A 143788-nucleotide genomic window follows, 5' to 3' on the forward strand; every position below is an offset into this window, starting at 1 on the left:
GCTATGAATCAATGAAGAGAGCAAACATTACAATATTTGTCAAGTCAATGAACACGGCAACATTAGACTGTGTCGTTGAATCAATGAAGACAGCAACATAAGATGATAAGACTGTCATTGAGTAAATGAAGACATCAATGTTATACAGTCATTGAATGAAGACAGCAATGTTAGACTGTAATTGAATCAATGAAGACAACATGAGACTGTCATTCTTCGCTTATAACTACCTTTGCCTGCAAATTACCATTAGATCCTCTTCTGGGCAGCAGAACACTGTTCACGATGTGGTGGACGGCGACGGGTGTTCACAGAAGGGAGTTATGTGTCACCACCATTTTCATCTATGGCATGCTGTTCTATGTTCTTGCAAAGTCTTCTTGACTATGCTTGCAAACACACACAACTGCACTGTCATGAATGAAGTGACAGAAACGGATGACAGCTAACTGAAAGTCGGTGACGCCTTCTTTCTAATACGCTGCCGGTGACAGCCCGATAATGCACTGTCAAGCACACAACTGTCCAACACGAGAATTTTCCGTAGGCACACTAGACGGTTATATCTGCTAGTTTCTGTGGTGCTTCGATAGAGGACTAATACTACTGCTGTCTTGGTAACTGATCTTCTAAACGAGGAGGAACAGGAACATGATGCAGTGCAGTTTTATGGGCATCGCTACCACCAACTTCTTAACTTCTTCAATTGTCAGCAGATACTGTTAAGTGGACATTCTAGCCATGGTTAGAACGAATATTGGTCACAGTTTAGTGTGATTGTGGCAAACAAGAAGTTTCACGAATTTTATTGCATAGACTACGGCAAGTGTGCCACAAACGAGAGAAGATTTTCCTTTGAGCTTAGTGAAGCTTTTGCCATGTGTCAGAATCGTGGTTAAATGCAACAGCTATTGCGTGCCTTTGTAAGCGGGGTACAAATATAATGCTGGTAGTAAGAGTAGATGAAATACAAGCAGCAGGTGGTAACTTATTGCTACCTACATCTTCGGCTTAAGCTACACCCAGTCGGATCTGTGCTTAGTCGTCAAATTTTGTACCTTCAGGACTCTGCGTTGAAAAGTCCTTGGGCCTTGTGAGTGCAAAACATAGCAATGAAAAGAACATGCTAGACTACGCAAGAGGAAGCATCCAACAGAATGTGAATGTATTGATACAGACACGACACATCACTTTCGGTTCTAAAATGGGCAGCGGTGTACACACTTGTTTCTGTAGCAAGCTTTGTCGTCAATCTGTGCGTTATGAAAACTGTGTCAGCTCGAGAAATATCCGTGCAAAAATAATTTGTGCAACTATGTGGCCAGGTTACATGTGCAATTTTTTTTGCCTTCATTAGGTTTGATACAATATCACAAACATAGCAAACAAGCTGTTTTTGCAATCGATACAGCAGCCCTACACTACGAGGCACGAAAAGGGTGTATTTTCAAAAGTGTATCTTCAAACATGAGCTCCCTTTAGGGTGCAACCTGGTCAGATTACAATACTTTTATGTCTTTCTTTCTTGTTTAATAAAATTCCTTGCCCAGCACATTCCTGTCAGCTACAAGTGGGCCCGTCCTAAACCGTTTCCGACAGGAAAGCAGTGGACAAAAGAAACGACAACAGTGTTTTTTGACTGATTTACACCTAGAAAGGTGCTCATTACACCGACTGAAGGAGTAAGTTTGCTGGAGTTCCTTTGAATAGGGGTGTTAAGTGGTGCAACGATTTACTCTCCAGCCCTGAAGTCATATAGCACAATGTGGTTGCCACATGAAAGGGGTGCACAATCTCTATCAGCGCATAATTAGCTCTGGCCTCACCATAAGTTCCTGCATACATGCAAGAGATTATGGCAGGGCTAAACATGGACAAAATGAAAGAATGATATCCTTCACAGATATGTGTCAGTCTAAAGAATGAAACATCAAAGAAAGCGCAAGTACAGACAAGCTTTCACACCTTTTTAGGACTACTAGGGTTCCGTCTGGTGGCTCACGACCTTGCTCAAACATAGCTGCAGCAATTTCGAGCATGATTCTGGCAGGCTGTTCTTTTGTTAAGGCTTTCACAATGCAGCACCATGGCATCAGCTTTCACCAACACCTTGTTCAAACTTCTGGACCACCTCCTACGTGAAGTCGTCATGATGGGAGATGTAAAACGGAAACTATACATTACCACTTATGAAACTACACACACAAGCTGCTGTCTACAAGAACGACGTACGAGTGAGTTAATGCTTGTTTTGTAGCCGTCGATGACTACGTTTCAAGGCAAATTCGAGGCTCTGAAAAAGGCTGCACTGCATTTACATTTTGACATCGACAATGCTATCACACGGCAGCCTTCACCAAACAAACATTGCTACTTAAGGCCCCTCATCTTCAATGCTGAACGTCGTGTTCGGAGGATTGCAAGGTGAGAAAACGGGAAACGTGGGCCTAGCAGCGACGAACAGGCACAGACTCCTGCACTGTTAATGATCGAATGATGCAACAGCGTTGGCATTGTCGTGATGCAATGTCAGTGGCAGAACTGTGTTAACCGAGGCGGCTCGTATTAGTTTAGCATTCCCAGCTTATGTACCGATGACTGCATGTCTTCTCTTGCTGCTCATGAAGGTGCTTGCAGTGAGGTTATTTATTGCGGTTATCCTGTTACCCATCTGTTTCAATGATGCAGAAACACAGGAAAGGCAGGCTACACAATGGCTACGCCGCAAGAACTTTGCTTTAATGTGGACATCAACAAACTATACATCCACACAGAAGCATCGGATTAGGCAAAACAGTAGCAGATTAGGTTAACATCGCAAACGGCGTTGTAAACTTGCAGTAGTAAACAAGCGTGTTTTCTAACCAAGAAAAGAATATACATAACAAACGGTTACACGACATGCGTATACAATGCTGTGCGACCCGAGTGGTGTTATTAATTTAAAAAAAAAACAGCAACGATACGTCGCCGTCGCCATAAAACTGAAACCTTCTTACGAGTCTTCATTCGCTTCGATCCTCAATTTTGTTTCGTTTCCTGAAGAACTGTTGAGCTAGAAAAAAGAAAGGCTGCCCCGTTTGCTCAATTCTTCGACAATTCTGGAAACAACGCGCTGTTGGAAAAACACCTCTCCAACTTGTTGCCAGTCGATGAGAATCTGGAACACAGTCTCCCCGAACTCATCGTCTCTCGAGCCCCCCGCCCTCCGCAAGATCAAGTTTCTTCAAGTCGCTCAAGCCCCCCCAGCCCAGCAGGATCAAGTCGCTTCAAGTCCCCGCTTCAAGTCGCCGGAATCTTAGGCAGCCCGAACTCGTCGACCAATACACCTTCCTGATTGGCTGGCAGGCTCTCGGCTCCGGGTTCCTTCGTCGGGATCCTGGGGGCGCTCGCTTCGTCCAGGTACGAAGTGTCTTCGTCCAACGCGATTTCGTCTCCCAGAGCGTCGAGCTCGGCCTCGAGTTCGGCGTCGTCGACATCGGGCATGCCGTAGCTGCGACCCAGAGCTTCCTGGACGTCGTTAGCCTGGTCGAGCATGTCTTCCAGTTCGTCCTGCAGGTCGTCGATGTCGTCGAGGTTGACCTTCTTGTACTCGCGCTTCATCTCGCGCACCCCGAGTCGCATCGCGTCCATCGTAATCTTGGTGTCCTTTAGGGTTTGCGTGGCGAAGTTGGCCTGTTCCATGTTGAACGACTGCTGCATCAGGTTGTCGCGTTGTTGCTCGTACATCTTGCGTTGCTTCAGAACGCGCAGCGCTTTCTGTTTGACCATGTTCTTGGACGGGCCTTCTCGCATCTTGGCCATTTGGTCCTTGTACTTCTTTAGCTCGGCATCTAGCTTGGCGATCTTCTTCTCCACCGATTCAGCGCGACCGTCTACGCTGGCGATGCAGTCGGTCAGGTTTGGAGGCGGTTCCTTGGGCTTACCCCGTCCGAAGAGACGGTTCATCCTGCTCGGGTGTTGTTGTTGTCGTTCAGGAAGGGACTCTCGATGAAGCTCGAAACAAAACAGCGCTGTCAAAGCGACGCAATGGCGAAAGAAATTCCTCGCGCAGCTATCGACCGACGAAATAGATGGGCGGAGGAAGCGAGCGTCACGAAGCTTCCAAAACAAAGTTTAGTGACAACACTACTGATCAAACTCAGTCACTAAAATGTCACATAACGCGTTCACATGCTGTTATTTACAAATTGTTGCGCCATCTGTGAATGTCAAAATTAAACATTTTTAAGCAACAATTGTAACCATTTTACATTCATTTTAGTTAAAAAAAAGCTTAGATTATGATTTGTAGATGGCGCAAACGTTTGTTTAAAAATTATTATAGCGTTCGCGTTTTTTATTAAAAATTTGGGTTTTTCTAAGTGGCACAACTACTATTTTTACGCTACAACAATCGAGTAAGTAGTTCGTTTCGTAGCAATTGTTTACTCACAAACCATCTTTTATCTCCCTAAATAAAAAATCCTAAGCATATATAAAATATAACACACATTTTAATATTGCACACGGAACGATTCAACTGACGAATGCGGCCTGAAGCGATCTGGAATACTGAACTAATGAATATGAGAAAAAGGCTGAATCGACTTTCAAAGCTCGTCGTGCGCCGAGTGTGGCTGCTGCACGAACCGAGGCCGAGCGCGTGAAAAACTTTTCGTTTTAGTTTCGCGGTCCTTCGTGTAGCCATGGGTCTGGGCGACCACCCGCCGAGAAATGGTTTCGAGAAAACCGTCCACGCTGTCTACGCAATGTTTGACGCTCCCGTCACGTGGGTTCGAGGTAAGTTGCGCCGGAAAGGTCACTACGTAGGACAGTCTACTAAACTTGTGCTGAACTGCTGTTGCGAGTCGCTGCCTCCACCGTGAATGCACCGGTGATATCGGTTTAAGAGCTTCTTGAACTCACGCTTGGCGATGATTCGCTACGGCCTGAATGATATAATCTAAAAACCTCGTGCGCGCGTGTTATTGTGCTGGCTCTTTCACTTTCGCTACTTTCGCTCCATCAAACCGTGCATCGGCTCCCTTGGAATGACCAAAAAAAAAAAAAAAAGTAACTGGGTCCATTTAGCTAATGCTAAGGAGATCACAAGCGAAAGCCTAGCTTTGCGATCCACTCTTGGTTCTCATTAATGTGTAGTCGGCGTCAAAGGTCGAGGGACCACTAGGTCTGATAAAACTTCGAATTCCCCAGCGATTTGTGAATGGGTTCGGTTGGACTGCCCGGTATTATGTTCTAAGCGCGTTTTAGAACAGGACAGAAATTTAAATTCAAGGTTGCCTGCCGGAGCTGAGGGAATATTCAGCCTTTTCTTGTGTCTCGTGGCCCCTAAACTTTTGACGGTGGCTGTACCTTGATTCACTCTTGATTCATTTGACTCACATTAATGTTACGTGGATTCACATCTAAGTCACATAATGATTCGCACTTATCACTTGATTCATTCTTGATTCACTCTTGGATTTGATTTGCTTCAATTCACATTGATTCACACTTACCTCGATTCAATTAATGCATACTAGTTCACTTTAATTTGTACACCCAATCATTTGGCATGATTATGTCTGTATTTAACTTCATGAGAATAGTGGTACAATTCGTGTTCACAACAACGCCGGGTGGTGGATTTTTCGATGCCGGTTGCTGGATAATCAAAAAGCTTTCACATTTTCTTGTGGTCATGACTAGCATTCACGTATTGCTTCAGGAGGGAAAGTCAGAGCGTTTATCAAAAGTGCTTCCACTGGGGCTAGTTGGTATGGCATACTGAAGGGTAACAATGCGCTACATAGATGCAGACACGAATGACACAAGAACACAAAACAGATACGGACCTTGCGAACTAACAACTTTTATTGAAGTGCGTGGTTAAACATAGGTATAAATATGTAGAGTGCTCAAGTGGTGTAGTCTATGAAATCCCGCTTACATGTGGCAAGACATACGTCGGCCAAACTGACCAATGCCCGAACAAAAGGTTGTAACTACATGAAAATTTGGTAGGTAAGTTGATGATATCGGGTAATTCAGCAGTGCACTGTTCTAATTGTCAGTGCCCACCATGTTTTCACAAGAAGCTAGCGCATGCGGGAAAAAGCAGGAAAAGAAGAGGGAAGTTATTGAAGTGTTTTTTTAGAAATGAAGTAACGGGCTGTGATTGTGCAAGCGCACCATTGGTTGTGCTAGATTCAGGCACTGTTAAGTTTTGGAACGAGTGGTTTCGCACACTTTGATGAATTGGCTTCATGTCTTCAAGGCACGTGATCGCTGGAGCTGTTACATCACACTTTCGTATTGTTACTTCACACTTTCTTGTGTCGTTGCACACGTCACCTTTCATTGTCTATGTATATATGAGCAATGAGCAAAAGCGTTTCAGTAAAAGTTGTTAGTGCACAAAATCCTTGTCTGTTTTGTGTTCTTGTGTTGTTTGTCTCTGTGCATCTATGCAGCGCATCATTATCCTTCAGGGTGTTTACTCGGCAGGTTTTTAGTTCTTGAGGCTAATATATCTGTCATTCGCAAATGCGTGCTTAGGGTTCTCCATTAGGGGGAGGCAAGTATCACCACACTTGACCCCCCCCCCCCTTCCAATGGTCCTGTCCGAAGGAAAGCAAGCTTCGCAATGCATGCAAAAATGAAAGTGAAGCGACAACAAGCCTCTCAGAATGGCCTTGCCTTTGGTCCTTGGCTTTCCTGTAGTAAAAATGGGGAGTAAACAATTCTTGGAATGCAACATCGAGGGTCCTCGGCCGCCATTGTCGTCAGAAAGCCTACATAACCGTAACCCTGCACATTAAAGGGACCCTGCATGTTGTTTTGCTCGCTTCTTCTGGAACTGAATGCACCGATATCGCTGCCCAAGTGGCAACGCTGCAAAAAAAAGTTATAATTTTAATGGAGGAACCGCTGATTTTGGACTACAGCAACACACAATGGTAATTTTTGTGATCGGAAGTGACGTTTCATCACGTGGCAGTGACGACAATGGCCGAGCGTTTTGACTGGCTTGACACGGCAAGTTGCACGTAATATTCATATGGTCCCAGCTAGGCCACATAATTGTGCGCTCAAGTTTATAAAAAACAGTTTGTATACTTCCTCAGATAGCAAAGGATTTCTGTTTTCAAATGTCCAATCCTGAAAACAATAGCAAAGTGCCACTAGCTGCACTGCACGAGCGCCACTGTGAGGCTAATTAACTGTCATGATAATTAATGAAAATTAATTGATTGGGTTCATTTAAAGGTTGTGGGTAGGTGGGATCGCTGTGGCACCTGGTGGAGCAGATCTCAACCACATGCTTATTGCTATGTGGCCTCTGAGATCTGCTTTGGCAGCGCAATGAAGCACGGGAGTTTACCCGAGGAATACACCAGGGCACACGAATGCCAACGTGCGAGTGCCACTACCAGATACCCATGTCAAGGATTAGGGTAGCCTCCAGGATTTATTTTCTTTTGCACTACCACGCAGAGAAGATCATCCTGCCGAACCGGCAAGAGCGGCCCGACTACGTCTGGTACCACCGCAAGTACCGCAGGGTGCCCACCATCGACGAGTGCTACACGGACGACATGATGTGCAAGTTTGAAGCGAACGAGCAGTACAAGCGAGACAGGTAGTGTCGTGTCTTCATATTCGTTCAACAGATGACGCTAGATTAATGACACACTTGATAGAACCACGCTAGCTCAACGCCCATCGCGTTTCCAGCACGTTTCCGGGATAATGACTATTGTCGCGAGGGTTGCATCGAAACCGAAACTGACATGTTTGCAGCACTACAGGTAGCACATATGCCGGAGAAAAAAAATATCCAGAAGCACTTGTAGCGAAGCTTGGTGTTTGCTGTGCCTGACATACCACTTCTCTTTCTTTCTGTCGCATCGTGCAATGCTCCCTTCGAACTGTTTCCTTCCTCCACGCTGGGAATCGGACCAGACCATCATACACCTGTTTAGCGGCACAACACTTTAGTTACTACCGGCAACGACAGTCGTACATTCATATTCAGGCATCAATGACATGTGGCAACATGGAATGGCTAGATCACCTTGATGAAAGATCAGATTGCCATATCACAGACGGCAGATCGCTGACAAGCCCATGATCAAGAGAGCATCGGTTATTGGCAAAAAGGCACATACGAGTATGCATGTGACCTGCGCACCTGCGAAGGCCATGTGTGCGTACACCCGCATTTCTTTACATTCAGTGGTGGTGATTTTTTTCGCGAACTGTGCCACCACCGCCACCAAAATCTGCAACTCGTAAAAGGTTCGCTTAAAAACACAGTGCACTCTCGTTAAGTGGAACCTGAAGGGACTTAGGAAACTATGTTCCATTTAACAGGCGTCCCATTTACTGAGAGATGAACAAGGGTGCAGAGTTCAAGTACGTTAACCAATCATAGTAGTGGCAGTTGTTCCATTTAAGCGGCAGTGCCATCTAAGAGATTTTCATTTAGCGAGAGCCCACGTACACGTGTAGTCAATCCAGTCGCTGCACTGTCAGCAGAGGCCAAGGAGTGCAGACCCAAAGCTTTTGCTACACTGCGTGGAATGGACGGGATAGACTGTGTGTGGCGCTCTTACAAATCGATGTCGCTGTGCTGGAAACTTCTGTGCAGGGAGGTGGACGGCAAGATCGTTCATCTGCTTGGCCGCCGCCGAGACGACTGCTTCACGTACGAGTTGAACGACCCGCAGAAGTGCGACGCCATCGTCGAACAGTTCAGGGAGGCCGAGCTCAACTGGTTCATCAAATGTGAGATTTTGTTTTACCCCCTGAAATTTTATCAGGGCTGCATTGTTTCTCATTGGAAGAAGCTCTACTCTGAAATCTTCCAGCTTAAAACCCTTTGTGGCATGCATTACGATCAACTGTCTATACAGTCTAAGAAAAAAGTCGAGTACTTGGGGAGCATTTCTGCCATACAACTAAAATCGGTATCTACCTTGTATACTTTACTTGCGTTATCACCGCGGTCCCGGAACTTCCCGGTCATGAATGGTGTGCGCGCTATTGGCGTGACATAGGTAGCATTATTGATAGGAAAGTGGCGAGAGCAGGTTTTCGAAAAAAAGAAATGCGAACAAGCGAGATGATTACAGTAGCGTTTTTTAGTCTGTCCGGTAACACAAAGACGTAGCGTAATACCGTATAGCCTGTGCTATAGCTGCCACCATATCAAGTGGTGCCATCTATGGAGGTTAAAAAATAACTTACAAACACGTAATCTATGTTGTCAGAGATTCCGGGAGCGTCCATCACCACTCGCTTTGGGGGGCACCATCTTTGGGGGGCACGATCGGAATATATGCTGTCTTTGCGGCCTCAAGAACTTGAGGCCGCAGCCTCAAGTTCTTGGCAAATTTTATGCAGGATCAAGTCATCGATACTCATCTCCATACGTTACTTTTATTTATAATTAAGCTAGCTTTTACGTTAACAGAGCAAAACCACTTGAACTCTAAGTGGGTACCACATGATAAGAGCATGTTTATGAGATTAGGGAGGGGGGGGTGCAAATGCTGGCTTAACTTTTGCCGGTAATGTGTTGCAAGAACTTCCACTCCAGAATTGAATTTTTTTTATTCTCATTGGCAGGGATACCCAGTATTTATAAAAGCAAGGGTTTAAAGTTGGATGCGAAAGTGACCACGTTTGACCGTGCAGTGACTGACCGCAAAAACCGGTCTTGTTCGCTTCTGTCTTCAGATGGCGACTTGAGCTACCACACCACCGTCGTGAACGCCTTCATGAAGCAGAAGCATCGGCTCATCGCCGAGAGGCGCAAAGCGCTGAAGGCTCAGGAGAATGGCGAGATGCAGTGACCGGACACAGGGCACACGCCGGCGCTATTGCATCTTTAGTGCACGAGCGTACGCCATTTCGTCCTAGAGTGTAATAAAGTAGCCTGCCAATTCTAAAGAATAAAAAGAAAACTGCCAATGTCTACGTCTCTCTTGTAGAAGTGCGCTGTACCACACTTAACACTACTGTGAACGTCGGTCACCCTGAAGACGCTCCTCGGTCACAGGTCGCACGACCTCCGTCGGTCACCGGTGTGAATGACGCCCGAGATAATACAAATGAAATAAGACTTCCGATACGTCATACTTAACATGTTTTCGGATGAATTAAAAAATATCCAGTGAACACTCGCTGGTATAATTTCTGACAATTCGGACTTATCCGATAAACTCGGATCTTAACTGCAATATGACCCTGTTCCTTTCTTTATCAAAAGGCATGCTCCAAGCAGTCCTGGACACATTGGCCAGTTTAATTGATATAAGCTTTCCCTCACATCAACAGTATCCTGTACATCACACCCATTGCACATTTAAAGGGGTCATGAACCACTTTTCCAAGTAATGATCTAATGGCCTCAGTATAGGAGTGTACTGCCTCCCGAATCGATTGCCGCGGAGTTACGGGGGTTTGGCGCACGCTCCCAGCGCTTTCTCTCTTTTCTCGTGCCGGCGAGCGCACTGGAAGCTAGACAGGGAGGGATGGCATGGGGGAAAGAAGTTACGCCAGCGCGCGTCATGAAACGCGATCGCTCTCCCGCTGTGATTCGCTTGCGCGAGTGCGGCTACAGTGTACTGAGGAGTGCGGCGCCGGCAAGTGGCGGCACCCCGCGGCAAGAAGCGCATCTGATCCGAACGCCGCTCTCGATTTACGTCGGCTATCGGCCAATAAGCATGCTATGTCTCTTGCGACGTACAGCGGACAGACGCCCCGCCCACCGACGAGAGTGAGAACCGGCCTCTGTTTGAAAAGAGGGTGCCTGGGGAAACGGCAACTTCGCGCTCCGCTTGTGGCCATTACGCGGCGCGCACGACTGTAATATTTGGCAGAGCAGTTCATAGCCGTGTCAGCTTTCCGCAGGATGTGTTTTTTCAATCAGCCCAAGGGATGCTTCATGACCCCTTTAACAAAGGGCTTGTTGCACACGGAGCGAGAGACAGCAGCGTATGTAGGGCACCCAGGAGCACGACATCTTGATATACGGTCCCTTGACAGCACCGAGGCGCTTCAGACAACATCGAATATACGAACCTCGTAAAGTATGCTTGCGCCTATCACAACACAACAGGCGTTAAGGTTGTAATACGCACAAACATAGTTGTTTTGATGTTCAAGTGCTTGTGCTTCTGGGTATGTTTGTGTGTTCAAACCTTCCAGACAACTAAAATTGGCTCAGTGTGTTCTGATGTTCTCGTGTTCAGGTATTTCCATCTAAGATACTGGAGTAGTATTGAGAATAATGCAGAATTAAACTAAGTTTCGAAGGATTGGTAATTTACAAAAAATAAACTATCAATGCGCAATTTCCACCAAAAAATAAAAACCTTGAAAAACACCCTCCAAATACCAAGGAAAATAAACTCCGAAAATACAGAGCCGTAGTCGTACTTCATGACGGTGTATCTGCGCACTGTGTTATATGCCATCGCGAACCAAAACCAACTCGCCTGGGCTTCTACTCCTGTACACTTCGTATGTCCTTTCACGCGGTTATTTATACCGTAGACGTGAGACACTAGAATGACCTTTCGTCGAACGTTGCCATCATGACACACATACTTCAAGAACTTTCCGCACATTACTGTTTCTTTTCACATGGCTCGTTAAACCACATTTTGTATCATCTGCACTGTTTTCTTTTTCATGCTATTGTGATGCAGTAATGCTTACAACGTAAACATTTTTTTTTCGTTTCCCTTGCTTCTGTGACAAGCTGGATTGCTCCATTATATTGTTATGCATGACTCCCCACTATGTAAAGCCATTAAGCTGGTGGCTTTTACGTGCACTTTGGCTCCCTGTATAACACCACAATACCACGTTTCAGTTGATGCTCTTTAGGTGTCCTAAGCATAAAAAAAATTCAGCAGCCCTTGCCATCTCGGGAAAATGGGGCACGCGAAGCTTGGCGTATGCGTGCGACGTACTACTTTTCTTTCTTTACTTCTTTGTATTGCATTGCGCAATGCTCCCTCCAAACGTTTTCCTTCCTCCGTGGTGGGAATGGGACCTTCATACATGTGCTTAGCAGCGCAACACTTCAGTTGCCACAGGCAACGATGATGATCATGCATTCGTATCAGGGCAACAATGAAACGTGGCAACGTGAAATGACAAGCCACCTCGATAACGCGTATTAGAAATGAATGATCGCTGACAAGCCCACAATTGAGAGAGCATCAATTAGAAAACAGCACATACAAATACGCATATCACCGGTGCACCTTCAACGGCCACATTTTTATATGCTCGCCGGTGCAGGGTTTTTCGCGTACGACACTGCCACCGAAACCGGCGAGTTATATAACAAGCTTCATTTGAATAAAAATAAAAGTATTTTTTGTTTAAAGAGCCAAAAGGCGCGTTTGATGCTTCTACTGACACCATCAGCAGCAGCACACAAAATAAAAGGTGTTCAGGCAAGCTCTTAAAAATTGCGGTCAGCCCGGCAGCTTTTTACTTCTGCTTTTCATCTGCTGGACTTTGAGCTTGACCGAGCTGGCCAGCGAGGACAGGGATTGCCGGCTCGGCTTCGGCTCTGCAGCCGGCTCGGTTGACGGCTGCGGCTTTGGTTGCGCCTGCGTCTGTTTTGTGGTGACTGTGGAGGCTACCGTGCCTTCTGGAGCGGCGAGCCTTCTCCTCTGCTTCTCCATGAGCAGTGCCTCCATGCCCTTGGTTTTCTTGAAGTGTGGGTCAGTCGGGTCGACGTTGTAATGGTGCGAGTCGTACAGCGCCGAGAACCGCGGATCAGTGAGGTCCACCTGAAATGAGCGTGCGCATTTCTTATTGTATCACAAAAAAAAAACACACACGAAGAGCAGACATAGAACAATAGGGTGACACGCTGCAGTGTAAGTGACAGTTCGTTTAGGCAATGCTGAGGACAGTGCACAGGCAAAATTGTATGCTCTCGCGAGGCAACCATTAAATTGCTTTGACATTCTCGGTCGATTGCATGATTCACCAAGCCCCTCGCACATACTACCCAACAACAACAAAACAAAGTGACTGCAGAATTCTGAAAGTTCTCTTTCTAAGGAACCAGTAAAGACATTCTTTGTAGCTTTGTGCTACAACATGGCTCATCTGTTTGTCCTGTTCAGTTACAAAGTTGTATTGATTCAGCTAAGGTATCGTGCTTTATGAGGGCGTAGAGCCACCTCACAGCATGCTGCTGCAACCTGAGGTGAGATCCTGTACCGGGACTGCAATATCGGCACAATTTTTGAAGCTGTATATGGGTAGGTTTTGGTTGATCATGTCTATACACAAAAGACGTGTAGAACAACAATTTTTGGCACCCCTTGCCACACGTGCCCCTTGCCACCATCGATGCCTCTTTCACAAGTGTCGTGATACTCGGTGGTGGCACTTCCCAGCAACCGCTGTGCCCCTTTGTATCGTGACGTAGAGATTGCGCTAGCGCTGTTATCAGCAGTTTCCCTTTTGGACTTCACAGTAGTGGATGGGCACTGAATTTTTTTTATTTGGGGGCGAAGTCGGGGGGGGGGGGGGGGTTGTTGACTGCCAAACTTTTTCACTACGAGATCCCACCGCTGTTGCACGCACATGCGCCAAGTTCACCGGCCACTGCTTACCTGGAAGTCGTCGCCGTCGGTTTTTCCTTCCTTCTGGGCCTTCTTGTTCTCAGCCTTCCTCTTGCGCTTCTTGTTGCGGCTTTGCTGGTTCTCTTCCAGCAGCTTTTTGAGGCTGAAGTGGTGTCTGCCATCATCCTCTTCATCCATGAGCAGCAGCTCCAGTTCCGCCTGTGTTTTTTTTTTTCGAAGAGAAATGGTGATAAATGGGAGAGAAGGAAAAGAAAAAAAAGGTTGGCTCTCCCGTAATCGAGAGTAGATGTAAGCATGAAATCTCTACCGGCAAAGGAAATTGGTTGGAGATTATACTAACCCCAATCTTGTGCACGTTTGCAAGGGCACACCCCACCTAAATACACCACGATACACTGTGCACTCGTCCACAGGGATGCCACCGTTTCCTGTCACTGTGAGAGAAACCCTTGGGCTTTGCCTAGTGTATGCGGCCACGACGCCACGCCAGGTTGGTGCGTTGCATGCAGCGTGGTGCCACCTCTCAAAGAACGCAGCAACCCGTGCTGCGAAACTAGCTTTTAAAGACATGTTTTAATTCATTTTTCAGGGTGCTCTCGCCTTACCAGTACACTTTCTAAGCCCTTCAAAACTTGGTCTTTCATTCGACGCAAAAGAACGACAACTAAAAATTCTTGGGTCAGTACCCCTAGGCAAGTTTATTCTTCGTACACTTCACTATAACTGATATTTCCTTATATTGAGGTTAGACTGGACTCTCAGTGCCACACCAGCCGACAACAACTCGGTTAGCATGTAGAAACTAAAAAAATGATGGCAACATAACATCCGCAGTTTTTGGGCCTTGACAATGTCCCTCCACACACTCACCTTGCTTTTTGTCGTCTCTTCATCCTCTGCTTTGTCTTCAACATTGGACCGCTTCCTCTTCTTTTTGCTTTTATTGCTCTCTTTCGTTGCTGCGTGGTTTAGGGCACAGACGGAGAAAACAACGATATTAGCTTGGCGTTCAATGCACAAAGAAGCCCCAAGAGGTGCTTTACTTTTCCGTTATGGACTTACTGAAAGAGCGTACAATAGTCAATAGATAATCCTTTTGTCTCTCGGAAGATAAAACTTCCTGATAAATGAAACCCATATTCCCATGTGTGTTCATGGCGTGGTCATTTGGGTTTATGGCGTCATTTGTAGAGAGAAGAGGGAGCGATTTCTAGCTGACTGAGAACTACTTGTAAATTCCAGGCTGCATGCTGCGCTATAAAGTTTGGCTCACATGCTCTCAGGAGCCTCGACTTTCGACTGGCAGCATTTTCTGACCGTGCTCAAAAAGTGTTGCAGGGCCCCTTTAATGAAAGGCCACTGTATGCTCATTCGCAATCCAGTCAGCTATGGTCTGTTGGATGAACATCAAACAGCGGTGCCCGGGTGTGGACGATAAATTTAAGAAATGACCGTAATATTTTGCTCGCACACCCGCCAATCGAGCTTTGGTGGCCTCGGATGCTGGTGCGCCGTCCTGCGAACGAGAACTCACGTTTCGAGGGTGCATCCGTCTTGAAGAAATCATCGCCGAGGTCCACATCGGAGGGAAGCTCATCGTCCGAAAAGGCCTGCTCCGAATGGCTGCCCTCGTCTTCGTCTTGTTCGCTCTTTTCTGCACCAGAGTCTTCCGCCTCGGCACCCTGTGACACCAAAAGGCACGGCATCGGCGATTTAGAACAAAAACGCGAAAAAACATGTGCTTGGGTTTCTTGTTAAATAATCTGTGGCAACTCTTCTAGTGCACTAAAGAACATGATACGGAAAGTTAGGATGTGCGTAGAGTTTCCTAGAATACTTACTAGAGGGAACTGTGGCGCTGCTATCGTTCAGCCACCATGGGAATGATGGGTAGCACGTGAATTTGCCTAGTCTTCATGCTTGCAGCTCCAAACGTGCATATGGCTTTGTCTATTGTTGTGCTTTGGCTTTCGTTTCGGATAAAAGAATGGCCCGTTTGTCAACCTCATATGCTGATTTGAATTGGTTAGCCTAATAGGGCCAAAGTGGCGAAGTATGTTTGGTCTACACGGTACTTCTCATTAAAATGTTTAAACTAGGTACTTCACATCAGTTACTTTGAATTACGTTTATCCCTCATATCTCTGCTATAAGCCATAACAATATTTGTTGAGGTTTTACGTCTCAAAACCACAATATGGTTATGAGAGACGCCGTAGAGCAGGCCTCTGGAAATTTCGACCACTTAAGCTTGGTGCATCTAAATCCAAGCACACGGGCCTCGAGCATTTCGCCTCCATCTAAAATGTGACTGCGGTGGCTGGGATTCAATACCGCAACCTTCGGGTCAACACTCAAGTGCCACAACCACTAGACCACCGCAGTGGGTCTTCTGTAAGACACTTCTACACCTCAAGCACGGGCCGGCTTCACCACGAACTCGCACATGCAGATTTCAGCGCATAATCCTAGCGCAATAAAAAAATTACGAAGAAATCTAGCGTGGCCTCACCTTCTTGTTGAGACTTCGCTTCAGTTTCCGCTTCTCCTTGCGCTTCTCAAGGAACTCCTGGAAGGGCGTCTTGCCCTCGGGTTGTTCCTGTTTCTTCTTGACGAGCTCGCCGACCTGCTTACTCAGACCTGGGTAAACACACACGGGAACACAAAGCTATTAAAGACTGAAAAGTGGATGGCACACTGAAAACAGTAGAACCCTGCTTACATGCTCCTCACTTAAATGTTATCCCGCGTGCAATGTTCCAAATGTATGGCCCCACAACGAATCTACAGACTCCTATGAATTAGAATCCCCTTTTCACACATTCCCGCAGTGATCCTGCAACTTTCCTGCCCGACACGTTGCAAACTGTCATTGCGATGGATGCGCCGGGGAGGTACATCAATGAGCTCGGCGACGCGTACTGCACAAGCCCATACAAGTGCTCGAAAAGGGTCTAGCTCTCGTGGAGGCACGAAAGAAACGCCAGACTTCCATAAAGGACTTCTTTAAGCCTTGAACAGATGAACACATTCTTCGAGGCAGAGTTGTGTGCAATGCATCTGTTTTATTACTTAGCAACACTTTTTCGCAATTTTAACCTCATGTATGCCTTACACCATTCCTGGCTATTGCATTTTGTTCTTTTTGTGAGTGGTCCCGTGAAAAATGGTAGTAAGATTCATTCATACCTGTGACTAGCACCTGTCGTGCGACCAAGTTAGTTGCAATGCGACTAGTCCCAAATGTCCGGATTGGCTCAGTCGCTCACTGCTCGATTTTTCAGTCTCGCGACTGAAGTCGCAAATCTCTGAACCAATCAGATGCAGAGGAACAGGACGTCAGCTTGCTTTATGGGGCAACAGCAGTGCGAGCAGACATGAATTCTGAGTAGTGGTGAGTAACTCAAACCTCAATATAACGAACACAGATATAACGAATTATCAGTTATAACGAAGTAAATGAATAACAGCCTAAATAGTAGATACTGTGGTTCGAATATATGCTTATAACGAATTTTCGGATATAGCGAAGTTATTTTCGTGTCAAATGTGACTGTTATAATGAGGTTTAAGTGTATAAGTTGCAAGCAGGTGTGAACGTCGGGCACCTTTAGTTGCCTTTTGTTTGCCATTCGCAAATGGTAGCACGAGTGGTGCTAGTCACAGATGTGAATGAGCCTTCAGAGGGGTTCAATGGTATTTACAAAATCTAAGGTGGTAGAGGGCAGCAGGGAAGGTGCCCTTGTCGGAACACATAACTAGAAAAGAAGGGCTGGGTGGAAGGGCTAGGCACAGCATGGTATCCAGAATTTCAGTCTGTGTTATACAGTACAGCATTCAACAGAGAATGCAATGGTGCCACGTGGAAGTCTGAGTAAATGAGCCAATATGAAAAAATGCCTTGTTCGAAAGCGGTTAAACCAAGCTCGTCAAGTGATAGCAGCAACTACTGCGGAAAGCGTGCCGCAGTGGTGTCCCCCACATCAGTGTCTCCACACAGCAAGCAGCGGCACGCTGTCCACATTTCTCTTCGCATTGGTGGCACGTGACAAAAGTTGAGGTCTCAAGGTACGTGTGCCCACAAGCTCGTCGTGGCTCTCGCTGACCGACAGAGAGGGGTGCATGAGAGGAGAACAAACCGACACTGCGCATGTCTGTTGCTATGGCAATGCACGCGCAAGAAGCAAACTGACCTTGGCTGAGCTTCAAGGTGAAACTCGTGCATAAAGGAGCTTTTCTGGGTTTGTATTGGGAGTGGGGCTATCGCTCTAAAACAGGCCAGCGAGCTTAGACGTAAATACCCAGACAGAAGAGTGAAAAACTAACCGGGGTTCCACGTGACCTCCATTTCGACGTCATCATCATTGTCGTCCGGTTTCTTCTCTCCATTGTCGAGGCTCTTCAGCAGGTCGCGGTACTTCTGGATCTGGGCTTCCATTGAGGACTTTTTCTTCGCTTCCTTCGCATCCGTACCTGTTGGAACAGCGTGCGCAAGATGATACATTTTGCAAATGCACTAATGCGAAAGTGACATGAATGCTAAAGTCAAACCACAGCAAACGAAGCCGTGATACTGTCATGTGGTATTAACGGTGAAGAAGGCGACTATTCTGATAAGACTGATAACTATTCTATCAGCAAGGTTGATAACTATCTGATAAGACTGACTGTGGCATGGCCTGCGCCGAGCAGTGGTAGCAGCTTTTGTGGGTGAAGCCCAATCACATCAATATAAAAAAATAAGCGCGCATGGCAATATTAAGCTATTCATTTGAAAAACGAGGTCATGCAGAGCCTGAAGTGCACCAAGCCGGGAATTAATTTACATATCCGAGGCAAAAAAAGAAAAAAATTCTGTCTGACATCTGTCAAGAAGGTGAGCAAGGGCATTTATGCAAGACTATCAGCGGCAGATATCGCTCTCAAAAATTCTCAAATGTAATTATAATTGCGGTACGAGCACCACAGAACAGAAGGTACTACTGCAGTCGCTTATGATGAGCAGTTTTAAACACTTATTTTCCCTGCAAACATGCAGGGAAAATAAATAACAGTTTAAAACTGATATGATCTCCTAGAGGTTTTCACTATTAATAGTAAAACCTCTATATAAACAACAGAAATGTAACGACTTACTGTGTACGATGAACTGAAAGATATGGCGAAGCTATTTCCGGCTCATGTGCAACGTCCTTGTATCAGTGTTTGACAGTACTTAATGAAACAATGCAAACGAGTAGGAAAATACGGTGTTCAAGCTAAGTCAAGTTACTATAGTTGGTTACAACCTAAGGAAAAATGTAAGCTCCGCCCACGTAACTGTGGTGCACCCGCCCTTCACCCGTGAAAGACAGTTGTGCTAGCCGGTTTCTGCTCGAACTGTAAGTGCTCTTTCTCGGCTAATGCAAATACTGCGCATATTAAGAGCTAAAGGTTCGCCGTTACTACCTAAAACATTACGTTTGGCTGAGCAGTGATTTCAGAATCCCTGACGAAAATGACTAGGACGTTCAAGTTTCCCAACCTAAAACCAGTGACGTAAATACGTATCGGTATGGGGAAAGTCAACTACTGAAAAACTGCAGAAGTGCTTGAAGTCACGAAAATGAGTAAGCACGATTGGATGGAGCATTCATGCAAATTCTCTGTCGGAGGGGCAGCAAAGGTTGTGGGTGGAGCTGGCGTTCTTTTCTTAGGTTGTAACAGAGTATAGCTAGTAGAATCTAAACATTGGCTACTCAGTGTGTTTGAGTTATGTGCAAAATATGCCAACAACTTTAACTCCTTTTGAGAGCAGTATCTGTTCGCTGACTAGCCTCTGCTGACCGACCTTTATCGCCTTTCGCGGCCTTTACTTCCTTTGCTGACCGGCCTTTACCGTTTCGCACGGTACCTTACCTTGATCAACCTCCTCTTCGCTTTCCGCGGACGACGATGCCAGGTACACGTTGAGGTCATCGTGGGCACCGTCCTCCTTGAAGGCTCGCTGCATGGCCTCCGTGCGGCGGGGGTCGTCCTCGTCCCAGGTAAGCTGCACGTTGACCGACTGGAGCGCCGAGGTGACGAAGTTCAGCGGCTTGTAGCTCTGGGGATCGGGAACACTGTCGGCGACACTGGTTGGCTCCTGGAAATCAAACGGAAAGGATGGTGTACTAGCGGTCGTTCCCCAAACTTAGCTTCCAATTTTAGCTGATGCACATGCAAATGAAATGTGCAGAGTTTGAACATCTCAACTAGCTGAAAGGATGCCAGAGAAATTACTGATAATGAGAGGGACCGGGGCTGATAAGTGTAATATCAGCGTGGCCGTTTACTTCAGTCAGGGCGGATGAGATAATGTTTATTCTGGGAGCACAAGGTCTCTGATGACAGTAGATAAATGTTCATAACGTTCATATAGAATAGATCCTTTCTTAACTATGCACCTTGGGTCTTGGTGTCTTCACTGTCTTAGCTCGTGCCCACCTGTCTGGTTTCGATGAGTCAACATGGGTGCATTCATATTAGTACTTTTCTTGTGTGGGCTAGATTCAAAAGTCCGCTAGGATCGAGAGAACACTGCAAAATAATTTTTGTTCCTCTTTTAAAAATTTTGAATTAGCAGGAGTCGACCTTACAGATAGCCCACAATGTCTCAACACTCCTTAGCCTGCACGTCAAGTGCAGCGGTCACTGTTTCACTGTATACGAAAAGTCAAAGACGGCGAAAGAGTCTTTAGGCGCAACAATTAATTAATAATACGTCAATTCAGACATTGACACAATGGCGGAACACATAACCCTGAATGCAGAGGACACGATAAAAGAGACGGGAAATGGAGCACCCACTTTAACCTTCTGCCCCCTGCAGTACCTTTTTCACCGCAGTTTCAAACCAATAGTTGCCCAGCAAATCACCCACACAACGCGGAACGACGAACTATCGACAGCCACACAAGAAGTTGGCCACGATTTCCCTTGGTTAACTCACCTCATCGAACGTCATGTCGTCGGGGACGAACCGCAGGTCCAGGCAGGTGCCGCTGCTCTCGTACTCGCGGCCGTCCAGCTCCCGGTAGAGGTGGTCGGCAGTCTCAGCGGTGTCGCACTCCGCTATGGCGTAGTAGTAGCGCAGCCGGTTGAGCTGGTACTGGCGCAGTGCTTCCCTGCAAAGCAGCAAGTAGAGAACAGGTCAATCCCCAATTCCCCACTCCTTCTCTCCGGCATTATCGTGTCGCTTCCACTCGACAATAATGAAAGACGGGCAATTTTTTCGAGGGGGATTCGTTTTCTTTGTTACACACAACGTAGCGAATCTAACAGACAAATAAAGGGACGCTGACACAAAAATTTTTCGGTTGTCGTTTTTTTGCTTCACATAATAATGCCAACACTGAAATTTTTCCAAAACGACCTTCTTAACACTAGCGCATAAATAAGCTAAACTGGAAAAAAATACTTTGCATCTGAGCGCACCTTCGAGCCTTGGAGTCGACTTCCTCATCGTCCCCGGCGCTCTTTTTTGGTGCTTTCTTGTCACCGCGAGCCGCCGCCTCGACCAGCTCGGCGGGGCCGCTCACTTGTTCGACGGCCATGCGCTCCTTGCCGAACTCGGACGGGTAGATGCTGACTCGCTGCACGACACCGCCAGGGGGCTTGAACGAGTCGAGTAGCACGAAAAGGTCCTGGGCACGTAACTTGTCCCAGTCGAGGTTGCACAGTGCCAACCGGCGACTGACGTCATCCGACTTTGGGGCGTCGCGGTCCAGCTCACCCCAGGCCACTTCCCTGTTGTCGTCATCTAACTCTTCTGCAATTCATATGGCACAGAGTTTCCTACAACATTTAATACAGAAATTTGTGGTGCTGTGATCGTTCAGCCTCCATGGGAATGATGGATGGTACAAGGATTTGCCTAGCATTTGTGCTTGTGACTTTGGACGCAGTTGTGGCTTTGTTTGTTGTTGTGCTTTGGCTTTTGATTCGGATAAACAAATGGCTCGTTGTGAGCCCCGTGAGCTGATTTGTACTGGTCAGCTTAAAAAGGTCAAGGTGGTGAAGTGGGACTGCTGTGAACTTTTGCTGAACTTAGACTTGCGACGAAGTGGCCGCAGGCCACACGGAGCCGAAAGAACAAAGCTTAGGCAGATACATGTATTAATTACCCGTCATTCTCATGCTGACTGAAGCATCATGCGTTGCCGCTCCCACAGACACTAGCGCCAGATTTACCTCTAGTGTACTATTACGAAATTCTATGGGATACAGCACGCTCAGCAGAACGCTCCAGAGTAGCACTAAGCTCAGTATGGTGAAATTTAATTATTTTTAGCCACGGCACGCGTTACCGTGCCAAAACGAACACGTCTTGCATACATGTTGTGCTCTTGCTCATGCTGCACACATTTCACTAATTATCCTCCCCTCTATTCCTTAACGAGCACAGGGTAGCAAACCTAGTATTGCAGATCTGCCCTTCTTGGCCTTTTCCTTTTGCGTGCTGTCTATCTGACTCCCGTATCAGCGAAGAAGTAGAAGCAACTGGAAACTTAATAGCACATTAAGCTTAACATCATTAAGCTCCCTGTTTCTAATAGACTAAGTCATATTCATAAAGTCGGAATTCCGTAATGTAGAACTCACACATGCCTTAATTTATACCACGCACATCGAAAAAGCGGAAGTGCCTTCCCGCACCAATGGCTGAAATAAAAGGTTGTGAATTGCTCATGCATGCTTTAACAGTGATGTTATAGCTCTTTCGATGCTGTATATATTGTACTTACTGGTACTTGTATCACTTTTTCGCTACTTTATTCAATGTGCTACTTTATTTCCTTTTATTTCTCTCTTCTTTAAACCTTGCAGTAAAGTATATTAATAACATTTTACTTATTGCGTTAAACTGTGTTATCATTGTGTTTATATGTGTTAATTTTATTTTTAAGCTACTATTGTATAATTAGGAATGGCCCCTTCTCTTGCACCTGTGACCACTCCCCTCTGTAATGTCTTTTGACCCTGAGTGTAAATAAATAAATAAATAAATAAATAAATAAATAAGTAAGTAAGTAAGTAAGTAAATAGTAGCAGCACATTTCAAGACGGCTAGGGCATGCACAAATAATGTTTCCACATGAGAAGCAAACACCAGAAAAAAAAAGTGAAAAGAAAATACCTTCACTGCTCTCATCTTCTTCAGAGCTTGTCTCGACGTTTCCGATTCCACGAGCTGGATCCCTCTCGGGCTCCTCCGGCTCATCGGAGCTTGCATCCGATTCATCGTCTGTGAAAAAAATAGACAGACAGTCACAACATGATGTAGGAATAATATCAGGACTTGCATCAATAGCTTGCACATAACGCCTTTGATGCAGATTCTTAACATACTGGTACTCGCACATGGCGGCTTTGATTACGTCAAAGCAGCATAGTCACATGGCAGTTAACCTGATTCGATGTGATGACGACGACGCTGGAACGCTTATGGCCTCTGTGCAAGAAAAATGAAAAAAAAATTGCACGCGATACACTGATACGATTAATGTGGCATCGCAGACTTAGCGATGCATTAGCGATGCAGAACTATCGATGGTACTTTCAATACTATCGATAGTTGAGTCGCTATTGAACTATCGATGGTAAAAAAAAAACGATCTATAGCGCTATCAATAGTAAGTTCGACAGTAATATCGACAGTACAAAATCAACCGGATGAACTCATTGCCGCATAAACTTGGTTCCTCGAGTGCGTGGTACATGGTGGAGCAGGCTGAAGGGCAAGAAAGTTGACATGCTTGTGTTTTTTCAACAGAATGCTTGCCTGACACTTGATAATTAAGGTAAACTGACCAGCTGTAGCGGAAAGGAAGCTGTTACATGTGGCCGAACTGTGCAGCTTCAAATGTTATTGCAATTTTTTACTTCAGCATAAGAATATCAAGAACTAAGTTTGTTAATTGTAAGGTGTAACTGGTTACATTTGAATATGAATTTATTGATGGAGGTATTGCGGCATTCTAACTGCAGAAATTATTGATTTATTTTGCCATAAGATTGCTCATAAATTGAGCGAACTGAGTATTGCTGATAATATAGGCTATCGCAAATGCCTGGCAATATCGAGGGCCAACAACAGCATAATTATTCACAGCACTGTCAATAGTATTATCGGTAGTATTACCACCGATGGTACTCTCGATTTCACTATCAGTAATACTATCGATAGTTTCTTTAGACTATCGATAGTTAAAAAAAAGCTATCGATAGTCAAGCTACCGAGAGTTCTGCATCACTACTTCGCATCCCAGCATGTTGGTACTCCAACATGGCGGTTGCAGTGACGTCAGTGCAAGCCATCTATATGTAGTGATAGAAGTTGTATGTACATGCCAGCAAGTACGGACTAGCTAGAATACATTACAATGTCGTGATGTAATCATTCTTTAATTAACAAATACGGTACGTTTGGAAAGTTCAGCAAAACGCGTATGCATCCTTCTACTAACGCGAAGTGGCACAAGTTGATGTACTGCCCTACGACCTGTTAGTGATCTCCTGGCCGACCGTGTTTACTCAACTATACATAGCTTGCACGTGACGTCATGGACGCAGCTTCTGAACGTACTGGCACTCCACGATGGCGGCTTTGATGACAGATAAGTTGCATTTAACCTGCTTTAATGCGCCGACGTGGCAGGAACACCTCTGAACGTGAACAATGAAAGGACCTGCATGTGAGGTTTTGAAAACATTAATGTGACATCGCAGACTTCGCGTCCACCCATGCCGGTGCTCCAACATAGAGGTTTCAGTGACGTCAATGCAAGCCATTTATTACCACCACCCGTTACTGTCGGCTAGTGTAGGATAGTGTTGACTTGTTTTTGACTGCTGTTAGTGTGTATGCTGTCGAATGTTGCCTAAGGTAGCCTACTTTCTGCGATAACAGCAAAATCATCTTCATTTGATCTAAATTCGATCACGCTCTTGCAATGCATAGACAACAAACCGAGTCAGTTGTTCCCTCACATAAGGCTCGTACCCACGCTAAGGGATCGGCCAAGAACTATTCATATGAAATTTTGTATACGTGTAGTATTACGCAATGATTAAACAGAAAAGAAAAGCAAGAATATAAGGGGAGAGCTTTATGCTTGAACTTTATCTTGTTTTTACCTTCGTCCTCTTCCTCTTCGCTTTCATCCGGCGCTTCCGAGTCACCGTCTTCACTCGAGTCGTCGGCATCTTCAGTGGCAGCCTTCAATTCGACGCGCTTCGATTTCGAATCGACACTGTCACCTTGGGGGCGCTCCTCTTCGCGGTCTTCATCATCGTCGTCGTTTTCAGACTCAGACGACGACTCGACGGCGTAGTACTTCTTCAGGTCCTCCGACGTCGTGCTGTGAATGGGACGACCGCGTTTGTCCATGACATACTTGAGCTTGAAGCGTTTGTCGTCGAACATCGCAGTGAAGCGGTTGTCGATTTTGACCTTACGCTGGGACCGCGGAACTCCGCGAAACCGCGGATCCGTAGCGATGTGCTTGAAGCGGTCATCTTCGATCTTGCGAACCCCTTTCTTCTGCTTCATGTTTGCACCAACGTAGCCTAATAACAACGCACGTGGGACCTCAGGCGAAACCGAAAGCGCGTTGACGTACCAATTCGTCACCGACCTTCACGCTGTGAAAGCGTAACAGTCGTTCAATAGTCTACAGATAGACGCAGCAACAAAACGAACGCTCAGTCAAATCAACCCGGTCTCCAATTACAGCGTGGAAACGACTCTAATCGGCTGTGTATCAACTGCGCTATGCGTAGCAGCATCGTCCACGGCACGCATCGTGGAAGCGGCCATCTTGACAGCGTTCCTATGTGCTACCGAAAGGCATAGTGTTTCGGTTGGACCCGAACACGTACCTCTTTGTGCGATGACGGGGCGGGGTGCCAGAGCACGCCAATCTACTGCAGCGTGGGTTGCTGCGCTGGTCGTACATGTCCGTTTCATAACGCGTTCGCGAATTTTTGTGTGTGCATGGCGCACGCAGTGTTTCTGGCTTGCTTTGTTATGCAATGCGGCTCTTGCAGAGCGATCAGGAGTTGAACGTCACTCGTGAGAACATTCAAGTTCGTTCCCATATTTGGAGCGAAATCTCTAAGGAAATGTGGCAGTATCCTTCATAGAGCTCTCTTCATCGAAACTAAGTGACCGCTGTCCCGGCTAATGCGCTGAAAGGGAAAAAAGAATGCAGAAAGCTCTACGCTCTACCCCACATATTTAAAGTAGTGCGTTAAGCACACCCGTCGATTGCAGCGCCGCTACGTTTTTCGGTGGTTTGCTACACGGACGACACACTATACATTTTTTGGTGCGGAGCAGCCAAGCTGGCTAACGTTGTTTTGTTAATTTGAAACGACAAATACACAAAGTATGATACAAAATAAAATTTAAATATTAGGCATGTTTTAATTTATATTGGCATATAATTTAGCAAACATTTGAGATAACACAAATTAATCAAGCTATCTTAAACATGGCCTTTAAGATTAACACATGCGTTGCTGGTCTCGGAGGTGTGCAATGCCATGCGGAGCTGTTGTTGACTTAAAGTAACCATGGACAATTAGAGCAGTTAAAATTTTTATGCTTTGTTGAGCTAGTTGCTTTTCAATTTTATAAGCAGCTGCTGAAGGCTTCTGAAACTAGAGGTGATATAATAGAAATGAATATGCGATGGGCAGCTGCACAGTAACCCTTAAGGAGCCACTGCTTTGCGTTTCAGAAAACGAAGCAAGCGTAATAACAGATCCATGCGATGCAATTACCATTTATAAATCGTATAGGACCAAATATTGTTTTCTGAAACAGAGTTTTAATGCACAATTAAGCCACTTTGCATGTCTGGCCTGCTAGCTCAGTCGGTTAGAGCGTCGTGCTAATAACGCGAAGGTCGTAGGTTCGATCCCTGCGCAGGCCACATTTTTTTTTTCTCTTTTCTTTTAGGTGAGAGAAGGCAGTGCTGTACTGTTTTGACTTCTTGGAATCTCCTCGTATCGATATTACATAGGTCGCTGATGTCAATCGAAACGACCTACAGATTATAAGTTTTCGGAAGTCTTCAGAAGCTTTAGGTATGCAACGGTGCATTTAGCAGTGCCTGTTTACCGTACGTTAAGTATGGAGATACCGTACTGACGGGGTCGGCTCGTAGCTTTTATAGTCTAGACACTTTTATTTTGTCCTCAAATTTCGCAACCTGGAAAACATCTCCTCTTCCGAGACGCGCTCGTGTCGTGTCTACTCTTCCTTGGTCCCTCTTATTTGACGCTGTTTTTGACGCTTGCTTTATTTGTTGAACAAATTTTTGTTTCGCCATTTCTTTATTGCTCTTTCTTCTCTAAAACTGGCCGAAAGAGAGATCATTTGTTTCCAAGCTACCCACACCAAGTTGCAAGAAGCTCAACAGTCGCCATAGTGACAACCCCATGCGCCACCAAAGTTTACCAGGCGGACAAATGCGAGCCTTATACGGAAAAGCAGTGATAGTGTACGGTATGTTGAAGCAGTACAAGATTGGGAGCACAAATTATTGTTTCTTGCTTCATGAATTACTCAGTTTAGAGGAAACGTGCTGGCTTCAAATTTCTTGGATAGTGCATGTGATGGGGTACACGTACTGTACTTTAATCTACGTGTCAAACTTTGCATAGAGTATCGCATGTAACTTGGTAGCAAATGGGCCAGTAGTAGTGCATATTTAGCAGCACTTCTTTTTCACACTGAGTACGGATTGCTGTAATCGTGAAGACTTGCAAAGCAATGGCAGGGAAAGCTACAGTACGCATACCGCTTGCTTGTAGGGAGTGACATTCTGAAGCTTCTAAAATAGGAAACTGTGTGCAAACAATCGTCCCTTCATTACACGAGACATGTTGTGCAGTGGTCACCTGGAGAATGGTTGCCGGGTCGCTACTCTGGAATAAATAACGTTTGATGATGGGAGTAGGAGAATAGAAGCATGTGCATGAGGACATTTTGGGCAGCGTTCTATGAAACAGGCTGCTGAATTTGTAAAGCATTTGAAAAATTAGTTTTTAGCTTTGTTCAGTGAACTTTGCCGATACATTAATGGGATGATATGTAAGCAGACAGGTCCAGAAAAGATGGTGCAGCACCGTTGCATTTGTGCAAGCGATTTGTCTTGTATGTGAAGTTGAACCACAGACAAGAGGCAAATAATAATTTTTCTTCTAGATAACAGACCTGACACATGACACGGAGTTTTTAAAAGTATGTTTTACCAGATCAATAAATGAGTGTACTCAATAGATATAATCAGAGTTCACTAGAGTTGGCCAGTGTTTGTGCATGTTAAAGATTTGAATGTGTACTAACTGCTATTTCCTTGATATTGCTGTGAGCTATGTATATAAAAAAAAGTTTGTTTTGTGTGACAGCCATGTTAAGACTCTTAAAAGTGAGGCAGACAGTTAGGAGGTAGGGAAGAATGAAAATGTAAATTCAGCTTCTGCAATCGTCCATAGTTTAAGCAGTGTCTTTCACGACTATGCACCGTTGGCACCAGAAAAAATGGACTCATTTATTTATTTTTCAGTGCAAAGCATAACAATAAAAATAGCTAATTATACAGATTTAAAAGAAATGTCTGCTCACTGCTTATTTTTCCAACTTTACTTCTATGCCTTCCAGCACTTCCTAGCTTTCTAGCATATACTACTGTTCTAAATGTCTGTAGTGTGTGCACACATATCATATGCAGTGTATTGTCCGTGCTGTCCACTGGTACATCATTTCTTTTTAATAAATGAGTGTTTTTAGAAACACGCGCAGGCATCCTCTATCACACGTGTCAGCTGATCAACAGTAGGCGAGCAAGGGTAGCTCAATTCTCGAAGCTTGTCTTCCATGACAACCTTCACAGGAATGTTCAATTGCTGAAATGTTGGATTCAGGCTAAGGCTTTCTTTATTCGCATACTTTATTCACGATTGCCAATAAACAACGTAAGCTTACTTGCTTGGCGTGTTTTTTGCCAGTTGAGGCTTCTCGGTCACCTGGCGACATAACGGATATATTCGTAGTAACGTTAGGCTGCCGCGCGCGCAAATACTACCCGGGGCAGCAGTGAATAAAGACCCAGAACCAGCGGGCGTGCACCGCTACCACCCGCGCCCACCAGCAATGCAGCAGCCATATTGCCCCAGCGTAATTATAGTGTACTAGTTATTCTAGTACAGTGCTATAAGCGTAATGATATAGTGGTAATGATGATGATGATGGTGATGGTGATGATGATGATGTGGTGCCGTTTTCTTTATAACGGGTCGCCGCGTGTATGGCGGCTTGGCAATAAAAAATACAGGAGTATAAAAACCCCAGCTAAGGGGAAAATAAAGAATAGGGAAAAAAAAGGTTAAGGAGGATGTGAGGGACGACCTACTCCATGAAAAAAAAAAAGATGGGGGGGGGGGGGGGATTCGTTCACTTCGCGACCCTCTGAAGAGATAGTATTCTCCATCTCTCCAAGCGCCGCTTAGTGCTCGAATCCCAGTGCGAAATGCAACGGAGTGTCTCCTCCACAGTGGGGTTCTCTCGGTCGGATACTTTAGAGTCACTGGAAAAATTTCAGAGTATCGCATCTGTTTTCCGCGCGCCGCCGCCGACGCGATTGGCTTACTCGCATCACGTGACCTCTCGCCGCCATATCCCTTCCAAGCGCTTTGGGTGCGGGTGCATTGAACGCAGAGCGGGGCCGGATATTTAACATTACCACGGTCCCCAGGAGTACTTCGTCGCTTTTTTAAACGCGTCATGCAGACAGGGGCGTAAGCAGACATTTTTTTCGGAGAGGGGGGGGGCACGGGCCTGGTGTGCCACCCCCTGGCTACGCCACTGCATGCAGATGCCAGAAGAGAGTAGCTCACCATCAATCGAACGTTACTGGTGAGCTACTCTGAGATTCTCGTTTGCCGTGTGGGAAAAATTAATGTCAAAGAGTGCCGTTCTACGTGGCTGCATAGTTGGCCTGAACGAATTCGCCCCCCTTGAATAACACTCCTTCCTGCAGTGAACTACACTAACTTTGCTGGAAAAGATGTTATGCGACAGGATACTTCACCTTTTCGGTTCGCTATGGTCAGCAATATTGAAAACTACATACCTTTCTATTTGCTCGGCTGTTTATATCTCGATCTGTTGAACAGATTACGCATGCTATCCGAGTTATAAGCGTGTCACGCACGAGAGCGAAATCGAAGATTTATTAAAATAATAACTGTTATACCTTGAAGGCAATTGTGGTATGATCTTTGGCATTGCACAAAACAGAAGCGTGGAACTCTGTTGATAAACTTGGTATAAGGCAATGTTATCAAGCGTATTTTTTAAGTTTGTTGCAAAAATGCTGCTAATATGCTGCATTGCACAGCAAAAAAAAAAAAAAAAAAAAAGCAGATCCCACGCATTGAGGGAGTCGATTTTATGCGAGCCCTAGGTCTATGTACATACTGTGTTGGAGTAGCATGCGCTTTAAAAATTCCGGGATGTGCTATTTCTGATCAAAAGAACATAAAACACCGTTCCGAGGAAGTTTTAATAACAGTGCATTATGAAAAAAAAAAGTGCAGCAGTGCAGAAGCCGAACCCCAGCTGTTTACGCGCTGGCGACGCCAAAAAAAGAAGTTTGTCGGAACACAGCAAAATATTTGCAAATTCATTGCAACGTTGGGAATATTAAGGAGACAAGAAATAGGAAATGAAACAATTAAGTAGTGATGTCAATCATTTTTGATGGCCTATTTTCTACGTATCGTAAGATAAGATGCACCTTACCTACCGCACGCCGATTCGCCCGTGCGTTCGGCTGCTGGCGTTCCGAATCAAGACGTCGCGCACAACTTCCAATTACCGTACACACACAACTTCTATTACACATATCAACCAGTTGAACAGCAAGCACGGTGCGCAAGCAAGCTATGCGTCAGCGATCAGTCGAAGGACGCAATGTTGAATATTCTCGATGTGATAACGTCCTCCAGTGCAGTGAACCTGAACACCGACTGCAGAGCTAGCGCAAACAGTCAAAATTCACCAAATGTCGAAGTGAATGGCATCTCGCACGATGTCACTGCGCTAATGCAACTATGTTTACAGATCCGGACCTAGCGAACATGCCCGGCCGTGACACGAAAAGAGACCGATGAAGCCATGGAGAGAGTTCGCGAGCACATGGCAACATTCGCCGTACGTTTCATTAGTTACACCGCTAACCGCGCAGTCGATCCATACCTGTCGATGACTCGAAATCACTTCTAATATCCTCTTGAAGAAACACACACACATAATGCCGTTCTGCCGAGCGTAACACGGCACTGAGGCTAAAAGATCGGTCACTTCTCAACACACGCTAGCAACGCGCCGGACGGTCTGGAAGGGACATGGCCGCCGCCACCCAATGTTGCCCGCGTGCAGCCTACCTTTGCGGTACTCTGATTTTCCAGTGACTCTAGGATACTTTAGTTCACAACGCCACCTCTACCCTTATTTCCGTTGCACTGTCAAAAGTACAGTTTTCCTTCTCTAGATGGTTGTATAAGTGTTCTGTGAAATAACATGCTCGCTTTCTGTGGCCGTATACGGTGTTACCGAGGCTTCTCCTTTTCACGCCGTCCTCTATCAGGTATTACAGTTGAATGGCTTCAGAACGGCGCAACAAGGAAGACGAAAAGACGAAAGATCACACGAACACAGTTGAACCCCTCAAAGTCCTCAAGAACGAAATTCTCGCAGCAACGAAGAAATCTGGCGTCCCCCGCGAACGTCGTCCATAGAGTTCAATCTATTTGCCCCTTCTCCACAGCGAAGAAATTTTAAGAAGCACTCCCGCAATAAGGAAAGTTTCAGATAGTGATTCGCAACGTTTTTTTTTTTTTTTCCAGCCCATGAGCTAGTTGGGAACCCAGAAGTTCGAAAATGGCAGCACCGCTCATTGACAAGTCTAGCACGTACGTTCCGCCAACAAGCATCGGTGGGACAATTGCAGTTTACATTCCGCCGGATGACGAAGATAGCAGCAAGACGTTTTTTTTTTTCGCTGAGCACAGTTTTTTACTCACGCCTCTGTTGGCAGCTACGTCGGCACACGACGTTTCAAGTGATGACATCAAGAAAGTGACGTCGTGCCGACAGACACGGAGGCAGAAAAAATTGGCGAAGCTTGCACTAAGCCGCGCAAGGCTTGGAACAGCGAAACTGGACGATTCGGAAGACTAATATCTGGTTGCATCTATAGCTTGTTTTACACAGGAAACGGTGAAGGAGACAGGAAAGCGGCTATAGGCCTGAGCTAGGTGATACAGGTTGTTTCTATGTTGCTTCTAAGTCGCGCAGAGAGGTTTGAGTTAAACCACAGACAGTCACAGAAACGACACACGTCCAAACTCCAGAGGCAAAAACTCGCGCTGAAACCAAGCGTTCGCACCTCTCATAGATCTACGGGCACGTCGTCGTTGGCGTAGACCTTCCATCGCTTCGAGGTCTTCTCGCAGCCGCCGTTGCCTTACCCGTTACCTAGTATTCTCTCGTTGTACGTACTCGGGGTCTTCGGCTCGCCGCTGTTGCTTCGCAGCCATTTGTTGTTGGGGTAACTGTTGCGTTCTTCATTATTAGTGGACCAGTGGGGAGTAGTGGGATTTACCCAATTTCTGCGGCACATACCCGTCTACGATAATGATAGTTTTTTTTGGTTCGTCGGACAAGGAGCGATTTGCTAATAGCTTCAGTGTTAAAAACGCAGGCAGAAAAGAAAAAAAAGTGGTAATTGCAGAGAATTTCGGCACGCCAGCTCGCTGTCTACAATTCTCAGATCGAAAGACATCACAATGGCGGCGCTTCAGAACGGCGCACGTGCTCCTTCCGTCAAGCTCCTTCAAAGAAACGTGAAACAAAGCGAGATCAGCGACTTCCTTAATTAAATAAATTTTCGTTGTGCGAAGTGATCGGTGTGCGTATTTTTCTGTCTTCGCGACAACGAAATTCTCACGAGAACGAACAAAAAGCGCTTCCCCAGCGATTTCGTAATGGAGTGGTTCGACTGTAATGTATATGACAACATTCTGTTTCCTTCCATTTTTTTGCAGGTGGTATTAGTCTAGATGTTTAGAAACAAGCGCTACACCAACTAAATTATGACTTCGCTATTGATGGGATTATTTGCTGTTTTTCGAATGAATAAAGAGAGATGTCGAAAGGTTTGAGTTCCACTCTTTTTCTTGGGAACTTTAAAGAGAAGAAACGGTCACACAACTGAACTTCTGTAAGTGGAGTGTCTGTGTGTTGGTATCGTCAACAAGTCGCACCGGGGCGCCCTGGTGAGCCGTTTCCGCCAATCATCGATGCGCCTAGTAATTTGTCGAAGATGTTACGTGTCATTCATTAGGAGGTATTCACGTGACGCCATCCTCAAGGGGCGCTAACGAGGTGCCCGCCCTAGAGTTACTGTATATGCTACCTTTAGGTAGCAGAGTTGCGCATCCGTCTTCCAAACGCCGCTAGCAACCAAGCGTTGCGGAGAAGCTGACGCTCGGGTCAATTCTTGTATTTCTCGATCGCGCCGCTGCAGCGAACTAGATTGACACTAGTCATTCACAGTAAAGTAATCACCGGTCTTCGACACGCCAGACTTGCCGATCGGTGACCCGGTAGGCCTGTCGCCTGCAAAAATGGAGCGCGTCTTCGCCGCATAGCTGTGGTTGCTAGCCAGACCTATGCGCAACTCTGCTACCTAAAGGTAGCATATACAGTAACTCTAGCCCGTCCTACCCGTGCTCGCCTATATGTACCTGATTTTAAGCAGTTCAATACTTCTTGTGTTAAAGGTTTGAATACGCGGTTTGGTGCCATTATTTGTGTAGCTCGGGCCTACATTTAGGCATTTCTCTCTTAAAAAAGCACCTGATATTAACCCGCGCCATTGTTCCTTTGTGGACCTTTGTGGAATTTTTGAACATATAGGTTTCCACTGCGAGTATATTTATAAGTTCGTTCATAAGGAACTGATACCTGCTTCACAATAGCTGCCTTTGCTCTGTATTTTGCTTCATTACTCAATTCTGTGATAAAGTTATATGAAATTAGAATATTTTATGGGCGCACCGTTTGTGCAATTGATTTCTTGGTGAGTGAGATTTCTTTGTGAAACAAGGTGAGTAAAGGAGAGGACATAAAAAAGAAAGAAATCGACATTACAATCATGATTGTAGAAGGATTCTATTCCTACTTTTCAAGGTTTTGCGGTGGTCGTTGAATATCCCCTATGAAGAACAAATTTCGGGAACCTTCTTAAAGTAGGATTGTAGAACTTCTTGAAATTGCATACCGGCCGGACATTAGCTGAGAAATACGGCCGACACAGTCGGATGAACGGATGTAAAAAAACCCGTTGGAAGACGTTCTTTCGTCTTGGCCAATCCACTCCGTAGCAGTTTTATATCGCTTTTGTGCTAGCTGGGTTACGCTATAGGGAGCATAGGCGTGCGCAGTGTTCCCCTTCAGGGGGGGGGGGGCGAAGGGTCATCGTAGCGACCCCCCCCCTTTAAGTCAATGTGTGGGCCAGACTTCCCCCCCCCGCCTTCCTTAGGTGACTATGGGGGGGGGGCGCCCCCCCCCCCCCCCCCCCCATGCGCACGCCTATGCTGGGAAGCAAGAAGACTGAGAAGAATCAGGCACAGTAGAAGAAGTGTAAATAATGTAGAGCTATCTGGTCTAGATGCGCAACCACACAGTACTTGCAGTTTCTCCATTATGTATTTTCTCTTATTTACTTTCTTTGTTGACGTAATGAATACCTCAAATTAATGTATAAATGTTCAGACGCACAATTCTTGGCGATCGGCTGGAGTGAGTATGAGCCATACTGTAAGGATATTGTCATCATCATTACCGTGCTTTGCATGGAGGAAAATGATCCCAGCCATGGCCGCCGAGCAAAAGGGGAGACGCGCGTCGCGTCTTGCCTGACATCCGCTCATCTCTAGGCATAATACGTCATTGACCACGGTGTAAGAAAAATAATTTAGGTGTGGACACTCTCCGCCCGCCGCGAAGGAGAGCGCGTCCAGATAATGTTCGCCTTTAATACATGCGCCGGCCGCAGTTTCGTGGGGGGCGCTGCGACATGGGGGCTTAAGAAACCCATTGCGACGAGGCGAACGCGCGTTTTCCTTCATCTTTTGCACCTCATTGCATTTTTTCACGGCGAGGTTTCATACGGCCACGGTGTAAACGGCGCACCCGACGCACATAGCGTCCCTAACAGCGTTGCGTACGTAAAAGCGCGGCTTCTTGCTTAGAGCGCGTGAGCAGTCTTTCTGCTCGCTGACTTCTCACGTGCGCAACGCCGTTACGGACGCTACGCACGCAGCTCGTCTTCTATAGTACATGCGCCGGCCGCGATTGCGTGGGAGGCGCTGCGACATGGGGGCCGAGAGGAGGAAAGAGGCGAACATTATGTGGACGCGCCGTCGGGCGGAGTGTCCACACCTAAATGATTTTTCTTACACCGTGGTCATTGACTTAGGCCAGTAGCGTAACTAGAAACTTTTTTCAGGCGAGGGGGGTGGTTCAACTTATAGAGTTTCCTAAAATTAACTAGAGGGGACTCTGGCGTTGCGATCGTTCAGTCACCATGGGAATGATGAGTATATACACGGATTTGCCTATAGTCGTCATACTTGCGGGCTTCAAACGCACTTGTGGCTTTGTTTATTGCTGGGTTTGGTGTTCTTTCGGATAAAAGAATGGATCGTTGTGAACTTCGTGACCAGATTTGAACTGGTGAGCCTAAAAAGGTTAAAGTGGTCAAGTGGAACTGCTGACTTTTGCTGAAGTTCGTTTTGCGACAAAGGAGATGCAAGCGACGCGGAGCAAAACGGAGCCGAAAGAACGAAGTTTAGACAAATCCGTGTACTACCCATCATTCCCATGCTGGCTGAAGCGCCATGCTATGGTGGCTAGAGCCATGCGTTGCAGCTGCCATAGACACTAGCGCCAGAGTTCCCTCTGGTAAGTATTGTAGGAAAATCTATGGTTCAACCACACTTTGTGTATGTTCGTGCGTGTGTTTGTGTGCGTGCGTGTATATGTACATACATGTATGTATGTATGTACACCCCCCTCCCACCCCCGAAATGTTGCATGCAACATTTCGGGGATGGGAGGGGGGTTGAACCGCCCTCTTTGGCTACGCCAGTGACTTTTGTCGTCTGGGTGCAAGCGTTCCTTCGTGCTAAAGAACGCTGGCATCGAAGCGCCCTGCGTGGTCTCGTATATAGTGCAGCGCACCAAGAGGCCGGCGGCAGGTATCCCTCTCGGTGCCACAGCGACACCCACACTCATAAAGTTTTGATCAGCGTCATCATCAGCACAAAGTGCATTATAGAGAAGGAGAAGAAGAAAACGTAGCAGTCCGAGATCTGAATCGACGACGACCACAATCAACGCGAAGCAAGCTTCCACATGTTTGGTAAGCGACAGCTGCATCTCTGTTCCTGGTATAGACTCGCAATGCGATAATCATGACGCTATAGTGAGAAAAGTATTCGGCAGGATTGCATATCCTTGCTTGATGCGATGATAAAGCGAACGGCACCTGTGTCTGACCACTGAGATCCCCCAATTTCTAGCGAAGCCGTTTCCTGCACTGGTTGTACGAAAGATATATTTCGCGGCAACCGAACAGGTCAATAGCCGCTTTCAATTGCGTACTCCATTTATTCGGCAATAATGAACTGTTTCGGCGGTCTGCCTGACTGAACTAAGTATATCTGACCGCGTTCAAGCAAGCGAGTTTTTTTTTTTCACAATGCCTGGCGGTTTCCCGAAGAATAATTTCCTTCGTGCAAGCTAGAGCGTTGAGACGCTTGGCGTCTTTCCGCAACGCTGAGGAAGTGTCGAGCCGCCGTTTTGTGCAATATGGGTGCAGATTTTTAGTACTGCTCACGTATAACATCCGTAACGGCGTTGCGTGCGTTAAGAACGTTGCGTTTCGCAGAGTGCGCATGAGCAGGAGTTATGCGCACGCGCTCTACGCGAAGCGCAGCGTTCTTACGCATGCAATGCCGTTACGGACGCTACGTACGCAGTACTGGACTGAATAAAACTTTATTCAGAACCTGCAGACTGGCGGCCTGGCCTTGGCCACCCAAGTGCTCGCGGGGAGGTTTAGCCTTTCCAACACTTCCCGGGCATGCCGGATGGCCCAAACTTGTTCTTCTAATTCTGAGCTAGCCAGATCAACGCGCCAACGCGCCTCAAAGAGGTCCGAGTTTTTCTGATCGAAAAGCTGTGTAGTGTGTGTGCATTTCCATAGGATGTGTTCTAAGTTCGCGTATTCTTGTTTACATAGACTACAGCCAACGTCGGGGAATTGCCCGGGGTAGATGCGGTTGAGGTGCACTGGGTTTTGAAAGGTTCTGGTTTGTAGACGCCTCCAGTCCACTTCTTGTGATCTATCTGGTTTGTAGACGCCTCCAGTCCACTTCTTGTGATCTATCTAGTTTATTATGGAGTTGTGGGTGCATTTTTCTTTGTTTCTTGCAGTATGTCAATATGTCGTGGAAGGTAAGCAGCCTATCCTGATCATATCGAGTTATATCGGGCTCCATGAAGAAGAGATGGGTGTTCCCAGCCGCGGATGGGTCGTTCGCGCGCGGCAAGGTGGGACTTCTCATTCAGTTTAGGGGGGATGTTCGGTCCTCTTATCTTCTCCCATGTGCGCTGGGATAAATTTCAAGTATCTTGGTGTAATGACTCCGTTCTTGAAGTGCTTTGTCTTGCTGTTTTCGATCCTGGCCGCTTCGACTGAGGCCCACGCGCTTGTATAGTTTCCAAATGATGGTTTAGAGTCGCTGATAATTCTGTTGTGGCTTCTGCTGAGCATGGCTAGCACTATGGCCACGTCCTCCGCGGCTTCCGAGTTCCTGACTTTTACTGAGCAGGCCAACGCTATCGCTCCTTTCGTGCCGATCACCCCCGGTCGTGAAAGCTTCCTTCCCCGGTACCTGGCCGCATCAACGAATAGGGATTTCTCGTTCGTGCCACGGTTTTTCAGGATTGCTTTCGTGCGGCATTTCCTCCGTTCCACGTTATAGATCGGGTGCATGTTTTCCGGTAATGTTTCGGTGACAGTATTGGATCTAACGTGCGGCTGGAGCATTTCCTTTATTCCGTGATTATTTACGTTCAATTTCTTATTATTTCTTTGCCTGTCCACGTGCTGGAGAGCCTTTCGAGTTGGACTATGTGTCATGCTTCAATGATTTCGTCCAACGTGTTGAGGACCTTCCAGCTGGAGCATTATTTCGTTTCTGGTGTACGGGTTGAGACCCAGGGCTGACTTGTAGGCCTTTCTTATGGGTGCATCTATCTTGTCCTTTTCTGCCCTGTTCCATCGGACAAAGGCCGCTACGTACGTGATATGGCTAATCGGAAAGGCTCGGACCATACCTACAACGTTTTTTTCCTTGATTTCATTCATTCTGTTGGTGACTCTTCGGATTAATCTAATCGCTGCCATGACTTTGCTGCTGAGGCGCGCCATCGTCTCATCGTTTGTACCTTTGGCGTCGAGCCAAAGCCTTAGGATTCGTGTACGTTGCACGATCGGGATCGTCATCCCAGTCTTGGTGGTAACGGCGATTCCTTCGAGTGGAAAGTCGGAGGTTCCCTTGGGTGGTCTTTACATCTTACCAGAGCGACAGTAAGAGCTCCAACTTCTCTGGAGAGCGCTCTAGCCCCGTGCTGGCTAGGTAGCATTCTACTGCATCGACCGCCTCCTGGAGTCTTGCCTCCATTTGCCCCGCGTTGCTGTTCTCAGTTGTCCAGATCGCAGGGGTGGAAGTGCTGCGCCATTTGCGCCACGCTGCGCCAATGCGCTTCTGCTGCGCCGTCCTGCTCCAAAACGCATTATTGCGCCAAAACTGCTCCCAAGCGGTCTTTGGTGCACGGCCTCCGCGATGGGCTCCGGTGCGCTGCCGGAACCGATCACCGAGGCTACGTTTGGTGCCTTCATGTGCCGCTGTCATCCGTGTCATGGCGCGCCCAAGCGAGCTTATATCATTATATCATCATCACATCACTTGGCGCGCTCTCGCGACCTTGTCGAGGGCGCAGAAAACCTAGCGAAGAAGAAAGTGAGTTGTGCAGCCATATTTCGATTGTGACGCCGGCGGCAGCGAAGTTTTTTGGCGCGCTGCGCGCACGAGGCGGTTGTTGTCATCGTGGCCTGGGATTGCGAACATGAATAAAAGTAAGTGCGTTGACGCTTCATAAGGTCGAAAAGGTTCTATTTACTGCGAATATTTAATTTGATGTGAAGCCATGAAGATAGTGCGAGCAGCTGCCGCGAACGTAAACGCGCGACCATTATTAGAAACTTTGCATTAGGAAACCACTGTAAAGCTGATTGTGTAATATGGATTTTGTTTCATGAAAACGTATGAAAACGAGAAATTTGTTTAATCCGTTTGCGGTCTATGAAGCCACTGCCAACTGCGAAATCACTCACAGGGCTTCAGTTTGTGTAAATCGGTTGGACCATTTCTGAAACTCATTTTTTTTTAGCGAGAGCATGCCTATCCATGTGCAGAATTTGTTGCATTGCACACAAGCCCTTTGACGTTATAAATGCAGTATGTAAACGCGCTCGTGCAGCGACGAGCTTAGTCTCGCTGGTGCGATCGGTCGCGTTGTTCGATTTTTGCTCGTGAGAACCTGCGCTCGGCTCGTGGTCGAGTACGCCGTAGCTCGTACCATCCGCAGCACAACATGACATGCCGCTCGCCGCCGTGGCTGTGTGTGGCTTGGTACATGAGGTGGCGAGTGAAGAAATATACAAAAAAGAACAAGATAGACACTTGGAAGTTTATTACTGAAAAGACGAATGTGTGGTAGTACGAAAACAGAACCACGGGATACAAATTGTGCACTTGCGACATCTAGTATCATCGCACCTCAAGTGCCATATTTGCGTGCATATAACAGACACCAATAATTGACAAATCTTGGAACTTGAAGGGAAAAGGTGGAAGTGCGTGGCGCAATTTTTGGCGCGATTTACGCGCGTTTGTAGGGACGCGCGCGTTTTTTGACGAACGCCTTCGCGAAATCGCGCTGTTGCGTCCCGAATGTCTTGATATCATGCGCGACTGACGCGTGGTCGGAGGGTCGCGCGCGTCATTTTGATGAACGCTATCTCAAAAATCACGCCGCCGCGTCTTCCTACTCGAAAGAAAACGCCTCGCGCGGCGCATCGCCCGCTCGTCCGAGAAGTGGAGTTTAGGGTGCAGACGCTTGTTTGTTTGGTTTCTTCCAATGCCTCCAGACGGCGCTGACCTCCGCGCATTTCGAAGGAACTTTTTGAAGCCGGCGTAGGCTTTTGACGAAAATGCAACCCGGCAAACGCGGCGCAAAAACGCCGCTGCTGAAAAACGTTCATTACCATGAACGTTTTTCATTTGTCAGTCTAGTCAAGTGTAGCTATTCAAAACATCGCTTATCTCGTTTTCCTGAGTCATTGCTCTATCACAGCTGTGATGTTTTAATGATAACACGTACGCGCGCGTGTGTATATATATCATTTGTTTAAGTGCTGTTGGTTCCTCAATATTGAATGTTTTCTAAAATCGTTGGAATTTCTTGTGTTTACCAGAAATAAAAATTAAACAACAATGATGTTTGACCCTACAATTCTGCTCCAAAACTAACTTGCATTGCTCCAAAACACACATTTTGGTGCTCCAAAGCTGCTCCAAAACAGCATTATTCCTGCTCCCTGAGCTGCTCCAAAACGCTCACGCCCGCTTCCACCCCTGAGATCGTAATGTCGTCCGCGTACATCGTGTGATTGATTCCTTCGATGTTGTTGAGCTTTTCTGGTAGTCCAATCATCATGAGGTTGAATAGCACTGGGGAGATGACGGAGCCTTGTGGGGAGCCCGCGCTCCCCATGTCAATTCGTATGCTTTCTTCCTAGTCTAGATTAATTCTGGCTTTTCTATTCGTGAGCAAATATTTTATATAATTGAACGTGCGCTCGCCAAGATTCAGTTGTATCACTCTCTCGCATGGTCGAGTGACGAGCGCTGTTGAAAGCCTTCTTTAAGTCCAATCCTAAGATGGCGCGGACCTCTCATCCTGGTACAGCAATGAAAATGACGTTCCTTGATCTGAATGGGTCAAGGGTCCTTGTCTGAAGCCTATGATTGAGCTGGGATGCGCGTTGCCTCCAGATGCCCGTTGATCCTATTTAGGCAAGCGTGCTTCATGATTTTGCCGACACACGAGGTAAAAGATATTCACCTCATATTCTGGACGTCCGGGGACTTTCCGGGCTTGAGCATGAGTACCACGTCCGACTTTTTGCACTCGTCTGGTATTTTGCCGTTCTTCCAACATTTGTTGATGTAGTCCGTGAGATGTTTCATCGCCTGATCGTCCAGGTTCCGGAGGATTTGTCAGATATCCTGTCGGGCACGGGAGCTGATTTGGTCTTGAGGTTCTGCAGGACCGCTCTGATTTCTTGTTCTGAGAAGTCCCTATATCAAAATCTTCGTTAGATGATCACTCGTACTCCTTGTGATTAATGCCCGGGGGTTTCGCTAGTTACGTTTTGACGATATCTTTCCCCATTGCCTCATGGTGCCCTCTTTAACGCGATAGCGTTAAACAGTTCTTTCGCAGAAATTCCGGTGTTGGTGTCGTTGGCTGTGAGCGAAAAATCGGCGTTGTCCGGGAGCTAAAATTCTAGATAGATGCAAATAAATAAATAAATAAGAAAAAGTCCTTGGCCCGGGTAAGAATCGAACCCAGGCCTTCTGCGTGGCAAGCAGGTGTTCTACCACGCGTAGCCACGAATGCTTGAAACTACTTCGTAAAAAAAATTCGGCAGATCTCACGTACCGCGGGAGTCGATGTTATGCGAAGCATGCGGCGGGAAGGTGACCGTGGCGTAATTTCTTTTACTGAGCGAAACGTTACAAAATGACGCTAAAGATTTGTATAAATTTTATATGCACACATACATGTTGAAGAGCCGCATATGTGTTATATAATCAGTTGTTTACAGTTGGGTAACGCTGTCAACGGCGACGTGAGTATTACGAACACCAGAAGCGGTAAGCTGATATGTAGTGCTTATACTTGTCCCTTATGATGGAGAACGCACGCACGTTTCACGAATCCGTATTCATGTGTGGAAGAAGCTCTTGACAGTTCTTGAACAATATCATGATCACCGTGATCAGTGAGCACCAAGAGCTGGTCATGACTTATCTGATTCGGTCGTGATCGCGGTGGCGCGGAGTCCATGTGTAGTGAAGTATGAGGCATAGTACAGCTGCTGAAAATCGTGGATGCCTCGGTCATTTCGTCGACAAATTGTCTGTCGATAGAGCCGGCGATATGTCGGAACCTGAAGTCACCCTTCGCGTTGGTGAGGTATAGGCCGTCGAGGCTGGTAGGCCTGGAGAGTGCTACGTAGGCCAACGTCAGTGAATGGCGCTTGTCGTATTCGTAGACTACTTGGCCGTTTGTGGCCTATAGACAAGTCTACAAAGCGGCTGTCAATCAATCTGGCATCATCCTCAGTCAGCATGAGGCCATCGCTCAGCCTTGTAAGAAATGAAGAGGACACTGCGTCGTTCTGGCGGACTGAGTGCAATTTGCGGTGCGATGATGTGAATATCATACGTAACTTACGTCAATGTATTCCTTCGGGGTCGAGCGATGCTTCAATATACCTTGCTGAATCAAAGGAATACAAATGTAATGTTTATTAGACTGCTATAAAAGCGGAGCCAGCACTGGAAACACAGACGGTAATCTGATGAGACGCATGTATCGTAGGAGTATCAAGTAGTATAGTGTTTATTGCTTTCTTGTAAAATAATATCGCAAGCACCACAACCATAATTGATGTTGGACCGAAATTACGCCTGCTGTTTTTACAAACCAGTTTATAGACCTGGGATGGCTCTGTGGTAGAATACCTGACTTTCACGCAGAATGCTTGGGTTCGATTCCTGCTGGGATCCTAATTTTCATTCTTTCCATTCGTCGGGTCAAAGCTGCCGATGTCGGTTTTTCTTAATGCTCTCGCATTTAAGTTACCAGTGTCTGTTCTCGCTGTTCCTGGGTAGATATAAACTCTCAATCACCTGTGGCGCATACCCGTACGCCGCGGCCCGTGGTAAACGGGTATGTGCCACACGTGTCTGGAGGAAAGGGTTTGACGACTTACGCGACATGATTGTCACGTTATTCATGTCATGACCCGACAGTCATATTCGTCAAATCCTCTTACCCTCCCATGCCACTTTTGTTCTACACCAAGTAAAGGAGGCGATCATGAGAGCACCCAGACGTAGGCGGCTAGATAGATAGATAGACAGATAGATAATAGATAGAAACGCTCAAAGTGCCAAACGTTCGCTAAGAAATGCTTCGCATTTAAAAAAACGCTATAAGAATGTCATGTAGTGGGAGGAGTCTCCTTAACGTCTGTAATATTGCGTGGTAGAATCGTTGAATCGCAACAGGCGTCAGAACATGTGAATTGTGCAACGAGTAGGTGGTTTAAAGCTACCCACTCATTGCAAAGTGTGCAGCTGCGCAGGTGCGCGCGGCACCCTACACGCGTAATGTGTACTTGGCCAATTTTCTAGTGGTAGAATTATGGCATAGTGGGAACTTCACAACTGTCCTTACACTAGGCATTCTAGGATAGTTTGAAACGGTCCACGTTACACGCATAAACGTTCCTTTCTTTGCGACACGGTTGAAGGCAATGCGCACGAGGCCCGATTACGGTATCGCATTCTGATCTTGAAGGCGAAGCTCAAATGTCTGCCAAGTTTTTTTGTGCTTGATATTAGTCATCTCTCCTCTCGATGCCGCCTTGGTGTTGGCTGGATCGAGTAAGTGTCTGAGAATCTTCCATGTTTTGCTTGCGTCAATGTTGTTCTCAGGTCACACACCTCGTCCAATTCCTGGTTGCAGAGCTGTGCGCAGTGTTCCTTCATTTGCTTGTTTAGCCGTGTGATTTTTCTTTTCACATTTTTTGTTGTGTTTCTGTCCTTGTAGCCGCAACCGAATCGATTTCTTGGCTTGCTTGAAGTGCGCCAATCTGCTGTCCAGCCTTGGCTGCTCGTCCTCTTCCCAGCCGTCCCATTCTACGTGCGAGCAGCCTTTCTCACGTCTTCTGGTAGTTCTTAATTCCATTTCTCTGTGTTCGTGATGGGTTTCTGTTCTTTATTGTATATGTTTTTCCTTAACTTGTCCCAGTCTACGAACTTAGTCTGCACCAGCTTTGCTGGCAGAACGACGTTTAATTGCCACGTTGAGACTGACGATCCGCCCTTTATTGGGGAGGGGAGAATTGTGTGTCTTGCTCAGCGCGTTGCAAATAACGCCGTGTTCGAATATATTTATCTCTTCAGGCCTCCATCTACTTAACTTCTGAACTTGTTTGGATTTCCAGGTCTAATGGCGAGTGGCGATAACCAAATGGTGCTTTCGGTGGAGGCTAGTTCGAAAGACTCGTCGAAAGTACACGGCGTTAGCTTGGCGGACCTCGACGAAGTCACGGGCGTCTTCTCGGGCGAAACGATCGACCACGCGTCGCCTTGCACCGCGACCGAGCTGCGAGCGTGCCACATCGTTCGGCAGCTGTCGGTGTGGAACGAGGTGCTTTCTCAGGCCAAAATGGAACTCAGGCAGAGCCCTCGGACGCGTACTGGTATGACGTTGGTGAGCGTGGACAACCCTTACGTCGTGGACCACTCGCCGTACATGCTGTACCAGGCGGCCAGCCTGCTGTACCACCTCATAAAGACGCACCGCTGCGTGACGCACGTCGACGTCACCATGGGAAGGCTCAACCTCTACGAGCAGCTTCTGTGCGTCGCCCTCTGCGACAACGAGTCTGTGAAAACGCTCAAACTGCGGGACACCTACAAGCGGAGCCTCGGTCCCCACCGGAACTTCTGCGCGGTCATCCCGACCTTGCGAAACTTGATACACTTCGAATGCACCAGCGACGCCGAGTGCCGGCTACTGTTTATGGAAGTGCTGACGTCGCTTCTGACGACCCGGTCTCTCGAGTCGCTCCACGTTCCCGAGTTGGTTATGGCGCGCGAGCAGGCCGAGGCGTTCTTGACGGCGGTCACGGCGTGTCCGTCCCTGAAGGAACTGTCGTTCAACTTCGGAGTCGTCACCCACGCCTCGGAAAAATGCTGCACCGCTTTCGCCGAATACCTAAAGAGTCGCACTGCCTTGACGAGTCTGACCTTCGCCGGACGGGACGACCTGTACAGCGACGGCGTGCGACTGGTACTGGGAGGAGTCTCGGAAAACAAGACCATCGTCAGAATAGAGTTTAGGACAGCGTTGATGCGGGTTCAGTACGTCCAGGCCGTAGCCGACGTTCTTTCGAGGAACGCGACGCTGCGCGGCGTTCACTTCGTTCCCAGCCGTCCTTATTACGACATGGGCGCTCTCGCCTTGCACGCCTGGTTGACGGCTCTGATCGGGAACGAGACGCTGCAGGACCTTACGCTGCCCTTCTACATCTGGACGTCGCCTCAGTGGGCTCTTTTCTTCCAAGCGCTCTCAAGGAAACGCCAGCTACGGAAGGTGCTCGTGACCGGAGATACCGAGGACGCCGTCGCCTTGCGGCAAGTCTGCGAGGCCCTTCGATCGAGTGGCGCCGAGGAGAAGGTCGTCTTCGGACCGTACTTGGGGGCATCCTGCTACCAGTACTCTTTCAATCTTGTCAAGTACAAATGTTTCCGCGAAGTGCTCGTCACGGATGCTCACGGCGTCGCTGACGCCCCACCGCTTGGAAAGCTTCTGCACCAGCTGTGCTCGCTGAACCACGTGACGTCCTTGACGGTGCACGTCGACCCCACTACTTGCAGGCACAGCGTGTCGTCCGCGCTTTCCGACTACGTCGGGACGACGACCACGCTCAAGAAGTTGAGACTGATATCGCTGTCCTTCGAGCACCCGGACAACCAATCCGACCTGACTTGGACGGCCGTGGTGGAGTCCTTCTCGAGAAACAGCAGCTTGTCGGAGCTGTGCGTCAGGGTGACCTCCATCGCCAAGGCGGACTTGGAGCGCTTGGCCGACGTCGTCAAACGCAGCAAGAACATACGAAGCTTCGCAGTTTCGGTCCGATCCGCCTGGCACAGTACAGAGTTTCTGAGTCGATTGTCTCAAGGCATACACAGCAACTACAGCCTGCTGAGCGTCCAACTTCCCGACTACATGAACAGGGACTCGTTTGCAGTCTGGGACACGACTCGAAGAAACTTCGGTCTGGTGGCCAGCGCTTCGCAGTTCCTCGCCGGAGCTGAATGTAACAAGTAAGTCCGAATCAACGGAGGACCGTGAAATCATTCGCGAGAAGCCTCGGGTCGAGGTGAATAACGCGTGCGGTACAGGTTTATTGAATTTCCTATTATTTGCGTTAGTTCTGCCGTTTGAACGACGAAAAGTAGTACGCGCTGCTATGTTTGAGGCTGATTTTTTTCCCTGTACCGTCGCCATTTGCGCCACCTAAAACGTTCGCGTTTTAGACGACGAAGCAATTAATCACGACCTAAGGCGGATCCCCACGAAATTGAGAACCAGTAAGATCGCAGCCTAAACGCGAACTCGGTCTTTTCTTCCCAACAGGTGCATAAATGTCTGCAATGGCTTTCGTAAAATGAAGCGTTCGTTCAGTTGTGAATCGTGAAGCCATACTTTTTCTAGCGCTTGAACCCCGAATTTACCTATTGTATACCATAGATACTACGATAAGTCGGATGCCTCAAGATGGTGATTCAAATGTTCCAAACGCCACAGCATGCCATTTTTGGTACATTGTAGGAATCTCTCAGCTGTAGTCTTAACAACGAGCCAATGACTAATGCCGTTACCCGTAACGCGTTACTTTTTTTGGTAATTTAGTTACGTACTCGTTACCATTTCGTAACTGTAACGGGTAAAGTACTTACGTTAACATTTTTTGGTAACATGAGGTGTCACGTTACTCATTACTTTTAACAGCGAAGCCGTAAAAGCTCGCCGTAATTTGTCTGTCGGAGACAGCAATTATCATCATCATGAACCGGCACGCGCTCTTTACATTCTCTTCTTCATCTTCGTCTATCCTCTTCCGCTTGGCTCCCAGAACACGTGCGCCGATTTCTCCGGCATGGCCTGTAATAACCCTAATTGGTGAGAGAACGAATACAAAGAAAGAGAGAAAGAAAGAAATATATAAAGAAAGAGAAAGGGAGAAATTCTTGGCGAAAAAAAAATTCTTCACAGGGCGGGATTCGAATGCGCGTACCCTCGATCCGAAGACGAGCGTCCTAACCACCTGGCTATCTATAGGCACGCTTGCAGAGCATAGCATAGCCTGGTATAGTATAGTGTAGCAAGGGGGTGGGAAAGGGAAGTGAGCGTGGGGAGCAGAGATCTGATGGCGAGGAGGCAGGAAAGGAGGAGGGGAGATAGTAAAGCATAGCGTAGAAAGAATTAGAAAAAGAGAAACAGACATAAAGAAATGTAGAAAGAGAGGTAATCAAAGAAAGAGAGAGAAAGAAATAGACTGAGAGGTGGAGAGAGAAAAGGATGGAGGAAGGAAGCATGAAATAGAGAGAGAGTGAGAAAGAAAGGGATGAAAGATGCAGAAATACTGAAAGAGCAAGAAAGAGAAAGAAATAACGACATAGTGAGAAATAAATAAATGAATCAAATTAAACAGCGAAAAAAAGACAGAAAAACAGGGAGATCGAGTGAAGAAGAAAGAGAAAATTGGCAAAACTTAGCAAAAGAGCAAAAGCCTTGACTACATAGGTGGCCATCAGTTCCGATGTCTTCTTATAGCATTGCGCCTCCAGTGCAAGCTACGGTAATTTCTTTTATTCCAATAGTCCCAAGAGTCGTACACAAAACTCCTTCGCCTCGTAGGCGTCACATTCCCAGTGCTATCCTTTTGTCACAGCGGCGGACTGCTATCAGCTTGCCAGGTGTTGTCAATAGGAATATCATCTAATGCATCCGTCGAGCGCCTATTTACCGAAGGTGCTGACGTATTTTCTAAGAAGCGAGGCATGCACTTTTTTCACCTGCACTGAAATGTTCAAATATAGCTTTTATCCTGCTACTATAGAAGCCTGGAATTTGTTGCCCGGAAGTGTGCGTTGCTTACCACTCAAATAATTTCTGGAAGCATGTTCATGAATGTTGATTTGCTGTTATTGTTTTGTTTTCTTTTCCCACTCCTGCAATAGCCTCATTGAGGCTGCAGTATGTAAAAATAAGTAAATAAATAAATAAATAAATAAATAAATAAATAAATAAATAAATAAATAAATAAATAAATAAATAAATAAATAAATAGAGCTGTTGCTTAAATTACGCATGTTGTAGTTCCCAGCAAGTGGTCCTTGGAATACTGTAGCTCTTCGTATCAGTTCTGTTTTTCAAAAAAGAAATCGCTTCTGTCTGCTCCTAACTGCGGATATCCGTTTTTGGTTGTTGAATTTTTGAGCGAGAGAGGCTGACCTTGAGCTCCTTCACATAAGCACTCGCAATGTTCGCACCAGTTATATAGGTTAAAGAGGTTAAAATGATTTTGGCTGCAAATATTTTTTTCCGGGACTATGCAATTTAAGGATTTATTTTTTCCTGTAAGATCTGCGCACACGTTTTGTACGCTAGTAGAAGCACGCCGTCAGAATCACTGTAAATTTGTTGTGAGATCAGGGATGTTTTTTTTTCACGAGAGTGTTGATGATGAAATCTCATTTTCTATTTACTGTCGCTTTGAGAAATTGCTTTACCATGTACCATAAAGTTATAAGCCATCACATGCAACTCTATACAGTAAACATTAGGCCACTATAGTATATGGCTAAGTCCGGCACACTTGTGCAAAGTTTTCTAATTATATCAGTAATACAGCTAAAATTGTTGTTTTGATTGGAAGTTTTATGTGAAATTGTTGCATAAATATGATGTTTATTCAATTGTTATCGTGGTTTCTGCAGAGAGGGTGCACTGAACGAAATTTCTGACAGTGGAGTAACGGCAAAAGTAACGTGCGTTACTTTTTTTCGGCAACGGTAATGGTAACGGTAACGCATTACCTTTTTTTTGCAGATAACGTAGAGTGGTAACGCGTTTCTCTTTCGTTCGCGTAAAGAGCTGCGTATTAAGTTACTTCTTTTTTCGGTAACGCATGCAACACTGCTATTTAATCAATTTGATCAGAACTTTCGCTAACAAATTGTTCCGCTATGTACAAATGTGCGCTCGATGGCTAGAAATAACGTTAAAAAGTTTTTCTTTTCTCATGTAGATAGAAATGTGCTTAAATATTACAGGGTCAAATGCTTTATATCATGGTTTTATAACATCTAATGGCAACTGTCACGAGAGCTATGAGCTACAGCAACGCATCTCCGTGTCAACCAATTGGACTAATGCATGCTATTACGCGCGTTTCTCGCCTGCTATCAGTGGCGTGAGCGTCGAGTGACTCGCTTGTTTCTCTTCCAAGCACTTCCGGTCCAGCTATTTACTTTCGGTTTTTCGGATATTCACAAATAAAGTCATATAAAAACTAAAACTGGTACAAAATGTATGTTACTGGTTCAAGTTATGAATTATATTGGATACATATGATATGGGAGCGCAAGATTTACCTAAGGGCCTAATAACTATCCTGATAATTTAAGAAAATTAATTTAATGAATTTACTGAAGAGAACAGCCGATTTTCTCGCGAGCAGTTGGAGTCGTTGCGGCATCTGGCGGAGCAGATTTTAACCCCACACTCTAAAAGATTGTACACTCTTAAGGGTGTTTTTTATTTGTCGCACGGGCAACACCCTTAAAGCGAATTAAAGTTATTGAACTGGTGTAGACGTCTACACGCCATATCTATTCATGACTGGCGCTGATTCTATTGGATAAAGGCCAGTCCTGTTGTGTCTCCCGTCTTCGTAGTTTACGCGCTTTATGAATTAACACCGCGTTGCGGTTACACGACTTTACTTTTGCTTCGATCGGTTACTAGAACCGAAAGTAGCTAGTAATTAGATGCATTGCTGGTATCAGGACGGTTCATATATACTTCGCATATAAGCAAAACCTGCCGAAAAATGTATATTTGTATATACTTGTATATTTGTATATTTGTTCATTAACACCCTTCAGATTGGGGTGTAATCGGGGTGTTGCAAGGGTGTTTTACTAACGAGCACCCAACTTCTGAAAATAAGGGCGTAAAAGGGGTGTTTACAAGGGCACTTTTAACGCGAACACCCGTATTGCACCCTTAAGGGTGTATATTTTTTACTGTGCGTGCTTCTTTCTACGTGGCCTCCGAGATTCGCTTTGGCAGCGCGACAAAGCACAAAGTTAACCAAAGGGAATTTTTTCGAGGTGCTTGTTCCTTTGTTAGACACAACCAAATGAATCAAACACATAATTGGGCCAAGGAAAATGTAGTGCACTAATAATGGCGTACGAATTGAATGAAATTGAATTCGGAGGCTGTGGGTTGTGATCCCAGCGACGGTAAGGGCGATATATGGTCCACTTTAGTACATTTCAGTTTGCGTCATTATTGCCACTCTCCAGTTAATGACGACAATTAATGCCCGTACGCTTTCTCTGGCCTAATTCTTTTGGCAAAGTTAACCATTTGGTATTTGTAAAAGATATATCTAAGGAAGATTCATTTGGTAAAGTTAATCCAAGCAATACACTAGGGCACAGGGACGCCGACGCCGACCAGACATCCAGAGGCGTAGCCGGAAACCTATTTACGAGGGGGGGGGGGGGCGGAGGGTTGTTCAACCATGCTTCATGTATATACGTGCGTGCGTTTCAAAAAATCAGACTCCCCCCCCCCCCCCCTCCCGGCTACGCCGATGCAGACATCCTAAGCCAGGGGAACACAGTGGCCAGGGGTTATATGGTGGCGCCTCTAATCCTTTTTTTATTACGCAGTCTTTTCCTCTGAAAATCTTTTAACGACCCCTGTTAGACTTGAGACTGTCCTGACGCGTCTCGCCTCGTCGACAGGTTCATTGCGGCGTCTCTGGAGCGGGTGTACCGGCACCGTGCCCTGCTGGAGGAGCTCGCCGAGGTCCAGGGCGTCAGCGTGGACGAAGTCGCGGCTGCACTTCGAGCTCAGGTCAGGGCCTTCGAGGGCGTGCACGACTTCATGCGACTCGCGGGAGTGGTCAAGGACCGGGTCGCGTGCCACGCCCGGGACGACGGACGCCTGCAGCTCGACGACCTCAACGAGCACTGCTGGATCGCCATCAGGGGCTACCTCATGCTGGACGACGTCGCGTACGAGCGCGTTGAACGAGACGAGGGCTAAGGAACCTGCTGTCTGTTTTAACGTAGATTGGATCGAAGCTATCCCCAATGTGTATGGGCCTCCGAGGAAAAGAAAATAAAACTCACGGGGTCCCTTATGAATCCGCCTCATTGTTGTCGTTGTAATCATCTGTACATGACATACACCCAATGCAGGGGAATTGGCCGAGTAGTGGGTGAATTTGTCCAATATTTTCTGTATTGTTTAATCCCTAGATGCGATAGTTAATCATTAACTTTAAGTGTCAGTTATCAGTAATTAAATATTTAATGCCTGATGAAATTAGCAAAAGATTCTTTTAGTCGCAATGATATATTGCTGAACGGCAAAGACAACATCCCTGTCGCTGCACCCCAGAGTAGTGGCCCCAAAATGACCGGTCGACACGAAGGCGAAAGCCATCTTCTTTTCTTCGAAGTCGATCTATTGAACCTCCCGCGCCAATTTCCGAAATCTTTATGCAACTAACGTGGTTTTGCAACGCCTCCGTGATCGGAGTCACTGTAAGCTTTCTTCACCTCAGCCTGCTTTGCCCTGCCTCCGGGATCGGCCCACCTTTGACAAAGCAATTATATAATGTGATGACATCGTACGGTGACGTCACCACGTGATGATTTCCTTTTTCCATCACTCGTGTTGACGAGGTGTTTTCGCGTTTTATGAAGTATCCAAGGCTTTCGCCTTAAAAATCCCAGATATGTGTGCCTGTGTCAGTTGATTGCAGGAGTTATTCGTTGGGAAATGCTCATCGGCGTGCGCACGGGGAGGGGGCGCCCACCCCGCATATTCGCCTAAAAGTGGGCTGAAAGGGGGGGGGGGGGGCTCGACGTCTGCAGTCGGACAGGCACAGTCATTGCTTAAAGAGCAGTGCTATGGCCACGCAGGTTTTTTAGAATAATGGAGGCCTAATGCCCCGGATGTCGCATTTCAAGAACTGTTTAAATGCTTTGTTCATCTTTCAGTGAAAGAAAGGGGTGACAACCCTCTTAGAATGCGGCAGCGGACAGTGCTTAGGAGAGAAAAGGAAAGAAAAAAAAAAAAAGATTGAACAAAAGGTATACATTTTGTTTAATACTTTTTTTTTTCTTTTTCGTTCGATCTAGCTAAAACTGTAAAAAACAGTTTTAGCTAGATCGAACGCATTACGTAGAAAAAGTGACAACGGTGAAAAATATATGTTCATAGCAGTGTCTGCTATCCGCAGGATGTGTTTTCTCACCAAGCCCGAAGGGTGGTTCGTGACCCCTTTGAAGGTTGACAAGGGTGAAGGCTTGGACTTGTTGGAAAGTCATGGCAGCAGACTGACAGCGCTAAGACACAAATATAAGAAAGAAGACGACACACTGCGCTGTCTTACAACTTGGATTATTGCTGCATAAGCAGATGAAACAGCCGCAGTAATAAACTACGTTGTAAGACAGCGCAGTGTGTCGTCTTATTTTTTGTCTTGGTGTCCTGTCGCTGTCAGTAGTGCTCTTTAAATGAGTACTAACACGATTTTGAGGCATATCGCAAAAGAGAAATGTTTCGCTTCCTTGGTATGCATTCTTAACGCTGTCCACACGCAGCAGCCAGACAAAACGTATAAAACATTTTACTTTGATATTAATGTATTAGTTGCTCAGCATCGGCAAGCGATCCCCGCCGCAATGGACATCATCACGACGAGTCCACACAGTTCACCGGGTTTGCGAACTCTGCGTTCTGCATGCCATAGAGTTTCCCAATATTAACGAGGGAACTCTGGCACTGCGATCGTTCAGCCACCGTGGGAATGGTGGGTAGTATACGGATTTGCCTAATCTTCGTGCTTGCGTCTGTGAACGCACTTGTGGCTTTGTTTACTGTTGTGTTTTGGCGTTCGTTTCGGATAAAAGAATGGATGATCGTGAGCTTTGCGAGCCGATTTGAATTGGTGGGCCTAAAAGGTTAAGGTGGTGAAGTGCAACTGCTGAACGTTTGGTGACCTTCGCCTTGCGGCAAAGCGAATGCAGGCCACACGGAGCCAAACGGAACCGAAAGAACGAAGTCTAGACAAATCCATGTACTACCCATCATTCCAATGCTGGCTGAAGTGCCATGCGTTGCAGCTCTCATAGACACTCCAGAGTTCCCTCTAGTGTATTTAAAGGAAACTCTATGCTGCGTGCATCTTAAATCGCAGACACCGCTCTTAGAAGCGCTGGACGACAATTCACACATCTTTGTTTACGAGCACTACATGCGATTGACAGCAGATGACAGCTCTCCTGCTAGTATACGTCGCGAGTTGCAGTCTCCCCGTGACGTCACACTGCGATGACCTGTCATTAAGAAGCCGCCCCCTCGACATCAAAGCCGAAAGTGTTTTCTTAACATACTTGTAATGCGTTCCACGATAATAATATAATAATAATTGTTGGCATTGAACGTCCCAAAACCAAGATATGATTATGAGGTACGCGGTAGTGGAGGGCTCCGGAAATTTACACCACCTGGGGTTCTTTAAAGCGCACGTAAATCTAAGTACACGGGACTCAAGCATGTTCGCTTCCATCGAAAATGCGGCCGCCGCGGCCAGGATTCCATCCTACGATTTTCGGGTCAGCAGTCGAGTACAATAACCACTAGACCACCGTGGCAAATGACACCACGACAACCTTTCCAGGGCTCTCGTCACCAGTGTTTTTATTTAGAGTAAGAAACCGGAAATAACTAAATCTCGTGTCAGTATTCTTGTAACTTGGTATATATAAATATTGGCATAGGAGGGTAATGATGACGAACAGGACTGACAGGTCACGACATGGATAACATGATATGCCTGATAAAACCTTTTTCAGTCACGTGTGGTTCATATCCTGGCCCATGGTATGCGCTTATGCGCCACAAGTGATTCACAGTCTATATATTGCCACGCCCACTTCCTGTTTTATTTTGATGTATCCGGGTTTGACTAGCAAGGACGGTTATCAACGCTCGACGCTGACCGCGCCGCATTGTTCGAGAAGCTTCGCGATTGTAGTAGATCGCTTTGCTAAGATTGCGCGCATGACGCGAATAGTATAGATTATTCCAGAGCTTGCGCAACCACCAGTGATACGACTGGAAAGTTCGATGCGTGATGTAGAAAAGACGGCGCGACGGCGCCTCCCAGCCATGAGCAGTTTTTTCGAAGGCCGACGCTCTGTTCGCCGCTATCAGTGTATACGCTCTGTATCAGTGTACTGCTGTAGTTTGACTTTCAGTTTCCCGGCCACAAGTTCGGCCAAATAAAAAGTTTCATCTCGGACAACACGCTGCCTGCTGCCTTCGTCGACGTCACGACCACGTGACAATATCAACCCAGGACAGTGAAAATGGAATTGAAAGTCTTATAAGACACATTGCGCGGAATAAATAGACAAAGCCGTTTGTTATAGTTGGCGATTTTATTCTTGCGCACAGACGCTTACATATGTACTTCGATGAATAAACAAGCTATAGTCTAGCCTTGCTCGTCACTGCAGGAATACGCCTACGAGCGATATATGTACTTCGTTTTCGGTACTAAGTGACGTCTGTGTTTTAACGTCAGTAAACGATAAACATAAGCAGCTAAAACGGTTGATCTGAACAGCCGGTGCCTGCGCGGCCGGTGCACGTCACACCATGTGTCAGAAGTTTTAACCGACAGTCAGACAGGTTAGAAAATGTAAAAAAAAGTCTTCGTTCTTTTCGCGCGATGAAACTTGTTTCATTTGCGATCGTCCTAGAATAAAAAAAGATGCAACAGCTAGCAATCGCAGCTCATACAAATATCAGTCTTTGGCGGAAATTGGAAACAACAGTCCATGGCTGTTGCAGTCCGGGAGATGCACGCGCCCGATGCAGTGTGTACAAGATCTCAAGGCGTGCGAGAATTATTTGAAAGTCTTAAGCGGGCTGGATGATTATCATGTTTAGTGTGAAGGTCGTTCCACTCTTCGTAGGCGCGAGTGTTGGTTGGAGCTCCCCCTTTTTTTTTCGGTGTGGAGGAGGTTCTCCAGAACGCCTAAACAAGAACGAAGAATTCAGGGCGACTTCGTTTTGTAAAGGGAGCTTCAAGTTTCAAGCACATCCGCTAACTTGATGTACTGGAGAACGTGCAGCCAGCAGTCGTGGTTCAGCTGGTTTAACTGCTGGCCCCCGTCCTGGAGGTCGTCGCATTCCATACGCTCCTCGACGACGCCCGTGAGTCTCATGTACGTGTGCACGTCGGCGATTCGCAGAAACCGCTGGGCGGCGCTTACTTTCGCGGCGGCATCCGCACTACCATCAGCAGTCAACCTGCGTCGAACGTTGAAGACCAGCGCCGGCTCTTCCGAGACGACCTCGAATGCGCGTGCGCAGTAGGGAACGTGCTCCCCCATCACGAACTTGGTAGCACGGTCAACGAGGCTGCAGTTGCGACGCACGATGTCTTGAACATCGCACAGCATGTCGCGCGCATCGCAGGGCTGGACTCGCAGGAGAAGTAGGTTGTAGCTTTGCGCCAGGTCGCGATAGGAGACGATCCAGGAAGACCGGGACGGAACTGTCTTCCATGCAGTTGACGGAGAGTTCGTGTAGCTGCCGGTTGTTCAACGCGGCGTCCGCGAGCGCCTGACAATCGTCGTCGCCTATTCCGATCGTCGAGTTAAGCCTAATGGCGGAGATCCCGGGGTTCGAGGACAGTGCCTTGGACAAGTTGGATATGGACCGAAATTGACGCTCGTCGTCCACTTCCATGTCGTCTTCCTCGCCGTCGGAGTAGTCGATGTCAATTGCGAGATCGATCTCCTTCAAACAGGATGCTCCCCTGACGTAAGCAGCCAAAGAGTCAAAGGCTTGCTCGTCGTAGAATTGAAGGTATACGCGAAGGGACGTGACGTGCACGCAAATAGCGATGACGTTGAACACGTTGGTCATTGCAGCCGCTTCATCGATGTAGAAAGAACTGACCATGACGCCCGTCACTTGCTGACAAGAGGGAAACGTCTCGGTATCTTCGGGGACTATACAATAACTTTCCATGCGGACCTTTCGCTCGAGGCCGTGCTTCGCTATGGTGAGACAGGCTTCTTGCAAGCCGCCGTCGTTCGGAAAACTACGCAAACCGAGACTCCGAAAGCCAGGTTTCTGCCCCAGAGCTTCGAGCAACAGGCAGCACTCTCTGCTGGTGGACCACGATGCGTTAAGAGCTAGCTCCTCAAGCGTGCTGTTTTCCTTGAACGCCGATACCCAGGGAACGACTTGGACGTCTTCGCAGGGTTGCGGATCGATGACGTCATCGTCGCTGGCGGCGAGCAGGAATCTCAAAACGCTTATGGACTGGCTTCCGGCTAAGACTGTAAAGAACAGGCTGCAGTCGGGACTTGCGGCCTGGAACAGCAAGGTCAGGTCTTTCAACGTAGTCACTGAGCTGATAACTTGAGCTAGCGCTTGCAACCCGCCCGTTCCGAGCACGAGGCTGGGAGCGTTCAGCTCGAGCTTCCGGAGCGTCGCATTTTTCTTGACTAGGTACTGAGCGAACCGCATCGACGTTCCTTCGGCAGGACCGGAAGTGAAGACGTCGGCTCCGACGGCCAGTTCCGCAACGGTGTTGTTCCTGATTAGCGCGTCTACGAAACTCTTCGCCATGGAAGGATTCATCCGCAGCGACGTCACGTCCAGGGAAACGAGTTGGGCACTGTCCTTTTCTAGCAAGCGGACCGGAATTTCCATTTTGGCCTCGTGATCTTGCCCGAACACCCGTTCGTCGCCGGAGACTCCTTCAAGGAGTTCTCGTCGGTCTTCCTCGACGTCGGAGACGGTGAGCCTTCTGAGGTGCGACGAAGAAGCGAGGGATTCTGCCAGCACGGATGCGTTGAGTACGCCGTACATCGCCTCCACCGAGACTACGCATCGGTGCGATGTGAGCAGCTTCCGCGCGAGGACTAGCGCCTGTCGTGCGTTGCGGGCGCTGCGCGAGCACATGCAGAAAATGCTGTCTACTGTCGCGATGCTCAAGTAGCCGGGATCGTCGCGAGCGTCTTCTCTCAGTTGAAGGCTCGCGTGACACAGTACTTTGTTGCAGGCTGTCAGGTGTCGAACCAGTTGACAGACGCGGCCCGTGTCGCTCTGCGTGCAAGATACACTGAGTAGCTCCGCAGTGATGGCCAGAAGTTCGCCTTCCATATAGGATTCCACGTTTCCTTCGGGAAAGACTGAAGAAGTGCTCGTTTTGGTGCCGGTGAATGTATACAGTCGCTGTGCGGCTCGACTTCTCGCGCAAGCGCAGGGAATAATCGCAACGACTACTCACTGTACTCAGGCCTTCCCCAGAAGCACGCATTCATTATCTCTGCGCACAACAGTTGTTCTCAACTTGACGCCAACGAGCGCGTTAAAGGGCCCCTAAACAATTGTGCGAAAATAAAAAGAACGAGCGCGTTATTCCATCCTGTACAGTGTTTCCCGTCTTTTCGGCATGATTTGTGACGCCAGCAGCCTATTCACGTCACTTATTGAGGAAATAAGCTCTCGATTGGTCCATATACGAGAGACAGAAGTTATGAATTGCGTTCTACCTTGTCAGGCAGCCGTATACGCGTCTTCTGTCTTGACTCGCATGACCATCATCAGAGGCGTAGCCAGAAATTTTTTTCGGGGGGGGGGGGGGGGAGTTCAACCATACATTATGTATGTTCGTGCGTGCGTTTGTATGTGTGCGTGTATATATGCGCAAGCAAAATTCAAAAATTTCGGGGGGGGTTTGAACCCCCCCAACCCCCCCCCCCCCCCCCTTGGCTACGCCCCTGACCATCATACTCGATCGACTGATTTCACTTCGTTTTGTGCGTTTTCCACTGCACAGGCGGGGGTAACAACGTGTAGCCGAAAAGCGCGATATCCTGATAAACTCAACGCTTAGTGCTCACGTTATCCACGTGTTTTATGAAGATATAAGTGGCGAGGACAAGATAGCGCCTGTACGAAGGGTATAGTGAAGGCGACAAAGAAACCACTCTCTCGTAATTGAATTCGGAGTTGTATGGGGCTCTTTAAAGGCGAATGTCCTGTTGCTTTCTGAGGTGTCCGGAATAATCGTTTTTTTTTTCGTCACATCCGGTGCCCATTCTATTTCCCTGTCTGAATCCACCTATGTGATAAGTTACGCAGATATAATGCCTCGCGTGCTGCTGTTTCAAAGGACATGCAGCGCCACTGCGGCGGCTGCTGGCAAAATGTCCCTGTTCCCTCCGCGCAGCTGCGCTTGGCCGCAGCAGATCGGCAATGGCCCCTACAGCGCAAGTGTGCGTACGCGGCGAAAAAAGTCGACTTCTATCTGCTCTTGCAAGTTCGCATGTCATAACTGCTATGCAAGAACACGGCCGAGAAACTCCCGAAGGTGCAATTTTATCCTTTTCCATGGAAGTCGTACGCAAGTTGGAACGCAAATGTTAGGAGCGCCAGATAAGCAAACGCGTCCTGTCTTCGCACGGTTTCTTTCACTTTCTATCCAAGTCACTGGCGTAACCAGTGCGATTCAAATCCCACCCCCCTCCAGCCCGAAATTTTTAAAATTTTGCATGTGTATGTATACACGCACACATACAAACGCACGGACGAACATACATGAAGTATGGTAATTGAACCCCCACCGAAAAAAAAAAAAAAAGAATTCTGGCTACGCTACTGCTCCACGTATTAACCCGAACGGAGGTATGTGGCAACCATTGCGAGGCAAAACAGTCCTCTGCAGTGCCCACTTTGTCGGCTGTGCACGAGTGTCGGGCTGAGGGGCCTGAGGATCAGCTTATCGGAAGACCTATAGACGAAAAACACAGTTGCACATGTTGAAAAATATAATTTCGCAAAGTGTTCGACGTACTAACAGCGCTAGAAAACTAAGAGACGGGCACTTCATGAGGTTTCCATCTTTTTATCGTTGCTAACATGTCACTTCAACTATCCCAGCTTTGTGATAATGCGCGCCGGTCATAGGACAAGTGACGCGCCAGGCTGCCGATAAAAAGTATTTTCTATCGTATGCCAAGAAAAAAAGTTGACTCGCTTCTAAACGCACGTCGTACTCCACGCTCTTTATTTGCGCGACGCATTTTCCGAATATTTCCCACGGACCGACGGCACTGTGCTGTTCTTGTCTCACGCAGTAAACGTGATTAGCGGCATACAAGTCGCCACGCCAAAGCGAACTATACTATTCCTGAACTTTTGCTATTCGTCCGTAGCCGCAAGAGAGCAAGTGGGGATCGTTTTGCGTTGCCATTTTCACGCATCGACGTTCACCGCACACAGCTTCGAGCTACGCACCGGGAAGGGAACAGCGACAAAATGCGCTAAGTGGCCGCATCGGCGCTGCGCACTCGGAGAGCGGTGGCGCCATTAACTGAGCGCACGCGGCCTATACCGTTGAGGCTATCGCCGACGTTACGACGTTCACTCAGCTAGCTGCAAACAACGATTACAGGTGTCAATTCCTTGGAAACTGTGTAGTATAACTATTTTTTTTTTTTTTGTCCCAGTACAACAATCGTCGTCTATCTCGTGTGCCTTTTCTAGCATTATCGCCGTGCGCCCGGTGCTTCCCAAGTCCCGAACGGCATACGCGTTATCGGCGTGACATAGCAGCAGTCTGAGCTTCTCCCGTGGAGAAAGGAAGGCTAAGATAGGCCCTCGCTATCCGTGCTGCATAGCAAAAGGGGTGGGGAAGTAGCGTGCTTTCGCAAAGGCTACTGGGATTCCCTGGTCACGCCGTCGTCTCGCGTCGTCCGCATCACCATCCATACGACCGCTTTGATTGCAACGCCGGCAGGAGTTGCGAATCCGAATTTTTATGCAGTCGTTGCATTTTACAGATGATGCAAAGTTTTGGCGGCGTCCAGCGAGCGTTGGTCTTCACGGTTGCGTGCTTAGTTGGTTCAGCACGCCGTCTAAAGCGGTTGTTTGCGAAGACCGCGCGACAGCTTTAATTATGAAGTGATTCCAGAATACTAATTCATAGATGTTCACTACGAATATGTGCTTGTGTAAAGTGCCTCAACACGATGCTGGTAGTTCTTTATGGGCCTCCAAACGGTGCTGCAATCCCATTGAATTTCTGGGGCGTGTCTTCGAGAACTGTTTATACGTTGGTCCACCTACAATAATTGGCGGAGATTTGAACATTAACTTGCTCTCGATGGAGTAATCTGCACAAAAGCTACTTGATGTTTTTCTTTCTTTTCGTTGTCGAAGTATTTATTTACATACCAACAAAAATAGCCCCTTGTTGGTATGTCAATAACGTAAGACGTGCTTGAAGCATGTTTGAAACTTTACTATATATTTGCTTTACAAAATATGAAATCGATCAATCTGACGCCAGAGTGTTAATATCAGGCATAAATTATCATTGGCCGTTCTTTCTCTTTTTTATAAGTGACCCAACGCAAAGAACGCCCAACTACTCTGCTTAGAAATATATCGGCAGAAAATAGTGACTATTTTAAGCATTTGGTTGAAGGCACTAGTTAGGAGTCTGCAATGCAGATAAATGACCCTACTGTCTCCTATGACGTATTTATTAAAACATTAAAATAACTATATTATACGGCATTTCCCACACACACAAAACCCAGAAAACTATGGATTGATGCCTCTTTACTGAAGAGAATAAAAACAAGTGATAAACGATTTGCATGAACCTTGATGAACAAAGAACCTTGATTAGTTGGCTGAGTACAAAAAGTTAGAAATTAATTACATCTCATATTAAAGCGCACGTTAGGTGTATTGCGAGGAAACGTTTGCTTGTATTTCTAACGATTCCAGGAAAGTGTGGAATTGCGTAAGTGAACCAGGGAACAAGAACTAAGGAGAATCATTATCGGAAATATTAATTGAGGGCGTACTATATTCAGGTCTTTCGCTGGCAAACAAATCTAATGAGCATTTTTAAAGGCAGGTGTTTGCACGTCTTCGCCGACCAACAGTACTAGCTGTGCATCTTGCATCAATAGTTCAGCTAGACTCTAACGATTTTCATGTCGCCTACTACAGCGCAAGATATATGGTTTGTTAAAAATATATGAAAAATTAGCAGTGCTTGCGGTGTAGACAAAATAAAGGCAGTGCCTCCTAAAGCAGTCGCCCATGCTATCTGTTTACCTCTGTCGCAGATATGTAATCTTACTTCTAAGCTCTGGAAAGTTCCTTAAACCAACTGAAGATTGCAAGGGTAACAGTTATTTTCAAAGGAGGAGATGAAAACGATCTTGGTAACTACAGGTAAATCTCTGTCTCACCTATGCTTCCTAAGGTTATGGAAGAAACTGATAAACTGCAGAATTACTCTTTTTTATTTTATTTTTTTGCAGCAAAAGACATTATCGTTCAGAATCAATATGGTTTCCGAAAGAAAAAAAGAATCTACAGAAATGACATTTCTCGATATTAAAGAAAAAATAGTTGACAATAGAAAACAAGTTACTCACAGTAGAGCTGTTTCTTGAATTTAAAAATAGTCTTCGATTCCGTTAAACATGACATTTTATTGCTCAAACTATCCAGATACGGTGTTAGAGGAATAGCTCTTGACACCGTAAAAAGTTACCCAGAAAATCGTTTGCAATACACTAACAAACCTGAAGTCGGGGATATTACATGCGGAGTGCCTCAAGGGTGAATCCTTGGCCCTTTCTTGTTTATTATATGCGTTAATGACATAGTAAACATACCCCTAACACCGGACATTATTTTACACGCCGACACACACTAATGTATTCTTCTCTGGGCCAGATGTTCAAGTCATTAGGTTACAAGCCCATATATGATTTACAGAACCTATCTACCTGGCTTAGGGCTAACAGGTTAAATCTGAACGCTAAAAAACAAAGTTTATTGTATTTAGATCCCATAACAAGACATACACCAGCAAAAAGATTATCACTTTTCAGGGAACGTCTCACAAATTCCTCGGTGTCTTCTTTCCCGATTATTTCACTGATCTGTTCATATCAACTACCTACGAAAGAAAAAAACAACTCTCGAGCAGTTGGCATACCTGCAGCACGTTACGTCACTTATTACCAGTATGTGAAAAAGACAGATTAAATACACAACAAAACATCCGCACCTTCACTGTTGCCTTTTTACATGGGTAACAGCGACAAAAACGAACGTCAGCTATTTATATCTATTACAAAAACGAGCTGTGCGATTAATTGAATATTTCCTAATTGAAAGTCGCGAAAAATGACCTGTGGCGCCTCTGGCGGCAAGAACATGAACGATCCCTATGTACCCAGCCACGTGGCCGTTGATTGCTGTACGCGGTCGACGATTTTTTTGTTAGTATTGAAATATTGTTCACTTCTTTATATCAAAAGGCATTACTCCATAAAAATGTACATGTAGGCCTGCGTTAGTAGTATGCATTAAAGTGGCGCTGCCTTCGCGTGACGTAATGATCCCATGCTCGTCAGCGCGTCTTGAGCAACTTTTCAGCGTGCTCATGTAACCGTGCACGCAGTTTCCAGGTCATGAAAGATTTTGGAGTGACATAGTTTTGCTACCTACACTTCGTCTCAGAAATGACGCGCGCTGCTACTCGGCGCGGCCGCGCATATATGCGCATATGTAACGTTTTTGATGACTTGGCTTGGCTCGTGCAAGCGTAACGACGCCGGGACAAGCCACCCTGACATAGGCGCAGGCAACCTTGGACGCATGCGCACACAACGCGGTACAAATAGAGGGAAGGTGTATAATGCCACATCATCTCATTGTAACAGCTTTGTTATTTTCTAAAATAGTTGAGAAGCTCCAAATAAAGGTGGTTAAGCATAGTTACAGGAACTGCTGCGAAAGCAGAACGATAGCTTTAACAAATCGCGAGAAGGGCTGGTGGCATCGCTATCAATTCTCAGCGTTGCTGGAAGGTGCGTACGTGTTTAAAGCCTTTCAGATAGAAAAAATACTGCTTGTAAAATAACGACGTGCTTTTGGGATTAACTATTGCAGCTACAAACACTGCGAAGGGTGAGCTTTCTGTCGCGCCGTAAAAAATGGGTCGAGAAAAATCGGTTGTCGGTCCCTTTAGATCTGTGTCACACATGCTACGCCCATATGGTACACGTCGAAATACCGGTCAAAGCTTGCAGATCTTCACGGAAAGCATGTCGCTGCGTTTTCGATATGCCGAAATAAAAGTTTCAGGGGTGGGTACACACTGAACTGGCTCCCCGCCCACATGGGCGCTGTCTATCCTAAACTTACCAACCTTGAAGGGACACTAAAGAGAAAATTGATTTTTCTCCTATCAATAAGTTGCCCTTTCACGATACCAAAAACACCACGCCTTCCGCAAGAAGACTCTTGGTAAGCGAGAAGACGCGCGAAAAGAAAATGCGGGTCGAGACGCGCCATCTTTATCCACCGGCGACCGTGACGTCATAGATTCTGACGGCGTCTACTAGGGGCTACCTAGTGCCTAATCGGTAAAAATGATGTACTATCGCGCTCAGTATGAGCTACATCCCGCGAGCGCGTGGCCGAGCGCTCTGCAAGGTTGTACCATAGAATAAAGAACCAGTTTAGAGAAGGGAAACTGTAGCCTTGACAACGGTCTTGACCCCTCGTACCAGCGAAGACTCCAAACATCTCTGCTCTCTGTACAGTCGCCATTTGTCCAGCGATTCGTGATGACCTCACCCTCCAACCCCCCCCCCCGCCCCCCTTTTTTTCTGCCTTCTTTCTTTCCTTTTTTTTCTTTTTTTTTCTCTCTTTCTTGCCTTCCGGTGACGGGCTAGCAGACGCACGCGCGTAAGGGTCTTTCCTTTCTGTCTAGCCTCGCACGCCACCGGAGGGCCCACTTTCGTCGAGAGTTAGCGCGCGAGCATCCTGACGCGCGGATCGCCGCTGGACGTCCCCCTCCCCCTCTTCCTGCAACTGGTTTCACCCGCCGCGATCGCGCGCTCCTCCTCGCTCTGAGGACCGGTTCTGTGTGGCCCGCGGAACGTAAATATCGTCTCCGCGGCGCGGCTGCACCGAACTGCGTCGATTGCGGTGCTGTGGAAACAGTGAACCATCTGTTCTGTGAGTGTCCTGCACTTGATGACGCACGGAAGCGGCTCGTCACGGAGTACCGCCTCGTCGGACTGCCCTGTGCGTCCCTGCAGGACCTCCTGTATCCCACCGGCCACGAGGATCGCCGCCGTGCTGCCCTTACAGCCCTAGTCTCCTTCCTGGAGGAGGCAAACCTGATCGTGCGTCTTTTCTAGCCGCTCGACACGGTGAACTAGCGCTTCACCAGCCTCTTCGCGAGCTACAACCTTTTTTTTATTATTATTTCTTTTTATTTTATTTTTTTACTATTTCCTTTTTTTCCCCTTTTCTCTCTTTTTTTTTTCTCTTCCTTTATACTACCCCCACGCTCTCTCCTTCATTCCCATCCCCCGCGAGTGTTTCGGTTAAGGTGTCCTCACTGAGAGACAGTTATCGTGCACTCCTCCCCTCTTTCCTACCTTCTTCCTCGTTGTTTCCTGTTTAATGAAATAAAGAATCACTCACACATTGTTGTGCAAATAAAAATTATTATTATTATTATTATTAACGGTACGAAAGATAAGCAGCGGTAGCGCATGGAACTACCGAAGGCACCCAAGAGATGGCGCTGCGTAAACAGGAAGCGGAAAACAAAATTTACTGTTTTTTGTTTACGTAGAAAAAAAGCAAACGGCTGCCTTTTTTATTCCGTACCGGGTGCGTATGCGCATACGCGGGTGCCTCGGCTGGTTCTTTATTCCATAGCTATCCTTTTTAAACAGAAGTGGACGAAAGAGGCCGGGACTCGCGTAAAGCTACGAATGTCTCGTTATCTTTTGCCCGCCTGTTTTAAGCGCGTCGATACGCCCAGCAGCACGCCAAAGCGCCCTTCGGAACGCAGTACCTGTGCGTACGAAGGTTACATGGAACCGAAAGGCGTACACTGTCAATTTTTATGAAAGGGAACACGCGAGCGTGTGGCCCGCGAGCTCCGGCGGCTGCTTGCAGCGCCTTCAGGCGTGCGCGAGAGCAACCACGATCTCTTTTCGCGTCATCTAGTGATGAATAAAACAACCAGTCATGGGTAATATGCAGCCAGCTGCAAGATTGCAACCCCCTCCCCCTTCAAGCCGATTACGCAAGAGGCCGGTCCAGCGGCGTGTCGTCTGCTGCTTGTAAACTGTTTGGCACGCGGGAGCAATCGAAACGCCGAAGCTCTGCCGCTTGGCTTTCGCGCGTTGCACTTCGGCCGATTTAGAGCGATTTAAGCGACAGCGGTGCAGTCAAGTGAACTTTCGTTCCTGGTTTCCGGTTTTCAAATCTCGCATCGAATGCTGTGGAAAACATTTTCTGAGTAGAATCCCACTTGGCCGAGAACGTGTCACCTGTCGTTAAAAAATGTACTGGCATGTCTGAGCTCGATGCTTTAAAGTCATGCATAGTGACTTACGCTGGGTTCGTGATGAGAGCGCGAAATGGCACTGCACATCAAAGAGAAGTATAAAAGGCTTTGTCATGGTTGTAAGATTTGATCGGTAATTATCAGTAACATAAATGACGTGAGCATGAAACATGAAAAAAATTTCAATGCGTTTATTGAAACTGGAAAAACGTCGTCTTGCTTTTGACGTCAACATTAAAAGTAAAAACAGATTATGAGAATTGTTAGTACCTGGTGGCGTCACCGTTTGCGGCCCTGACAGCTGCCATTCTAGCTGGTAGGGATTGATAAAGAGCGGCGGTTAGGGACCTGTCTCTTCTCAGCTTCTCCCACTCCCTCTTTAATGACAAGCGGCAGAGCTTCGGCGTTTCACCAAAAGCCAAGCGGCAGAGTTTCGGCGTTTCGATTGCTCCCGCGTGCCAAACACAGTTTACAAGCAGCAGACGACACGCCGCTGGCCCGGCCTCTTGCGTAATCGGCTTGAAGGGGGAGGGGGTTGCAATCTTGCAGCTAGTTGCATTTTACCCATGACTGGTTGTTTTATTCGCCACTAGATGACGCGAAAAGCGACCGTGGTTGCTCTCGCGCACGCCTGAAGGCGCTACAAGCAGCCGCCGGAGCTCGCCGGCCACACGCTCGCGTGTTCCCTTTCATAAAAATTGACAGTGTACATTGGCAACTGGCACCAGTAAGAACAATTCACGAGTGAGTAGAACGAACAATAGTCTTTATTGACAGTGAGCAAGCGGCAAAATTCCCTCGTTAAAACAAATTAGACGGCGTGTGTTGCACGTTTCCACCGTCAGCTAGCGCTCACAATAAGCAACTTGTATTGTAGGACGGCGTAAAGCATCAGCATTTTTTTATTGCGATAGCAATTATATGGACAGTCTCGGCTGATTTTTGCCGTCGCCGTCGTCATGCTGTGTATATGTATGTATATATACATCAATATCCCAAAGAAAAATAAATAGGAAAAATGCTTCCGGAGCGCAGAATCGAACCAGCGACCCCTGAATTAGCAGCGCGGTGCGCTAAGCACTACTCCATAAAGCGTACAACCCTCAGGCAACTAACGGCGAGCGTTATATACACACCCTTTACCGTTTGCAGTCCTCCGAGACGGAGGCGCTTATAAGCGTTTTTTCATTACCAGCGAGATGGAGCTAGGAGCGCGTCGGGCGCACTTAAAGGCGTCGGCCAGCTCTCTCGCTTCTTATATTTGCGCAGAGAGAACCTTGCCCTTCCGCTGTCTGCTCGCGCGGGCGCTCGAACAAGCTACCGCAGTGTTCATGATTCTCAGGAGATGGAGCTACGTGGTAGCTCTCACCGCGCGTCGCGTATGTGTAGCTAAAAGCGTTTCAGATGTCGTGCACGTAACGTACGTGTACTTTTCACGTTTGCGTATGAGAAGTCGCTACGTACGTGAAATTAAAACTGTCAAGTAGCTGCCGGGTAGTGATGGACGCACGGTAGTCGCAGCGCGTCCATCACGGGCCGCTTTTCTTGCTATCGCATTCATTGCTTCGCCCTTGCGGCGAAACTGTGACTTTTTTGCTACAGTTTCAGTACTTTCTTTCAACGAGTACGCCTGAAGACCCCCGGGTTTGTTGTTATTACAACATATTGCGGTCAGGCTGAGAACACCAAGCAGGTTCACGCAAAGCAATCACAGTATAGCGGAGGTCGACAGAGTGGCAAAAAACATGAGCATTTTAACACGTGCACGATAAATACAAGTACACAGAAATAGACAGCCATGATCACAAAAGCACCAGCACACAATCGGTGACGAAAAACAATGTGCGCACAGAAAGCACAAGCCCTTGCACATGTGCAGAATCTAGGCTAACGTACATAACTGCACAAACTTGGATATGGATGAAAGCATCAGAATGCAAATGCCAACAAATAAATATCCACGCATAAGAAAAGGAAATATACTACGCGCTGAAAATGCTCACATTTTTCAAATTTGATTTTGGGGACAACTGATGAATCTCTGCTGCTTGGCTGACATTTTAGCAAACAAGCATGGCCCATTTCGTGAGGTTCACCTTACGCCTGCAATGTTTGAGGGCGTTTTCGCTCACGCGGCAATAAAATTTGCACACTTTTGACTAAGCATATATGTCTGCTGGTCTCCGTTCCAGTGCACAAAGGAGAAAACCACAGCTGATAGACACGCCAGTGCAACATCTGCAAGAGGTGCTGTGGGAAATCCTACTAGACGCGCCACTTTCGGAATGCGTGAATAAGCAACCTATGCTCTCATATCTTCAGAAGGGAATGGTCATGTCGAAAGGCTATTCTCACCGCATTCTACCCACATGACAAACATATCAAGAAGGAGTGGGATAGCAAAGGGAAATATCATCACTTCAGCAAGCCTGTCACACAACGCTGAGCCGCTTAGTAGAAAAAAAAAATGACCCGTACTCGTTAACATAAACAGAAACTCGAAAATACTCGGGAAACACAGGCAGCTTTGTCCACGCGTGTTAGCATACAACTCAAAAGCGAGAACAGCGAAGTGTGATATGTTAACAAGGTCACAAAGCAGAAAGAAAAACGCCGAGCTTGAAAGTACGTGTACCTGCCATCGTCGGGTAACCTGTGGAAACTGATGCCTTCGCCGGTATCAGAGCTCCTGCGGCACCATACAGCAGCACAGCGACTGTCCACCATAATTGCAAGTTGATGACATCGGTGAATTAAAAACTTTCATGCGTATTTTAGACAACATTAACGATAGAATTCGCAAGAAAATGGGGAGCAGCAAACCAGCTGCCAACCATCGGACGATAACTGCGCATATTCTGCGCGTTATCTGCGGCACCCGAGGCGCAGCGGCGCACTTTTTGCGCTTCGTCACTGGTCACAGCGACGGTCGCTTGCTCGTTACCGCGCGCCGGCCGTCAGCGGTGAGCGACAAGGCAGAGATATCCAGCGTTGCCATGGCGATGCCCAGATTTCAACGGCGGTCACATTGGCAAATATGCCAATTCACGGCTGCCGCTGTACCTCTACCTTGCGGAACGTCTGCTGTACATGGACACACCACCGTTACACTCCTTAACCTCAAAAATAAAAACGGCACGCAGACTTTCGTAATATTCAAGAACAGATGGTGAAGTTTATTAACCACGGTTATATTTAATTATTCCATCATTCGTGTCAAGACATAACCCACATTAGGCTACATTTCATCTTCCCTAACATGGCATACATACGTGCCAGTCATTAAACATACAAAATTACCCCTAATGAAGTGAAGCAAGCTGCATTCAGGTGCTAATTGATAGTGGGGGAGGGACAGCCGGGTGTTGCCGACCACCAGAGACGTTTTTACAGATTTCTACGTGTAGCAGAACCCGCTTGCCATTTCGATTTCGTGACGGGTATGGGTTAAAGTCGCTCTGGCATGGGCGACGAAATTACACCGATTGGATGAAGACGACAGCGTTGTTGTGGGGCTCAGCCAAGAGCTGCCCTGTTGACCGACCCAACTCTACCTAGAATTTACCACACTACTAAGCCTTCGCATTACGATGGAGGCGAAACGTCCGAGACACGTGTGCATGCGCTAGTGCACGGTAAAAACCCATTATGGTCGAAATTTTGGGAGCCCTCCACTACGGCGGCCTTGTTTTGGCGCGCAAGACCTCAGAAACTTATACGCCTGTCGCTCGGCAAATTTAATGCCATTTACAGCGAATGTCACTCCCTCTCATACGGGCTAATTTTCGCCAGCAAACACCACTTCAACCTACCGCTTCAATAACACTTAAACTCATGTTGCCCTACAATGCTGCTCACACTTCAGTGTTGCAGCTAACAAAGTAAAGTAATAATTTCTAGGGTTTTACGTTCCAAAACCACGATGCCATTATAAGGGACACCGTAGTTGAGGGCTCCGGCAATCTCGACCACCTGGAGATCTTCAGTGTGAACCTGACCTGCAGATTTTCGCCTTTATCTAAATGCGGTCTCCTCAGATGGGATTCAGTCACGACTTTCGGGTCAGCAGGCGAACACCACAAGCATTGGACCCCGGCTTAGAAAGTTTGCACCGCAGCTTACGAAGTCGTGGCCGTACGTGCCACCGGGACCGAAAATCTCGCGCCAAAACGTTTGAATCGAGGAATTCGGGGTAGAAGTCACGTGGCAGTCCATGTTTGCAATCACTAAACAACAAATTTACTCCTCATTCAAACAGTACTTTCAGTTACGCAAGAAAAAGCACTTTTATGCGGAAATGATAGCTGTATTTCTCTTAAATATTGCTTTTATTACGGCGTAGCTGACGTAGCTCTATCGGAGGGGCAACGAAAGTTGTAGTGACGTCACACCAGATCTGCTGTAGTATTAGGGTGTACTAGAAGCACTCTAGTAGTGACATAAGTGACCTTCGGACCTCCGCCACCTCTGCAACGTACGTACGTACCGCCAAAGCATCGGTTTCCGCATCACTCCCCGAGTTTCGATCGCTTCCTGGCTAAGTGCGTCACAGCCTTGTGTGGTCACGTGACCAAGCCCCTTACACTGCTGCGTCAGTGCCCAACCTCGGCGGCCAGAAACCGACAGTTGTCCCCATATAAGGGCGATATTAAATTATTTAGCTAGAATACATGAATCTTTGTGCGTGTATCATGCTACCTAGAGCTATCGGAAACGCCTACAGCAAAGAACACGCAAGCCACGAATTTGGTGGCACCACCCCTTTAAGGAAATTTGTTGCTGGGCTATTTGGTACATATTGATAAACTGCAGAGCGCAAATAGGGCGCGGGCACACACATCACGGAACGAGCGCTAACTCTCAACTATCTTTATCGTGAAAGGGAACACTTCAATACAATTATAGTATATACTGTACAGTCAGTATGCGCAACCGCACTGCCCATCATGACCACAAGAAAGATATCGCCAGAATGCAGAATTAAAACATCAAATCTAAAAATTCATTTTCTTTATCACGCAACACTACAAACTTATCACTTACCCAATCGCTTCCTATCGCCTGCCTTAGCGCGGGCATGTTTCGTACCCTCTCCTCCAATCCAAACAAAAGAAATCAGCAAAGGGCAAAAGCCCTTTCCTGGTCTTCTCGAAACGTTGGCTGCAGCGACAACTGGTGTTCCAAAGACTTTTCATCTGCATTGCTATAGACCAGATTATTTATACTCTCGCATTCACGTTTAGAGCAAGCATACAAGATCTTGTCCCCAGCTATCGTGAGCCGGCGCGGCCAGCGATAAGGTCTGTGGGCTTGGTTACGTAGTAATTGATGGCGAGCCAACACTCGCGGCCAGCGCAGCCAGCATGCGACAAGGACATTACCGCGCTCGTCCGTTCCATGTAATAAGCAGCCCCCCCCCCCTCAAGAGATTCCTGCCCCCCTGCAAGCGATGAAAATTCTGGTCTATAGACTATTTTACGGATGGGTTTCGGTGCCGCCATGTTGGGCTGTTAACCTTGCCATGTTATTATCTTGAACAACTAAGCGAACAGTGTTACGGTGGGCGTATACACATGAAAACTGTTGGGTTGGTGCATTCGGCGTTTCCCGACTTTATCAGTTCGCGTCAGGGGATAAGAAAACATTCGTTTAACAGCCCATGATGGCGGCGCCCATATGCATTACGTAAAATAGTCTATAGCACACAAGTGAACATTTTGTTATAGTTTATTTCATTTAGGCAGAACCGTCCGCGCACATTTACAGTGTTGAAAATTCAGCAAGCAGCTAATATTGGTCAGACGGTCACCGAGGCTTAGCCTGCGCATGCGGCACGAACTCTCGGTTCATGGGCTTGGCGAGTCCTATAAACGTCGCGGTCGAGCAACACTGGAAGCAGGGAGCGTTGCGAAGCAGCTCGCCGCCGTCCTGTGGATCGTCCTCGCTACGCAACCACGTGAGACTCCGGTCCACGCCGTTCAGGGATAGGTAATGGAAGTGAAGGTACCGCAGGCGATTGAGGGTAGTCCTTAGCGCAAGGAAGCAGGACTCTGCGACTTCGTCCGGGTAGGCCACCGTCGACAGAAGGTACAAGTACAACAGGCTCTGGACGCTAGAAAGGTTGGCCTGCAATGAAGCGATAACAATGTATTTCCCTCTAGTACAATTTAGGCTTGATGAAATGTGTAAGAATCAGGCCCGTAGCCAGGAATTTTTTTCGGGGGGGGGGGGGGGGGGGCACTTGCTGAAAGCCTTGACTATTTGAGAAAAACGCCTATTTTCATTATTTATTTTCGGTAAAACACCATGTATCATGAAAATGTCGGGGGGGGGGAGGCCCGGGCCCTCGCCCCCCCTGGCTACGGGCCTGGTAAGAATACAAGCTAGGAATACTTGACCTTCGTCTCACGTCTTGAAGTAGGCAGCAGCGGGGTACATATATTCGAATCATTGTGACAAAAAACCAAAGAAAATAAAAACAGACCTGTTGAAAGCGAGAGCCTTGCCACGCAATTCATTTTGTGGCATATACATTATACCAAGCAACGAGGAAAGAAAACCCACAAAGCACGTTCGTATAGGCATCTAGCACAATCAGAAAAACAGAACAACACCGATAAGTTGCGACATTTGAAGAGGCAGCTTGTGGCGGTGCCAGTTGATTGAGATTTCTGGTTGTGTGCGTGCTTAAACCAGACATTATATAAACAGACAATGCACACTAACATCGCACGAATACTTCGGGTGAGGGCAGGTTATTAAAGAAATACCCCAGACAATTGCACGCTGTGAAAAGCATCGGACAGCAAAGCTATGACGATGACTTTCGGTAGGAAAAAGTAATAATTTCCAGCGTCATCACTTCGCTTTATTTCTGTATTCATTCCCCCCCCGTCTGGTCACGTGATGCCTACTACTACGAGACGTGTAGTCTAAGACAGCTTAACTAAAGAAAATGGGGGTGGGCCGGGGTGTTCAGCTGTGCCATGTACGCCTTCGAACTGGTGGTGTCTATAGTATGGTGTACTTAAGGTATGGCTACGTAATTTCGAAACTGTTCGAAGAGTCCCCGAAAGTGATCTTTTCGTGGGATTGCTTATCGATCTTCAGTTTCAGCTGCTTGCAAAACGTTAAAGTTCGATGCCAAGCTGAATAAAGCTTAAATAACTCATCTGCGCGCGCAGCTGAGCACGGAACAGAATTGTTCGCCGGAATGAAGATGCTCGCTCAGCAAACAGCTTGTTACGTCACAATTCGCGAGTGCGTCAGTGTTGCCCGACAGGTCGTTCGCGTTTTTACTGAAATATTCAATTACGAGTTAAGTGCAGGACCATATGCGCGAAATATTCGCCAGCATGTTTGTGAACGTACTGGGATTAACCCACATCGATTACGATCAAAAATTGGGTGTCATGGCCCCTTTAAAATAGACAACCACCGCGGCATTCAGTGCGTTGCGGCATTAAAAATACGTACACAAAAATAAACTCACCACCATAGAGGCGTCGTGAATTTGCAGACATCCGTGCCTAAGGACAAGGCAGATGGGAGCGCTTCTTTCGGAGAGTAGCTTAGCCAGATGCGTGCAGTGCTGGTTCGAGAGGTCGGAGCAGCCGGAGAGTCGCACCATCGTGGTCGGGCCGGAGCACTCGATGAAGTGCAGGCCCACGGGGAACCTCACGCCGCACACGGTGAGCCGGACGAGCCGATTCCTAAAACCGACCGAGCCGCCCGGAACTCTGGTCGGCGCGTCGGGGTCCAGGGGGACGTCCGCTTCACAGCCGGCACAGCGGACCACGCCTCCCTTCTTCTCGTAGCGGACGTCAAGTTCAGTGAAGTCTTGGCAGTGCTGCGCCAGTAGGCGCAGAGCCGACAGGCGACGCAAGCCGCAAGGGGTCGCCGAAAGCGATCGCAGGTACCGTAGCTTTGCCAGCGTGGCATCCTGAAGCAGTTCCTTGACGTCGAGGTCGGGTGCGAAGTGAAATGAGCTGATGTTGAGCTCTAGGATGTACCTGAACGTAGAGGCGAAGAAAAAGAGAAGGCTATCGCGGTACGCCAGGCCCGCCTGCGGGTAAACGAGGCTCGAAGGGTCTTCTGGTAGCAAGACAAAGCACACTCGATTGATCCACGACCAGTTGTGCCCGCGGAAGGCTGCTCGCATCGTTTCAGCGGCGAGGGTTTTGCCCTCGGTGTGAACGGCAGCCAAGGTAGTCTGATTCGGCATGCAACGCATCTTGCAGCAGTCCTCCGCGAGGTCGTGGAGCGCGAAGAAGGACATGAAGCCGCTCAGCTTGCGGTACTCGACGTTGGCGCACACAGACATGCAGTTGAACAACTCCAACGGCGAGGAGAGCTGTTGGCAGTACGGCGGCTGTTCGGAGGTGAACGTGAATTTTTCCAGACGGATGGCCTGCTCGCAGAGGACCTTGCACGCGACGAGGGCGTTCTCGAAGCTACCGCGCAGGAAGTGCACGTGGAGATCTTCCAGGTTCAGGCTTTCTCGCAGAATCTTGTCAAAAAGTAGGAAGCTCGCGTCGTAGGCCATCTCGACGTATATGCTGCGCAGGTCGGGAAGGATGTATCGGTTCGCCATTTCGTGCTTGTCGGGATATTCTCCCACCTCCTCGGCCGTCTCGCACACGAGGGTGAGCTCTAGGCGGGTAAGGTGGCGCATGTACCCCAATATCAACGTTACCAGGGCACCCGGCCGGATGGAGCAGCTTAAGCACCGAAGTGAATCGGTGAACTGGCATTTCTCGATGATGGGAATCACTTCGTCGGTGTCGAGATGAATGCAGTTCGTGAGGTCCAGCTCCACGACCTCCAACGGTGTCTCGAACTTCTTGATCTGGTGGACCAGGTTATCGATACCTTGGTCGGTGGTGAGGCGAACACACATTTTCGGCAGCCCCTTCTAAGGCTTCTCGAAATGGGGGAACGGTTCACGCTCGCTAAACGATAAAGTTTCAGCGCTGGCTGCTAAACCGGGCGTCGCGACACGCGGCTATCGACGAATCACGTTCCTGGTTGGCACGGTATGCGGTATATATGTACGAGTTAAAGATCATGATGTCACGAAGGAGCCATGGCGCTGTCGTGGTCCTGGATTCGGGCAAAAATAACGAAACAATTGTAGATTAAGTCTAGAAGCTAGTACATGGGTCGCTGGAAGCCGAAATTTCTATCGTTAGTCGGCAAGGGTCGTCATTGTTCCGTGCGGCCAACAACTCGACGATGAGCAAAACTGACAACATTAATGCATGCGTAGAAGAGGGTGAAGTTATCAACCGCGTCCATGACTATAAACGACGCGGCTGATAACTGTAGCCTCTTCGACGTATGCCTGCAACACCATACGTACATGATCTTCGCTATTGAATGTCGTCAAAAGTCAGCGTTGTGTGTGTGTTCTTCGTTGGTCCTTTTCTGTTGCGTTGTTCTTCAGTTATTATACCCTACTAGAGTGTACTAGAATAGGGGAGTGCTCTGAACGAACTTCGAAAAGTGAAGCCCAAACAGGCCAAACAGGGTCAAGCTGCTTGTGGCGCTGCGATCGGTAGCGCGCAGCTCCACCAAAGTGGTGCAGTGGTAGAATGTCCGCTTCCCATTCAAAAGGTCCGTCTTCGAATCGCTGCTGTCGATGGTGGGTTTTTATTTTTAGTGTCACTTGTTATAGCTGTATTGGTTTTCCTTTTTTTCTTGTAACTAGCTTCAGTTGCTACGTGTTGCTACACAAAGTAACGTGAAATGTGAAGTGGAATAGACGAAATTAGACGTAATTAGGCGTAATTATTTGCAGCGCCACCGCACGGCATTCAACAAAACGTAAAGTATAGCCTCTGAGATTTTAAATGCGAAGCATTTCTTAGCGAACCTCTGCGACTTTGAGCGTATCTATCTATCTATCTATCTATCTATCTATCTATCTATCTATCTATCTATCTATCTATCTATCTATCTATCTATCTATCTATCTATCTATCTATCTATCTATCTATCTATCTATCTATCTATCTAGCCGCCTAGACTTTGTGCTCTCCTGGTCGCTTGGTTCATCGAATGTGCACCAAAATTGGTATGGCGTAACATGACTGTATGCGAACATAAATAACAAGTCATAACATGAAAATCATGACACGCATGTCATGTACAGCATGATTTACATGCTACGCTCATGGTGCGCTGGCGGCCGTTTCGCTAGTTTGATATACACCAAAATTGGTATCTTGCGACGTGACTGTGTGACGAACATAAATAACACGAGTTAACATGAAAATCATGACACGCATGTCATGTACAGCATGACTTACGTGCCACGCTCATGGAGCGCTGGCGGCAGTTTCGCTAGCTTGATCTACCCCGAAATCGGTATTGCGCGACGTGACTGTGTGACGAACATAAAAACTCGAGTTAACATGAAAATCATGACACGCATGTCATGTACAGCATGACTTCCGTGCCACGCTCATGGATCGCTGGCGGCCGTTTCGCTAGCGTGATCTACCCCGAAATTGGTATTGCGCGACGTGACTGTGTGACGAACATAAAAACACGAGTTAACATGACAATCATGACACAAATGTCATGTACAGCATGACTTACGTGCCACGCTCATGGGGCGCTGGCGGCGGTTTCGCTAGATTTATATACACCAAAATTGGTATCTTATGACGTGACTGTGTGACGAACATAAAAACACCAGTTAACATGACAATCACGACTCGCATGTCATGTACAGCATGACTTACGTGCCACGCTCATGGGGCGCTGGCGCCGGCTTCGCTAGCTCGATCTACCCCGAAATTGGTATTGCTCGACGTGACTGTGTAACGAACATAAATAACACGAGTTAACATGAAAGTCATGACACGTATGTCATGTACAGCATGACTTACGTGCCAGGCTCATGGTGCGCTGGCGGCCGTTTCGCTAGCTTGATCTACCCCGAAGTTGGTATTGCGCGACGTTACTGTGTGACGTACATAAATAATAGGAGTTAACATGAAAACCATGACACGCATTTTCCTCAATGACATACAAGACGATGTATGCAGCTCTTTGCTGGCTGCTTCGCATTACATCGATTCCCACAATGCGTGGGATCTGCCGGCTTTTTTGGGAATATGAAACTCGAAACAAAACTTCACATTTGAGTTACTTCCTGTAGCAATACGCAGCAGCTGAAGCTAGTTTTAAGAAACAAAGGAAAAGCGATGGAGTGATACTAAAACTAAAACCCACCATCTACAGCTGCGATTCGAACCCGGGCCTTTTGAGTGGGAAGCGGGCATTCTACCTCTGCACCCAATTGGCGGAAACTCTCGCGGCTCTTAAATGACGACACATTGCAGGCTGCCGATCGTAACGCCACAAGAGCTTCACCCTGTCTGGGCTTCGCTTTCTGTACATTGGCGCTGCGGCCGTTCCGAGAACTCTCCTGTTCTAGTACAATCTAATCCTACAACCATGCCTAAGTTTCCGGCCTTCATAAAATTAACGCCTTCTAGTTATTTCGCTCATAGCTGTCTGTTTTGTGAGGGTTTTTTTTCCAATAAAAGCTTTTCTCTCTTTCTCTTTCAATCGTAGCATTCTCGCTTTGTGGCTCGACAGTGTGATGTTCTCAAACATATGCATTGAAATGAGCAATTATGTGAAGTATGGATGCAATGGGCGTTAGTGTTTCCTCAGCTTCACACGTTTTGGGGTATTTTGCCCCGTGTTATGTTTTTGGTGTTCTGAATAAATCGAGAGCGCAGCAGAGCTCTGCTTGTGAATACCTGCTTATTTTTACTAGATTAGTGAAACACGCCCTATGGAGTCTTCAATAAGAAATTCGTTGCATCACGCGGTGCAAACGCAGTCCGCCAACGCAGTCAAAGTAACGCACGTTGTGATTTGTGAAGGGGCCACCAACGCGAAGATTGGAGATTGCGCGCTGCACAATATAAAGTGCCGCACATTTTCCCTCGTGCAATGTCCAGGTAACATGAAGTTGTCAAAGTTACACGTAGTAAATGAACAGAATGTGGTTACAAACTCGGAGTTAAGGCTAGGTTAGGTCCTAGAGATCAGCTGGTGTTCACGTGGCAGACAGACGTTATACCTTGCGAAAGCTTCGTCTCTCCCGATTTCAACTGCTGCTGAAGCAGTGAAGTTAGCTGTTATAAAGTGTAAGCACAGGAATGAAGAGCTTTTCTTTTTAACACGAAAGTGTTTTATGCCGGAGTCCACCAAGTACATCCGTCACGGATATGACGTTGATAAAATGGACGCCAACAGGTGAGAAACCAAGAAAAAGATACCCCGCTGGGAATCGAACCCACGACGTGGCAGCCACGACGGCAAGCGCCCGACGCACTACCGACTAAGCTAACTCGGGAGATGCTAGACACGGCGCGAACGCGCCTTATATCTTTCACACATTCTCTTTCGCGGCGGCGGAGCGGGGCGGTGCCGCCGTCTGTGAGATGTGAACAGAAGTAATGCTTCACGCTCGACACTTACTAGCGCTTACTCCGAGATTGCACGCGATATCGGAGGTCATGGTTAAAGCGTCTCGATACCAGAGCGGTAGACTGGCCGCGCTGGCGTCGCCGAGGCACCCTTGACGCAGTTACGTTCTTTGCCTTTGGCTTCGTGTTAGCGTGCGTCGGCTCATCGGAGTAGTGCAGCTCCCACGTGCACCAACGGGATTTCTCCGCCGCCGACTGCTTCAATTGCGAGAGCACCGACTAACAAAACTGCTGCAATATGCGTTGGAGAAAGGACGCGAGTTCGACGGGCGAATGTCGTGCCTTGGTGGAGCGAGAGCAGCGCCTGCAAGACAGAGGCCAGCGGGACGCACGCGTTTGCGGCTCAGGCTACGAACCTGTAGCTCCCGTGTTGCTGAAGCGCAGTGTGTGTTATGTATGCATGAGCACAGGTGTCGGCTACCCTTTACTAGAAAGCGCACACCATGCCGTTTCGCTTTGAAGAAGTGCATACCGGGTACCAATGTTGATTATGAGCTTGTTGATATCATCCTTACGCGGGATTCACGATTCGCTGTGTCCAAATATATGTTCACACCTTCAGCTACCGTGCGCAACGGTTTAATCATGATCATGGGCGTTGGTCTGTCAACATGGGTGCATCCACGTCAAACGGTGCTATAGCTGCCAAACACGAATAGACATTGTACAAGCTCTCATATATCACTACACAATAAGCAGTACTTCTGTGAAGACACGTGTCACTTTCGTGTTATACCGATTCCTATGACAGAGGGATCAGCCATGTTTTTTTTGTAATGCGGCCGTGTAAAACTCCCGCGGCTAGACGGTCTGATTGCAAACAGCGCGATCGGCTCTGGCTCAGCTCTCGCTGTGAGAGTTCAGTTTGCGAGTTGGCGGGTTTTTAATGCTTGTGCAGTGTCACAGGTCTAAGTTAGTATCTTTTGTCTGAATAAATACTCTCGTGCTCCACTTCCTGAGGCAAAGAACCACGCTGGAACTACATAGACAGCAAATATTGCTGCATCGGCCCGACTGGATCAATCGCATCTTACTTTTATATCTTAAAAAATATGCGAAAGTAAGTTTTTCGCACGCGTGTGCAACAATAACATTCTATGTCAGGTGAAGTATGAGTGGTAGTTGAAGGATTGCGGTTTGGCGCAAGATAAACCATTGCCTCGAACCGGCACAACATTCAGCCGAGCGCAGCGTGCACGCACGGATGGCCCCGCTTTGACCGCGGCGACCCTAGCGGCAGCTTCGGTCCCTGCGTGAAACTGCAGGCGGAGTTTCGGGACTCTGGACTTTGCTAGAAGCTTCGACAGCAAAGCGCTCGTGATCTCTTTAAACTGTTTCCGACAGCCATACTCAAGTTCATCGGTATAGGCTTGCAGGAATGGCTGTATTGGCCGAATACGTGGCCCCAAAGATGTGAGACAATGAGTGCCACTTCAAGCTCAGAGGCCATATATGAAAAAAAAAAAAAAAAAACTCCCAGGAGGGAGCGAAATGCTTGTCCTCAACGACTCCGCCCCCCCCTCCCCCCCGGGATTTTTATACTCCGGACTTCCGGAGTTATTGCGTGGCGATTCCGGAGTATGTTTTGCCGTTCTTTCACTCCGGCTGACCGGAGTGACTGCGTGGCACTTCGGAGTATTTTTCGCTGTTCTTTCACTCCAGCTATCCGGAGTTTTTTCGTGGCACGTCCGGAGTATTTCACGAATTTCCTTACTCCGTCCGGACGGAATTTCAGTGATATGCATCGGGAATATTCTTTTTCTTTGCTCCGCTGTTACAGTTTCTTTACTCTATGCTAATCGTGTCACGTGTTGGTTACATGAAGGAATTCTCATGCAAACACCGCAGAGACGCTTTGTATTTTTTTTTCACAAAGCTCTAGCAGATGAAATTCAAGAGAACACTTGAGTTCTTATTTCATTTATTCACAATAAGCTGCAGTTTTCGGTTCATGATCCAGCATTTGGGAAAGCAATAGAAGAAAAAAAAAAAACATTCAAAAAGTGACAAAAACAAAGCAGAAGTCAGATCACGTGAATTCAACAGCACTCAAGTTTTAAGCGCAGCGTGTCGAAATGAAGCCCAGAATGCTGCAAAAGGATACACAGCAAACGAAGGAAGCGTAGTCGCTGGGAACCATCCACGACGGACCATAAATCAGAAATCTTGACGACGCAGGGGTTCAGCTGATTTATTCCTGCATAATTTAGCAAGAAAGTAGTACATGAGAACTGTAAATCATGTCACAATTACAAAAACCGAGGACACTGAAGCCCCAGATACTCATTAAATCCCATACAGGGTGCCAGTCCATGAGAACACCCAAGTTCTTACAGCATATTCAATACTAAAAGTAACGATAAGAAGACAGCAGCGCTAATTAAACGGACCACACAAAGAATCCAATATCAAAAAGCAGATCCCATGTACTCTGGTGTCAGCCAGCCACTCTGTGATAAAAATACACCTCCGCGCCGCGAAAAAGTGCAAAACACGCGAAACTTTTCTATACATTTCTAAATCGGTACCTCTACTTCTGCTCAATCTTTCAAAACAATTTCTTTTTCACTGAAATGAGCGAATTTCGGTACTCTCGACGAACGTATCAAGAATACCTCTCCCGATTAATTTGGTAATTTTATAAAATATTATTACTGATTATTACAGTTGCATGATGATGTTAATTAGTGCTTATCGTCCTACTTCCCGCATATTAGGTGCTTACAGTCTGTATGCTTCTGGCCGCTCCGTAAGAAAGCGTGCCTGTATTCTGCTTTGCAAAAAAGGCTTCGGGTCAAGTTGGCGTTGTACCTTGCTTTCTTAATTTGCTGCGCCCGCTCTGTCATGAAACTTTTCGTAATGGACATTTTTCAAAATAGTTATTGCGTGAGCATGTATAGTTTCCAAACTTATAGCCTCGAGCACAAATTAAAAAAAAATTACTCCCACTTAACAAAACAAATTAACAATGAAATGTACTAACATTACGCCACCAATGCCAATTGCATCTTCAGTAAATACTGAGAGAAATGAGGGAATGTCGACCAGTCTACTCAACACACAGTCCTTGCAAACGTCCGGCAGGAGGCCACAGATGGTTTTGCATGCCGAGGCATCCCGATGTGTGCACCAAGATTCGAGGAATTTCTTTTTTCCCTATTTTGTTCACGGGCCAGCGTCGTTGCATTGTCCAGGCCCAAACGATGTCCTGTCTTCGAGCACTGTTCTTCAGAGAGAGATAGAGAGAAATGTTTTATTCACAGGTGAACATCTTGTCAGTTTTAACTGTCTGGTCGGGGAGATAAACTGAGATTTAATAGTGCCTCCAACCCCCCCCCCTCTCCCGTCAGAAGAAAAAAAGCTACATAGACGACCTTGGCAGCAGGACGGAAAAGAGAAAAAAAAAAAAGCCGCAGCGCAATTGTACCCTCCCTCCTCAGCAACACGGAAAAGGCTGCTAATTTCTCATGTGCCCTCTCTTTCTCCTTAATTTTCTTTCATATACCATTTCCTTCCCCTCGCCCCAACGACGCTGAGCAGTGCTCTCTAATCGGTTTCAGAAATAAGCGTTTTTTCTTACCCTCAAACCATTACTACTAAAATAACCCCCCTTCCAACGAAACGTTAAGTGCCCCACAACCCGTTTTTGTGCCAAGCGACCCCTGCCTTGCTTTCGCATTCCTCGTCACCCACAAACTTGTCTCGTCAACCCCCTCTCTACCTTTCTATTTATAGACGGACCACATCCTCCGAAGTGTCAATTACATTTCTATATTGGTATCTCGGATACTACTTATCATATCAAATAATTTTTTGACTACCAAACACCTTTCTCTAGCTCAATTCGCTAAATTTATAAAAAAATTAATACTGATTTCAGTTTTTCATGTTCTATTAGTTCAGTTTTCGTGAAAGATCAAGATTACTTACACGTAATGATGGACCTCGACCAGGCGTTTATTAATATCGAAAGTGGACAAAAATTACCCTTTATTTATACTAACCAGACCAAAGATATCTATTTACCAATTTGGTTTTATAACACTTAATAAATCTTTATTGAATTATCCGAGAACTATGATGTTTTTCATTAATGCATATCTCTAGGGTCACTCCGCGCTCCAAATATTACAGTGCTGTGTTTAAAGTTACCGCAGTTATCCATATACTTTTTAAAAACACGTGATCCAAACAACGCGTTTTCGAAATTTCCGCTGGATTTCTTACTGCCATCCTGTAATGCAAACCTAGTCTTGGTAACCTGCTTGGTTATTATTGTAACAGTACCCAATTTTAGCACTTTTCGACAAAAATGACGCAGATAATTCAACAAGAGCTCACTCACCAGGTTTGCGCCGCACCCACGACCGTCCGCTTGCTCGCCACTCGCGAGATCACAGTGTATCGTTTGCTGCACGGTACAATCACACGATTAAGGTTCCCGCAACCTACTGCTGCTGATGAGATGACAACCTTCCTTGACGCCTGTAGTCGCTTGTAATATCCACAAGGTGCACGGAACGATTTCCTTTTTTCCGAACGCGGCCGAAGGCTTCGAACAATCCTCGCTGCACTTCGTTTCGGGTGTCTTGGCCTGTGCCATTTTGGTTGTTATAAAAGGGTTCGATTTCAATAATTCGATGACGCTAGGTTTCCAAATGATACAAAAAGTTTATTTACATATTTACAACTGTTAGAAAGCTAAAGAAGGATCCTTCATCTATCGTTGCTTGAAAGTCTCACTTCACTTCTCGGCCGCCGACTACCCCGGCCCGGCCACCCTCTCTCCCTCTCTCCTTGTCTGGAGGCGCGCGCTCGCTCCTTGTCCAGCAAAGGGGGGTCACCGTCCCGTTCCCAGAACATGTGCGCAGGGGTCCCCAAAACGCAACCTCCACCATGGGAAGGCAAGTGTCGGTCAGAGACCCCGCGACGGTTCGGGCGAAATGCAGGATCGTTAACAATGGTTTCTGGGGATCGGCCGACCGGCGAGGCTGCCCACGTCACTCCTCCAGCAGCCAATGAAAGCTGATGAGCGATGCGCCGTGGTATTTGCGCAATGAGCACCGGAGTATATATAATCAGGGAATGGGCGCCATTTTCCTCGCTCCATCGCCTGCGGGAGGAGAACGGCGGTGAATGAAAGTATCTACTCCGGTACATTCCAATGTGTTCGAGTTGGAAAGATGTCAACGAAGTTCGGTGGCAGCATCGTCCGCCAAGACCTCCCAGCTGGGCACATTTTCGTTTACAGTGATATGGGAGGGCTCCGGAAATTTCGACCACCTGGGGGTTTTTAACGTGCACCTAAATCTAAGTACACGGGCCTCAGACATTTTCGCCTTCACCTGGGAATGTGAAGCAAACACTAAATGTGTAAAGGCGTTTATTGGACGATGGCGTAAGGGTCCACCGGTAGATCAACCAACGGCGCACTAAGCGGACACCGAGCGCGAGCGGCGTCCTCGAGCGACGGACGGTTGAGAGAGACCCACTACACAGCGCTTGGGAGGATGCCCCACTATAGCGTTGCTCTTCGCTACAAAGGCATTAATGTCAGTGCTCTCTCGCCGAAGTGGACCGATGCCCTGCTCAACTCAGAACTCGCCGACCATATCTGGGTCGTCCAGCAGGGCCGCGAAGGGGCGAAGAGCTAAGCAAGGCTCGGACGTCCTGACGTGGGAGAGACCAGAGCCCGGGTCTTCAAACGGCAGGACACTTAAAGTTCTTGCCGACCAACCGAGACATTGTACCATTGTACTTTCCGATTAAGTGATTCGTATATCAATAGTTGTAGCTGTCGTAACTTTTTCGAGAAACGTACCCTCCAGTGCTATGCAAAAAAGGCAGAAATTCCGGGGAAGATGTAATCTTGAACGATGAAAATTCGTGAACATCGAGCGACACTGGAGCCAGTTTCGGCAGGCAGACTTGTCTTCTTCAAGGGTGCAACTGCCTGCATTAAGGGAATTTGTTGCTGGGCTGCCTGGTTGATATTGCTAAACTGCAGAGCGCTAATTGGGTGTGGGACATAAAATAACACACACAGCACGGAACGAGCGCTGACTCTCAACTATATTTATTGTGAAAACGAAGACTTCTCTACAAATATACATACCGTACAGCCGGCATGCGCAACCGCACTGCCCATCATGACCACAAAGAAAGACATATCGCCAGAATTCAGAAATAAAACATCAAATCTAAAAATTCATTTTTTTATCACGCAACACCACAGAAGTATGACTGACACAATCGCTTCCTTTCGCCTACCTTAGCGCGGGCACGTTTCGTACCCTGTCCTCCAATCCGAACAAAAGAAGAGCGATGGGCAAGTGCCCTTTCCTGGTCTTAATTTCTCGAAACGTGGGCTGCAGCGACACCCCGAGTTCCAAAGACTTTTCATCTGCATTGCTATAGACCAGATTTGTATCTACTCTCGCATTCACGCTTAGAGTAAGCATACAAGATCTTGACCCCAGCTATCTTGAGTCGGCGCGGCCAGATAGGGGATGTGGGCTTGGTTACGTCGTAATTGAGTGCGAGCCAACACTCGCGGCCAGCGCAGCCAGCATGCGATAAGGACATTATCGCGCTCGTCTGTTCCATGTAATACGTAGCCCCCCCCCCCCCCCTCCCAAGAGATACCTGCCCCCCCCCCCGCAAGAAATGAAAATTCTGGTCTATAGCACACAAGAGAACATTTTGTTACAGTTTATTTTATTTAGGCAGAACCGTCTGCGCACATTTACAGCGTTGAAAATTCAGCAAGCAGTTACGATTGGTCAGACCGTCACCGAGGCTTAGCCTGCGCAAGCGGCACGAAGTCTCGGTTCATGGGCTTGGCGAGTCCTATAAACGTCGCGGTCGAGCAACACTGGTAGCAGGGAGCGTTGCGAAGCAGGTCGCCGCCGTCCTGTGGATCGTCCTCGCTACGCAACCACGTGAGACTCCGGTCCACGCCGTTCAAGGATAGGTAATGGAAGTGCAGGTACCGCAGGCGAGGGAGGGTAGTCCTTAGCGCAAGGAAGCAGGACTCTGCGACTTCGTCCGGGTAGGCCACCGTCGACAGAAGGTACAAGTACAACAGGCTCGGGACGCTAGAAAGGTTGGCCTGTAATGAAACGATAACAATTCATTTCCCAGTAGTACAATTCAGGCTTGACGGAATGTGTGAGACTGAGAGCCATGGGAATACTTGACCTTTGTCTGACGTCTTCGAGAAAACAAAGAAAAGAAAAGAAGACCCATTCGGAACAAGAACAATAGAGAAATGCATTGCCACGCAATTCATTTTGTGGTATGTATACAGTGGTCAACTCTCATGTCTATAACGCCGGAGCGTCGTGCTCGGAACTGCATGAGCGACATCATGAGCGACATCTACAACTTGAAACGGGCCACATCAGAGCATGCGCAGTGTCACTGATGCGCTCGCCATGTAATTTCCGTCCTTGTTATCGCCGCGGCCGCGACCACTGATTTCGCCGTCAGATGCGCTGTCAACCGTATAGCGCCTAAAAAAAGAGAGAGTGCAATCACCGGATCGGCGTGTTTTATACTGCGCACTTATTCTCGGTTCGCAGTATCATATCATACCGACAATGCGCCGGACAATGGATAAACTTATAAGTGGACGCAACTCTGCTGCTGGGACAATGTGACCGCGAACGGCAAATCAATACGCAGCATAGCTTTCATCGCGCGCTGACAACGGTTCGCTTCGCCTCGTTTCCTTTTTTTTTCTCTCTTTTTTCTTTTTTTGTTTTTGTGATAAACTGTTGACAGCGCTTCCAACGGCCAAAGCAGTTGTTGCATTCGCGGTGATAACCAACGATCGAAAATGCAAGGTAGGCGCCTCAGTGGGGCTGCGCATGCTCAGAGGTGCCCGTTTTCAACTGTAGATGTCGCTCGTGCAGTTCGGGGCACGACGCTCTGTCGTTATAGATATGATACGATACGATACGATACGATACGAGATACGATACGAGATAGATACGAGGAAAGAAGACCCACAAAGCGCGTTCGTAGGAACGCGCTTTGTGGGTCGTAGAACACACACACACACACACACACACACACACACACACACACACACACACACACACACACACACACACACACACACACATGGCATTCTGTCGAAATTTCCGTTAGAGCGACTTTCAAGAGCGTGCAAGGCACACGCAACGGTACGCGATAACGAAACTGCCACCGAGACGCGAGCGGAGCGCAGCCCGGCGATAACGGAACTTTTGCATAATCAGCGCCGTTCTCGACTGTAAAGTCAAGTTCTTTTTTTCATGTATCCAAACAAACGCACAAGCAGCATTTTATTACGTTTTGCAATACCCGGAATGTATTTTCTTTTTCATAAGCTTGAACACTAATAATAATAATAATATCTCGGGTTCAACGTCCCAAAACCACGATATATGGTTATGAGAGACGCCGTAGTGGAGGGCTCCGGAAATTTCGACCATCTGGGGTTCTTTAACGTGCACCTAAATCTAAGTACGCAGGCCTCGAACATTTTCGCCTCCATCGAAAATGCAGCGCCGCGGCCGGGATTCGATCCCGCGACCTTCGGGTGAGCAGTCGAGCGCCATAACCACTAGACCACCGTGGCGAAGCACTCTTGACGTCATCGGGCTCATTCCAAAACGTCCCACTGGTGGCGCATATTGTGTCCGACATTTACCCTAATTTCTCGATTACTAGAGCACTGCTATTGGTAATACTGACGTTTTAGACGTTCTCAAACACTGACCTTTCACACTGATATAAATTTTTATTTGCCTTTAGTGGCCCTTTAAGGTGGTGGCGTAATTTCGATACTGCTCGAAGAGGCTCCGAAAGTGATATTTTCGTGGTATTGCTTATCGAGCTTCAGTTTCAAGTGCTGCAAAGCGTTAAATTGGTTAAATTTCGATGCCAAGCTGAAGAAAGCTTAAATAACTCTTCTGCGCGCGCAGCTCAGCACGGAACAAAATGGTTCGCCGGAATGCAGACGCTCGCTCAGCAAACAGCTTGTTACGTCACAACTCGCGAGTTCTTCAGTGTTGCCCGACATCTCAAGGGTACTGGCGCGTTCACAAAAATAATCAGTTACAAGTTAAGTGCAGGACCATGCGCGCGAAATTTTCGCCAGCTTGCTGGGATCGCGCTGTGATTAACCCACATCGATTACGATCGAAAATTGGGTTTCATGGCCGCTTTAAAATAGACAACCACCGCGGCATTCAGTGCGTTGCGGCATTAAAAATACGTACACAAAAATAAACTCACCATTAGAGAGGCGTCGCGAATTTGTAGACGTTCGTGCCGAAGGACAAGGCAGATGGGCGAGCTTCTTTCGGAGAGTAGCTTAGCCAGATGCGTGTAGTGCTGGTTCGAGGGGTCGGAGCAGCCGGAGAGTCGCACCATCGTGGTCGGGCCGGAGCACTCGATGAAGTGCAGGCCCACGGGGAACCTGACGCCGCACACGGTGAGCCGGATGAGCCGATTCCTAAAACCGACCGAGCCGCCCGGAACTCTGGTCGGCGCGTCGGGATCCAGGGGGACGTCCGCTTCGCAGCCGGCACAGCAGACCACGCCGCCCTTCTTCTCGTAGCGGACGTCCAATTCCCTGAAGTCTTGGCAGTGCTGCGCCAGTAGGCGCAGAGCCGACAGGCGACGCAGGCCGCAAGGGGTCGCAGAAAGCGACCGCAGGTACCGTAGCTTTGCCAGCGTGGCATCCTGAAGCAGTTCCTTGACGTCGAGGTCGGGTGCGAAGTGAAATGAGCTGATGTTGAGCTCTAGGATGTACCTGAACGTATGGGCCAAGAAAAAGAGAAGGCTATCGCGGTACGCCAGGCCCGCCTGCGGGTAAACGAGGCTCGAAGAATCTTCTGGCAACAAGAAAAAACATACGCGATTGATCCAGGACCAGTCGTGCCCGCGGAAGGCCGCTCGCATCGTTTCAGCGGCGAGGTTTTTGCCCTCAATATGAACGGCAGCCGCGGCCGTCTGATTCGGCATGCAGCGCCGCTTGTCGCAGTCCTCCGCGAGGTCGTGAAACGCGAAGAAGGACATGAAGCCGCTCCGCTTGCGGTACTCGACGTTGGCGCACACAGAGAGGCAGTTGAACAACTCCAACGGCGAGGAGAGCTGTTGGTAGCACGGCGGCTGTTCGGAGGTGAACGTGAATTTTTCCAGACGGGTGGCCTGCTCGCAGAGGACCTTGCACGCGACGAGGGCGTTCTGGAAGCTACCGCGCAGGAAGTGCACGTGGAGATGGTTCAGGTTCAGGCTTTCTCGCAGAATCTTGGCGAGAAGTAGGAAGCTCGCGTCGTAGGCCATCTCGACGTATACGCTGCGCAGGTCGGGAAGGATGTATCGGTTCGCCATTTCGTGCTTGTCGGGATACTCTCCCACCTCCTCGGCCGTCTCGCACACGAGGGTGAGCTCTAGGCGGACAAGGTGGTGCATGTGCCCCAATATTAACGTCACCAGGGCACCCGGTCGGATGGAGCAGCTTAAGCATCGAAGTGAATCGGTGGACTGGCATTCCTTTATGATGGGAATCACTTCGTCGGTGTCGAGATGAATGCAGTTCGTGAGGTCCAGCTCTACGACATCCAACGGTGTCTCGAACTTCTCGATCTGGTGGACCAGGCTGTCGATACCTTGGTCGGGGGTGAGACGAACGCACATTTTCGGCAGAGCGTTTTAAGGCTTCTCGACCTGTGTGAATGGCTCACGCTCAGCACTGGCCGTGTTACAAACTGATTGCAAGGCTTTGTGCCAACTGTCCGCAGAAGAGTCTTTCAGGCTTATTGGACACTGGAGGTCAGCTGTAGACAGCTGACCCCTTGTGTCCAAGCTGTAGACAGCTTCCTCGAACATCTTAACTCCGTCGACCAAGCGACACAGTTCACGGTGGAACGAGAGCGAGACGAGACGCTTCGGTAGGGTACGAACTTGGGCTGGTTGGTGCATGACTTCAAGTAGAAAACAGCGCTACGAGACGGGACAAAGAAAGGGCACAAACACGGCGCCGTGTTTGTGCCTTTCTTTGTCCCGTCTCGTAGCGCTGTTTTCTACTTGGAGACGCTTCGGTTTCTCGATGTTGGAGTCAGACGACAGGGCGAACACATGACCTTGTCGGTGTACAGAGAGCCAAAGCACACGGCCAGGTATCTGCATTTCACGTTCTGTCATCCAACTGCCCACAAAGCTTCCGTGGTTTCGGCGCTCCTTTCACGTGCAAGGGTAACCTGCACGTCAGAAGGGGAGAGAAAGAGAAGAAGAGAGGATCTTCACCGAGCTACGAAAGAACGGATTCACGGAAGCGTTCATCCGCCGGGTGTCACGCCGTGTATCGAGAGGGCAATCACCGTACCGCGGAGAGGCTCCTGCGAAAGACACTACGCGACCGCCCTCTCTTCCTGGTCACCCCACCGGCCATAGGCGTGCGCAGGATTGGGGGGCAGGGGGGCCCCTCCTGCCCCCCAACCCTGCGCACCTAGGGGGCACAAAGTCTGCCCCATACATCGACTTAATAGGGAGGGGGGGGCGCTGCGGTGAACCTTCGCCCGCCTTCGCCCCCCACTGAAGGGGAACCCTGCGCACGCGTATGCCACCGGCTACAATACAATCGAAGAAGCCAGCCGAGCACGCTGTTATCCCATACGTGCCGGCCATCACTGAACAGCTCTCCAGGGTCCTCGGAACGGGGGGGGGGGGTCACGGTAATTCACTAACCGGCATCGACGTTCGCCCGCTTGCGAGGTCGAAAGACCGTTGAACAACACCAAGGCGCTCTACAAGCGTCGTGTCCTGAGAGTCGAGCCAGCTACATAGGCGGGAGCAAATGTTTCCCGGAGCCAACACAAGAACGACGTCAGGAAGATGTATGTGCAACGCGGCGTTCTTGCAGAGCACTGTGAGAAGCATGACCATAAAGTCGTCTTTGACGGCGCTCCTATTCTAGAAACAGAAAGGAAGGAGGCTCTTGCTCGACTCATGGTGCATTCAGCACACACCTGCAAACGTGAACCGCTCGCTAGGAGCAATGTCCCAATTATACGTTCATGGCCTCCGAAACTTGAGGGAAAGGGAAGGCCGGAGCCGTGGTGAGAGAAGAAGACGCGGCGATGCTTCCATGCTTCCATGACCAACGCAGTCACCCCCTGAGCAAGGGACCGAATAGGTCCCGAGACGTCGGGCTCTCTTCAAACTGTGGCTCGAGCCATTTGAACTTTCTAAATCTTCTACCCAGCCAGGCAGATTTATGTCGAAATGTTTACATTTAACTAATGACATTAGCGCACCCAGGATTTCTCTCGGGGGGGGGGGGGGGGGGGCAGCACATTGCATAATATGCCATTTCCTTGCTTCAGCTGGAGTAATGCGACAACGAATACCAAATAATAATAATAGTAATAATAATAATAATCAAATCAAATCAAACGTTTATTTAACGTGCCCAGGAACAACCGTAAGGTCTTTGTACTGGCGCACGAAAAAAAAAAAATCAAAGGCCAACATTCATAATAAAATATCAGGGATAAAAAACGTTATAAAATTGCACATATACAACTATGCGCAGGAAAAAAAAAGTCAACAGTGTACGACGCTTGTGTAAGTACAGTGCAAAGCTCGGAGCAGAACAACGACTGGGAGCTGTGAAAAACATCGAGCTCCAAAAAGTAAGCATTGTAAAGACGTTGTATCCTGCCAATGGTCTAAAGAAAAAAATTAAAAAATATCAACAGTGTACGAGGCTATGTAAGTACAGTGCAAAGCTCGGAGCAGAACATCGACTGGGAGCTGTGAAAAACATCGAGCTCCAAAAAGTAAGCATTGTAAAGGCGTTGTATACTGCCAATGGTCGAATGTTCACAGAGGCAGGCGGTTACATGAAAAGGTCTATTCGCTCTGGTCAGCTTACGTGGAATTCGGAAATTAAGACAGTTGAATAATAATAATAATAATAATAATAATAATAATAATAATAATAATAATAATAATAATAATTCAGCGCTTTACAGAAAGGTATTGAAATAACTTGACAAGGCCAAAAAACCGTTGAGTGGAGCAGTACACGTAGAAAATAAACTACAAATTGAATAAACCAACGCGTAACATAGTTACAAAGAAGTTGTTTGGCAGGTGCTTATTTTTGGCAATCTTGCAGTTTCCTGTAGTGGTAGGGGTTCTGACATGTCGGCTGGCTGGCGGTCGCGCAATGATGTTAAAAATTTTGTTACTATGGTGAACGGGACGCAAGAGAGGCACACGAAGACACCCAGCGTCGTGTGTGTGCTTCCGTGTGCGTTTCTTGTGTCCCGTGTATTTGCACTACCACTGTAATAAGAAAATGCCATATGAACAAGCCAGCATGCATGGCAACTTTAGCTCTTTAAAAACTCTGCAGCTGATAATTTTCAATGCCCTTTCTTGTAGTGTCGCCAAACTATAAATTTTAAAGCGCACCGTCAATATCGCTTATAAACTACATAGTACTGATTATAAACAGTATGTACAGTTCAATGCAGCACAGATAAACTCCATTATAGCTAGACTTATACCGACTTTCCAGCGTAGATTCCCAGGTCACTCGGGCGCATATAGGGGAGCATTAACTATCCTGTGAATTGAGCGCTTTAGCGACTCAGTGGTAAACAAAAACAAGGCTCTAAGCCATACACTTGCATGTCACACTTGTTGCATAATTGTGTGACTGTCTTTTATCGATTACGTGACGAGATTTTGATGCGCTTAAGATGTGCTTTTATTGTACGGTTTTGGTCCTACTACAGAGTAATATTTTTGACAAGTGAAGTCTGACTCTTCGGTATTTAAACAATCCCCTAAAAGGAACAAAAAATGGAATGACATGTAAATGATAAATCTGAATTGCCGAGCGCTGCTTTAACTTGGGGCGAAATGTGCGCTAAAACACCGGTATACTTTGATTTAGGTTCGCATTACAGAACCCAGGCGGTCAAAAATTAATCCAGACGGCGTGCCTTACGATCATAGCATTGTAATTTCATGCAAAACCCCATCTTTTTTTTTACGTTATCTTGCCTTTTTGTACGGCCTTGCTATAAATTGATGAAGGCAGTGAGCATCAGTGCCCTGGAAAAAAACAAAACAGCTTACTTTTGTCCCTTACATTAACCACTCCTTTGTTGCATCATTGTCATGCAGGTAATGAATCGAAGAAAGCTCTGTGCTGAACTGTTACCTTTTCACATTGTTACTGGAATAAAATCAAGCGCGTAAGTGTGAAACATCTTCATAGTGCGCTGTCAGCCACGTAGCTTTTCTGGCTAAATTTCTTATCAACTGTCCTACATATCATGGAGAGCTGAATAAGAAATAAAATACGGGTGCGTATTTGTGCACACAGTGCACAGAGTGCTATTTGGTAGCCAGATAAGCAAGAAGTAAACCCGTAATTAGTTAATCGCGCAACAGCACTGCGCAGCAGGCTGGACGCAAGCTAAACACGTTCAAATAAAACAGCAAAAAATATCACAAAGTGCAAAACTGCAGACTGTTGCCGAGGAGCATAGCGTTCATTAGTAGGTTCCGCTTCTCACAAGTAATAGTAACGTTCGGTAGGCTTCATGCATCGATTCGGCATTGAAGAACGTACATATTACTAGAGGGCGGCAGTCAATGAATTTTATTTGCCGACGATCGGCTTAAACCGCCCACAACGAAGCGCTGCTGTGTACATACATTTGTATACACGCCGCCGGCCACCTATCCACACTAACGCGGCGACAGTGCTGCCACCTGCGCCCGCTCTCGGGGTGAATTAGGTTTCAATGCATGGAAAGTCCCTAGATTGACTTTACATGGGCCCTATCGGGAGCTTTTCCTCTAGGGTCAGTATATTAAAGGGACCGACAACTGCCCAGAATATGAAATGAGTTGACTCCACTGACGCAAACCAACCCTGTTTTTTTCGTGAGAGATGGATTTATATTTTTATTTCTTAATTGAAAGTCGCGAAAAATGACCTGTGGCGCCTCTGGCGGCAAAAACATGAATGATCCGATAAAGACGGCCACGTGACCGTTGATTGCTGTACTCTGTCGACGTTCTTTTTGTTAGTATAGAAATATTGTTCGTTTTTTATAATAAAATGTATTGCTCCATAATAATGTACATATATAGGCCTGCGTTAGTAGTATGCATTAAAGTGGCGCTGCCTTCGCGTGATGTAATTATCCCATGCTCGTCAGCGCATCTTGAGCAACTTTTCAGCGTGCTCATGCAACCGTGCACGCAGTTTCCAGGTCGTTATAAGATTTCGGAGCGACATTGTTTTGCTACCTACACCTTGTCTCAGAAATGACGCGCGCTGCTACTCGGCGCGGCCGCGCATATTCGTAGTGACGTTTCCGACTTTTCGATGACTTGGCTCGTGCATCGAGAGAGTAACGACGCCAGGATAAGCCACCCATGACATAGGCGCAGGCAACCTTGGACGCATGCGCACACAACGCGGTACAAATACAGGGAGGGTGTATAATGCCACATCATCTAATTGTAACAGCTTGTTATTTTCAAAAATACTTGAAAAGCTATAAATAAAGGTGGTTAAGCATAGTTACAGGAACTCTTGCGAAAGCAGAACAACAACAGCTTTCACAAATCGCGAAAAGGGCTGGCGGCATCGCTATCAATTCTCAGCGTTGCTGGAGGAAAGCTGCATCCGTGTTTAGAGCCTTTCAGATCGAAAAATACTGCTTGTAATATAACCACGTGCTTTTGGGATTAACTACTGCAGCTACAAACACTGCGAAGGGTGAGCATTCTGTCGCGTGGTAAAAAAAATGGGTCGACAAAAATCAGTTGTCGGTCCTTTTAACTCTATGTATGAAACTCGAAACGAGACTTCACATTTGAGTTACTTCTTGTAGCAGCTGAAGCTATAGTTTTAAGAAACAAAGGAAAACCAATGCAGCTATAACAAGTGACACTAAAAATAAAACCCACCATCTACAGCTGCGATTCGAACCCTGGCCTTTTGAGCGGGAAGCGGGCGTTTAGGTGACGACGAGAGATGCAACGTCAGAAAACGCCAGCAAAAACGCTGCATGTGGTTCGGCCTTTAGCAGAGTAACCGCCACATAAGATGCTCGAATATAGCCAATTGGCCGCAGGCAGGGCAATTGTGGCAAATATCTGTATACAAGGTCACGTAGGCCGGGGATGGGAACGTCTCCGTTGGGATTAAAGGGACCGACAACCGCTCAGAAGACGAACTGAGATAACCCCACTGACTGGAGGATTGCCTATTGTATTGTGTAAAACGAGCCCTGTTTTTCTCATTAAACGCGGGTTTATATTTTCGTCCCTTCACTCAAAATTACTTTTGGTTCCTCTGGCGACAAAAACGTGAGCGTGCCCTTGTACCTATCACGTTGCATTTTACTGGTGCGCGCTATTAATTGTCTCTATATTAGCGTTGAAACACTGCACACTTTTAATACAACCATTTCTAACGTAAAATGTGCAGATATGCATTCGCTTGAACTGAGAACAGTGGCGCCGCATTTGCTTGACGTATGACCCGATGCTCATGAGCGGCAGCATGAACGTTATTAGCTGAGGGCCTAGCGGCACCTCCGACGTGTTGGAAAAGTACGAAGAGCGCATCGCGGCCTCCGAGATTAGATCCGGCGATGCGTTGCCGGAACTAATCGCGGAGGCCACCAGCGCGTAGCACGCGGTAAAGAGATGTCACGTGACGACGACCGTTCGGACAACTTATTCTCCTGCTTTTACATTCCAAAACGGTCGAAAATGTCGATATGAAGGTGGTTTCATACCACCCACTCCTGTGAAAGCAAAACCTTGAGCATAATGCGAGGAGGGCTACCAGCGTCGTCATTGCTTCACATCATTTCTGGTGGACGTTACAGTTCAGGAGCTTTCCAGATCGAAAAATTCTGCTAATAAAATAACCACGCGACTTTGGGATTAACCGCTGCAGCTACAAACACTACGAAGGGTGAGCTTTCTGTCGCGCCGGAAAAAATTGGGTCGAGAAAAATCGGCTGTCGGTCGCTTTAAGTCTTCCCGAGTCTCAGCCGCTGAATGCATGTTTCATCTTGCCTGGTTAGTCCTTGTGGCATATAAAAGCTACACGACGGGTCTAATCTGTGCAGCGGTCCGTACCGGTTGCTTGCGTCGCACCATATTGTTCGCTGTATACTGCAGGCGAACGCAGACACCAAAATCGCTGCTGCGTCATTTATTGAAAAAAAAAAAGTCAATTTTCTCAGATGCCTTGTCATGTGCGGCTCTGGCAGCGGCGTCAGCACGAGCACTCCCTGCTATGAGTTGGCTGATAGCCACTGCAGTTCAACATCGCGATGTAGCTCATGGGCATTATAGCGCCGAGGTGCTTAATAATAATCAACCGGGGTTTAACGTCTCAAAACCAGGATATGATTATGAGAGACGCCGCAGTGGTGGGCTCCGGAAATTTCGACCCCCTGGGGTTTTAACGTGCACACGGGCCTCAAACATTTTCGCTCCATCTAAAATGCAGCCGCCGAGGCCGGGATTCGATCCCGCGACCTTCGGGTCAGCAGTCACGTGCCATAACCACTAGACCACCGTGGAGGGGTGCCGAGGTGATTAGTAACAATAAAACGTTGTTTGAAAGTCGGCGCTTCGTCTGTCTGTCTTGTCATGTTTATCGCGCTGTAATACTCGTCCCGAAGAATGAAGCAGCCAAGGCGTAAGCCAATCATCAATATCTTTATTGGGCGAACTGATGCCCATGGAAAACAGCACAACATTCGCAGCGCAGTTGCACTCTATATATAGAGTACAGTGATAGCGGCGAGCATTCTGGCCAGGCGCCGACATCTAATCTACGCCTGAGGCGTGTCATACCGCGGAACATGTTCACTTACACGTGTTCCCCACGCACTTTGTCCGGAAATTAAAGAACTCGAGGTGGCCGAAGTTAGTTATCCGTAGTTCTCGACTACGGCATCTCGTATACAGCCCGAATGATATAATTATTGGGGTTTTACGTCCCAAAACCACGATACGATTATGAGGGACGCCGTAGTGGAGGGCTTCGGATATTTTGACCATCTGGTGTTCTTTAACGTGCGCCTAAATATAAGTACACGGGGATTCTAGCATTTCGCCTCCCATCGAAATGCGGCCGCCGCGACCGGGATTCGATTCCGTGAACTTCCGAGTCAACATTCGAGCACCATAGCCCCTAGACCTCCTTGGCGGGCGCAGTTCGAGTGGCTTTGGGACGTCAAATTGGATAAAACAAATAACCGTTCCGTGCGTAATGTATACGCGTGTCACTAATACACGCGAACATGAAGTGAAAGAATGAAAAAAAAATGGAAATGATCACGCTTAGCGCAGTGGCCTTTAGCAAACGCCCTAACGGCGTTTTTGTCAGTGTCGCTGAGCGTTTGACCGACACCTTCTACACGATGCCACGGTTCAGAGGCTTGGGGTGTCCTATGAAGGTGGCCGTGGAACAGCACCCGATGCAGGGACCACCCGTAAGCGGTTCCACAGTGCGCAGCCAAGTGATTCGATGGTCCGTGCCGTCGTTGCGTCGGTGGTGAGCGTGCAGGCACAGCAGGCGAGGCAGGCGGGTCGTCAGTGCGATCACGGATGTCTCGGCGACATCGTCAAACAGGGGCGTCGAAGACAGCAGGTACAAGTACTCCAGGCAGGCGAGACCCGAAAGGTTGTCCTGCGAAGATCGAATGTACAGAGTGGTCGCAGCTATAAGTGACGTTTTGGCAGCTATATGGTGAACTTTCGGCTTACCGACGCATGGTAAACAAAAACAAAAAAATGAGGCCTAGAAAAATATAAAATAGGAGAACTACTTGTTGCCAGCTTTATAAGCGCACGATTAGAGCTCTAGCAACTTGCGGAACAGCGTTAGAAAGCACTGTTTTTCCGTATATATACGGCCAGATAACATCGAGGACATTCACGAGTGCGAATTACGGACTTCCCAAGGAGTTAGTGTCGTGAAGCGACAGTAAAGAAGGCTATGGACAAACAGCACTTTCCACGACGGTAGTTGTCGACAGGTCTGGAAGACGGAACCACTGTAACGTCCTCTGCCACGCGGCATAGAAATTACCTACGAAGTGCGTCCACACATACTCACCAGCAGAGACGGAACGGTGAAATCAAGAGACTCTGCCTGAAGCACGAGGCAGCGCAGGGCCCCGCTGGTAGCGAGCACGTCAACCGATAGCTCGTAGTTCAAGTCAGAGGGTGAAGTGCTGTCGCACAGCCGCACGGTGGTCGTTGGCTTGCAGCTCTCGATGAACCACAAGCACCCGTACAGACGCAGGCCGGTCAAGGTCAGCCTGGAGAGCCCACGCTGAAAGAGCGGTCTGGGGCCACCGGAGAATTCGCTCATGAATTCAGCATCGTCCGCCTCGAACGCACTGTCGCAAACGGGACAGGACTGGAGGCGGCCCCTCCTGTCGATGCGCACGTCGAGGTCGACGAATAAGGGGCAGTGATCCGCCAGCCAACGCAGAGCCGACGGTCGTCGAATACCGCAGGGAGACGCGGAGAGAGACTGCAAAGCCGGGAGCGACCCTTGCTGAAGAAGGTGCGCCAGGTGCAGGTCGGAGCCAAAATGGAAAGAGTTGATGTTAAGCTCCCTGACGTGCCTCATCGCTTTGGAGAAGAAGTCGCGAAGACTGTCGCGGTACAGGCCGCCTACAGTTGGGTAAACGACGCCTGTGGTATCTGCCGGGAATAGGAGGAGACACAAGCTGAACACGGGCACCCAGTCGTTCGCAGCGATGGCCTCTTGAAACCACTCGGCAGTCGGTTTGCCTGCGTCGAAATCGACTGCAACGACGGTGAGCTCGGACGGCAGATGTACGGCTCGGGGGACCCTGAGGTTGCGGAGTGTGACGCAGTTCCATAAGTTCCACCTGCGGTAGCGGGTGTTGCCGCAGACGGCGATGTAGCTCCGGAATTGCTCGTCCTGACAGGAGACCGGCTCCTCCGAGGTGAACGTGAACATCGCCAAGGAAGGGGGGCACGTCGCGAAAATGTTGTGGCACTGCAGATCCGCGATCCGCACAAAGTGCACGTGAAGGTCCTTCAGAAGCGGGCAGATGCGGAGAATGGCCGCGAGCAGTTGGAAGTTGTGGTCGCCGCCCACTTCGACGTACACGGTTTTCACTTCGGAGACGGCATGCGACCGGGCCGTTTTCAGGCGCTGCAACTCTGCCTGGGTCTCGTCGGCCTCGGACAGAGTGGAAAACTCGACAGTCTCAAGAGACCACAGATACCGCAACAGCAATGTGTGCAGGTCGATCACTCTGAGGGCGCAGCCTACGCAACGCAAGGTTTCGAGACTTCTGCATAGGCTGATTTGATTCTTCAGGTCGTCGGGGCTGAGAAGAATGCAGTTCGTGAGGTCGAGTTTGACCACATTCAGTGGATTTTCCAGCCGATTCGCCAGATCCTCGACGCGCTGTTCAGGGGAAAGAGACACTGCCTTTTTCATTGTGGCGGTCTTTCCGACGTTTCTTGCTGGGTGAACAGCTTTACGGTGGCCGAATTATGCGAGCTCGAGAGGCGGCTGACGGAGCGTCGCGCTCACACTATGCGTTCGTCACCGCCTCTTTGTATATATATATATCATGAGTTGCGGAATGATGACGTCACGAAAGTGCGGCGACGCTGTTTTGCGATACGGGCAAAAGAAATGTTTCGTTAAAGTGCCACGTCCTCGTCATTGTTCAAAACGTGCGTTTGTTTGTGTGTTTTATCAAAGCGGTGACCTGAGCGAAGTCTCCATTTTTTTTTACTCGGCACAAGACGCCAGTAACTCAATGAAGACCGAAATAGATAACGTGGACGCCTACCATGGCTTTCCCTTCTCATATATAACGCGCCTGCTTCCGACATGAAGCCTAAGCTCGACCTCGTGGTTACGATAAAGACTACACTGTGATAATGTTCTTCCGAGTTTATAGACTACATTGCGGATGGGTTTCGGTGCCGCCATATTGGGCTGTCAACCTTGCCGCTTTGCATCTTTACACTAGAGGACACATACACTTTAGAAACATATTTCCTAAAGCAGAAAACAAAACGGACGCATACTGCTTGAACAGCTCACATTTTTTATTCTTCGACGCTCGCGTCTACAGGCAGCTGGTCCAGAACATGCGCTCAGCGCAAGATCACGGTGGTAGAATATCCGCAAGATCTTATTAACTCGATGCTGTAGACATCTTCGTGCCAATGCTGTTCGCCAGCGACAAAGAACGGGCACGTGACATCTTCGGAGACGCCGTTACGTCCCGGTGGAACGCCGGACGACCTGGATTGAATAGACACGTAAGCGTTCGGGCCAAAGAATCGAGTTAGCGTGCTTTGTGTCTGGCTTCATCCAACCCCGCGCCGATAGTTCGCGAACATGGCAACGGGTCGAACGCCTCGTGAAATGGTGGCACCACCTATATCGCCCAATCAAGACATTAAAGGGACTGTCTACCGTCCTCCATCGCTTTTCTGTTTTGTGCCGCAATAGAAAGCGTACCGTCTGAAGTGTCCAACCTTGCAGCGATTTCTCTGGAAAGTGAGTAGAAATTTTGAAAACAGAATTTTTAGATCTGCGTTCGGACTTCTTCCATTGGCGTGAAACATGCCCACAACACTGGTTGGAGGACGCGATGACGATTGTAGTGCCGGTAAAAATTAAAACCGAAAGCACATGTGATTTCGGTAGGATTACTTTATTTTCGCTGGACACTATTGTGAAGAATGTAACAGTCGTTTTCAGCGCGCTAGCGGTTAAATGAAGCCTTATTATACGATTACACAACACTTGTTGTGCTGTAATCGCCGTCTATGCGCAGTCTATGCCGCAATCCAAGCCAAGTCGATTAACAAAAAAAGAGACAATAAATGCGCGCCTTCACAGCGCAGCACATGTGAGACATCCTAACAACAATACAGCGGCACAGTACAACCAGCGCGGAGAGCCGCATGGAATAGCGCATGAGTTGAAGCAAACAAAATCGAAGAAGAAGATGATGATGATGATGTGGTGCCGTTCCCTTTGTAACTTGTCGCCGTGTGTATAGCGGCTTGGCAGTAAAATAGATAACGAAAAAAAAAACAAAAAGAAAAAGGAAACATAAGCAAGAGTAAAAAATAAACAAGAGTGAAGAGGCAAGGCACCGTGCAAACCTTGCACGAAGGGGGGGGGGGGGGGGGGGGGGGGGGGCGTCTGTCACTGACGGCGCCGCAAGCAGCGCCACCGGGCGCCTTTTTGGATGCGTGAGAAAAAAAAAGAGCAAAAAATTACTCTCTGACGCAACCGAAAGCTGCCTCAAGTGCGTAAAATACAATTTCAAGTTATACATGTTTGTTTTTAAGCAAAGTGAGTCTACCTGCGAGGATTTCTTGTCCTAGCAGTAGATTGAACCACATCGCCGTTGTGTGACGCTAGCGGTCATTCTTTCACGACTTGCAACATCAAATTAAAAATATAATTTCTTTTTTATGGGGCAGAAGCTTGCTCGTTGCCGCCGATGTGACCAACGATCTTCTCATTTTCACCACCATCAGAAAATTTTTCCGAGCGGTAGACAGTCCCTTTAACACAAATAAACAAGTCATCGCGCTCTTCAATTTCAAGCTTTGAAGAACATGCAGCCGCCGTGGCCGGGATTTTATCCCGCGACCTTCGGGTCAGCAGTCGAGCGCTATAACCAATATAGACCACCATGGCGGGGCTGTTACAGGTTAGCAACTTGAACACAGGTGTCAGTTGCTGTATCACCAGCAATTATGTTCTGTTCGCGGAGTCGTGCCTACCCTAGTACATTGTTCAGCAGAACCAAGTGAAAGATAATTTTAACCCATCAAGGCCGCTTCCCGCCACAGTTCGCTTGAGCTTATCTTTTTTTCGTTGCTACTGTACGTACAGTCCCGTCCACGTCTGTGCAGAGCGCGCAAGCAGCCGGATGGATGGATGGATGCTATGAGCGTCCTCTTTATAACGGGGTGGTGACGTGCGCCACCAGGTTGGACAAAAAGACAGTTTTTTTATGTTGGCCTGATGCCTTGTCTACTTCGATTTGCAGGTCTGCTTCGATTGGCAGGTACATATAAAAAATTACAAGCGCTAAGACGACAGCGACAAGAAAGGGCACAGCACGTGCGCTTACTCACAACTAAAGCCTTTATTGCTTCAAAAGAAAATATATACCAGAACCTTATTCTCTCCTATTACCCGCGCATGCGCGCCGTTGGTCAGAGCAAAACACTCAAGATACCTATGGCATGTTCTCTTCCTCCAACTACCCTCACTCCTCGAGTAGTCTCACTTCTTCGCCCGATAAGCATAGGCGTGCGCAGGGCTCCCCATCAGGGGGTGGGGGGGGGCAAGGTTCGTCGCAGCGCCTCCCCCCCTCCTACTAAGTCAATGTATGAGGCAGATTTTGCGCTCCCCCCTCTTATGTGACTAGAAAGGTCAATGTACAAGGCAGAATTTGCGCCCCTCCCCCTCTTAGGTGATTAGAGGGGCGGCCCCACCCCTCCCCCCCCTCCTCCTGTGCGCACGCCTATGCTGATAAGGACAAAGATGGGTGGCTGATGCAGATGGACGCCCTAGTGTTAAAGGGACACTAAAGAGCAACACGAAGTTGATACGGGACGAAAGATGGGCATTCGAGAATGCGTGTAGGTTTTTGTTCGGTGCAAAAAGATGACTTATTAGTGGAGAAATTCGTAATCAAAGACCAAATATCTCTTCCTCAATTTCACTCGCCTGAAATTTGGCGCTGGAGCTGTGTCGTCACTGTCCGCATTGCTCTCAGCGAATCAGAGGGCGCCATGAAACGTCACCGCATGCGTAGGCGGCCGCTTCCGCTGCTTCATGACCGCTTCCGTGTTTTCCGTGATCATGGCTGCGATGGATGTCGGCGCAGACGTTGAACCCGCTGAACCTTGCAATGAAGACCTCGCAAGGGAAGCGGGTTTACATTTCAGCGACCTAAGCCAAGTGGAGCGCGATATGCTCCTTCGAGCTCGCGCGGCAGGCGTTCCTGCGTATACGACAGCGGGCCGCTGGCCGCACCGTCGGAGAGCGAAGCCTCGTTGTCGACGGAAGGCGAGGCGGCCAGTCAGCCAAGCGAAGACGTTTAGGGTAGCAATCATAACTAGGATTCTACACTTACCGAGACGCTGGTTTGCTCCTGCGAGGGCACCTGTGGCGGGAATAAAGGAGCCAATAGGGACGGCACAGCTGATCGCGTGAGGAATCCCTTTTGGGGCACGCCGAGAGCCTTCCCGAGCACAGGATTGTAAACATAATCTGATGGCGAGAAGTACAGTGAACACACCACCGGTTTCTTTAGCTCCTTCTGTCGTCGAATCATGGGCACAGCGTTGAGCCATCGCGAACGACGGGGCTCATCGCGTGGCACCGCATGGAAAGACACAGACGGGTCGACACTGCCGCTGCCCTTGATCAGACGCCGTGGACCGTTAATACAGCCCTCAACACTACACACATTACGCATTTTGCGGTTTGCTGCAAGTTCTCCGGTCTCAGAGCCTGTAAGGTGTGGTGTCCGGTGGGTATCGTAGCAGGTAGCTGGCTCGCGCCGTCGTCCACAACGGTTGTGCTCAAGTCGATATCTCCAGAGAGAATAACACGTATCCGATGGGAAGCACGGACGGGGTGCCCAATTGGTTCCACAAATGCACCGCACAATGACGACGTACAAGTCCCACACCTTGACGAATTGATTCCGAGGACACCCGGCGACATGGTACGCGTCGAGTCCGGAGGGTCGTTCACTTCGGAGATCTTCCATGACGGCCACTGTCTCGAGCATCTGAAAACGCTTGTTTTGTTCGTGTGAAGACAGGTCCTGGCGCGGTGTGAACCTTTCCAGTGGCTCTGTCTCACGCTCACGACGCCGCGCAGAAGGGGTGTCCGCGACTGCCCCGTCAGGCTTCCGCGAAACGCCACGGCGACAGGCCGCACTCGACCAGGTGTACCAAGCACATTCCGGGTAAATTCCGGGGTCGATGCCTCCGTCCAGTGCGGTGGGAAAGGTTTCCGGCCGACAGGTCAGCGCTCACCGGCGTCTGTTATTTCGGGATTTTAAACGAAACCAATGCGGGAGAGTAGCTGGAGCGCGAGGCACGCACGCTCACGCGCGGAGCAAAACCGAAACCATCACGGCCATACGCAGCGCGGCAGCGCCATGCCGTTTTTTTTCTTCTTTCTTTATTTTGTTTTGCGTTAAATTTGTACTTCCTTGAGTGGCACGGCTTAAATAGGGGCGAAGTACTGTTTACGGACGTTTAAGAGAAATTTCATCGGGCGTTTCTATTAGCAGCATTAAATCACTGTCGACCAATCGCAGCCCGTCTGCATTCGCGGGTTTCTACGTCACGAGCGCCTAGTGCGGGAAAGCCGCAGGGGCGTCAGCACCCGTCCTTCGGTTTTTCGCTATTTTCTCGCTTACGAAAGCTCTGCTCGCCGTAACAATGGTACCGTTGTAATCATAATAAGATAATCTACCATCGAAGCTCAACTTCCGGTTTCTCTTTAGTGTCCCTTTAAAATCCTTCCACATCTCCACGTGGGGGCGATATGGGTGTGTGAACAAAACTTTTCTTTCAGCAAACCGAGCTTTGCATCGGCACTCAGCACAGTGCATGGCCAAGTGTGTTAGTGCGTCTTCCCTGCAAGGAAGACTGGTGCTCCCTTAGGCGTATTGGCCTCGAGGCCCACCACTGGAAACGCCGGCGCCACCGTCGGCGTGACGTGCTTGGCAGGATCACGTGGTCTCAGCGGCCGCGTCGGCTGCTTGTGGAGCGCTGCCGCGTGCTTTGAAAACAAGTTTCAAGTACCCCATGCGCTGCGATCTGTTCAAACACGGAAGTTTTCTCACATTTTCTGCTCAATTGAAACCATTTTAATAGAGTGGCCGCCTCCGAAGGCGACGAACATGGGGCTTTACCGCTCGGTGCCGCAGTGCCGGGCTTACGCAACGGAGTGCAGTGTCAGCATGCACCGTTGCCCGCGGGACAAGAAACTGCGTGAAGCATGGGTTGTAAAGCTAAGAACCGGCAGGTAGCCATCGGCTACGAGACTTGTGTGCAACAAACACTTCCGCGACGAAGACGTTCGTTACTGCGTCGGGCCTGCGATGTTCGGTGAGTAGCAGACAGCGCGCACTGAGACGATGGCTCACGCGCGCTTCCCGCCGGCAAATGATGCTTATCTGTCACAGGATGGAAAGGGCGCTACCTTTTACCACGTGCGATACCATCTCAGAACCCTCCTGTGCGACCTCTTGACCTCCGGCCCCGTGCTCAGCGTCCCCAAAATCGGCTGCAGATGCGCAAGTCATTGTTTAGATACGTTAAATTAAAAAACTCACAGGGTCCCTTATGCATTCGCCAAAGATGACTAAGGTGAAAGCCATCTTCTTCTTGTCAGTCGATGTATTGATTCTCCCGCGCCCCCCTCCAAAAGCGTTCTGCACCTAACGCGGTTTTGCACGGCCTCCGTGAACGATCACGGAGGCAATGCAAAGCGACCATGACGTTGAATATGTGATCATGTGACGTCACGTTGTGTGACATCATAATGACGCTACATATTTGGCGATCTGTGACGTCATGATGACGTCATATGATAACGCCACCACCGATCATGGAGGCAATGTAAAGGGACCATGTCGTGTGAATACGTCATCATGTGACATCACGTTATGTCACGTCATGGTGATGTCATAATGAAGTTACAAATTTAGGAGGTCTGTGACGTCATGACGACGTCATATGTGGACCTCATCACGGGACGATTATTTTTTGCGTCACTCGTCTTGACGCCGCGACGGTCAATCTTCCCGTTTGAAGAGGCATCAATCTGGCTTTCGCCTTCATAAGCTACGCGACGTTTGCTGGTGGACGTACGTAGCGAGAGAGTCAAATGCTGTGGCTGTGTGCTGCATTTATGTTGGCAATAACATTTTTTCAGTCAAGCTTGCGTTCCCCTGACGCAAACACTATGTCCCAAATTTATTTGTGTCACTCTCAAACTGACGTTGGGCCTCTCCAACCCCATGTATTTTCTTGGAGCCTCATTTATTTACATGAGAAAGATTCCACCCTGTTGGCGTTAAACATGACACTGCTGCCAAAATTGCTGGGGTACTCGTCAAATATTTACTGTCTTGTTTTGCGGCTGCTGGTTGCTGCAATAACTTCTATTTTATTCACCGCTATTTCAAGTTCGCGTGGGTCCTAGTTCACAGCCAACGTTTGCAGAACAAGTCCGGCGAACGTTACTGTATTTTCTGTCTTTTCCTTGACGTTGCATGCTACTACCATGCTCGGTCTCGTAGACTGCTTCTCCTTCCACCAGCAATCTCGAAGTGGTGAAGCTTTGGTCTATGAATTTGTTGATGACAGAGAGCGGTAAGTTCGCTGGAATGAAGGGAACGATAATTAAGGAGCATTAAAAAAAAGGCGTCGCATTTGCTCACATTTTGTGTGAGAACGATACGAAACGAATGCACTGAATAAAGAAACAGAAGCAGCGGCATTTGCACGCTGAGAAGGACGATCAATACGCAGTGCGAGGCAACTTGTCAAATGACATTGAAACGTACACGAATTTAGACCGAAAAAAAAAACTGAATCGTCGGGACGGCACATCACAAAGTTGCCATGCGCACCGAAGCCGTATATATATTTGTAACGAAATTGTTTTTGCACTGCTCTAATAGCGTCCGCGCAACAATAGTTGTTTGTGTACTCACAAATTCTCATATTCTGAGGCCTAAAGTTCACAGCTCGGTGCCAAAACGTGCTCGTAGCAAAAGCGAAACCATCAGTACGAGCATACATGCAGACGCTCATACATGCAGAGGCGCCGTCAGTCGTCGTGAACCCGTGCGATCGCTGGCTTCTTCTTTCTGTTATGCTCCATTTGGTTATACAGGCAGTCTACTCTAACGAGATATTTCACGTATTTTGCACTGAGCGACTGACTACCTTTCACGCAAGAAGCTGGTTCAGGGGTCTCCAACGCGGTGACCGCGTGAAGCGGGTGCTCGGTTTTCTGCAGAGATACAGCGACTGTAGACTATCTTGTGCTTTCTGTTCGTCGAAAATTATTCCTTTGACAGGAAAGAACATATTTCTTTTCGAAAATACCTGCAGAAATGTCCCGGAGGGCTTCCGCGAGGTGATTTTGTAGAGCGCCGACAGCAAAACCTATGGGACGCGCGCCGGCGGAATCCTGCCTAGCACGCAATCGAGGCGCGTCCAATAGAGGGCGACTCCGTAACTCCTCGCCGCCATGACACGAACGAGGAGAGGAGATGGTTGGAGGTGGAGAACATGCCACGTATCTTGAATTTTCTGCTCTGAACAACGGTGCGCATGCGTGGGTAATACGCGAGGTTAAGGTTTCGGTATATATTTTCTCTTGAAGCAATAAAGCCTTCAGTTTTGATTAAGCGCTCGTGTTGTGCCCTTTCTAGTCCCTGTCGTCGTTGCGCTTGTAATTTATAAGAATGAATCAGTACCAACTAACTTACCTTTCCGTTTTGCTTCAACTTTACCAAAAATTCGGCGAACTTGTAGTGATGTAGAAAACAAGAATGGAAATCCTGTTTATTTTCAGCACGCCTGTCACAAGGCTGCAATTTACAAACATAGGTTACAAGCAAAAAAAAACCCATTCGACGTAAACTGCCATGTCGGCCTTCAAATAAAAAGTGACATCCGCAGGGGAGGGGGGGGGTAGTTCTGACGTCGTGGCGGGGCCGTATAATAGTGCCACGAGGGCCGCATGCGAACCACAGGTTGCCAACCCCTGGCCTAGAGCACCAAAATTATCGTCCAGGCGATACAGCCTCTCAGTGTTTACAGCATGTTTATGTTTAACAAGTATGCAAGCGATTGTGTAAGCCTTGAGCACCGACACTATTGATCTGACTACAAATATTCTGTCCTTATTAGTTCGGTGCAGCGACCACCTAGGAAGCACCTCGCAACTTGTAGAAGTCGCTCGTAGTTAACTAGTTAAACACAACGAGAAACCGTTCTCGCTTGTAACAGCAGCACTTGCTAGTCTGGTTCAGTTAGTATGATGCAAGAATGTAATAAAATACACAGAGAAGCAGTAAACACCCGCATTAAATCCCTATTTATAAAGCTTAGTTTTAGGAGCGCGAGACTAACTGTAGAAAAGCAAACGGATACGCTATTTAAACAAACCAGTTTGAAATGTCAGCAAGACAGGAACCTCGATAAAAGATATCTGACAGCTGCGAAACAAATTTCGAGAAAACAAAAGCATTTTATTATCTTTATTTCACACAGCTTACCGGCATACAGGAGAGGGGCATTGAGTAAGCGTGATTACAAAAGGACACAAGAAAAGAGGAACTTAGTGGAACAGATAACAAATGCAGGCGCAACGGTATAGCACGAACACATAACTACATCAGACAAATACTAACAAATACAGGTACATGATGGCATAACAAACGTGAATAACACAACAAACCAAGCAGAGGCAAAAGTACAGAAAAAATATAGCCGAACTAACTCAGGCTGGTGGTGGTGTTGCAAACAAGTTGCACTTAGCTGAGACATATGAGCCAAAAAAAAAGAAGAAAAAAATGCCGCGCCTACATTACATCCGGGATGTCGCTCACCTTCAGGTGTTGCCTCACGTGCAACCAGCAGTCTGTATTCAGGTCGGTCAACTGCATCACACCGTCCTCGCGTCTGTGGCAAGTCACGCTGTCCTTCACAACCCCCGTCACGCGCATGAATCCATCCAGTTCGCAAAGTCCGTTGAGACTTCTCCTGATCCTCTGCACGGCCTCATTTTCGTCGACAGATGCGTAGTTCTGCACTCTCGCCACCAGTCCAGGAGTGGAATGCACCAATTCGAAAGCTGCCGCGCAGTACTTGTGCCTCGTTCCCATCACGAAGTGCGTCGCGCGCGTCACCAGTGAGTTGTTACGGTGCACGACTTTCGCGACGGTGCGCAAGTTGGCACGCAGATCAAAGTGCGCAGTGAGGTACAAACGCAGGAGAACATAGTTGCTGGACACCTTCAGCGACAATTGCCGCAGGAACGAGAATATCGACATCTGGTCGTGTGGTTGGAAGCAGAACTGGTATAGTGTCTGGCTTGACAGCAACGCGTCCGCCAGCACCTGCGCCTCGGTCTCGTCAAAGCTCATGCCCCATATGTACAGCGAACGTATGGTACTGTTGACGGACACCGCTTCCACCAACGCCTTCTGAATCATATGGTCAGCGTACCAGTTCCCGCTGCGAAGACGGCAGATCACTTCAAGCTCCCTGAGCGCCATCGTACCCGTAGTGCACTGCGAAATCAGGGAGCTCACCATGACGTTAGAGATTTCCTGCTCCACCACAATGCAAAGTGACGTCACGTGACGGCACGACTGCATCAGGCAAGCAGCCCTGGGCAGCGGTTCAAACGCGGGGAAGGTGGTCGAGTCAATCTCGAGACGCCATTGCTCGGTCCGCTTAGTCCGCGCAACTGCGGCGTCGTTGAACACGCTGTGCACACCGACGAAACGCCCCTGCACGCCAGTCTCCCTCATGGCCCGGAAGATCTCGGCTACGTCCTTCCGTGGGAACTGGCAGACGTTGATCTTCTTGAGAGATGCGTTAGACACGAGGGCCTTGAAGAAGGACCGCCAGTCCTCCGCGTCATACCATGACAGGCTCAGCGTAAGCTCTTCAAGAGAGTTGTTCTCGGTGAGCGCCACGACCCAGGGATAGATACGACTGGACACGTAGCCGAAACTCTCAGTGTAGGTTACGCAAGAGTCGGCATCGTCTTGCGGCGTGTGCTTGTAGACGCAGGTGATAAAGTTCAAGCTTTTCAGGGTCCCGTTCTCAATGAGGAGCGCGGCGATGAGCTGGATGTCCCCTATGTTTATATGGAAGTCGGTGAGGTTCACCTCCGAAATGGTGGTGTTGCGCAACATAGGTTCGATGATCCGAGAAACTTTGTCCTCATGACGACTTTGTGCATTCACGTTCAGTGTGCGCAGCGTGGAAACATCGTGAAAGAAGGCGATCATGGCGTCGCTCGATGACCAGAATTTATCCACGGTAGGCATGCCAAGAGACAGCGTCGTGATTGTCACGTTCCGCTCGAGTCCCCGAACCACTTTGATCGCGTGATACCACTTGAAGTACTGCCTAGTCATGATGAGCGTCTTCAAAGAGCGGGTGCTTGCCAGGTAGTCCGCGAGCCGCTTACTGGATGCGTAGCCGAAATCCAGAGACCACAAGTCTAGCTCTCGCAGTTCAGTCAGATGCGGCAGAATTGCAATCAATATATGACGTCGTCTTGTCTACGTAGGAGCTCCCGCACATTTCCAGCTTTCTAAGGTTGGAGTTCTGGCGCATTGCATCCCACACGAGTTGATCGTGCTCCCTGATTATGCCGATATTCAGTTTGACCGAAATGACACAGCGGTGAAGCATCAGCAAGTGGCACAGGAGCATGGTGGCCTCCTGCTTCCGTTCTTCCACGTTGCGCTTGCGATCCCATATGAGGTCCTCTTGGACGAGAGACAGTTGACCCGGAGAAAGCTCCCTCAATTCGAGACGCACGTGCCAGAAGACCTCGTTCCACAAGGGAAGTTCAGTGAAGATGTCGCACAGCCGACCCTCGCCGCTCGTGCACGGTCTGCGGTATATGGCGCAGCCTGAGAGGCAACCCTTGATCGTTGTCACGGCTGCCAAGCCTTGGCTCGGTTTTCTTCGAGGACCTGCACAAGTCGTCGAAGACTTATGCTTAGGGGGCATTGCGATGCGGGCTTAGGAAGGAGTCCTTTCACGGAATGCAAGTGATACGCGCACGAGTACTCCCCTTTGTGATGGTAGTCGTGAGTGAGCTGCCGTCAAGGGGCGCTGCTCTGCCGGACGCCCTGCGCATGCGCGACTGTAGAGTTCGTGGCGCCGCACTCTAGCGCCGCCCTCCGTGTTCTTTCGTTCTTCTCCCTCCCTCTGCCCCTTTTCCTTCTCGCACCTAAGCTGGCGCGAAGATAGCCGCTCCGCGCTGGTATGCCACCACGAACAGCGCATCAACCGCGACTAATCTAAACGTCTCTCTTCTAGGAAGTGCTCTCTCCTAGGAAAAGTTTTCAACGGCAGGAGGGGGCACTTCCTTTATATACTTGCACGGGAGTACAAACTCTGGCTGTGCATTTCTGGGGTGTCACGCATTTTTGCAACGTCCCAGAAGCGGTTGCGGCAGCACCCAGGGAGCCTTCGTTGAAAAGGTCTGTGAACGCGCTTTTGTGTGCTCACGTTGCCAGGCCCCGCTTCGCTCGAGCAACCCAAGTTTACAGCCATGGTATGATAGTTGTTAGCTACTTATTGCAACATAAAATCAAGATGTCACATTTTCGTCTCAGTAATTTTTAGAGGGAAAGCCAGATGGCACTGAAGCATGCGCAAATACTGTGGATCATTTGCTACAAGCGCACGAAACTGCTTCTACGAATCTACAATAAGATGGCGTAGACGTGCACTGCTACTGGAATTCATCTGTACTTTTTATACGATTTTGCATCACAGTGATTTTCTGGAATACTTCACTTCCAAATCTGATAATCGTGATCTCAATGACAATTTGTATCGCCATTATGATTCTTCATGTCGTTGCTATTTCGAGCGATGACTTTGTTGTCGCGCGTCCATCCCTTTCCCGTATTTTTCATCCTGCTTTGTTTGTTATGTTCTTCATGTTTCTTGGATGATTATTTACTTGTATTTCTTGCGGAGTGAGTAATGTTGTCTCGTCATTATGTAACCATGTGGCTCCTGAACTTGTTATTTGTTCCGTGAAATTGGTTGTTGTTTTCACGTCGTTTTCTAATAAGCTTCCTCAATGCCTCTCTCTCCACGGGTAATCGTGTCCGTCATCTGAAATAAACACCTTAGCAAAAACTTGTGTTATCTGAAGCTTGCCTTTTGAGATGTCGGGTGACATCTGTTGACTTATGAATAAAAATGTTTCTTTTAGGAGACATTCGTTAACAGCATTTTGTCTGAATAGAGTATTTCAGTGTTTGCCCAAAACTTGTACCCTTTTGCAGTTAATCTAGCGCTGCTAGAAATAAGGTTAACGAATAGGCAGTAAATGCATGCGTTTCGTGGTTTCCTGTGCATTTGTTTACCATCTCGCGCTATATCTACTTGCCAGAAGCCAGTAACGCTAGTGAGTGCTGCTGTTACAAGCCAGAACGGTTTCTCGGCGACTACTGAAGCACTTCTACCTTTCACGGTGTTTCGTAGACAGCTGTACCCAGGGACGTAACCAGGATTTTCGGGGGACCCATGCGAAGGTAACTTTACCGTGCCAATTAAAGCGGGAGGAGGGGGGGGGGTGGAGGTTACTTTCACTAGTAGAAAGGTGAATGACACCTACTGTTGGCCACAAAGTCACGTAAACACGCATAAGACATCATAAGGCATCATAAGACATCATAAGCACGCAGAAGGCATAAGACACGTTTACAAATAATGTAAACATCAACATTATTTGGCAACCAAGGAAACAAACCACAAATCAAACGTACTCGTGCAGAAAGGAAACGCAGGAAGGACGCAGCGAAGAAAAAGTAAACAACGAACGAAAGTATCAGATAAAGATTTCTAGTAGCGTTTATGTTTAATTAGCTCTGGAAGAACTGCAGAGGAAGAGACAGCAAATTCGTGAAGTCTTACTCCTTTCCTCCTTGCTCCGCAGCGCCGAACTCCCCAGCAGACGTAGCCGCGTACACTTGGAGAAGAGAAGAAAATTTCTTTCACTGCCTCACCGTGGTTGTGATTCTCCTGACAGATGGAGACCAGAGCCCGAGGTAGCAAAACAGCTCAACTTTATGCACACATATAAATATGGATACAGACATTTACTACTCAGCAGAGCTGGCAGTGCCAAGCCCCGCTCACACGACCAGAACATTGGTGAGGAGCAGAGTTTTGACCCCTGGGTTGCTCGTCTTTCATGACATCCCAGTACAGATTGGGCCAAGTGGAAATAGCTTTTTTTTTTGCCGCTGGTATTTTTTTCTTTTTTCGCTCCTTCAAGAAACTGCGTGAGTGAGGAGAGGTGAACGATCGGTAAACGTGTTTTTAGAAGGATATGCTCATGAAACGCACAACAAAACGCAGTGTCCCTCTGCACTCTGAGATCGGGGCAGCAGTACACCGCCATTGACGGGGCTCACAGCGCACAGTTGACGGGGCGCACCACTGTGGGCCTTGTCAACGAGCGAGCCCGTCACAACCCGTTTACGGCGTGTGTCCTTTGCCTCCACTCGTGTGCAGCTGCACACGTTTGTGATCTGACGCATAAAGAGCTTGTCGTTACTAGCCCCCATCCCCATCTCGGTCGCCCCTTCCACAAAAAACTATTCAGACGACGACTTGCGGCTGTCAAAAAGCCCAAGCCGATCCATCAGACAGGTCTCGTGGTCGATATGTCGCCGACTGGGGCTAGGTTAGCTAGGTGGTGTTCACTGGGGCACAGAGCAGTGACCGGACGCGCTTTCGGGGAGAGCACGTTAGTTCTGTCGGGTTCCTCGTTTACTGCTCTACCAAGTGCCAAAACCGACTCCTATTGTTACGCTGCGTAATGGTCTGTGCCCGCCTGCTCCACACAACCGGGTAGACCGCACCGCAGGACGCTGCCTTCCTAGACGTACGGTACCCACTGCGGAAGGTTAGAAAAACGCGCACGTTATCATAGCCTAAAAATGCCTACGTCGGTCGGCTTGACTGATAACTGTAGAAAACTGTCAAAAGACACCCAATTATTCTCCAGTTAACTGGAGGACGTTAGCTGTTATCATTACATGTAGTGTACTAATACTGACGTAAGCTGAAATCAAGGGGACGGTAAATACAATCTCCGTCGGTGGGATCTTCGAAGGTTCCAACGGAGAGCCTTCGAATTCGGTGGGAATTCCAAGGTTGTGGGTTCAGATCCCACCGACGGAAACTATGGTCTTTTCGTACACTTCAATTCGTTTCAACTTACTTCAAAATTAGTGCACTACACTTAAAGACAACAATTAACGTACCCTTAAGTTTTGACTGGCCTAATTGTCTGTTCGATTTATGTGGTTGTGTGTAAAATTAGGGAAGTTAGATATAATGCGCACGTGGAATAATAGTTAAATGACAGAAAATTATATATATATATATATATATGTATTGTAACATTCCACGACTGCCGTGCACAGATCCAAAACACGATCTCTTTATTCTTCTTCTTTGTCTCCCCCCTGTTCCCACCAAATCGGTCCATCGTCGCATCGACCCACTACATATATATATATATATATATATATATATATATATATATATATATATATATATATATATATATATATATATATATATATATATATATATATATATCTATACACACACTCATACGTATCCATATCTGTCCGAAACATACGACTGTAATACCGGTGTCACACGGACCATTTCGAGGGCGACCAGGGTATATTCAAATTACGCTCGATCCCGATCAGACGCTGCTACACGGTTACTTTTATTCGCGATCAAGCCCAATCGGGATCAAGACGATCGCGACCTGCGCATCGCTATGTGGCTGCCAGATCGCGATTTGAGTTATTTCTGCGCCAAACTCGATCCGGATTAGGTTGGACCGCGTAGCAGCGACGACTCTTCGTCGCGATCGAGAAATCCGATCTGGATTGGCCCTAATTGCGATCAAAAGTGGCCGTGTGACAGCGGTATCATGTATATTCTGAGCCAACCGCAGAACATAAGGGGAAAACAGGACGACATCTGCCGCACCACAAAGGAGGAAAACCTCAGAAATCCACGCGTCTCCCACAAGCCGTCCGCTACCATCGCCGGCTTCACGCCTCGGCCTAAAGGCTGGGGATGGATGGAGGGATGGATGCTATGAGCGTCCCCTTTATAACGGGATGGTGACAAGTGTACCACCTGGCTCGACAAATAAAAAAAAAACTTTTTCATTTTTTTTCAATATTGACCTAATGCCTCTTCGATTAAATCTATCTTGCTACAGGGGAAAGAGAAAACGCAAATTCGCAACCCAGTTCCCAGCCCTTTACGGCAGAAGGTCCTCATTTTCCCCCACTATTTATTTTTGTCCTTTCTCTCTCATTTACTGCCACCAGTACGCTAACCGTCCCTTACTAATTTCATAGTCCCTCAGACTATGCTAATTTCAATCGCGGGTGTGTTCAACTTTCCATTGTTGTCCCTAAAACCCCAGGCCTAATGTAGGCTCGTACCCAAACGGGCGGATATCTCCGCATTCAGTTAAAACATGCTCCGTCGTTTCCTTAAATTCCACACAGCATGTTCATTTTTCTTGTTTACTGTGAATCTCGCTTTATAACTACGCGTTCTAAGCCAACCCGACCTTGCTTCTAACAGCAAAACGGTCCCCATTGTATTATGATAAAAGCCTCCCTCCTTATTTCGTTTTTGCCCTTTCGGTAGTTACTCAGAGCAACACCTCCTAGACAGGCTCAGAGCCGGTTCTTTTTCTCGGCCCTCTAGAGGCGTTGCAGGCGGTGGGCGGAGTCGCGCATGCGCACGCACCTCCTCCGACGCCGGCCATCCGTGCGCTCGACAGATTGTCCCAGTCGTGGTGGTCCACTGGTGGAGATGCCCAGTTGGTGCAGTCGGCGCGCACGTCTAGCCCAAGGATAAGCGGCGTTGACTTACAGTCCGCGCGCATGTAGACGGTTCATCACAACCCCGAACGGTACTCTGACTGCTTCGATCGGCCGCCATGCCCAAGCGTAAGCTTGAGAGTACGGACACACCGGACGGTTCTCCGAAAAGACCGAGCGCACCCGCGTCGGACTTGGTCTTGGCGAACAGTTCTTTCTCCGGTTCCAGACTAAACTACTGGGCGCCGTGCACGAGCAGCGAGGATCGTCCGTGCGACATCACCAAGGACCTTAGCATCTGGAACGAATTCTTCTGGCCGGTGGGTCTCGAGCTCAGGGAACTTTCTATGGGTCAGCTGGATCTCGCCGGAATGAGCAGTGCCCACATTGTCCCCGAGGTGCCGGAACGCAAGCACGAGGCCGTCACCCTTCTTCGGCACCTGCTGACGTACCACCGCTGTCTGGTTTCTGTCGAACTGAACGGCTGCATACTCACTGACCATCACCAACTCATATGCGACGCGCTGACCGAGAGACCCAGCCTTGAAAAGCTCAAGCTGTGCCTGCCGAATATGAGCAAGCGTGCATTGCGGAGCGTCACCGCAGTGCTGCCGCTCCAGAACCATCTGCTAGTGCTCGAGTGCCAGTTCACAAATTTAGAACAGACTTTCTGCAAGGGCCTCTCGGAGTTCCTGAGGAGCGCCGTATCGCTGAAGAAGTTCATACTGAACGCGCCGGTTCTGATGGCCCGTGAAGGGAGGATTATTTTCCAAGGACTCAAGCAGAACGCGACAATCACAACGCTTTCGCTGAACACGTGCATAAGGCCGTACTTGAAATCACACGGTAATGAGTTCGCCGAATACCTGCGCGGCAACCAGACGCTTCGTACCCTGATTTTGACTACGAAACGCCAGAATGACCACGTCGAACTGCGTCTGATCATGCGCTCGCTGTTCCGCAGAACAACTCTCTCGGAGGTGAAGCTTGTTGGCTTCACGATGAATGACTATAACAGCCGCCGCGTGGCCTTGCTGCTCAGTAAGAACCAGTCGCTAAGGGACTTCCACATGGTAAATTGCAACTTATACAGTGATGGATGCATGCCCAAGTCCGTCAGAACGCGTCATTGGATAGCAGCACTTCGCAAGAATAAGACGCTGGAGAAGCTGACCATGGAGCTCTCTTGCTTCACAGTGGAGGAGTGCAAGTCTCTCTTCGAAGCGCTAAAGTCCAACGCATCCTTGAAGAAGATCACCGTGGAGCGTCTCAGACCCACGGAAGAGGCCGTGGTATGTCGGGCCATGCGGGAGACTGGCGTGCGGGAACGCTTCTTCCTCCGCGATTCTTGCATCGTCCAGGATCCCGGTGCGACACTCACGGAGTGCAAGGACCTGTCCTTCCTCGACATCGACTCAAGGGTCCTCAGCGAGTTCGACCGATTCCGTACCGCCCTGCGCCTGCTGCCTTCGTGCAGTCACGTGACGTCACTCACCCTCACTGTGTGGGAGGAGTTGTTAGACGACAATGTGACAAGTGGCCTGATTGCGCAGTACATTGCGGGCACGATGGTGCTAAGGGTGCTCACGCTCAATTTGGTCTCCGGAAACTGGGACCCCGTTAACCGTGTCAAGAAGGCGCTGGTGCGAGCGCTATCAGTCAACAAAAGCATACGACGGCTGCACATCTGTGGTCTTTGCTTCGACGAGAGCGAGACGCGGGTGCTGGCCGAGACGTTCAAGTCGAGTCGGACACTGTACAATGTCGCCTTCTTACCGAATGACCAGAATTCCACCATCTCGCTGGTCCAGAAATTGTTGCCCAACTTCTCCACGAACTACACGCTCATCGGCCTGCACGTGCACAGGCCCGAGGTAGTGCAGGGTGACCTGTTCACCATCGACGACGTCTTGCGTCGCAATGTCTCGTTGGTGACGCTCGCGGCGCAATTCGTCGCGGGAATGAGGCGCAGGTACTTAGCAGCGGCGGCCGAGCTGGTGCACTCGAACCCCCTGCTCGTGGAGTTACTTCGAGATGTCACCTCTGTCAACGAAGACGAGGTCCTGTCACAGATCAGGAACAGCCTCAAGAGCTACTCCGAGTTGGACGACTTCATGCGCCTAGCCGGGGTCGTTAAGTGCGGCGTCACTTGTCATGTGCGGGACGACGGTCAGAAGCAGTTGGCAGACATTGGTAGGGACTGCTGGTTGCGCATTCGGCAATACCTCAAGATGGGCGACATCCTGGATGAACAGTAGGTGCGGATTTCGCTCATGTGCCGTAGGTATGCAATGTGTTCGTTGTTTTGTGCATTCAGGCTACTTCATGCTTAACCATTTCATGGCTGCTGCCGGAACTGCCGTATGGCAAACTGGTTCGCCTGCTTGGCTAATGCAAACATCAGTTCCTCACTCGTGATTCCTTATTTGGACATTGGATGCTTTCAAAACTTCTCATGCTTTCAACATGTCATTATATAGCAGTTGCGCAAGCTAGCGACAATTAGACTGTGTTGAACGTGCGTCATCGATACATTGTGTACGGCAGCGTTGAGCGTAGCTGCCACCGTATTAATTTAGGGGGTGGAAGGCAATGGCCTCAATGACTGTGCATTCAGCCCATTTCCTGCCAATCATAATCACTTTGCTGACTATATTTACGGGACAGAAGCCAGTAAAGCTAGTGAATAAAGATGTTACAAGCCAGAACGATTTCGAGATGTCTTTAATCAGGTAACCACTAAGCCACTTTTTTGTTGCAAGGTGCTTCGTAAATGGCTGTAGCCATGGGCGCCCGGAGGGGGGAAGGGGAGGGGGCTGGGTCCCCCTCCGGCCTGGAATTGCGGATATTGTTCTGTGTAGCGCACTCAGGTCCCGCATATACGTGTGAAACGCCCTTCAGGCTTCCGAGCCAACTTCGCACATTACACAATATGACTAATCATGCCGCACATGTCCCTGGAGTGAGAGAACGGTTGGCTCTTCCTGACCCCCCCCCCCCCCCCCCCCCAATTCCTGCGGATGCAACCGCCTGCGAAAAAGTACTGCGGGCGCTCTTGGCTTTACCTAACTATTAACGCCATAGGTTCGTAGGCAGTATGATAATTTCTGGTTCCCTGCACTTCAAGAGACGAAAAATATTACGCGTTACTCGTTTCGGAAAATTTTGACTTGCCACGTATATTACTCTCTCTAAAGAGACACGTGAACTCTTTCGGCGGAGGGTCGAACTGCTGCAGGAGTCTACTCTCTCACGAATAGTGCAAGGACTCTTAAAGGAGTACTGATACCAAAAATGTTACATGTACGCTTTTATAAGGCTCAATCGCAGTTTCGGTTTCAAAGAGCGCCGAGTGAGGCCGCTGTGGCGGGACGCAGAATCGTTTTCATGCAAAGGTAGCACACAAAACCGCGTTCACACGAGCACCGCGTTGACAACTCTTCGGGAGGAAGGCCACCTGGGTACCCTACCTGGGTTCTGCCTGCAATGTTGCAAATATGCGCGACCACCCAAAAATGCACTGCCGAGGCAAGGGCGGCAGCCTTTGTACTCTCGCGCAAATACGTAAAAGAGGTGCCCGTCTTTCCGTTGAAAAGGTCCCCTATGAGAGAGAGAGAGCTCACAAGGATCATGACAGCAAACCCAAACTCGTGACGCAGGTGACGGTTGTTTACATTAAAGGTGCACACACACGAATTTTAGAATTTTTCATTTTGTTGCTCTTATGAGAGACGCCATGCATAGGGGAGGGCTCCGGAAATTTGGACCACCGGGGGTATTCAAGCCTACGCCTAAATCTAGGTACACGGGCCTCTAGCATTACGCCGCCATCGAAATGCGGCCGCTGCTGTCGGAATTTGATCCTGCGAACTGGACATGTTATTTTTCTAATACCCCTGAGTCGTCACGTGAGCGAAAAATGTGGAATTTTACGGGTTCCTTTTTTTCATTGTTCGGCAAAACCTGATAAAGTCTAAGAAGTAATGAAGCCAAGGAAGACACAGGGGGCGTTATCTTTAGAGCCTTACTGCATTGCAGTAAATTTCAGAGAGGTCGGCCTGAGCTAGTGCGCTCTAGCCTGCTACTCTGCACAGGGGAAAAGGGAAAGGGGAAAAAAGGAGTGATAAGGGAAAGAGAAAAGAGATGCGTATACACAATAACCACGTGACATAGTTGGTTTCGCTATGGTCTTGTGTCCAGTTCTGTGCTTTTAAGAAAATCTATCACAGCCTTGATAGCAGTTGGTGACTTTGTCTGGTCGCACATAGCTGACAAAATACCCGTCTCACTTATTGTTGCCACACCGATTCCTGCCAACGTTGAAGCGAGCCTATTATGTCGCGACACGTAAAGTGGGCAGCCACAAAATAGATGCGCTGTTGTTTGATGCACTTGGCAGCGTTCACAGTTCAGGCTCTCCTCACGGCAGATGAGGTGTGCATAGCGGCGAGTGAATACGACTCCCACACGAATCCGGTGCAGCAAACTGCCGTGGCCTCGGTTCTTTCTAGCCGGGAGGCGAAAAGTCATTTCCGGATCTATTTACCGCAGACGCCTGTATCGATGATCTGGCTGAGACCAATAAGTCGTTATGCACTCTCGCATGAGCAATCACAAATTTGAAGAAAGTGGACAAATACACTACTTGCCGCCGGCACGTGCCGAGCCTGCAACTTTCGGATAACGCGTCCGATGCTCTAGGAACTGAGCCAACTGAGCTACAGCGACGGTCATCCTTCAGTCCACTTGATCGGGTATTTCTGTGCATGCAAACCTGGGTGTGCTTGCGCACTTCGGAGCCAGGACGGCGAGAGTCGAACACGTTTTTTTGTTTTTTTCGCCAGCTGCCTTCACGTAGCATGCCTTCTGTTTACGAGCTATGAGCAGACAAATAATTGCTCGCATAAACTACTGTAGCCATCAAGTCTGCCGGAACGAGAACCTCGCTATAATGAATGAAAGAAGGAGAATATAAGGGCTAGGTTTTTTTTTTTTTTTTGCTAGACATAAAGTTCATGAAAACCAAAAGACAAGGAAGCCAACGAAGGCGTAGAGGACGTTATTTTCAGTGTTTTAACTGTATTCTAGCAAATGTGATATACGTGTGAAGTTGTGAACAAAGTACATGAAAAGACAACTAATACCCGTGTCCCACTGGCGTTTGGAAGGCTCTTCAACCGATAGTCCATTGACTCAGCGGTAAAGTTCGAGCTACTGCACAGGAGCTTTCGAAGGGCCCCCAAGTCGATAGGCTATCGGTTCAACAGATTACCCTACAACTCTTATCAAACTTTGATGACGGAAGCGGAAACGGCGCGAATATGCCGTCTCTTTCACAGTGGGCTGGAGTCACTAGGGATGGTAAAATCGATGAACGATTAATCGATTAATCGATTAAAGGTCTATAATTAATCGATTAATCGTAATTGATTTCCTCCTTTCAATTAATCGAATTAATCGATTAAAACCATTTGATTAATCGATTACGGCACCCCCCCCCCTCCCACACCCAACCTCGCCCCTTGGCCGGAGCGCATGACTGCGAGGCGCGCTATCCTGAGATGCAGATGCCGTGCACATAGCTTCTCTTTCACTGTAAAGAGTTATAAGGTGGGCTAGTTGGTGTTGATTTATCTTCAAAGGTGCGCTTAGTGAACACAAACGACACAAACGAAAAAGTACAGGGCATAAGGCAATAAACCAGTTGGTAGTTTGCGCTCGTTGCCTTATGTCCTGTACTTTTTCGTTTGTGTCGTTTGTGTTCACTAAGCGCACCTTTGAAGATGAATTCTCTTTCACTGCTTTCACTACAGCGCATATTTCTGCGCTAGCAGAACGAGCCCGAAGCTGGAGGCGGCCATACCCCATAAAGAAAGATATGAACTCGCACTGATCTCCGTCGCGTACGGCGTCCAACTCCAAGCACTCCCCAATGCTTCAAGCCCCGGCAGGTGGCGGCTCCACCCCACCGAGGCAGAAATGAACTTGCCCGCTTCTCTCCTGCTCAAGTACAAGCCACAAAGTATGGTTGTTTCTTGCGCGAGGAAATAACGAGGAAAGGGGTCCAGGGGAGCGCAAACTTTTGACTGTTTATTCAAGGGACAGTGCAACCAAATATATAGGCCCAGACATGCGCAGCAAATTAGGCACACAGCGAGCGCATACCACCCTAATCACAACCTGTGATCTATGAACTTGCGCTCTGCCTGCGAAAGAGACAATGAAGTGTCACTGATACACATGGAACCTCGTGCTTTGATATGATATGCCTCCAACAACTCTCGAGCCGTGGTGTCCCCGCTTCTACCCAGAATCTGAATCTTATTCAAGCACGGCTCACACTTATGTGAACTGCAGTGGGTCGGCAAATGTGCCCTATCTTTACCTTTTAGTGAAAGCTCGTGTTCCCGCGCACGCTCAGTCTACTGCTGCGCCTGCCCAGTGATGTTCTGTGTAGGGAATTCTCCCTTGTTCAGGGAATTTTCGACCCTCATTTTAGACGAAAGGGAAAAAGGGAATCTTCGCAATATTGCAGAGAATTTTTCTCACAGTTCACAGTCCAGGCTGTACGCTCACAGTTCAGGCTGTACGCACGATTGATATGGTGCGAGTGGCGCCGTGTTAAGGCAACGATCAGATGAAACCTGCGGAGTATACTGGCGCAGCTGCTGTTTATTCTAGCTGGGAGGCAGAAACTCATGTTACTCTATTTCCCGCAGTTGCCTGTACCGATGGTCTGTTTTGAGGCCAGTATGTTCCTGTGTAATCTCTGCATGGGTGATCTCAAGGAAAAGATCGCGTCAGTCCGCAATTATAGTATTATGTAGGGCTTCCACAATATCTAACCGACAAACCGAGAAAAGATTCCGTGCTTACGAGAGCGAGCGTCTTATTTAATTCCTCTTCCTCCTCGTCTTTTTTTTACCTTTCTTGGGATTTCTTCACCCTCCGCCACACTGCATGTTTCAGCTGCGACTTTCCAACCAGTGTGGTCCCCGAACGCGCCTCCGGTTTCGATGAGCTCGAGTAGGCAGGCTTCGAGAAAATATGACCTGCTGCCGAATAGTCCAGGGATGATGGCCACAGATGCTTGAATCCGCGACATCAACGAACGACGACGGGCCCCTTGTGTGCAGTGTGCGAAAGTGGGAATTTTCGCATACTGGACACAAGGGGCCTGTCGTCGGCACTTTCGAAAGTAGGATTTTTCGATCGCCACCTCGTCTGATAAAAAGATTTGGGTTCATATCGAACACAAACGTGCCTCTCAAACGAAGAGATATCGGTTTTAAAGCACCCATAAAAAATGTCGATTAATCGATTAATCAATTAAAACATTCCACTGAAAGCAATTAATCGATTAAAGGCTAAATCGATTAACGATTAACGATTAATCGATTAAAAGTTTTAATCGACCATCCCTAGGAGTCACAATTAGAAAGAAAATAATCAAACTAGTCTGCTCTAAATATAGTATGTGTGAGCGATATCCATTATTTAATAACGTATTTTTCACACCTAAAATGTTCGAACTGCCCGTAGTCAAGACAACAGCGACGTGCCTGTGTTATCGAGATTACGTGGCAGCCGCATCGAGTGGCGCAAACGCTGCCACAGTCTCGATTCTCAACAACTTCAAAACTAAGCATATATGTGTAACAGCGTGTAAACAATTTATTAAAATGTTGAAAGAAAAGTAACAGGCACATTTGTGCCTTTAGGTTGATTTAAATCCTTTATGTTTTGGTGGCACGAAAACAAACAAAACAAACCTGTAGTGCCACACAATTTGTGCGAGAACACACAAGTTACACAACCTAGCGAGTCGAAGCAGCGAAAACGGGCCCGGCAGTGCATGTTTAGGGTGAGGCCACGCATAATTACAGCACCGCAGAAGGAACTATGGCCGCCCCCACAGAGGCTTCGTTGACAAGGTGCACAGAAAGGAGTCACTCGAGTACGTTGATGTGTTCTCCGAACACGCCTGCTTCTGGTCAGTGACGGGAGCCTATGGACAGTTTCCTAAAATCTGCTTGACGGCTTTCCTGCAAGGTTTTTTTTTTTTATTGTCTGTCTTCTCAAGCATACGTTTATCGTGGCCACGTCCAGCAGAAAGAAAAGTACTTCGCCAGACCGCACGCAAACTGAATCTAGGCATTTCCAAATTTAATGGTTAAGAAATGCCAAACGTTGCCAATGTTACACAACGCCTGCTATGATGCATAAACTTCAAATTAAAGAGCTCACAGCAGTTCGACCTCACCAGGTTTATTTCATCGCTGCTGAATTAAAGGAGGAATGAAGGCGTCGAATTTAAGTGAAGGACACCGTAATAGCCCCAAAAACTTGAAATTTTCAAGTCTTGCAATGAACTATTTGCAAAAATGTGCAAGCGGCTTTCCTTGAAATGTTTTTTAACCAAGCCCTCTCCTACAAAGACTGCTCTTCTCGCTCGTTGTGCTTTTGGCGCTCCTAATTCCTTCTAAGGTACGCGAACACAATAAATTCTCTCTCTTTTTTTTTTTTCAAAATAACTTTGTCCAGTTGTTGACCCTGAGCCCACCATGGTGGTCGGGGAACCTGTTGTCCGGCCGGACGCATTTTTACTGGAACTGGGAGCGAAAAAATCACGACGTGCAAGAAAAGCAGCCCTGAGGCAGAGTACTTGTTTGAAACACACACACACACACACACACACACACACACACACACACACACACACACACACACACACACACACACACACACACACACACACACACACACACACACACACACACACACACACACACACGCACGCACGCACACACACACGCACACACACACACACACACACACACACGCACACACACACGCACACACACACACACACACACACACACACACACACACACACACACACACACACACACACACACAGGAATGTCGTCTTGTGCAAGACGACATTCCTGCGTGTGTGTGTGTGTGTGTTTTTGCGAAAAAGTCTGCACAGACATTTTTTTGCAAATCGTCTTAGCACCTTCCACTCACAAGAACGCGCTGCGGCGCAATGATGGCTACGCATCGGGACGAATTCCCTGGTAGTTTACAGAAGCACGGGTGCACAGGTGCCGAGGGCATTGCAAGTTGCCGAGGGCATTGAAAAGAACGGATTCATGTAGAGAACCTATCGACTTTTAGAGGTTAGGATAAGTCGCGGTTCACGCGTAATCTTTGCAGGTGGCATTCCACCGCGAACCTGTTGTTTTCGCGCTTTTTCGCGTGCTAGTGTAAATAGGGTGGAGGGATGTGGGGATGAAGGAAAGAGCCGCCACAGTAGAAATCGGGGAGGGCGGAGCAACGAACTCTCGACAATGCAAAGCCGCGCATGCGCGTAGCGATCGGGCCAGCAGCGCCCCGTCGCGGCAGCTCATTTCCGACGACTGACACCAACGCCAGATCAACAGTGCTTCGAAGCAGTGTCGCGTGAAGTATCCAAGCGCGTATCGCGTCCCGTCCGTGAAAGGACTCGTCAGCTCGCGTATCACTCGCCATGACCGAGCGTAAGAATGGGACTTCCGATACTTGTGAGGGTTCCGGAAAAAATCTGAGCCAAGACTTGCAAGACATGACATCGGCCAAGGGTTTCTTCTCCGGTCACGCCCCAGACTACCGGAGACCATGCACGAGCGGCGAGGGTCGGCTGTGCGACATTTTCAGAGACCTTCACTTGTGGAACGAATTCTTCTGGCATGTGCGTCTCGAATTGAGGGAGCTTTCTCCGGGCGAACTATCTCTCGTCGATACGTACGGCGCGAGGCTTCCCTGGGAGATGAGACACAAAAAGAAGGAGGCCACCACGCTCCTGTGGCACTTGCTGACGCTGCACCGCTGCGTCGTTTCGGTGAAACTGAATCCCGACATAATCGGGCAGCACGATCAAGTCATATGCGATGCATTGCGCCAAAGCTCGAGCCTTATTAGACTGGACATGGACGGGGGCTGCTGCATAGGCAAGACCGCGTCGTATAGATTAATCGCAGTTCTCCCACATCTGACTCAACTGCGAGAGCTCGAGTTGCGGTCTCTGGATTTCGGCGACGCATCCAGTGAGCGCCTCGCGGAGTACCTGGCAAGCACCCGCTCTTTGAGGACGCTCATCATGAACTGGCAGCTCTTCAAATGGGATCACGCGATCAAAGTCGTTCGGGGACTCAAGCGGAACGTGACAATCACGACGCTGTCGCTCAACACGAGCACAGTGGATGACTGCTGGTTATTGGATAACGCCTTTCCGGCCTACTTCCTCGAGGTTTCCACGCTGCGCACACTGAGCGTGGACAGTTCTTATAGCGGCCATCTTCATCAGATCTTGGAGCCCATTCTTCAGAACAACATCCTTTCTGAGCTGAACCTCAGCAAATTCCTTTTGAACTTCTGGCACATACAGCTCATCACGGAGCTTATCAGTACGAGCCGGACCCTCAGAAGCTTGAATTTGATCGGCTGCGGCTACAAGCACGTGCCGCAGCAGGATACCGACACTTACCGACACGACACTGAGAGCTTCGGCAACGTGTCCAGTCGTATCTACCCTTGGGTCGTGGCCCTCACCGAGAACCAGACGCTGGAAGAGCTCAGCCTGAGCCTGTCTTGGTACGATGCGGGTGAGTGGCGGTCCTTCTTCAAAGCCCTCGCGTCGAACGCACCCCTGAAGAAGGTCAACGTCAACAAGTTCCGACGGGAGCACGTAGCCGAGATATTCCGGGCCATGCGGGAGACCGGCGTGCAGGGGCGGTTCTTCGTCGGTGCGGTCCACACGTTTGAGGACACCGTAGTTGCTATGACAGAGTGCAAGGAGGTGTCTTGCATAAAGATTGACTCGAACATTTTCCCCGGGTTTGAACCTGCGGTCAAAGCCCCCTGCTTGATGCAGTCGTGGAGTCACGTGACGTCGCTTTGCATGGTGTTTGATAAGGAGATATCTAGCGTCACGGTGAGCTCTATGATTGCGCTGTGCATTACTGGTGCGATGGCGCTCAGGGCGCTATCATTGACCTTCCGCATTGGATGGCCAATCTGGAAAGCTGACCATAGGATACAGCGGGCGCTGGTGCAAGCGATGGTCGTCAACAGAACCATGCGTTCACTGGACATCTCTGGCCTGTGCTTTGACGAGACCGAGGCCCAGATGCTAGCAAACGCGTTGCAGTCAAGCCGGACACTATGCGAGTTCTACTTCAGTCCAGACGACGACGAGTCGACCTTCTCATTTCTCCGGAAGCTGTCACCGATCGTATCCAGCAACTACACCGTCCTTGGTTTGCACCTGCATGACTTCTGGGATCTCGGCGGTGACTTTTTCACCGTGGCGGATGTGGTGCGCCGTAACAACTCGCTGGTGACGCGCGCTACGCACTTCGTCGTGGAAAGGAGGCACAAGTACTGCGCGGCAGCTCTGGAATTGGTTCACTCCACACCTGGACTGGTGGCTAGAGTGCAGAACTCCGCATGCGTCGACGAAAACGAGGCCGTGCAGATGATCAGGAGAAGCCTCAACTGCATTTGCGAACTCGATGACTTCATGCGCTTGACTGGGGTCGTCAAGGATTCTGTGGCTTGCCATCCACGCGGTGACGGCAAGATGCAGCTTGTCGACCTCAACCGAGACTCCTGGTTGTGCATACGGGAGTACCTGAAAGTGAGCGACATCCTGCCTGTACAGTAAGCGCAGCATTTTTTGTTTCATTTGCTGTGGCTAAGTGCATTTCGTCTTGGTTTCTATATTGCCGGCTGCCGGTCAATTATATCGGTCGACGGGTTACCGGCAGTTCTTTCCTATTGGCCACCCGCGACCATGTGACCTCTGCGGGACGGCCCCTTTCGAGCTTTTGTTCGTGTGTCTGATCGTACGCCATCGGCTGTCCGCACGTGTAGTCGGTAACGGCGCTCCGCGTGAACGTGGCTCTTTTTCTGGTCGCTGCCACTTGATAACACAAGAAGTGCACGTTTCCTGCAGTCACAGTCAAATTGACGATGGATTGGCGGCCTCGCGGTACCGGAGATGCCAGCCTCGGGCGTCCTTTGACTCCTCAAGTTGACCAGCCCGTACGCCTGCCCCGCGCGGGCTAAACAGCGCGTGGCCGCGACAGCGGCCAGTAGCGCGTGACTGAGACCCTGCCAACCGGCCATTGAGCGTCAGCGAAATGGCCGCACTCGCGAAGCGAGGGCGAAGCCACGATTAGTTTTCCGCGCCCGAAGGGCGCAGAGGGCCTTCACTGAGCAACAGGAAAATAATGTACTCTCGTTTGTGGAAAACCATCGATGTCTATAGCGTTGAAACGTCTCTCGAAGCCAGGCAAAGTGCCGCAGTGACACGGACATCATGCACAATCATGCACATGTATTACCGGCATGACAGGAACACCGGAAATGTGCCGGCAGATAAGTCACATGGTAATGGGCATCCAATAAGGAACAACTGCCGGCAACCTTCTTTCCGGGATAATATGTCGGCTGCCGGCACTATAGGCGCGGCCTTATTTGAATCCATGTTGGCCCGTTTTCTGACGCCCGCAATGCAGAAATGAGCCTTGTGTGTATAAAACACTTTCTGATTACTCCTCTTGAAGCTCTCGTGCGACAAATTTTTGTTTAGGAGTCGCGTTTGAACTCAGAAATTGCTTAATTTGTTGCGTCAGACGAAATTTGTTATCTTTCTGAATAATTCTTTGAACTGTGAATGCTTTCCTATCAGTTGGTAGGTATGACCATGTGCACAGTGAGGATCGTGAACGAGAGAGATTTCAACTGTTATATTGAACTCTTATCCCGGCAATGATTAAAGACATGAGTTGAAACAAAGAGGAATTAGGGTAAGCTGGAATAGTACTCAATTAACAGTGGACGACAATATATTTGCAGTGCGTGGTTAATGTGCATTCATATTGCGCACATTATAGCGTACATCCACCTCAAGCGCGAATGTTGGGAGTTTTCTAAAACGCATAATTGTTGTTGCCTGAGCAATTCATTTGTTCTGAGGAACCATATCCCTTTCAGTCACGGTGTGTACATATGTACACATCAACTTCGAAGTCGCATCACGCATCGCGTGTTTCTTCAAATGACCTGAAACTTGGTGTGCACATTCGTGCAGGCTTCCTGAGTGCACAACTAGCGCTTATTTAACTTCATTATGCTGTATATTTCTGCGGATGATCACTTTGCTAGAGACACTACCATGTTCGACGATCGTTCGACGTGCGACGTTCCAAGACTAACGTCAAGAGTATTTTTTTTTCTTCACTCGAAAAGCATACAACCAAAAAACAAACTGCGCATGCATTTTGGGCCTAATAGCTGATTTCTTTTATGCAAGGATTCAAGCTGACCGTTTGCAGAATAATTAGATATTTAATTACACGATAATTAGCATTAATTACTGTAACTCACACAAAACAACACATTCCTTCATTTTATTTCTTGAAATGTAATACTGAGTGCCTTGAAATCATGCCATGGAAGTTTGATGCATTTGCAGACAGTGCTTCATAATTCGTGACTGAAAGGGATATACTAAACATGTCGACATTTCTTCGTGGCTCTAATTGTAAAAATTAAAATACCCATTACCAATATAACTACTGATTTTCAGGCTAGTTCGGTTCAACATTCTCAGTATGGTACTATTCGCACACTTCGTGGCACGAGAGACAACAGGATTGCCTGATAGTAGTTCTTTGTATTCCATGCTGCAATTTTTGCTGTAAATCAATGCTTTTGCTCAACCGTGATACTTAGCAGGCGATGCTGTGGAAATATAGCTGGAGTAATTGAAGTTCTAGTTTCTAAGGCGACGAGGACAGCCGAAGCACACCTGGAGCTGTCTAGGACTGGCGTATAGCTTGGGGTGGCTGTTGAAGTCTCCCTTCCCCCCTCGTCGAAATTTGCCAATTTTTTCTTTGTATATATACACACAGACATTCTTATCCACGCACGAACATCCATGAAGGGTAGTTGAACCCCCCCCCCCCCCCCAAAAAAAAAAAATTCTGGTTACGCGCCTGCTGACCAGTACCGTAATGCCTCCTTGATTTGTGCCTCCAATAACTGCATCCGCAGAACGGCGGCACGTAAGAAAAGACAGGAAGCTATCTTTGAAACGAAAATAGGTGTATTGCCAGGCACGTAATCTCTTTTTCCCGCCGATACATTCTTGACAAGTTGACTTATTCCTCTCCCTTTTTTTTTCGTGCGTCAGCAAGTTTTCACGCCTCTCTCTAGCACCCTGCGGACCCTGCTCGCGCGTTATCTGACACTTGCCTTCGCGACAGTTAATGCGAGAAAAGAGTGGCTGACATTTGTAAATCTTCAAGCAACTAAACTACGTCCAAGCCCGGTCATTCACTCATCCAGAAGTCTGGCCTACGCGCAGCATACAGCTGTCTCAGGACAGAGGAATCGCGTGGATGACTTTTACTGCGGTATTTCGTGGACTCTATATGGGGCGTGTGCATGTTCTCAGAAGTTTCGAGAAGTCTGATTGTTTTTCAGATCAACTGTTTAGAAACGGTCGTTGCTGCATGTGCGAGTCATCACAGGGAAGCGTGCCTCCTGCTTCTGACACTATCTTCTCGAGATTATGCGAAGCCTTGTGATCGTACAGGATTACTGGAAGGTTTCCACCACATCTTGTCAGCGTTCTTCTTGATAACTTTGTGTTGCTCGCAGATAATATCCGCCGCCAAATTGTCCGCTCGATTCCGCCTGGCTACGGCAGATCCATGCTATCCATGCTGCTCGTTATATCAATCACCGTTTTAGGGGACGCGTTTTTTCTTGAATGGGTGCAATCGACATAGCCAGCTCTCCTTGTATTGTAGATAATACAACTGCCAGCGAGATTTCGAAGACTGTCGGATAAAGCGGAGATACTACGAACAGATTTGCAAAGAGATATATGAAGAATCGCTGATTCACGAAGAAGGAGACGTGTGTGTCAACATGCCCTCAATGCATCGGCAAGAAAAGCAGATTATATTTCTCACGAGACAGTTGAGGCGTCCGCTTTTCTTTAGGAAAAATGCCTCCTTGTCTTTTCCTTTTTTTTCTTTTGGAGCTTTCGTACGTGAGATAATTTCAATTGTATTTATGTTTTTCTGTCCAGCCCAACTACTATACCCTACTGAAGTTTGGAAATGCACAAGCATTTATTTACCCTGCGTTGATATCTACTATATCACATCACGATGACCTTCCCGAATACCTCGCTACTGAATGTGATAGCCATGATTTTGATAAACAGCTGTATCGGCATTCAACATTCTCATTCATCAAGAATATTGCTGATTCAGTCCTTATTGTTCTGTTCGTTCTCGGCTTTTTTTCTGTTCTTTTGCTTCTTCTTAACTTATGTTACTCACGCTTAGACAATCATGTACTTGTATTTATTATTAATTGTCTAATATACTTCTGTGAGTACTAACCTTTGCTCATGCATTTGTTATTTGTCCCACCAAATCATACCGTCTTTTCTTATTCCGTTTTGTAGTCCCGCTTACTCAATAATCCTCTTCTACATACATGTAAGCGGTGTGATATAAAGATGTTACTAAAAACTTGCATTTCCTCCTACTTGTGCTAAATGGAATTACAATGGGCGTCCCAAATACATCGCTTTGAAATGTGATCTCCATGATCTTGATAAAGATTGTTAACGGAATTTAACATTTAATTCATAAATAATATAGCTGTTTCGATTCTTATTGTTCTGCGTGAATTGGGTCTTTTTTCTGTACTTTTGCTTCTGCTTGGTTTGTGTTAATCACGTTACATGGACAATCACGTAATTCTATTTATTAGCAATTGTATAATGTAGCACGGTGTCTATGCTACCTTTGATCCTGGATTTGTTATTTGATCGGCTATATTAGTTCCTCTTTTATTCTGTCCTTTTGTAATCCCGTTTACTCAGTGTCCCTCTGCCTGCATGTATACCTGCAAACTGTGTGAAATAAAGATCTGAATAAAAACCCGTGTTGTACACGCTCCTCTAACTGTGAAACGAAAGCTCGTTCCTTTCCAAACTTGAAACGAGTTCCCGTTGCACTCAGAATTGGAACGTCTAGTTACGTTAACGTTACACGTGATTTCTTTTAATTGCAATGTAGTCTGAAGTAATCGTGAGGCAAAATGAAGTAAGCAATTTAGAGCTCAAATTGAACTACGCATAATATACGAATTTGAACATTGCCAGCAGTAGTTTACATGGAGATAAAAAGAACCAAAGGTAACGCTCCTAGGCGATCTTCTCAAGAGAGCACCGGTATATGCTTCACACATGTCTGACTGCAACTGGTGGTGCTCGCGTCTTCCAAGTGCAACACATGTCGCGCTTTCGACGTAGGTATTCATGTGGGCAGTCGGGATACAGCGCTTTAGATGTTGAATAGAACGTTCTTCACATGAAGCTATATAATTCCTAACACGGGAAACCGCATTGAAAGAAACAATAAATGGGCGTTTGATGAGTACTGACTCAGTATTGCAGTATGAGTAGAAAATAATGTCGAGGATACATTAGCACGGCAAATTAGACTAGTTGGGATTGATTCATGTTTAAGCTGGAAAAGGCGTGCACTCAGGCACGGACAATAGAAGGAAAAACGCGAACAACACTGGCGCGTACTCGCAACTACAGTTTATTGGAAAGAAAGGCATACGCGTAGATATCATTTCTGTCACATGACCTGGCCAGTGAAACAAGAAAAGGGAAAGAAGAAAAAGATATGCATGGGGCTAGAAAACACGTGCCTCAGATCAGACCCTCACAGTACTGATGAGATATGAAAATTTGTTGTCTGTTAATGTGATGGAGGGCGCGCTTACGCATCCCCCCCCCCCCCCCCCCGCCCCCATCTCCTAATGTGAAGTGCCTCTATCAGCTCTCTGGTTGTCTGATCTGTGCGTCTAGATAAAATAGTAGCATCACAGAAAATGGGGGTGCAAGCGGGCAAGCTGCAGTATTGGGGCATGTGTGAACTATGTATCCAACGATGTTCTGTGTTCCTGCAACCTAGTGTTGACTCATTTTCCCGTTTAGCCTATGTAAATGTGACCACTGGACAATGGTAAAAAATAAACAACACCCATTTCACATTTTACATACGACTGCCTGTGATTCACACCGCATCCTCGTCGTTTTTGGCCTTTTGCGTTTTGCGATAGTTTTCTGTCTATTCGGCTACACAACTTTAACTTATTTGAGGCCGAAAATACTACCTTGACGTCATACCTATTCCCACCGTTTTTTAAGCCGTGGGGCAGCCTGTGTGTGAAGGGGATGATCGAGGGCTTTTTCACGGGTTCCTTTTCTTTATCTCTGTCTTCGGGTTTTATTGCTTTTAATAGCTTCTGCGCAACCTTTCGTAGGACGGGCTGCAGGAAGCCAGCTCTGCTCAATCTTTCTAGTTGACTTGATCAACTTTCTGTAGTTTTATCTGAGCACGATTTTTTAATGCCTGAACTCAGAGAAGACATAGCAATTACCTTTTTTCTTAAAGATTTTTTAATGCCCTGAGTTAAAGTTGAGTAAGGGCTTTTTTGAGCGTGGCACGTATGTCCAGCATACGTCGTTTGCTTCGCGATGCAAATTTAAATGTAAAAACTGATACTGTCATCCTTCGAAAGTTCAACTGTATAGTTAAGTCCGCATCGAAATTGGTTAAACACCTTCAAAACTTTGTTCACACTGTTAACAAGGGAATCCGGCCTGATGAACACTAGAAAATTGCTCTATTCTCTGAGTTCAACCATGCAACAACGCACTTTCCAATTTATCTCATATATGGATCAGTCCTGAGGGGATTTGGCGTCAGAATTCGAGAAACACATCTACGCTGATGTCCAGAATGACTCACAACGTGGACGCCGATTCTGAAATATAGAGATTTCGTTACGCTGATGTTTCAACACACGGTGACCGCAAGGGGTGCCTCACGAACAAAAAATGCTTGAGCTCATTATCCTATCTGTAGCTTACCCGAACAAAGCGTTATTAATCGTAATAGCCGAGTTAATAATGGGAGTACCATTTAGCAAAGGCACAAAAATTTTATTACTTGTGAATCGGCGGGCCGCGTCTTTGGGACCCCTGTTAGAAAGGATGGAGACCAGAGCATTGGGTAGCAAAACAGCTGGACTTTATGTACACATATAGATACAGACAGTTACTTATATACGATGGAAGAGTCGCCCTGTAACTCAGCTGAGTCGGCAGTGAGGAGCCAAGCTTTGACCCCTTGGTTGGTCGTCTCCTATCTCCTTACGGCAAATCATGATATCCCAGCACGGATTGGGCCAAGTGGGACTAGTCTTTTTTTTTTCCGATGGTATTTTTTTCCTTTCTCTTTTCGCTCCTTTAAGAAACTGCGTGAGTGAGGAGAGGTGAACGATCGGTAAGCGTGTTTTTAGAAGGATATTTTCATGAAACGCACTACAAAACGGCGCAGTATATCCACGGCCGGTCTGGAAGCGCGCGCTCGCTCCTTCTTTTACAGCCTGCGCACAGGGGGCTGTTTCTACCTATGGCCGCAACTTCGTGGGGGCGCTCCGAGCCGACCCGCTCCCGGCCGTTGCGGAGGCTAGCGCGCGCAGGGAGTGCTTGGCTTCAGACTTACCGTGGCCTTTTCTGAAATTGCTCTATATAGCACGCATGGTACCAATGCGATAGAAACATGGTAGCAAGCATATGCGTGCGCAGGGTTCCCCATCAGGGGGTGGGGGCGAAGGCTCATCGCAGCGCTCCCCCACCCTACTAAGTCAATGTATGGGGCAGATTTGGCGCCCCCCCCCCCCTTTAGGTGACTAGAAGGGTCAATCTACGAGGCAGATTTTGCGCCCCCCCCCCTTTAGGTGACTAGAAGGGTCAATCTACGAGGCAGATTTTGCGCCCCCCCCTCTTAGGTGATTAGGGGGGGGCCGGCCGCCCCCCCTGCCCCCCTTGTGCGTACGCCTATGGTAGCAAGTATATATGATGACTCTGGTAAATTCCGCTTTTCAGAAGAGGCGGCGCAGGCCACTCATGCGCCCGCTTTTGTTGCTCGGCAGAGCATCGACGTGGTTATAACAAAGCCTTTCTTTTTCAGTTTTCTGCAACTTCGAGAACAAGCATGGGGATGAATATTGCATTTGGCGCGCATGTGCGATCGTGCGTCCAACTCAGAAGGCTCGGCCGCATGAGGCTGTCACCGACCGGCGTAACCAGTGACGCAAAACTTATTCTTCGGGAAAAAATAGTTCAGGAAACGTTTATTTCAAATGCACATGCCGGCCGTCGCTGTACATGAAAATAACAGAATTACACATTTTTTGTTGAAGGCATCATAATTCGTGCTTTAATATTGAAATAAATGAAAGTTGGTGTGAAACTTGGCAGATGTCGCTTAAAACCTCTAAATGCTAGTTAATCTCGTTTACTCGAAAGCGTACTGACTCAGCATTTCACTATACGATTAATAACATAGTTGTTTCGGCTAGCCCCTCGTACAAATATCTCGGCGTTCCCCTTTCCTCGGATTTATCCTGGAGTACGCATATAGCAGCCGTTTCACCGAAAGCATGTCAATCTCTCGGATATCTCCGCAGAAACTTGCGCAATGCTCTTTCTAACGTACGCGCATTATCATATATTACTTATGTTCGCTCACAACTAGAGTATGCATCATCCACATGGTCGCCATATCAAGATTACCTAGTACATATATGTTAGAAGCCGTTCAGAATAGGGCAGCGAGATTCATCTCTGGCAACTACGACTATCATTCAAGCATTACCCTAATAAAACAAGATCTTGCATTTCAGTCACTGGAAGAACGCCGCATCATTGCTCTTTTATGTTTTTTTTCACAGGTACATTTATAGTGATAAATTTCACTGTTTGCCACTTCATCCTCCTGTGCGCACATACCGACGCATTCACAACGCACGCAGTTTCATGTGCATTCATGGTCACACGCAGGCATTTAACTCATCATCACTACCTGGAGCCATTGCACATTTGAACGATCTTTCTGATCACCTTATATCCATCCCTAATCGTGAAACATTCCGCGATAACCTGATTTCGTTGCACTCTATTATTGTATAACGTTGTTGCACCTAGCTGTTTGTAATATTTGATTTGATTCTTTTTCCTTTTTTTCCCTTTTTTTTCCTCTTTGTCTGTATTTATCTTTATCGTCGTCTTGTATATACTAATGTCCCCATTACTCAATGCCCTTCAATGGGCCTGTAAGGCATTTTGAACAAATAAAAAAAAAAGTGAAAATCACTGCATAATGGGGACGGCCACTGTTTTCCGCAAGTAGCTGTGAGTCGTATTCACAGTAGCAGGAATAATAATAATAATAATAATAATAATAATAATAATAATAATAATAATAATAATAATAATAATAATAATAATAATAATAATAATATGTAATAATAATAATAATAATTCATTGTTAAAAAACACAAGGTAAGAATAATATGAAATAGGACGCACTCATATAACCTCAGACGAGCACTAAAGTACACAAAAACAGAATAAAAGCCCAAGTCGCACCACACTATGCTGAGTCCCTGCATGCATACAGAATCCCAAGCCGACACGAGTCCAGATGCAGTCTTCAGTGCGCATGTGAAGACATGAGAAAAATATTCGGATGAAATAATGCACGCCGGAGACGAAGAGTGAACATAAAAAACTTTCAGAGAATCCTTTCAACGGGAAAAATAATGTTCTCCTTGGTACTACAACAATATATTGCACATGAAGAACTGAAAAAAAAAGCACTGCTGGTAAAACGCTGTAGAGTGACGATCCCAGTTTAAAGGAGAAGAAGAACAACAACTTTATTAATGCGTCTCATCATACTCGCCATTTCAAAGCGTTTCATCTTTGAAAGAAACGCTGAACATGCCGCCGCTTGCTGTCCGAAGGAAATTCTCCAGATTATCTTTTTCCACACCCTGTATCATGGAAACACATCATTTGCCCGGTCGCATATTTTACCGCCATGCCATACTTCTAGTCGCACCGATCATGCTTAAAAGTCAAACCTATCTCAGTGGCTCGCCATAAGGATGGGATTACCCGTCTAATTATAGAAACTGAACACAAGGAAGCACTCGTTGATATTTTCGTCAGCATGGACATCCCAAAACCACGATATGGTTATGGAGGACGCCGTAGTGGAGCTCTCCGGAAATTTCGACCAGCTGGGGTTTTCTAACGTGAACCCAAATCTATGCTCACGGGCCTCAAGCAATTTCGCCTCCATCGAATGTAAGGTGGTGGGGTCTTAAAAAATAAAGATTGTTGTGGCTAGTAGCGCTGCGTGTGCGCCTCATTTTGCCGAGTGCCGAGAAAGCCACACTGTCGGACTGTCCTCACACGCACCTGTACTTCCTTCACCGCTTTTTACAACCGGAAAAAGTAATTAGCCCGAGAAATTGGCCGGGCACAGCTGGTTTACAATACGAAACGCACGCGACCGAACGCGATTTGGGGGATTGGCTCGCGACGTCCCGGCGGCTGCTCAGGCCGTAGTGAACGCGCGCCTGAGAACGGGGCAGGAGCACACCGCCAGCATATTCATCTGTGCGCCCTGTCAACGAGCGAGCCCGTCACAACCCGTCTACGGCGGGGTGCCCTTTGCGCCCACTGGTGTGCACCTGCACGCGCTTGTGGTCTGACGCATAAAGAGCTGGTCGTTACTCGCCCCCATCAGGGTCGTCCCTTCCACAAAAAAGCTATTCAGGCGACGACTTGCAGTTCTCAAAAAGCCCCCGCCGATCCATCGTAGAGGTCTCGTGGTCGACAATCACGAAATCAGAAAATGGCCGTTTGCATCCACACGTAGTCCCTCGGGCTACGTAATTTGCCGAGAGGAAAGGGAACAATTCGCAACTTTCACAGATGGTAGCGACGCCATGCGGCAGCCGTCAAAACTGTCCTTCAGGGGATGCCCGCGCAGCCAGCCCATTCCCGCGTTCAGTCGGCATCACTTCGGCGGTTCGCTGGTGCTTTATTTTTAGTCGATGGCGAGTTTAAAGTGAACTACTGAAGTCGGACAGGTACTGCGAGTCGTAGTGGCAATTATTTGCTTTATTGTTTCCTCAGTATGGGCAAGAGTTACAAGAATCACAAAATTTCCTGCGTGCCGCAGTGCACATGCCATGCCGTCAAAGGGCGAGGTTTCCTGTTTTGCACGAGCAGTGACCCTGCAAGAGAAAAAAAAAAAACATTTGTACTCGCGGCATTTCTGCTGCGTGGGGAATTACTCCATCGAATTTTTTGTCATCAAAATACTTCTTTACTAGACTGTGGTTTTTTACTTATATTCTGCACTGATCACATATCATCATTTGTTAATTTATTGGTTTTTATCTCTGTTGCACACGCGCCAATCATTGCGTGGGGCTACGGTTTAGTGCAGCAGCCTACTGGCAGATTTCTTTTCCATTGTCCTCTATCTGTGAACATATAAATGATGGAAGTAAGATTTCGATTTGAAATTAGTGTTTCTGCGGTGATGAAATCAGCTTCCAAGCCTGTCTCATCTGCTGTGCTACCCCATAAATCCCGCTTCAGCAGTCAAATACAACAAAGTGCCTTTTGTTTACAAGCGCATAAAAGCAGCGTAGTTTCTGCCGTGCAAAGCGATAATAGGGTTCGAACAGCGAAGTCGCGACTGTAGGTACACGGTCGTTCACTCTTAGCTAGATCATGCGAGCGGATGGCTGGGCTCTTCAGAGCGCCATTGCTTCCGTCCTAGCCGAGCATCGAAGCGAAAATAGGACAAGAAGCAGGAGCTTCAGGTTGCTCTACACCTGTGCTACTTTTGCTTCCGTGCAAGGCGCCTCGGACGAACTGATCCTCTATAGCGCAGCCATCCGCTCGCATGATCTGAGAGCGAACGACCGTGTGCATATACTCCATACCACACGCATCAGCAGCAAGCGCTTCGTTCGCGGGCAGCGTTCGGGCCCGGTGAGCAACAGCTGTTTCTGTACTATCTACCAGCGGAAAAAAAAATAACTACACTTCCATAAGCGCGGTCACACACGCAAAGTCGGCGAGAATACCCCGTCGCAGAAAGGGACACGAGGAAGGTAAACAAGCCAGTACAGTACGTGGACTTGCCTTTATCGTATGGTCGCGCCTGAATTCGATCACAGCTCGTGGGGGCATTTCCGCAGTTGGAAAGTCTGCAGGCATAATCCTTGTACGACGAAGCTGTGCATTCCTTCACACCGCAGCAAATGATATGCCCGGCGTTCAAAACATCTCCTTCTTCAAAAGTACACCGCACACGCGTTTCTGAACCCCCCAATGTGCGATGTAATACATCCAAGAGTCAATGACCTTCTAAAAAAAGCCGTGACAAAACGACGGCTGTAGCCGAATAACTGCGCGGTTCGAAGTTACAGACACACTCTCAGGCGGCGTCGGCACGGTCCCCCAAACGACAGCCATATTGGATTTCCACTAGCGCCCTCTCTAGGCCGTGAAAGTTGCGAATCCTTGTAAGAAGAAATTGTAATCGTCCTTCTGCGTCAAGTGGTAGGACATGCTGCGCAAGTGTTCACAACATCGCTCAGTACTTATTGGCAGCGTTTTTCGACTATGTTTAAAAAGTGTCTGAAGAACTCCGTTAACATCTCCTGCGCGATTCAGATTAAAAACTCAACCAAACGGGGCTTGGCTGAGAGATGTCACACAACCCTCTGCGTTTGAGAGATGGCATACCAAGATGCTCAAGGAGATTCCTCGATCCGCGAAAACGCATCTCCGCATGTAGCATCACTTGGCTCGAAACATGGATGGACAGATGGATGGATGCTATGAGCGTCCCCTTTATGACGAGGTGGTAACGTGGCCGGCGCCAAGCTCGAAAAATACACTTTTTTTCCCCCTTTTAAAGGGACACTAAAGACCAAAACGATTTTTCTCGCACTAGTAAAGTGGTGTTCCCCGATACCAAAAATACCACGCTTGCTGCGAGGAGACGCTTAATGAGCGCGAAAACGCGCAAAAAGAAAATACAGGTGGCGACGCCACCTTGGAATTCCCGCACCATTTGCCGTGACGTCACATATTTTTTACGGCGCCTGCTTGGGCATACGTAGTTCGTAATCGGTTAAATCGAAGTACATTGCCCTCTGAGGGGACCAGAGACTTGACGTAACGAGTTTGTGGAAATTTCGTCGAGCCAGTGGCGCCAAAATACGTTAAATGCTCTTTGAAACCTTTTACGTCACGAATTACAAGGTTCGGCGCGAAATTTATAAATGAAATTTTGAACTTGGTTTTCTCCTCTAATAACAAACCTACGGTGGTGAAATAAACTACACAAGACTTCTCCGAGCACACTTGATCAATCTAAACCAATTCATTGTTTCTCTTTAGTGTCCCTTTAAGTCGGCCTAATGCCTCCAGTACTTCAAATATAACGATCTTCCCACAAGAAATAAAACAACCCTAAAATCGCAGGACAACTCTCTGCGCCTTACGGCGGACTGACCTTATTTATACCAATATTTGTTTTCGTCACGTATCCCGGGATTTTGCCACCAATACTCTAACCGTCACTTACTTCTAACGGGGATGTGTTTACCTTTTACTAAAACCCAACACACGTGCCTAACCAAAAACCTGGGTGGATATCTCCGCATTCAGTTAAACCATGCTCCGTCGTTTGCTTAACATCCACACAGCATGTACATTTTCCTTCTTTACCGTGAATCTCGCTTTATAACTACGCGTTCTAAGGCAACCTGACCTTGCTCCAAACAGTAAAACGGTTCCCATTGTAATATGATAAAGAGCTTCCCTCCTTATTTCGTTTTCGCCCTTTCGGTAGTTACTCGGAGCCGGTTCTTTTTCTCGGTCCTGTAGAGGCGCTGCAGGCGGTGGGCGGAGTCGCGCATGCGCGTGCACCTCCACCGACGCGTCGTCGCGCGTGGCATCTGCGCGCTCGACAGAGTGTCCCAGTCGTTGTGGCCCGTAGCCCAGTTGGTGCAGTCGCGCGGACGTCATTTCAAATCGCCTTGCCCAAGGATAACCGGCGTTGACATACAGTCCGCGCGCGTGTAGATGGTTTATCGCATCCCCGAACGGAATAGTTTCATTGCTTCGATCGGCCAACATGCCCAAACGTAAGCTTGAGACTACGGACACACGGGATGGTTCTCCGAGAAGACCGAGAGAACCCCGTCAGGCTTGGTCTTGGCGAACAGTTATTTCTCCGACTCCAGTGTAAACTACGGGACTCCCTGCACGAGCAGCGAGGGTCGTCCGTGCGACATCCTCGGAGACCTTCGCATCTGGAACGAATTCTTCTGGCCGGTGGGTCTCGAGCTCAGGGAATATTGTCCGGGTGAGCTGAATCTCGTCGAAAAGAGCGGTGTCCACATGGCTTCGGAGGTGCCGAAACGCAAGCACGAGGCCGCCACCCTTCTTCAGCACCTGCTGACGTACCACCGCTGTTTGGTTTCCGTCTACCTGAACGGCTGCATATTCACGGACCACCACCAACGCATATGCGACGCGTTACCCGAGAGTCCCAGCCTTCGCAAGCTCAAGCTGTGCCTTCCAAGTGAGAACACGAGGGCGTTGCAGAGCTTCTGCGCAGCGCTACCATTCCAGAATCATCTGCGAGAGCTCGAGTGCCAGTTAACGCAGCTAGAGGACACTTTCTGCGAGGGCCTCTCGGAGTTCCTGGCGAACACCGTATCGCTGAAAACGTTCGCACTGAACGCACCAGTACTGATGGCCCATGAAGGGGCGATTATTTTCCAAGGACTCAAGCGGAACGCCAAAATCGAGACGCTTTCGCTGAACACGCACATGAACCCTTACTTGAGCTCGCACGGCAATGAGTTCGCCGAATACCTGCGCGACAACCAGACGCTTCGTACCCTGATTTTGACTACGAACCGCCCGAATAACCAAGTCGAGCTGCGTGTGATCATGCGCTCGCTGTTCCGCACTACAACTCTCTCGGAGGTGAAGCTTGTTGGCTTCACGATGAATGACGACAACAGCCGGCTCGTGGCCGTACTGCTCAGCAAAAACAAGTCGCTAAGAAAATTCCACATGGTAAAGTGCAGCTTGTACAGTGATGGATACCCGCCCAAATCCGTCAAAACTCGTCCTTGGCTAGCAGCTGTCCGCAAAAACAAGACACTGGAGAAGCTGACCATGGAACTATTTTGCTTCAACTTGGAGCAGTGCAGGTCTCTCTTCGAGGCGTTAAAGTACAACACAACCCTGAAGAACATCACCGTGGAGCGTATCCGACCCGAGGACGCGGTCGAGATATGTCGGGCCATGTGGGAGACTGGCGTACGGGAACGCTTCTTCCTCGGCAATCCTCTCATCGTCGAAGATCCCGCCGTGATACTCACGGAGTGTAATGACCTGTCCTGCATCGTGGTCGACTCAACGATCCTCAGGGAGTTCGGCAGGTTTCGTACCGCCCTGCGCGTGTTGCCTTCGTGCGCTCACGTGACCTCACTCTCCCTGGCTGTGTGGGAAAAGTTGTTTGACGACAAAGTGATGAATGCCCTTATTGCAGAGTACATTGCGGGCACACTGGTGCTCAGGGATCTGACGCTCACCTTCGTCTCCGGAATCTGGGACCCCCGTGGACCGTGTCGAGAAGGCGCTGGTGGGAGCGCTATCTCTCAACAAAAGCATTCGTCGGCTTGTCGTCAACGGTCTTTGCTTCGACGACAGTGAGACTCAGGTGTTGGCCGAGACGTTGCAGTCAACTCGAACACTGTACAATTTTTCCTTCTACCCGAAAGACCAACAGTCGACCGACTCGCTGGTCCAGAAGCTGTCGCCCAACTTCTCCGCAAACTACATGCTCCTCAGACTGAACGCGTACAGGCTTGGGGAAGTGCACCGCGACTTCATCATCAACGACGTGGTGCACCGCAATGTCTCGTTGGTGGTGCGCGCGGCGCACTTCGTCATTGGAACGAGGCACAGGTACTTAGCAGCGGCTGCCGAGCTGGTGCACTCGAACCCCGGACTTGTGGAGCTAATTCGAGAACTTGCCTCCGTCAGCGAAGACACGGCCCTGTCGTGGATCAGGAACAGCCTCAAGAGCTACTCCGAGTTGGACGACTTCATGGGCCTAGCCGGGGTCGTGAAGTACGGCGTCACTTGCCACATGCGCGACGACGGTCAGAAGCAGTTGGTGGACATTGGTCGGGACTGCTGGTTGTGCATACGGCAGTACCTAAAGGTCGGCGACATCCTGGATGAACAGTAGGTGCGGATCTTGATAATGTACCGTCGGCATGTGCATTGAGTTTGTTATTTGGTGCATTCGGGCTACTTGAAACTCCAAACCATTTGATGACTGCTGCCGGAGCTGCTGCATGGCAAGGTTGTTCGCCTGCCTGGACAATGCAAACATGAGTTCCTCACTGGTGACTACTTATTTGGACATTGGATGCTTTCAAATCATTTCAATACTTTTCAAATCATTCAAATGTGCCATTAAAAAGGAGTTCCATAAGCTAGCAACAACCAGACTGTGTTGTACGTGTACTATCGATACCTTGTGTACGGCAGCGTTGAGTGCAGGGTGCGAGGGTTCCTTTTGGAGAGAGAGGCGGGGGGGGGGGGGGGGAGCAATAGCTTCAATGACTGTACACTGTTGCACCTTGTTCTTGATTGGCTGCAGTCGCGAGTAGCGTGCGTACCCTGATATGTGCAAAAATCATAAATTTTTTTCTGTCTATATTTACTACACAGAATCCAGTAAAGCTAGTGAGTGCTGCTGTTACAAGCAAGAATGTAACTACTCAGCGACTTCCGTGTTGCAAGTTGCTTCGTAGGTGACTACACTAGATTAATAACGGGATATGATCGTTGTCAGTGTGATTTTTTTGTGCTTTGCCCAGTCAGAGACAAAGAAAGATTACGTGTCAGTCTTTTGGGTGAGTTTGAACTTGCCGCGTATGTGTCTCTTTGTGAAGCCAGACGTGAGCTCTCTTTTGGCGGAGAGCGAGTGCGCTGTAGGCAAGGGCATCCGCAGAAATTTTTCCAGGGGGGTGCATCCATGGGGGGGGGGGGGGGGGGGGGGGGTAAGGGGTGTTCACTACCGTGACTTGACCGGCAAGGTTAGTCAATAATATGTAATAATGTGCAAAGTTGGCTGGAAATCCTGAAGGCCATTTCACACGGATATGCGGACCTTTTGTGTGCTAACCAAAGTGTGCAGCTTATTGCTACTGCATAGAAAGAGATTATCCGAAATTCCAGGGGGGGGGGTGGCAGCCACCCCCCCTTGCACCCCCCTCCGGACGCCCATGGCTGCAGGAGTGTAGACTTTTAGGAAGAGTGCAAGTACTCCTTTCAGAGTACTTGCCCTGTTCCTGAAAGAGAGTTCAGTTTAAACATTATTTCTTTAATACCTCGTCAAATTAACTAATAGAGTTCTTGCAGCAGAACAAAAACTGCGAAGAAAATGATCTGCGATTTCCAATTAAGCGGATGCGGTAGGCCGCGTGTGCACGTTTTTGTTAGTATGACCCACTAAAACGTGTCACTGTGACGTGCATTGTGAGATACGCTGTGAAAAAGAGACCGGGCAGACATTAGCATCATGCTTTCATAATTTTTTATTGCATGTGAGTAGCTAGCTCCAACCACCCTTTCGGCCAGAAGCAAGGAGCGGACTTGAAAACGCCCAAGTCTGCCTTCGCGATTCTCAAACGCTCGGGTTGACTTGCTTGGTCAAGTCAAGACCGAGGTTAGGGTGGCTAACCGAGCTTGGCTGGCTAGAAAACCGAGCTTCAACGCTGAAACCCGTTGCTCGTCTGGTATCGAGGTTAATAATAAAGTTGTTTGCGTTGTTGTGCCAGAGCACCTGACCGAACGGGGAAACGAATAAACACGTGCACTTCGTTAGAAGTTCACGGCATCGCGGTCAGCGTCTGCCTTGCGTCCAAGAAAAGGGCCAGCACCTGCCACCTGG

General features: G+C 48.0%; 6 protein-coding genes and 1 non-coding gene across 7 annotated transcripts; 3 read left to right on the top strand and 4 right to left on the bottom strand.

Annotated features, from left to right (window-relative positions):
- Positions 1-2720: 2720 nt before the first annotated feature.
- Positions 2721-4084, bottom strand: LOC119400043 (charged multivesicular body protein 5). Its single transcript, XM_049417947.1, has one exon. It carries the CDS (start codon positions 3946-3948, stop codon positions 3283-3285), a length of 666 nt encoding a protein of 221 aa, XP_049273904.1. The 5' UTR covers positions 3949-4084; the 3' UTR covers positions 2721-3282.
- Positions 4085-4552: 468 nt separating this feature from the next.
- LOC119400044 (NADH dehydrogenase [ubiquinone] 1 beta subcomplex subunit 10) lies at positions 4553-9955 on the top strand. The gene is made up of 4 exons (XM_037666963.2): positions 4553-4782; positions 7480-7624; positions 8636-8772; positions 9727-9955. The coding sequence occupies exons 1-4, from the start codon at positions 4689-4691 to the stop codon at positions 9840-9842; spliced, it is 492 nt and encodes a 163-aa protein (XP_037522891.1). The 5' UTR covers positions 4553-4688; the 3' UTR covers positions 9843-9955.
- A 2521-nt stretch (positions 9956-12476) lies between these two features.
- Positions 12477-25449, bottom strand: LOC119400040 (ESF1 homolog). Its single transcript, XM_037666959.2, has 11 exons — positions 24768-25449; positions 22768-22875; positions 21066-21399; positions 20581-20755; positions 19509-19734; positions 17937-18083; positions 16123-16250; positions 15145-15292; positions 14481-14569; positions 13641-13808; positions 12477-12803 (listed from the first exon to the last, which is right to left on the bottom strand). The coding sequence occupies exons 1-11, from the start codon at positions 25180-25182 to the stop codon at positions 12483-12485; spliced, it is 2259 nt and encodes a 752-aa protein (XP_037522887.1). The 5' UTR covers positions 25183-25449; the 3' UTR covers positions 12477-12482.
- Positions 25450-26495: 1046 nt separating this feature from the next.
- On the top strand, positions 26496-26569 carry Trnai-aau (transfer RNA isoleucine (anticodon AAU)). Its single transcript has one exon. It is a non-coding gene; the product is annotated as a tRNA-Ile (tRNA).
- Positions 26570-44151: 17582 nt separating this feature from the next.
- On the top strand, positions 44152-51060 carry LOC119399063 (uncharacterized). The gene is made up of 2 exons (XM_049417519.1): positions 44152-46034; positions 50757-51060. Exons 1-2 carry the CDS (start codon positions 44152-44154, stop codon positions 51058-51060), a joined length of 2187 nt encoding a protein of 728 aa, XP_049273476.1.
- A 20155-nt stretch (positions 51061-71215) lies between these two features.
- Positions 71216-88719, bottom strand: LOC125756161 (uncharacterized). The gene is made up of 3 exons (XM_049417948.1): positions 88342-88719; positions 72963-74036; positions 71216-71596 (listed from the first exon to the last, which is right to left on the bottom strand). The coding sequence occupies exons 1-3, from the start codon at positions 88672-88674 to the stop codon at positions 71276-71278; spliced, it is 1728 nt and encodes a 575-aa protein (XP_049273905.1). The 5' UTR covers positions 88675-88719; the 3' UTR covers positions 71216-71275.
- On the bottom strand, positions 84713-87943 carry LOC119400046 (uncharacterized). Its single transcript, XM_049417949.1, has 2 exons — positions 87268-87943; positions 84713-85093 (listed from the first exon to the last, which is right to left on the bottom strand). Exons 1-2 carry the CDS (start codon positions 87934-87936, stop codon positions 84773-84775), a joined length of 990 nt encoding a protein of 329 aa, XP_049273906.1. The 5' UTR covers positions 87937-87943; the 3' UTR covers positions 84713-84772.
- Positions 88720-143788: the final 55069 nt, after the last annotated feature.

The sequence above is a fragment of the Rhipicephalus sanguineus genome, chromosome 7 (assembly GCF_013339695.2).
Source record: "Rhipicephalus sanguineus isolate Rsan-2018 chromosome 7, BIME_Rsan_1.4, whole genome shotgun sequence".
Classification (NCBI taxonomy): domain Eukaryota; kingdom Metazoa; phylum Arthropoda; class Arachnida; order Ixodida; family Ixodidae; genus Rhipicephalus; species Rhipicephalus sanguineus.

Coding starts and splice junctions, on each gene's coding strand:
- LOC119399063 (XM_049417519.1), top strand. CDS start 44,152: ATGGCGAGTGGCGATAACCAAATGGTGCTTTCGGTGGAGGCTAGTTCG. Junction 46,035..50,756: donor GCCGGAGCTGAATGTAACAA/GTAAGTCCGAAT, acceptor CCTCGTCGACAG/GTTCATTGCGGCGTCTCTGG.
- LOC119400044 (XM_037666963.2), top strand. CDS start 4,689: ATGGGTCTGGGCGACCACCCGCCGAGAAATGGTTTCGAGAAAACCGTC. Junction 7,625..8,635: donor GAGCAGTACAAGCGAGACAG/GTAGTGTCGTGT, acceptor ACTTCTGTGCAG/GGAGGTGGACGGCAAGATCG. Junction 8,773..9,726: donor GCTCAACTGGTTCATCAAAT/GTGAGATTTTGT, acceptor TTCTGTCTTCAG/ATGGCGACTTGAGCTACCAC.
- LOC119400046 (XM_049417949.1), bottom strand. CDS start 87,936: ATGCGAGCGGCCTTCCGCGGGCACGACTGGTCCTGGATCAATCGCGTA. Junction 85,094..87,267: donor TTCGCGACGCCTCTCTAATG/GTGAGTTTATTT, acceptor GTTTCATTACAG/GCCAACCTTTCTAGCGTCCC.
- LOC125756161 (XM_049417948.1), bottom strand. CDS start 88,674: ATGTGCGTTCGTCTCACCCCCGACCAAGGTATCGACAGCCTGGTCCAC. Junction 74,037..88,341: donor ACCGATACATCCTTCCCGAC/CTGCGCAGCGTA, acceptor ATCCTTCCCGAC/CTGCGCAGCATATACGTCGA. Junction 71,597..72,962: donor TTCACGACGCCTCTATGGTG/GTGAGTTTATTT, acceptor GCTTCATTGCAG/GCCAACCTTTCTAGCGTCCA.
- LOC119400040 (XM_037666959.2), bottom strand. CDS start 25,182: ATGAAGCAGAAGAAAGGGGTTCGCAAGATCGAAGATGACCGCTTCAAG. Junction 22,876..24,767: donor CGAAGAGGAAGAGGACGAAG/GTAAAAACAAGA, acceptor TTTTTTTCACAG/ACGATGAATCGGATGCAAGC. Junction 21,400..22,767: donor AGAAGATGAGAGCAGTGAAG/GTATTTTCTTTT, acceptor TATGAATTGCAG/AAGAGTTAGATGACGACAAC.
- LOC119400043 (XM_049417947.1), bottom strand. CDS start 3,948: ATGAACCGTCTCTTCGGACGGGGTAAGCCCAAGGAACCGCCTCCAAAC.